This window comes from Marmota flaviventris, chromosome X, assembly GCF_047511675.1.
Source record: "Marmota flaviventris isolate mMarFla1 chromosome X, mMarFla1.hap1, whole genome shotgun sequence".
Taxonomy (NCBI): domain Eukaryota; kingdom Metazoa; phylum Chordata; class Mammalia; order Rodentia; family Sciuridae; genus Marmota; species Marmota flaviventris.
In genome coordinates, this window is record NC_092518.1 from 74316693 (window position 1) to 74460871 (window position 144179).

Below are 144179 nucleotides of genomic sequence, written 5' to 3' on the forward strand. Positions count from 1 at the left end.
CTTTCCTTGGCTACCTGCTATGATTTCAATATGGTTTGAATGTATCTTCCAAGGGTTCATGTAGTGGAAGCTTGATCATCAGAGTGGCAACATTAAGAGGTGGTGAGATCTTTAAGAGGTGAGGCCTTGTGAAAGGTCATTAGGTTATAGGGAACATTGCCCTTGGAAGGGATTAAGTCAGTTTTATTGGGACCCTGACTTAGTTGTCATGAAAGGGTTTTTATAGAAAGTGTAAGACTGACTCTTCCCCTCATTCTGGCTTTCTGTCTTGCTATATGATTTTCCACATGCTCTTTTTTGCACATGCTCTTTTTTGCACATGCTCTTGCCATTGTGATGCCATCACCATGAGGCCTTTGCCAGAGCTGAGCATATGCTGGCACCACGCCCTGGAGCTTTCAGAACTATGAGCTAAATAAACCTCTTTTCTGCCAGGTGTGGTGGTGCAAGCCTGTAATCCTAGTGGCTCAAAAGTCTGAGGCAGGAGGATTGCAAGTTCAAAGCCAGCATCAGCAATTTAGCAGGACCCTGCCTAAAACATAAGAAGGGCTGGGGATGTGGCTCAATGTTTAAGCTCCCCTGGGTTCAATTACTAGTACCAAACAAAGACAACCTCTTTTCTTTATAAAGTATTCAACCTCAGATATTTCATTACAGCAATAGACAAACCAATATACTAACATACCTAAAATATTTTCCCTGCCAATTTCTATTCCTTTATCCTGTTTTGATAAAATATCACTATGTTATATTATGTATTTTTCCCACTATCTTTTGGGTACTGTTGAATATTTTTAGAAGTTTAGTTTGCAGACATTGAAAAGTTCAACCACTCAAAATTTAAAAAAAAAAAAAAAAAACAACTTCATCTCGTATCCAACTCAAAATTTCTTCTTTAGTTCCCAACCTCCAGTGCAGTTTGCCTAGAGGTCCCACAGATCTCCAGAGAAGAAAAGTGACTAGATATGTTCGTCCATTCTCCCTGCTTCTCTTCCTCCCCTACTTACTCTACTGCAAATCTTCTGGGTTTAGGATAGGAACTGGGAAGTCTTAAAGGGATGGTGAGAAGCTTAATTGATGTGCAGGTGCAATCTTGATATTATTATCCTTTTGTGAGATAGATACCCAAATATTGCCTTGTCCTGTGTTTTGTTGTCATGGTTTGGATGTGAGGTGTCTCCCAAAGGCTCCTGTGTTAATGTAGGAGTGTCCAGAGATAAAATGATTGCATTATGACAGTTGTAACCTAATAAATTCATCCTAGTGTGAATGGACTGACTGGGTGGTAACTGTAGGCAGGTGGCTACAGGAGGTGGGTCCCTGGGGGTGTGCCCTGGAAGAGTTCATCTTCTTTCCAGTGGGTCTTTATCTCTTCCCTGTGTTTGCTTCCTGGCTGCCTTGACGTGAGCAGTGCTCCCTGCCATGCCCTTCCACCACGATGTTCTGTCTCATCTTGGGCTCAAAATAATGGAGTTGGGCAACATTGGATTAAACCTTTGGAACTGTGAGCCAAAATAAACTTTTTATCCTCTAAGTTGTTCTTGTCAAATGTTTCTGTCATAGTTATGAAAAACTAATAGTGTGTTTTCATAGGTTGTTCAAGGACACCCTCCCCCTCATTCCTCAATTTTCTAGTGAGGACCTCTTCCATGTACCATTAACTGATAGAAACAATATAGAGTCTGGTTGCCTTTCTTCTTGGCTCTTGTCCATACAATTTTCTTCTCATGGGATCTTCATCTTATGCTAGAATTGCTAGTAATACTCCAAAGAAAATAAGCAGCCCATAGAAAATGTGGTCCATTGGAAGTCCAGATCTCTTTCTTTGTCTTGCCATTGTGAACAACTTCAAACAGTCTTCTGCTTCAGATTACTTTAGGTAAAAGTCAAAAATAAGTTTTTATCTTTTTCCACACACTAGAGGATACATGTGATGTTCTTCCATAAACTCCATCTGCTTCAATAACAATATCTGCAGACCTAAAATTATTGGAGTGAAGCAAGCTTCCAGCCTGGGAGTAAGGTGCCAGTATCTTTCTTTTGAAAGGTTTAATTGGGATCTATTTTTTACCCTTGACTTGAGTGCAGTGCTTTCTACTCCCATGAATTCTCTTAAAATCCTTTTTGTTCCTCCTATTAATCTCTAGAATTATCTTTTATAGGCTGGAACTGAGTAATGGGGATTAATAATTGAAATACCAGTTTGGCTACCTCTTAGCAAGTCCTGTAGGAATTTGTGTAGCATCTCTCTTTAGAATGTAGGATTAACCTTAGTGTGTATTTCCTTAATCTAGAGAACTCAGTCAAAACATTGAAAAACAACAGAAAAATTCCCATTGAACACCCTTTTACATATATATGTAGAGATACACACACACACATAAACAAATATATATCTTGCATGTATATGCATGCATATATATATATATATATATATATATATATATATATATATATATGTTTATTGCTGAGGTGAATATAGAGAACTAGTTAAGAATATGGACTTTGAAGCTGTACTGTCTGGCTTAAAATACTGAGTTAACCATTTGGTCTCTTTGTGCCTCAGGTTTTTTTTTAATCTTTTTTACTTTCTATTGATTTTTTAAAAAATAAATGACAGTAGAATACATTACAATTTTTACTACACATATACAGCACAATTTTTCATATCTCTGGTTGTATATAAAGTATGTTGACACCAATTCATGTCTTCATACATGTACTTTGGATAATGATGTCTATCACATTCTACCATCCTTGCTAACCCCCTGTCCCCTCCCTTTCCCTCCCACCCCTCTGCCCTAATCAACAAATTAATTTTCAGGTATGGAAGGCTGGAAATTGATTGACACATAGGTTTTAACTGTGGATTAATGCATTTTGCATTGTCTACCCCAAGGATCAATACTTTTATTTATTATATTTTATGACTGATACCATGAAAGTGGGAAGAAGTCTGAGTAGTGAAGTAGGCTTTCACATTTGTTGTGCCTCAGTTTCTTTATCAGTAAATATAATAATAATAATATCTACATCATAGAGTTTTATGAGGACTAAATGTGTGTGTGCATGTGTGTGTTTGTGTATTTTAGATTAGTACCTTAGAACAGTACTTAGAATAGTAGTAAGTACTATGTGTGCTTATTATTAATGCTATTGTTTATTTTTCTCTGACTTAGAATGTCTAAGTTCAATGTGTGCAAAATCTTGTCTGTTTGCTGTTGCATTTCCAGCTTCTAGAAAGTACACATAATATGTACCAGCAAATGTTAATGCTCTCAAACTTCTTCTGAATAAACTAATGTGAAAGCCTTCAGTGTTAAGGTGGGTATGGAAAAAGTGGGGTCTGAAAAGATTAGGAAAGAGAGTCAGAGAGATAAGAGAACCAGGAGGCCGTGATGTTTCAGAACCATAAGAGAGGAGACTTTAAAAAGGAACAAGCAGGCAGCAGTGTCAAACATTGCTAGAAGGTCAAAGGAAAATAAAAGTAAAAGTTTTCATTGCATATTGTAAAATGGTTTTGAAAAGTGTTTTAATTAAAATCAATGGCCACTCAGAATGAATCTTTGAAAATTAATATTAAAAGTTTTCAGCCCTGCATTACCAACCTTCAAAGAACAAACGGGTACTGAACATATACAATTTTGGCTATAATGACAAAGGATGCATCCTCAATACAATTCAGCAAGTTTGCCCCTGAACTTAACTCTCCTCTGGAATCAAACAATAAAACTGCTGTTTATGACTGTATACTACTCTATGATAACTCCCTTCAGTAATGTCTTTCTCCCTTCCTTCTACCTACATCAAAAGTATAAGTAAAATATTAAGGAACTCTTATAATTCAATAATAAAAAAGAACAATAAAAATGGACATAGGATCTGAATAGAAATTTCTTCAAAGAATTTGTACTAAAGGTTATTTACCACATGAAAAGATGATCACATTATTAGTTATTAGGAAAATACAAATCAACACCACAATGAGATACCACTTCCTACTGATTGAAATGTCTGTAGTAAAAAAGGCTAGAAGCCAGGTGTGATGGTGTATGACTACAATCACAATTACAAGGGAAGCTGAGGCAGAAGGATCACAAATGTGAGGCCAGCTTGAGCAATTTAGCGGAACTTTATACAACTTAGCGAGACATAAATAAAATAAAAAGAAGGGTGGGGGGGCTAACAATGTAGCTAAGTGGTAATGCACCCTTAGTGTTAATCTCCAGTAATATAAATAAATAAATAGTATGTAGAGAAATTGGAGCCCTCATCTATTATTAATGGGAATGGAAAATGGGGTAGCTGCTTTGGAAATCAGTATGATTCTTCAAAAGTTTAAACATAAAGTTACCATGTGAACCAGTGATTCTATTACTGGGTACATTCACAAGTGTTTTGAAAACAAGTGTTCATAAAAGTGCCCTACATGAATGTTTATAGGAATATTATTTTTAATAGCTATCTTTTCTTTTTAATGATTTTATTAGTCCATTATAGTTATACATACTATTGCAGATCATTCTGACATAATCATACATGCATGGAATGTAATTTGCTCCACTTGGGTCTTCAGTATTTCCTCTTTCTCTTCCCTCATCCCTCCCCCTGTTTCCCTTTGTGTATTCTACTGGTCTTTCCTCTATTCATTTATAGATTTTTTTTAAAAAAACTTATGCTTTATAGATATACATAATGGTGAAAATCACAATGGTATATTCATATATGTACATAACATAATTTGGTCAATTTCATTCCACCATTCCTCCCTTTTCCTGTCCTTGTTCCCTCCCCTTCAATTCCCTTCCTCTACTCCACTGATCTCTCTTCTATTTTCATTGACTATCCTCTCAATTGCCTCCCTTATTTCACTCTAGCTTCCACATATGAGAGAAAACATTCAACCATTAACTTTCTGAGCCTTAGCATGATATTCTCCAACTCCATCCATTTACCAGCAAATGCCATAATTTTATTCTTCTTTATGGATGAGAAAAACTTCATTGTGCATATATAGCACATTTTCTTTACCCACTCATCTGTTAATGGGCATCTGGGTTGGTTCAATAACTTGACTATTATGAATTGTGCTGCTATAAACATTAATATGCCTGTATCACTAGAATATTGCTGATGTTAGCTTTTTGGGGGATAAATATGGAAGAATGTAACACTTGGGTCATATGGCGATTCTTTCCCTACTCTTTTGAGGGATTTCCATACTGCTTTCCAGAGTGGTTGTACTAATTTGTAGTCCCAACCAGCAATGTATAAGCATACCTCCCCCTACTCCCACATTTGCACCATCATTATTATTGTATGTATTATTTTTTTTTGTTTTTGTTTAAAAGTTTTTGTAGTTATAAATGGACAGTATGCCTTTATTTTATTTGTTTATTTTTATGTGGTGCTAAGGATTGAACCCAGTGCCTCACACGTGCAAGGCAAGTACTCTGCCACTGACCTACATCCCCAGCCCTTATTGTTTGTATTCTTAATGATCACCATTCTAACTGGAATGAGGTAAAAATCTCAATGTAGTTTTGATTTGCATTTCCCTGTTTTCTAGGGATATAGAATATTTTTTTCACATATTTGTTTGTATTTATTTTTTAAAGATGTGTTTGTTTAGTTCTTTTGCCCAGTTATTAATTGGGTTATTTGGTTTTTTTAATGTTAACATTTGTGAGTTCTATATATACATTCTGGGTATTAATTTCTTGTCAGAGTAGCAGCTGGCAAAGATCTTCTCCCATTATGTAGTCTGTCTTTTCATGATTTTAATTGTTTCCTTTGCTGTGCAGAAGCTTTTCAATTTAGTGCTGTTCCACTTATTGATTCTTGGTTTTATTTCTTGAGCTTTTAAGGAAGGCGGTACTTGCACCAATATGTTGAAGTGTTGCTCTGGATTTCTGATAGTACATGCAAAGTTTCTGATCTAGACTGGGATCTAGTTTCATTCTTCTACAGATAGATATATAGTTTTCCCAGCTTCACTTCTCCAGCATATGTTTTTGGCATCTTTATCTAGTATCAGATGACCATATCTGTATGGATTTTTCTCTGTGTCTTCTATTTCATTGGTCTTCATGTCTGTTTTAAGGTCAATACCGTGCTATTTTGATTTCTATAGCTCTGTAGTATCATTCAAGGTCAAGTATTGTGATACCTCCAGCATCATTCTTCTGGTTCAGGATTGCTTTGGCTTGTAACAGTCAAGATTTAGGAACAACCTAAATATCATTTTATAATTATATAAAAATGTGGTATATCTATACATTGGAATAATATTTAGCCATAAAAAGGATGAAAGCTGATTTGAGTGATGTTATAAAAAAATAGCAGAGCAGGGAAATCCAGGGCTTTATGGATGACTATAATTAGCTACTGAATAAATCCCAAATTATTATTATTTTGGCACCAGGGATTGAAACCAGGGGAATTTAACCACCAAGCCATATCCCAGCCTTTTTTGCTTTTTATTTTGAGGCATGGTCTTGCTAAGTTGTTGCTGTCTTTGAACTTGCAATCCTTCTGACTCAGCCCCCCAAACCACTGGGATTACAGGCATCTACCACCATTCTTGGCCAAAAATTCTTAACACGACTCACAATGTCTCTGAAATTTTAGTCTCTGCATATCTGTAATGAGTAGTGTGTCTCCAAATTCATACAAGCTAGGAGAGAGTCATGGAACACATTTTTCCTTACATCCCTCAGGAAGAACTAACCCTACAAACATCTTGATCTCAGACTTCTAGCCTCCAGAGCTGTGAGAAAAAAGTTTATGTTGTTAAATCACTCAGTTTCTGGTACTTTGTTATGACAGCCCTAAAAATCTAATACACAATTTTTTAGTTTCATCTATCATCACCTTTTCCTTATATCTATGTTCTAACAACACCACTGTACCTGTAGTTCCTTGCACATATCTAGTATTATTCTAGCCTTTTTGCTTTGACTTATGGTATTTTTTTCTGCCTGGAATTCCTTTCTACCTTTTTGGTCTACTTAATTCCTACTCAATATTTAAGATTCAGAGAAGCTATTACTTTTTCTAGGGACTCTTCACAGTCTACTTTCTTACCAGGGTGATGCAAATGGTCTTCCTATGCATTCACACATATCCTGAGTATCTCCCTAGCTTTGCCTTTTCCAAATTATGTTATAATTTTATGTTTATAATTTGCCTGCCCTTATTCCCCACTCCAGTCAATAAACAGTGAACTTCCTGAGGAAAGGGTCACCCAAATTGCAGTGCTTACCTAGCACAGTATATTTTGCACATAGCAATTGATACATATCGTTGAATGAATGTTTTTTTTCCAGCATTTGTTCTTCTATCTTTTCTTAGCACTTACTGAAGTGCTTTGCCTGTGGAACATATCAGTAATGTTGACATTCTTAATTGGGGACATTTATCAGTATGTGGAGATATTTTTGGTGGTCACAACTGGAAAAAAGCTCCTAGCATTTAATGGATAGATGAAAGAGATTCTGCTCAGTATCCTACAATGTACAGGATGGCTCGCTCCACCCTAAAACAAAGAAGTATCCTGTCAAAAATGTCAATAGTGTGCAAATTGGTAAATGCTCATCTTGACTGAGAGACTGCACCTAATTTTTATAGCCTGTACTCACTGACTCAGTATAGACAACTAGTACACTAAATTTACTTTGTTAGGAAGACTGCTTTTTCCTTTTTTCTTTTCTTTCTCTCTCTCTCTCTCTGTTTACTAAAGTAAACTATTATTCAACATGAGATGAAAAGGGAGTGTCCTGAAAATCAGAATTAAAACTTTGGCAATTAGAAAATACCTTATAGGGGCTGGGGTGGTGGCTCATTGGTAGAGCACTTGGCTAGCACATATGAGGCATTGGGTTTAAACCTCAGCACCACATTTAAAAATAAAGAAAATAAAGATTTTAAAAAAGAAGCTTTTTTAAAAAAATAAAGTATCTGATAATTAGGAGACTATAAATTACAATATCTTTAAGCCATGGAATGCTTTGTAGCAATGAAAATGAATGAACTATAGCTATATCTATTAACAAGGATAAGCCACATAAGCATAAAATTGAGGAAAGCAAATTGCAGAAGGTACTTACAGAGTAATACTATTTATGTAAAGTATTACATATTGTTCAGCAATAGACACATATATAGTAAATGTTATGTAGATACACATAGAATGATCAAGACTAAAATCTGAGATAGTGAAATCCTTGCAATGGAGAAAAACATAGGGGGATTTAATTGTATTAGCAATGCTTTATTTCTTCAGTTTAGTAGTGGGCATATCATTTTAAAATTATTCTCTATATGTTTATGTATTTTTGAAACTCTTAAGAGTTTTAAAAAAGAAAAATTGCTAAATATTGAGGTATTCTGTCTCTGGGAGCTGAGGAAAATCTCCATATTTTCAAGTTTGCAGTAGCCAGAACATCCTCAACGTGGCAAAATTGAACAACTCATTGAATCCAATCATTCACTACAGACAGGAGTTTACATACTGTAAGTAGGATCATAATCCATAAGTTCCTGTTTATATTTTTGTACAGGATAGTGCCTGGACTTGTTTGCTTTGGACCTCTCACAATATTTAATATAAAAATTTGAGCACAGAATTCTTGTGGCAGACAAGTAGGATCAATAGAAATAGACAGCGGTTTGCAAAGCAGAGAATATGTGCTAACTTTTCTAACTTTGTTTTGGTTTATTGTTGATGTTTGACACACTGTGATTTGTAACTGGGTCAGTGAGATCCACTTAGAGGAGTCAGATTCTCACATCCTCTTTAGTGAAGTGGACGTTGGAGAGTGAGAAAACTGCACACATAGAAAGAAGTAAAACCAAAATTTTACTGAGGAATAAGGGGGCTGGGCTAAATGTTTTCTGATGTTACTTCTGGCTGAAGATGTTTCCAGCTCCTGTCAAGCACCACTTGCAAAGGAGTCACCACAGTCCCTGTTTGGGAGTGGACCACATAGCAGAACACCCCCTCAAGGTCTGAGTTGGCAAAGCTACAAAACAAAAGGATTTCCTTTTTGAAGTGGCTGCTTCACACTTCAGGGTGGAGGCAGGGTACTGAGAGGCTAAAGTATGAAAGAAAACTGAGTTTTCCAGGCTTCAGAGCCTGGGACTGGATTTTTATTGTTTTGTTTGCAAGAATTAAAATGATTTTTGCCTTTTAAAGATTTTTCAAAAAGATTTTTAAATTACCAAAGCCATTATGATCATTATAAGAAAATTGAAAAACACAGAAAATTAGGAGGAAAACAAAAATTCACTTAGTTTTACCACTTACAAATTTTGCATGTTTCCTTCTAATGTTTCCCATGCATATCCCATCCTTTAATTGTTGGGATCATATTTTATATTAAATGGTGTATACTACTCTCAACTAATGTTATAACATAAGCATTCCCTGGCATAATAAACTACATGGAAATATCAGTTTGTCTATATAATGTTCCATTTTATGACTTTAGCATAATTTACTGAACCATTGAATCATGCTTTTTATTCAACCATTGAATCATGCTATTTTTCCCTAGGGTTTTATTATTCTACATAATACTAGGATTAACATAATTGGACAAAACATTTTTGTACATCTCTTTTTCCTTATATTATTGTTACTGAGGGCCTACTATGTGCCAGGTACTATGCTAGATGCCAGGTTTGTGCCTTGAGTGACATGCTGTCTTTTAATGAGATAGAAAATACTGTAGAAATAGTAAATTTAAGTGAATTGATGATGGTGGGTTCAGCTTTGGATGTGTTGAATGTGAGGTAACTATAGGACATACCCATGGAGATGTCAAGAAAATAGAAGCTGTCTGGGTAGAATTAGAAAATTGCAGTAGTGGCCATATAGTTGATAATTAAAGCTATGTGAGTGAAAGGGATCATTTAGGGAGAGACTGTATTTTTTTCTCACCCTGAGAATGTTTGACTTTCAGAGATCAGATAGCAGAGGAGGAACCTGTAAATGAGACTGAAGTAGTAGAAGGAAAAGCAGAAGAAAATGTTGTCATAGATGCTACAGGAAGAGTTTCAAGGAGGATGAAATGTTTAACACTGTTGAATGAAGAGGACAGGTCCAGAAAGACAAGGGCTGATAATGCCCTGTTTAGTTATTTATTTGTTGAGGGATTTGTTAAATCAGAGGTCATTGGTTGGATATCTGGTTAAGCACAGTTTCAGTGGGGGAAGGAAACAGACTGTTGGGGGCTGAAAAATGAATGAGAAATAAAGGAATGAAAGTTGCAAACACACATGTAAATACATTTTCAATAAATTTGCTGGAAGATGAGCCTCATATGTAGATAGGATAGAGGCTTGAACAGATTTATTTGGGGATGGGAGATGAGAGACTTGAGTACGTGTAATAACTGATATGAAGAAAGGAGGGGAGGGAGAAGAAGGGGGAGATTTGTAACTATTGCATAGATATAAACATTTTAAAGTTTACTGATTCATAGTTGTCACGTGCTTTCTAAAAGGGCTTTAAACCAACAAACACGCCTACCAGCAGTTTTGAGAGAATTTGTTTGGTGGTCATTTTGTCATTATTAAATGTTATTTTAAAAACCCACGAAATTGTTTGCCAAATAATCACATTATTGTGCTAATTTTCTCTTCTTTTATTACTAGTGAATTGAGTATTTTAATCAATTGTGTCCTAGAGCACGAATATGCAACTTTATGTTCTTTTGCTCAAAACATTTCTATTTTAGATGGGTATTTATATTTGTTATAAAAGGCTGAAAGTCAAAGAATCAGATGCCACATATTTTATTTTCCCAAATTATATAGTTGAGAATCTTTTATTTTCTTAGAAATACAGGACAATTTGACAACTTTGGGCTCAGCTGAAGAGAAGAGAGGTACGTGATATTACCATCTAAGAGTGACCACAGATGGAAGTAAACGGGGGAGGAAGCATGTCTAGCTTGAGATCCAGTCCCTGAGCTCCTTTTCCTACCCCTGGAAGACATTCCTCCAGTGTCTTAAGGCTTTGGCTCACCTTCAGGCTGCGTGGGCCCCCTCCTAAGGAGCCTGGAGCATTGTGCGGCCCCTTTAAGAGTCCAGCTCCTCCCCGCTCCAGGGAAAGTTGCAGCTTTTTCCGCCTCCTGGGAGGGTGAGTTGGGCCAGCTGCCCGGCGCAGGGTTGCGGTCTTCCCAGAGCCAGAGACCCTCCCTTGAATCCGACACTGGGACGACTAGCCCTCTTGCGGCACTTGTTGCAGGTGACAGGTAAGTCCGCAGCCAGTGGCCGCTCCCTCGCCCTCTGTCCATGACTCTTTCTGGACCCCCAGCCCCTTTTTGCTGCTAAAACGCCCCCACCCCCATATCAGAGACTTAAGTCCTTCGCTAGCCGCCTTCCGTCTTTCCTTCTCCTTAGCTGACCGACTGTACCCTCCGTCCTGTGGGTCTCTTTGGACCGCACCCCCAACGCTTTGAGTCCCGTCTGCTTGGGGCGGTCCCTCCTGCCACTTTTCTTTCTCTTGAACTTCTTCAGTCCACACGTAGTCAACACGGACCATATCTCTCTAGGTGCTGCCTCATCCCTGTCATCCCTGGCGCGGTGTGCTTAGACTTTTCCCGCCAGCCGAGCCACTCCAGAGAGCTGGCCGGGTGGGCGGGGGTGGGGCCGAGCTCCTGGCGGGAACTGTACTCCAGACGTCCTGTCACCTTTTCTTTGGTTTCTCTCGCAGCGCTCCCCAGTCGCAAGGGGTCTCTGCCCTGCCCTGTCTGTGCTCAGACCTCGAGGCGTTGGCTTCCCTGTCTTCAGCTGGTCATCCACAGGTAAAAGCGGGAAGCCGGTTGGTTCTGCCTCAGTGAGCTCTCTGCGCCTGGGAATGGGGTCCCAGATCTGTGCTCTGGGGCTGAACTGCTTTATCTTGCTACCTGTCAAGCAGGCTGTGGTGATTTGCTCCTGGGGGAGCACATCCAGAGCCCACACTAGGGACATAGAACACTTCTATCTTCTGTGATGGTTTGTAAAGGGCAGAAGGTATTTCTCCTGCCCTTAATGTTGGATACGATGGGGTTTTGGTGGTGAAATAAATCGATTAGAATTCTGGTAGCTTTAAAAAATAATCAGTTCCTCACTAACCATTTCTTCCCCTAGTATTCTGCTTCTTCAGGACCAGAGGATCTAGCATTCCAGATATTGCTTCTGGCCGGGTGACCCTAGATCCTGTACATTTGTGGCAGAAATTAGTCTTCAGTACTTCCTGGACCTCCTATTTTTAACTGGCTTCTTTTCTGCTCTTTCAGTTCCCCACCCCCACCACTCATAAATCCGTTACTTGTAGGGAATAATGACCTAAACTATTTCTAAACTGTTTACCCCCAATAACTATGTCTATTGCAGAGTTGTGGCCCTAATAAAATTTCTGGTTCTTTCTCTCTCTCTTCCCCCCCCCCGTGTGTGTGTGTGTGTGTGTGTGTGTGTATGTGTGTGTGTGTAAGCCCCTTCAAAAAAATGCTAGTAGAAAAAGCCCACTGATGACTTATGAGGCTCTTTGGGTAGGGGATGAATATTTCTGGTAACACAATTTCAGATGTTTTACTCTAAGTTAAAGCAGTGACATGGAGCTTGGAGGCCTGTTCTAGGGTAATTTATCAGTGAGTGTATATAGCATTCTGGTTGGTACTCTGAGCATTTCCCCGTAAAGTCTGCTCCTGATAGTGGTTGTTAGACTTATTTTTTGCTAGGCATGATAATAAGTTCTTTACATAATAATTATCTCATACAATTCTCAAGATAACTCAATGCAGTACTTTACAGTTATAACCAGGATGATGGAGATTTGGAGGTTAAGTGTCTTGCACTAAATCACTCTCTGATGGGGGCACAGCTTATGTTCCTATCCGGTCACATTATCACTACTGTCTTGGATGTTAGGAACACTAATAGCTCAGGGGTGAGGACTAAGTAATTAGAAACTTCTCTTTTAAGCTCAAGCATATGTTTTGGCCTTTAGTTTCATCATAGGTGCACTGTGGGGGCTTTGGACTACTTATAGCACTAATGTCTTACCCTCTTCATTTCCAGGGCAAGGCTGCTTGCCATATTGAGTGTACCTGGATGAATGAAATTTGGGCTTTTAACTCAGTGTTAACTGTCCTGAAGTTAGGAGAACATGACCCTGGATTCTAGGGATGTACACCTGACTCAGCTTCATCATCTCCTGATGGCTAGGGGAGAAATAATGGGGTGGCAAGTGATAAGAATTTCCCCACATCCATTCCTTAGAGCATGAGGGTGTTGGTGTACTTGTTTTATTATGGGATGAATAGAGTATCTTAGGCCATAATAGTGGGAGGGAAGATGTCCTCCCCAACTCCAGCTCTGGGAATTTCAGCAAACTGTTTTCTTTTGTTTTTCTTCCTGAAAAGCTGATTTGTCACCCATACCCCTATCCTTGCCATTAATTCTTGTTCATCTCTCAGATTTAGCTCTAAAGTCACTTCCTTTGTGACAACCTTACTGAACATACACTCCCTTCCTGCAAGCAGAATTACTAGTTATCCTGTTTAAAGCAATTTTTTACTCCTCAATAAAGCCCTTAACACCACTCTTGGTTGTTTTTGCACTTGGCAGGTTGTAACCTTTCTAAAGGCAAGGTCTGGATGTTGGAACTCCCTTTGTCTTAAGCACAGGAGATTAACTGTGCTAGGAACTGGGGATACTATGCTTTCAAGGGGGTTGACGTGTGGTGATGATGGGATTGAAACACCATCTTGAGGCACTTGAATCCCCATAGTTGGGAATTTGTATTGAAATGTTACCTTCATAGCAAGGCATTCCATGACTATTTTATTTAAACTTGCAACCCATTCCTGAACATTCTTTATATTCCTTCCCTACCTTATTATTGCTTATTATTTGTTTCCCCCCCCTCCATAACATAAAGTTCAATTGGACAGTGACTGCTGTCTGTTGTATTCACTGGTAGACCCCAGGACTCAAAACAGTGCCTAGGATATCATTGGTGCATACAGATATTTGTGAAATGAATTAATGAATGACATTCACATTCTAGGAACTGGTACTCTTTTGTATGCTCCTGGGCCTGAAACTAAACCTGCCCAGTTTGTCACCCTACAGGTGTAAGGTTGCCCCAGGCCCAGTTCTCTTACAGCTTTCCTTCTACAGAGTTTTGCTTTGAGATTACATTCCTGATGACAACTTTGACCTAGTTGGAAGTGCTTCCTCTCTCTTTTTCTAAAGCATGGGTCTCTGGATGGAAACTTCTAAAGTTTAAAAGTAAAAATGCAAAGATGTTGTGCTTCTTGGTGGTAGGAATGAGGGCTGCACATTGGGAGGAGGGGGTGTGGATTGTCAGATGTCCTGAGGCCTTTTGGGCACTTGGCAAGGTCAGGAAGAGGTTGAAGAAAGTTACTATGCAACAGGGAAGTGAACTGCTCAAAAGAATAATAGATGCCACAAATTAGGCTTCTGGCCTCAAGTCACCCTTAGCCTTTGAGGTGTGAGATAGTTACTGAATTATAAACTTTATGGTAAAGCAATAGCTGAGTGTGACTTGTGTAGTACTTGACTAATTCTATACTAGGTTCTATACTAGGAGGACTATGTAAGTGGGAAAACCATTGTATGACAGAAAACAAAAAAGTGCTATTTTGTTTAAATGTGTTTTGAAAGGTTCAGGAAAAGGCCAGAATCCCTTCAAAACAGGCTTGGTGCTGGGTGCAGTGGCGCATGCCTGTAATCCCAGTGGCTTTGGAAGCTGAGGCAGGAGGATTGTGAGTTCAAAGCCAGCTATTACTCTAAGCAACTCAGTGAAACCCTGACTCTAAATAAAATACAAAATAGGGCTGGGGATGTGGCTCAGTGGTTCAGTTCCTCTGAGTTCAATCTCCAGTACCAAACAAACAAACAAACAAAACAAAAAATAGACTGGGGGGCTGGGGCTGTAGCTCAGTGGTAGAGCACTTGCCTAGCATGTGTGAGGCACTGGGTTCAATCCTCAGCACCAAATAACAACAAACAAATTAAATAAAGGCATTCTGTCCATCTACAACTATAAAAAAATTTTAAAAACAGACTTGGAAGGAATTGAGCCCTGGAAAATGTGGTAAATATTTATCATTTAATATATGCTAATTTTTTTGAAACTCAAGTTTGTACAAGAAACTACTCAATCTCTTTTGAACTTTTGAACTTGTACAAACTCAAGTTTGTACAAGAAACTACTCAATCTCTCCATAAACTTCAAACATTTGGAGTTACCCAGAACTCAAGTCAGTGGAGTTTTCTTGATCCTGGAGGCTCTCATTTAGCCTCAAAGCTTTAAATAGTATCTATCAAGGTACATATCACTCCCAAATTTATATCTCTGACCTGGACCTTTCTTATAAGCATTAGTTTCATATCTTCACTGAACTATTTGACATTTCTTCTTGTCTGTTTAATAATATCTCAAATATAACATAGCTGAAACAACTCCTCATTGCATTCACATTCTCAACCCTTTCCTTTAGCTTCCCTTATCTTAGTAAAATGGCACCATCATCCATTTATTGCTTAACCCAAGAACATGGGATCACCCTTCATTTCTTTCTTTTTCTTACACCACTGCCACATTTAATTCATGAGGAAGTCCTGCCAATCTGATCTTCAGACTGTGTCATGTATTCTGCCACATGCCTCTACCTCCTCTGCCTATGACCCTAGTCCAAACCACAAGGCTGCAATGAATATCCTTGCATAATACTTAAGGATATATACACACAAGTATTTCTGAGGGTTGGCTTTCTAGTAGGAGAATTTTGGGGTCAGGGAGATGTTGATCAAAGAGTACAGAGTTTCAATTAGACTGGAGGAGTATATTTTAGTGATCTATTGCACTACATGGTGACCATGTTTAATAATAATGTAGAATATACTTAAAATTGTTATATATATATATATATATATATATATATATATATATATATATATACACACACATATACATATATTGTGGTTGTGGGGTTGGAACCCAGGACTTTTCATGTGCTAGGCAAGCACTTTATCACTGACCTATATTCCCAGCCCAAGAATAGATTTTTGACATTCTTACCACAAGAAAAAAATAAATGGGTGAGATGATAGGTATGTTAATTAGCTAAACTGAATCTTTCTAAGAATGCATAGACCTAAATATCAAATTATTTCTCATAAATATAGACAATTATCACATCAATTAAAAATAAATAAATAAAATATTTATACATTTAATATTTTGAATAGGCAAAGCCAAAGCGACATCCTCCCATGCATATTAGGCAAGCTCTATACTACTGAGCTATGTCCCTAGTCTGTGACAGTCTTTTGAATTTTTGCCAGTCTGATGTGATGGGAAGGAGTCAGTAGAGCATGAGGAACCAGAAAAGTCTTTTTAATTTTGCTTTGCTTTAACTACAGGAGAGAGATGAGACAATTTATGTATAGATAAAGCATAGAGCTTGATGATGCAAGGTCCTTGAGCAAGTTGAGGGTGGGTGGGGTGTGTGCATTGCAGAATGAAAAGGGAGAAAAGATGAAAAGACTGGCCTCAGAGAAAGGGAGGTAGTTCTTTCATTGAAATGGGAGGGAAAGAGTGCAGGACTGATGAAGCTGTGGAGAAGGAACTGTGTAAAGGTAGAATTTTGAAGGTGACACCCCCTGTTTACAAAGGTCTGAAATGGCATTTGAGTGGGATGAAAAGAACTCTGTAGGGGTACATTATCAAAATTATGCATATATAGATTAAAGTATCATGTTGTACACCACAAATACATGCATTTTTGTCAATTATACTCCCATAAAGCTAGAAAAATAAACAAAAAGAGGCTTGGATAATTTGAATTTGTCTCTACCTCCAGTCACAGAACCTGTCTATCCCATTCTCTTTAGTGGCACTCATTTCCCCAGGTCTAGAAACAAAGTGCAGAGAATCTAGTTTAAGGGATTTGTCTGGGTGACTATGACTAAAATATGAGAAGGCAGGAGATTGGATGGTGCTAGCAAAAGTAGACTTGAAATGATGGGCCACTGTGACTTTCATATCTGGGTGACTAGACCTTGAACAGGAATAATTTGTAAGAGATATGACATTTCCATGGTGTCTACACTGTTTCCTTGTTTGTAGCTCTACCAGTTCAGGCATTAAAATAGCTTTAGTATCAGTGTCTTTAACTGTTGCTAGCAGCTTATCAGAAAGTATGGATTGATTTACTGAGAATGTACAATCTGCCCACTGATTGCCTACCTTATGCCAGGATCCTACAGTAGGTCTGTCTGTCTGTCCGTCCATCCATCCATCCATCCATCCATGTACTTGAGATGTTGTAGAGATGAAGGTAGACAATGGCTTTTTTTGGAGCTTATTTCAGCAGAGTAGGCATATGTTAAATGTAATTAATTATTATTTGCAGGCCGGGCACAGTGACCCATGCCTGTAATCCCAGCGGCTCTGAAGGCTGAGGCAGGAGGACTGTGAGTCCAAAGCCATCCTCAGCAAAAGCGAGGAACTAAGTAACTCAGTGAGACCCTGTCTCTAAATAAAATACAAAATAGGGCTGGGTATGTGGCTCAGTAGTTGAGTGCCCCTGAGTTCAATCCCCGGTCCCCCTACCAGTATTATTAATTGCAATTGTTGTAAGTTCTGTGAAGTTCAGTTTTTTTAGAAATAAAAATGTAATGTTGCTTTCTAATATGTTTTATTAATTTATATTTGCCAGCAAAGTATGAGAGTACCTCTTAAACCTTCCTTTTTAAAAACTTAACATTGTCTTTATAAAATTTTGCTGAGTTGATTTGCATAGACCCTATATGCATCCTCCCATGGACTTTAAATAATCCCTGGATGATTTATAATACTTGATGCGATGTAAATGAACTGTACTCAATTGTTATACTATATTGCTGTACTGTTTAAGAAATTATGGCAAGACAAAGGTCTGTACCATTCAGTAAAGATGCAGTTTTTCTGAATATCTGCAGATGTTGAATCTGTAGACATGGAACCTGCATATACAGAGAGCTGATTTTTATTTCTGTTATTACTAGGCTACTCAGTTTGTGACACTTCCTTATAGCAGTCTGAACAAACTAAGGCAGAGTCCAAAGAGTTTTGACAACTGAATGTGATTCTGGATCAGGGGTGGGAGAGAAACTAGCAATAAATGACATTATGGAGAAATTTTTTGCTGAATTGATAAGCAAACAAAAAAAAACTTTATTGCCTGTGAGTGTAAAATGTTTTCTTTTTGACGTCTGTTGGCCACTTGATTTTCATCATTTAAGAATTATCTCTTTGTGCTCTCTATTGGATATTTACCTCTCCTTGATTTTAGCAGATTTCTTTCTTGTTTGAAACCATGAATTACCCTTCTTTTTCCTCTTCTCTCATCTCTGGAAACCCCAAAGTCTTTCCTTCCAGTCTTTGTGGCCATTCATTTTTTATCTCCTTTGAACTTCTTTCTTACCTAGTTTGGTGTGTTGACAGATCTGAGTATTTTTTTTTATTGGTTGACCAGGTAAAAGCTAACATAATCAACTGTTCTCCTCTGCTAATCTCATTTCTCAGAGGCAACAATGTTAAATTTGTGTCTATTTCCAGACATTTTTCCATGCCTAGATAGACTATTTCCATCCATTCATCCAACCAGTCTTTCTATACTTACAGGTAAAAAAAGAAATACAAGTAGAATCATAGTATATATGTTTTGTAAGGTATTTTTTGCTTAATATGCAATAGCAAGTGTTCAGTGTCAGATATATAGAACTATCTCCTTTTTTCTCAACTGTATAATATTCAATTGTGTATATGAACCATAATTAATTAATTTTCTATAGATTGATATTTATATTCTTTAATTTTTTGCTGTTTCAGACATTGAGCATATATATATATATATATGTGTGCATATATTTATAGTATATGTTGACTATATTATGTTGAATATCAGTAGAATAAGGTTTATCAAAAAAGGGTGAGTGGTGCTGAAGACTAGGAAAGGTCTAGGAAGATAAAGACTAAGAATTTTCCATTGAATTAGGAAACTCTTGGTAACCCTAGTTAGAACACTTTTCGGGGAATGTGGGGTGGAAAACTAGACTGTGGTGGGTTAAGAAGTAATTGGGGAGATGAGGAGGTGGAAGGAGTGTATATGGATAATTCTTTATGGATATTGTTTTTGAAGAGCTGAGAAAGGGTAGTAGTGGGGGAAGGGTTTAGATATGGGAAGTTTATTTTTAATAATTTAGGAGGAACTTTAGTATCTTTAAAGGCTGGTGGGAAGGAAGGGATAAATGATAAAGGAAAGTCCTTATTGGGCAAAGTACTTATGCCAGATGGGAGAGGATCCAGAATGAAGTGGAGGATTATCCTGAATAGGTCTAGGTGAAAATAGATTTATATATTTGGCAGGAAGCACTTGTCTGATGACATTTATATTTCTCTATGATGTAAAAAGTAAGACCAATCTCTTAGAGCAGGAGTTGAGATGGGACAGAGTTTGGGTTGGATATTTGAGGTACCTGAGGACGGTTTTTAGATTAGTTATCATGGGGAACAGGAGAGCAAGGACCAGGGAAGCATAGTTGCAGTGCCAGGGGGTGTTGAGGTAAGCTTGGTAACCAATAATTCATATGGATAATAATCTACCAGATGGATTTTGCTCTTCACTAGATATCAGGAGTCCCTGTGTAGGCATAAAGTACCTCAGATTTGTAATGCAGTTATGAGTTATTCAGGATATGGATGAGAGTGCAGTTGAAATAATAGAATCCAAACTTTCTAGAAAAGGAAGGGAAGACATGAGGAAACTGACAAGATGAAAGTAGAAGGATCTATGGAAGACTGCCCCCATGAGGATTGAGAAGAGGCTTGGGGGGAGTCACTAAGTGAACAGATTAGAAGGTTAGGGGGTTATAGTCAGAGAGTAGTATTGAATTAATGATATCAAAGGTGGTGGAGTCCTAAATGATAAGCTCTTGGGTGTGGTTGAATGTTACATGGTATTCTTGATGCTATTCAACAAATATTTTTTCAACAAATATTTATTGTGTGCATTTTCAGGCCAGTTAGCACCCTAGGCATTGAAGAAATGAACAAAATGAAATCTTGCACCCCCACAGACCCCAAAACCACCAAGTCCCTTCTCTCATATAGCTTACAGTCTAGTGGGGGAGATTATTTACTTTTTAAATGTTTAATTCACATGTAATAATTGTAGAGAGTCTTTATTTTATTTTATTTTGGTACTGCGGATTGAATTCAGGGACACTAGACCACTGACCCACATCCACAGCCTGTTTTTGTATTTATTTAGAGACAGGGTCTCACTGAGTTGCCTCACTTTTGCCAAGGCTGGCTTTGAACTTGCGATCCTCCTGTCTCAGACTCCAGAGCTGCTGGGACTATAGGCGTGTGCCACTGTGCCTAGCAAGAGATTCTTTATTTTTATACAATAAAAGGGTACTTCGTTGATATGCTGATTCCTGCATGTAGTTCTATTTAGAATTAATAATAATACCAGGGTCAAATATTACATACTTGGGACTAGGAAAGTATATCTAAACATTTTGGGTGCTTTGTTTTATTTTAAAGTATACTAAATGAATTATGAGAATTTATACCTCTTCTTCCTTAGAATTTTTAAGGCACTTTTATGTACTATGTCAGTATTAAAGATAAACAAATATATACAAATCTAATTTGAACGGTTTAAGTGGTTTTAATTTTTATACTTTATTTTTTAAATATTAGAACATTGCTTCTAGCTGTAGAACAGATGTTGAGAATATCTGTACTAATCTTGCAAAAGGGATTTGATGCCATGTGTAAAGTAATTATGGTTGAACAGTTTAGGAGGGAAAGAGGGCTTACAGTAAGTTAATACCTTACATTTATTTTATATTATTTTCAAATTTATACCTAGCCATTTGTGTATGTATATATATATATATATATATATATATATATATATATATATATATATATATGCTCATGTATATATTTCTTGATATTTTACTTGAAATAAATTAGCATTTATTTAATGTCTTAGAGGCCTTAACACTTTAAAATTATCTGATGTGTATGCAGTTCTATTTAAGTTTGGCTACAGGATATTTGATTGTGCTGAAGGTTTCTGTGACCATAGCTAGATCACAGCATCCCTAAAATTAAAAAGAAACCAAATGCATGAAATCACACTTGTGTGTGAACATGGGCTGGATTAGTCACTAACCATCATGATTTCTCATTTAAGGGGACTGAGTGTGGGTGATTTTTAGGTGACGTGGCTTTCAAGAAACATTCAGATGCTAACTAGAGTTCAGTTTAGGTATCTCCACCGTCTGTGATCCTGGCAGGATAAGAGGGTCTTCTTTGTGGGGATGTGCTTTATCAAAGCTTATTGAATAAGGAAAGATAGTGGTGTTCTATGCAGCAATGGGGCTGATTAAAAAACAATAATGTGTTGACTCTTATCAAACTTTTCAAAAATGTTTTGTGCATATAAATGATCTGATTTTATAATATCCTTTTTTTTGTAGAGTGAGAGATTGAACCTAGGGTCTTGCACATGGTAAGCAAGTGCTATGCCACTAAGCTGAACTATACCCCTCTTCTTTTAGTTGGGAATTTCTGGGTCTTTTAAAACTCCTGAACTCTTAAGGAAAGGACTGTGGCAGAGAAGAGGGTGAATTGGCTATTTTTTACCCATCAACATTATTATTGGGATCTTATGGAGCCTGACTGGAAGCTTCCAGTATAGGTTTCAAAAATTTTCAGAAAGCTAAATGTGATTTTTCTTTTTCTTTTCTTTTCTTTCTTTCTTTTTTTTTTTTTTTTTGGTAGTGCTGGAGATTGAATTCAGGGTCTCATGTATGCCAGGCAAACACTGTATCACTGAGCTATATCCCTATCCTGAAATTTCCCTTGTAGCCAGGTGGGGTGTTTGGACAAATGGCCTCAGTTTATGATATTTTAAACTTTTATGGATCACATTTATGGAGGTTTGCTGGTGGAGGTTTGCTATAGGATTGATGGTGGGTTTAAGATGCCTTGAGTTGCTGAGGAGCTGGGGTAAAATGTGAAATCATGAAAATAAGATCACATTTCCACATATCCAAAACAACTACTTTGTTGAAAAAATATGTAGATTACAATGTCCAGCTTCCCTTTAGGACTTATTTATTATTTGAAGTGGGAATTTCCTCAAACCACTTATGAATATAATTTGATGGTATTGAAAGGTAAACATGTGGATTCCATCTAGAGGAATTAGTTCCCATATGTGATTCTAAGAGCTAACAAAAGAGATATTTTAATTACTCTTGCTACCCCTAACCACTATGCTCTTGCCATCCTTCAGAAGAGATGTCTAGAAGAGGACAAAGGGTCCTCTTCAGCGTGTAGAGGACAGTTCACAGGACTGGGAAAATAAGCCAGACTGAGGACCTTTCAATCATTGATCTGTTAGTAACTGAGAGCTTAAAAAACACCTCAAGTGCTGGGGTTGTGGCCCAGAGGCAGAGTGCTTGCCTTACTGCACATGTGATCCTCAGCACCACATAAAAGTAAATAAACAAAATAAAGTTATAAAAAAGATTAAAAAACCACTCCAAGTTCCCAAGTGTAAAATATCTCATTTTCCAAATATTACCACACAGAGTAATATTTGCAGAATTTGAAAAGACATTTTAGCATAATTAATGGTTAAAAGCTAGGACCCTGGAGCCAGGTTGCCTGGGCCCAAAAAGTAGACTGTCACTTATTATGTCACTTAAGGGGCATTGACCTTGGGCATGTTATTTACTCAATTTTGGACTCACTTTCCCAAATATAAAATAAAATAGATATAATAATTATAATACCTTTTGTAAAACAGATATAATAATTGTAATATATATAAAATAGATATAACAATTCTTACAAGATAGATGTTACAATTCTAATATCTATCTCATAGAATGATTGTCAGGACTAAATAACTGCATGTATATAAAGTGCTTAGGAAAGTGCCTGGTACATAATAAGCATTATAGAAGTGTTTGCTGTCATCATCGTCATCACCATCATCTTCATCAGTTGGTGTATATCTCAATAGGAGCAAAAACTGCAAAATGCTTCAGCACCTGCAAACCCTACTTTTATGGAATAAAATTTGAAAGGGATCATTTGTAGCCAAAATCTTAGTGCAAAACATAAATCAGAATCTTGCAAAATTGAGAGCTAGTTGTAAATGTCTCAGTGTTAGGGAAAAACAAAATTCAACTTGCTAGTATAATACTTCTGAAAATGGACTGAGTAGGGGCAAGCCCTAGGGCTTGTTGTGTGAGCCATGAATGTGCTCCATGGGTAGGCCAATGGGGGTCTAGACCCCAGTTAATCACTGGGAAGGCTTGGTTGCTTTTTGGTTTTGGAGCCTTGATTCTGATTTTTCACTTTGTCTCAATTCCTGTTTTTATTCCTTTTGATCCAAATTTTTAAATTCATGCTATTTTGTTATGTTTTATGTATCTTTGTAAGACACTTTAAATCCTGTCTGGAACAGTGTATAAATAAATATCTTTTAAACTGATCATATCTAATTACTAACATTTGCTTAATATTTATGCTTGTCAGTCTACCCCCAAGCAGAGAGGTACTGTGATTTTCCATCTGGGCAAAAATGCTGATTAGATTTCTCAAATTTCGTAGAAAGATGTCAAAACAGCCATATGCTCATATATTTTCCAAAGCATAAAGTTAATAATAATTAAAACTAAACAGCTACTAATATTAGGTGCTTATGTTAGGCCAGTCCTCTATTCCATGCTTTTTACTCATGATACATACTTAAATCTTCACAGTCTTAGGCAGGAGTTATTATTGCCAAATTATAAATGGGGAAACTGAGACTCATGGAAGTTAAACAACCTGCCCAGAGTTCATACAACTAAAAGAGTAGTGAAGGAGGGATTTGAACTCAGGCAGCCTGGTTCCAGACCCAGTACTTTTAAGCACTATTCTATGCTATACTGCTCTTAATTAGAGATGTAGCACATCAGAACTCCTAGTCCTAGTAGAAGAGGCTTTTCTGTGTTATAGGACACTTACAGGTCCTGCAGATTTTACATCATTGTTGTGTTTGTAATATGCCCCTTTCCCTCTCTACTATTGTTACCCTCTACTCTTAGATCTCATCATGTTCCCCCTGGATTTATGCCACATCCTCCTCAAATTCACATTCTGTCTTGGTGTCAGAGTTCTCTAACAGGTCCTTGCCTTATATAAAACACTTCAATGATTCCTGTTGTCAAAAGCCAGTTAGCATTGTTTCTGAATATAGCATATCAAACTCCCCCTGCCTCTTGTGATGTGGTCTCCACCTGCCCCTTCCACATTCTCCCATACAATTACCAGCCAGCATTACTGCACTGCTTGCTCATACTATGTTGCTTTTTGCCTCCATGCTTTTGCAAATGCTATGCAGTCTTCTTGGAAAGCCCTCTTTCTCCTGGTTAACCAACTGCTACACATTAATTTACAACCAGTTCATGTGCGTCTGCTGGATATCCTTTCTCGTTCCCTTTCCCATGCTGGATTAAGTGCACTACCTTGGTATTCTCACAATATCCCATGCATATATATTTTTTGCTTACCATGTTTTTATATGATTATCTGTTTAAGTATCTCTTTTCACTAGACCGTGAGCTCTTTATGGCCATGGACTATGCTTTATTCTTTTATCCTTTGCCAGCTAGCATAGCACTTGGCACATGGTGGCCTCCCAACTAGTTCACATTCTATAAACAGTGCAGAGTACAAAGCTTCAGGCCAGGGAAAGACGTAGAAGCCACACAGACATTCAGTTATAACTACCAGGACAGCAGAAGGAGGTATCACAGAGGAATCTTTGGGGAGAGATCTATTTACATCATTTAATTCAGGAGCCAGGAGGAGCTTGGGTGGGGGTTTATATCTAAAAATACATTGAAACTTGTGAGAAGCTAGACTTAGCCTCTTTGCAATTTGAATCTATTTTGAGTTTGAGTAGCTTAGAATACATAGGTAAACACATGTGTTTTCATAAGCATATTTATAAACTTCTAGGAGAGATATCGCCTTAAATTTGAATGGAGCAGTTCATACAATACCAATACAGTATCCCGATGTCAATATTGTATTGACTAAAAACAGTGTTGCATGCCCATTCAGATATTTCCAGTAAGATGCTATCAACTAGTACATTTTTGTATAGGTGGGTAGATCCAGACAAGGGGATATCTGATTTCTGGAAGTCCTGGGTCCTTGGAAGCTTTCTTCTTTTCTTTTTCTTTCTTTCTTCTTTTCCTTTTCTTTCTTTCTTCTTTTACTTTTTTTTTTTGTACTGAGGATTTAACACAGAGGCACTTTACTACTGAGCTACATCTCCAGCCATTTTTATTTTTTATTTTGAGACAGGGTATGGCTAAGTTGGTGAGGGTCTCGCTAAATTGGTAAGGCAGGCCTCAAAATTTGATCCTCCTACCTCAGCCTTCTTAGTCACTGGGATTACAGGATTACCATTGTGCCTGGCCCTGGAAGCTTTCTTTTCTATATGGGTTTTTAAAAACATTTTTTAATTGTAGGTGGACACAACACCTTTATTTTATTTATTTATAAGTGGTGCTGAGGAATAAATCCAGTGCTTCACATGTGCTAGGTGAGTACTGTACTGTTGAGCCACAACCCCAGCCTCTCTATAAGGATTTTTAAAAAAATTCTAGGGACTCAAACACATACTCCAGATATAGTTTCATTTTTCTGTGTTCTAAAATCAGCTCTTACCTTTAGATTATAAACTATAAAGCTATGCCCATACCTTGGGTACTAGATTTTGCTAGCCTTTGAGCTACGCTTCACTTGTGTTTGAAGACCCACACTTAAAGTAATATTAATTGTGACAGTGCTTTAGATGGATCTGCTTTGGATATTGTCATTGCCTTGGTGATAGTTAATAGAGGCTGCTGTGTATGCCTTATGGCAACATAGATTATAATCATCAAAATGACTTATTCTTTCCTAATTAAAATAAATCTTCTCTATATGTAAGTAGAATCACGGAAACATATGGCAGTTTGTAAGAATGGTTTCCCTCAACTCTCCTTTTGGAAAAATTTCTCCAACTTTTTGATCTTTTACTCTTATCATCCAAAATTTGGATAACCCCTGATATATATTTATTTATTTGTAAGTTATAAATTTAACATTATACTAATAGTATATTATCAAGCATGTACAAAGCTGGACATAGAGGATGAAAGATGAACACTGTTTAATCTTAATTTTAATATTTATTAATGGTAGAGTAACCTTTGCTCTCATTTTGATGAGAGTGGTGACATTAAGTATGCTTCATTTAAACAAAATCTTGGTTTAAGATACAGCTACTTGAAGATCTAATTCTAATTTATGTTTATTTTTGTACTTGATTTTAATGACTGATACTTCACAAAAGATTTGTCTAAAAATAAAAGGAGTGTGTTGTTGGATGAACTTAGTAAATAATGACACTCATATTCTAGTTCCAGGCACCAGTTATAAAAATGTTTTGTTGCTACACCATCTTCCCTGCTCTGAGCATGTTACATTTTAAATTTTTAACAAATTGTTTACAACTCATTGAAAGCTTTCATATGAGTTACAAGACGAAACATATTTTTATGCAATAAAATTATACAATAATGGAAATATTTCAGGTATACTTTGTATTGCTTATTCTCTATTTTAAAAACCATGGCATAAAATATTTTATTGTTTAAATTAATTAAAAATCTTCTGGTACCTTATATGTATTCTGGAATTATAAAATTTATGATTACAAGAAGAAAGTTACATATAATCTTTTAAAATTTTAAATAATTTTATCAAGGCATAATTGATATACAGTAAATTACACATATTTTAAACTATAAAATTTAATAAATTTGACATTTATGAATACCCATGAAAGATAATGAACATATGATTACCTCCTGTTGTGGTTTCACTGTGTTTCCACAAAGTTCATATGTTGGAAACTTAATCTCCAATGCCACAGTGTTGGGACATGGGGCCTAATGGTGTTTTGGTTATGAGGTCCTATCCTCATAAATGGATTAATGTCATTATTGTGCCAGTGGCTTATATAAGTAATTTTGGCCCCTCTTGTCCTTTGCCCTGCCTTTTCTCTTTTGTGTGCATACACTTTCTTGCCTTTCTACCTTTTGCCACAGGATGATGAAGAAAGAGCCTCTTACCACCTGTGGCCTCCAGAACTAAGTCAAAGAGATTTCTTATTTATAAATTATCCAATCTCTGGTATTCTGTCATGCCAGTACAAAATGGACTATGACACCTCTACAAGTTTTCTGGTACCATGTTGTCATTTTTTCTTCCTGTTCCTCTCTATTCTATTGCCCACCTCCAACCACTGATCTATTTTCTGTCACTATAGATTAATTTGCATTTTCTAGAGTTCTATATAAGTGAAATTCTGCACTGTGTTTTCTTTTTTGCTGGACTTCTTTCAGTCACCATAATTATTTTGAGATTCATCTCTGTTACTGTGTGTGTTAGTAGTTCATTCCTTTTTATTGCTGAGCAGTACACCACTGAATGGCTATTCTGCAATTTGTTTATTCATTCACCTCTTAATGGACATTTGTGTTGTTTCTAAGTTTTGTCTATTGTGAACGATATTGTCGTTAACATTCACATTCAAGTCTTTGTGTGGGTGGGCATATGTTTTTGCTTTTCTTGGGTAAGTACTTGAAAATGGAAAGCCTGGGTCATATGGGAAATGCATGTTTAAATTTTTTTAAAACAAATAAGCTGTTTCATAAAGTGATTGTACCATTTTACGTTCTATATCTCTTCCACATCACTGTAGTACTTGAGAGATTCAGTTGCTTCAAATTCTGCCCAACATTTGGTATATTTTTTTTTATTTTAGCCATTGTTATAAGCACATAGAGATATGTGGTTTTAGTTTGCATTTCCCTAATAGTTAATGGCATTGAGAATCTTTTCATATGCTCATTTGCTATTTGCATATCTTCTTTGGTGAAGTGTTGTATATTTTTAAAAATTTTTGAGGTGTTAAAATTATGGAGTATTCAGAATTCTTTAGATATTTTGTCCTTATCAGAAATGTCATTAACAACTATTTTCTTCCAATATATGATTTGTTTTTTAATTTTCTTTTAATTATCTTTAAAATAGCCAAAGTTTTAATTTGATGAAGTCTAATTTATTATGTTCTGCATCATTTTTTGGCTTCATGTCAGAAATCTTTGCATTTTGAAATATGGCTATCCAGTTTTTCCAGTACTACTTGTTGAAAAGACTATCATTTCTCCACTGAACTGTCTTGTAGCTTTATAAGAAAAAACAAATGACTCTAAACATAACAATTGATTTTTGAACTCTCTATTCTGTTCCACTGATCTATTTGTCTATCTTCATGTCAATATCACACTTGCTTGATTACTTTAGATTAATAATAAGTCTTGAAATCAGGTTATGTGAGTTCGAATTTTGTTCTACATTTGTTTTTTTTAATATTTATTTTTAGTTGTAGTTGGACACAATAACTTTATTTTGTTTATTTATTTTTTTTGTGGCGCTGAGGATCAAACCCAGGGCTCCGCATGTGCCAAGCGAGTGCTCTACCACTGAACCACAACCCCAGCCCCTCTACATATGTTTTGAACCTCATGATACATTATTAGTTTTCCTCTAAACAATCAATTATATATATATATATATATATATATATATATATATATATATATATATATATATTTTAGTTGTAGATGGACACAATACCTTTATTTTATTTATTTATTTTTATGTGGTGCTGAGGATTGAACCCAGGGCCTCACACATGCTAGATGAGTGCTGTACCACTGAGCCACAACCCCAGGCCCTCAATTATATTTTTAAAATAAAATTAAATAATACAAGTATTTATACTCACATAATTGCCATTACATGTATTCTTCATTCCTTTTTGTATTATTTTCCTTCTGCCTAAAGGACTTCCTTTAACATTTTTTATAGAGCAGGTCTGATGATGATTAATTCTTTCAACTTTAGCATGTATGAAAAACCTTTATTTCCCTCTGTTGTTGAATAATATTTTGTTAGGTGTAGAATTTTAGATTGATGAAATTTTTTCCCTTTTATATCTTAGAGGTGCCCTTCCATTGTTGTCACACTTAAATTGTTTCCAATGATAGATCTGCTTTCATCATTATCTTTGTGCATCTTTATGTAAAGTGTCCTCCTTCCCCTACCCAGAGTGCTTTTAAGATTTTTCTTGTTATTTCTGGTTTTAAACAGTTTGACCATATGGAGTGGTTTTCTTTATGTTTCTTGTGCTTGAAGTTCATTGAGCTTCTGGGATCTGACAATTTATAGTGTTCATCAAATTTAGGTCATTATTTCTTTAAGTATTTTTTCAGTGCCTCCACTTCCTTCGATGACTCCAATTGCATGTACATTAGGCAGCTTGAAGTTATCCCACAGCTCATTAATTCTGTTATTTTTTTTAAAAATTTATTTCTGTGTTTCATTTTGGATAGTTTCTGTGTCTGCAAGTTCACCATAATATTTAATCTGTTGTTAATTGTAACCAGTGCATTTTTCATCTGAGATGTTGTAGGTTTTATCTCTAGGTTTAAGTCTTTAAAAAAAAAATCTTTTCCGTGTCTCTCCTCAACTTTTTGAACATATACAATATGGTTATAATAACTGCCTGCTTTAATGACTTGGTTAATTCTAACATTTATGTCAGTTAGTCATCTTAATTGAATTATTTTCCTTCTCATTACAGATTCTATTTTTCTCCTTTTCTGTGTGCCTGGTAATTTTTTTTTTTTTTTTATTGGTTGTTCAAAACATTACACAGCTCATGACATATCATCTTCCATACATTTGATTCAAGTGGGTTATGAACTCCCATTTTTTACCCCAAATACAAGTTGCAGAATCACATCGGTTACACATCCACATTTTTACATAATACCATATTAGTGACTGTTGTATTCTGCTACCTTTCCTTTATTGGGTACCAGATATCGAGAATTTTAACTTGTTGGGTTCTACCTATTTTGATATTACTGTAGATATTTTTGAGTTCTATTCTGGGATGTACTTAGTTGCTTGGAAACAGATTGATCCTTTCAGGTTTTTCTGTTTAGATTTGGTAGGCAGGACCAGAGCAGTGCACTGGTCTAGGACTAATTATTTCTCACTACTGAGACCCTCAGTACTCTAGCCAGTATGCTGTAAATCATAAGGTTTTTCAGTTTGATGAGAATAGGCACTATTCCTGTCCCTGTGTGAGCAACAGGTATGGTACTTTTGAATTCTTTCAGGTGATTCTTTTCCTGGAGTAGTTTCCTCACAGATATTCCATGAACTTATCAGTCCTTTGCTGAATGTCAGGGAGACTAGGTGTAGTCTTTAAATACCTTTCTCTATGCAGTTCTATCAATGCTGTATGTTATGAATTCTAGCTATTTGGATTCTCTCAGACTCTCAGTGCTGTTTTCTCAACTTGGAGAGTTCACCAAACTCTCCCAGGCTTCTTCCTTCCTGTACCATGGCCTGAAAACTCTCTTGAGACAGTAAATTGGGGAAATCAAAAGGTTCAATGCATTTGTTTCCCATCTCTCAGAGATCATAGTCCTGCATTGACTGATGTTCAATGTCTTGAAAACCATTACTTTATGTATTTTGTCTATTTGTTGCTGTTTAAGGCAGGGTAGAAATTCATCCTTTGTTCTTTCATCTTGCACAAAAGATAAATGATATTTTGTAATCTGCAATTATTGTGACCAATTATAATATGTAGCCCAATTTCAATTATCATCTTTCAAAAGTGTAGACATCATCACATTTCTTCTTTGACATAGCTAAATTGGTTCTAAATAACTATATTCAAATGTATACAGAATGTGGCATACAGGAATATAGATAAATCACTAATCAGTTTCTGTGTAATATATATTATCACTTAACAAGAGCAGTTCAGTTTAAGGCTTCTTGGTTAAGACTCTGATTCTTTGAAAGACTCTGGTTCACTTTTCATGCTCAGTGAGGTATAAATATTGCCAAAATCATTTGTTATCCTTAGTCCAAATGGCAAAATACTTTTATCATATCACTTTGGTAGAATATGAGTGATAATCCATTATAGTTTTATACAAAACCACCATATAATTACAGTTTGTACATATAGAGGAATAATTTAATGCCAGTTCAACTTTTTAGACCATGAACATGAGTTAATTTGTCAGAAATTATTCTTTCACTTATAAGGTTTTCAGCATAATTACTCACTTAAAAAAGGCCTGAAATCTGACATAACTTCCCTACATACATATATGAATAGACCACAGTGAATCAAAAAAAAAAAAAAGCCTGAAACTTAAATGATGTCTAGATACAGTTTAATTCACAGTTCATCTGTATTATCTAAAAGGAAATGAATGTCATTTTCTAAGACCTACTAGTTAAGTCTGAAAACATGAATACACATATATAAACTGACAAAATATGGGCTGAAGATGTAACTCAGTGGAAGAACACCTGCATAGCTTGAACATGGACCTGGGTTTGATCCCCAGCTCCTCAAAAGAAAAAAAGCTAACATTGAGCATTCTCTGCTTTTGCATTTTTTAGCATTTTACATATTTTAAAAACTCCTTTAATCTGTATAATACAAGCCCAAAAGAGTAGGTACAGTTATCTTTTTTTAACTAATGAAGAAATTGAGTCACTGAGAGATTAGTAAATTGCCCAAGGTTACATAGCTAGTAAGTGATGAAGTTGGGATTCAAATTCAGACAGTCTTGCTCTATAGTCCAAGCTTTTAACCCAAACGCACATACTGTCTCAGGAAAACAAAAAAAAAATTTCTTCTCAGCTCTAATACTGTTTTTCAGCTTCTGTAGGTTCAAGTTTAAACACATATGCACAAATAGATTTCTGATTGAAAATATTCACTAAATATTTATTCAGCTCATATGGTATATCAGGCTCCTATGCCAAGCCCGTGGAGATATGAGGTCCAGATATAGGTCTTGCCTTCAAGAAGATCAGTTCTGGTGGAAATTTTATTTTGAACTCAAATATTATCATCTTTATATTTATATATAGCCTTCATGTTTGGGAAAGTAGGGGGATTAGTGTTCACGACAAATTTAACACAGCAAAATGTGTTGTATATTTGCTGCCCCATGCAGAGTTATTACTTGATGTTTTCCTAATTCACATAAATTTTCAATTTTGGAAAACCAACAATGATTTTTAATATATGTACTATTCTTATATGGAATTCTATACTTTTGGAAACTTTTTAAATATTGTAAGTTCTTTCCCAAGGTCATATAGATGATAAATATGAGAGCTAGGATTTGATCTCAAGTCTGTTTTACACCACTATTTTCATTATTACATGCTCCCTTTTCATTTTTTTTAAAGAAAGAGTGGGAGAGAGAGAGAGAGAGAGAGAGAGAGAGAATTTTTTAATATTTATTTTTTTTTAGTTCTCGGCGGACACAACATCTTTGTATGTGGTGCTAAGGATCGAACCCGGGCCGCACGCATGCCAGGCGAGCGCGCTACCGCTTGAGCCACATCCCCAGCCCCCTCCCTTTTCATTTTTAAAACTGGTCTTTAGAATCTCAAATACTTTGAGATAACTTGTTCTTCCCCTTCTTGAAAACCAGTTGTGTGAATGTTAGTTTCAATGTTTATTCATTATTCTTAGTCTATAAGATTAGGATAATAGGTTGGATATGTAGAATTGTACATAAATCTATTAAATCAAATGTGTTGTTCAACTTGTTTATATATTTAGTAAATTTTATCTGCTTGTACTATCAGTAGATGAGAGAGATATGTTAACCTCCAATTTTGATGGTAAAGTTTAGTTTTCCCCTTGCTTTTTAAAGTATTTTCATTAAAAAACAACCTGATTTTTAGTAATAATTGTACAAAATTGCTAACTAAACAAGCCACCTTTTCTAAAATATTTTTTGGTGGGTAGCATGGGTCCCACAAGGATATTATATTAAAATATTTCATCTGAGTCTTGACTCATCTGAATCCTGACACTGCAGGACTAACATGAAACAAACTGACCATCAAACTCAGGTTCTGACACTCATGTTATCTGAGCTGTGGTCTTCCCTGTAGGTAATCCTTGCCCTTTTGACTACACACCTGTGACTGAATGGAAATAAAGGGCCTTAAGTTTTCTTGAGCTTTGGTTTCTCTATTAAACCCTTGTATCTGTAAATTCATAGTATCTTTATGGTCATAGCTCCTCCAACTTCACATCTGTCTTTTTTATTGTATATAACTGTATTTGCACCTACATTATTTTTCTGAGTTTGAGTTTTAAAAATGTGAGGCACCATGTATCACAAAATGATATCACTTAATTCGTTGTACATGAAATCATGATTTTTATCCCGCAATTCCCTTTTTTAATTTCTAGAGGATATTTTATCCCATAGTATAGGGAATGGTGGGGGAGGGGGTGGGGCAAAAGGCAAGTTTCTTTTCTAAGATTTAATGAAAGATTAAGTCTCATTATGGTTTGTGCTTTGACCTACAGGTTATTTAGAAGTACCTTCATAAATTTCTGAAAAGTGTTGAGATTAAAAATTCTTTTATTGATTTCTTATTTAATTTCCTTCAAGTCAAAGATCATGGTCTGTATGAAAATTATCTAAAAAAGATTTATTGAGACCTGAATCACAGCCTAATACATGGTTAATTCGTGGGGTAAATATTTCATATGTGCTTGAAAGAGTGTAATTTTCCAATTGGATATAGAATTTTTCACATGTCCATTAAATCAAGCTCATATTGTTGTTCAACTTGCTTATATATTTAATAATTTTCTATTTGAAATGTTAATAATTGAAATAATGATTTAGAGGTATGCTAACCTACCAGTTTGATGGTCAAGTTTTAAATTTCTCTGTAGTTGTACTTAATCTTCCTTTATTATTTAAAGATGTTTTATTACTACATACAGGCTTATTATCTGTATGTTTGACATCTTCCCTCTCCTTTATTCTTTATTGTCTTGAATTTTTCCATTTAGATATTAATATGGCTACCTAAACCTTTTTTTTGGATAGCATTTACTTAGTACATATTTTTCCATTTTTTTGCTTTCAATCCTTCCCTGAATTTATATTCTAGATATCCCTCCCCCTTATATATAACACATTGCTATATTTTTCCTTTATTGAGTCTGTTTTCTCTGTATTTAAAGGATAAGTTTTGCTCATATGTGTTTTATATTTATCAATATATTTGAACTTGTTTTAACCATCTTACCTTTTATTATTCTGTTTGTCTTTTACCCCTATGTTTTCTTTTTTCTCTTTTAATTTTTCTTCCTATTCTGTTTTCTTCTCTCCATTACCAATTCTGCAAGCACCCATTTCAATTTAGCTGGCTTGAAACAGGGTCAGTGTTGGAAACAGAAGCTATCCGTGGTTGAATGTAGGGTTGGGGTGTGATATAGCTTCTGAAAGGAGTGAGAATGGCAAGTGATAGGGGAAGAGAAAGCAGAGAGCTAATAGAATTCATGGTTGATGGGCTTAAAAAATTTTTTTACAAGTGTGAGACAAGGATGCCTAATAGGTCTAGAGGGAAAGAAAGTGGGAATGTAAAATAAACAAAGGCTTAAAATAAAACCCAAAGGGACTAGGTAAGCAAACTGAACAAGTACAAGGAACAGGATTTGTGGGTGACTACAAAAAAAATAAAGCTGAGACTTTAGATAAGGAATTGCATAGTATGTGGTTATGGTAGTAAACTGTGCAGGCATTGATATTGATTTGGGATTTTTAGGGGCAGTTGTGGTAGAAGGATGAACGTTGTGGTAGTCAGCATTCCTTTACTGTAATAAAATACTTGAGATAACTTATAAAGAGGAAATATTTGTTTAGTTTCACAGTTTTAGAGATTTCAGACCATGATCAGTTGGCCCCTTTGCTTTGGGTCTGTGGTGGTATAGCACATCTCTGCTTCTGTGGCTGAGAAAGTCCATTTACTTCATAGTCGAGTGCACAAAAGAAAGAGGAAGAAACCAGGTTCTCCTCTTGAAGGATTGCCCCCAATTACCTAAGCCCTCCCACTAGGCCTCACCTCTTAAAGGCTCCATTACCTTCATTAGCACCAGACTAGGGACCAAGCATTTAACATATGGGTCTTCAGGGGACAATCCAAATCTAAGCTATAGCAAAATTACATGGATATGGAATATACTGGTGAGAGATAGTCAGAAGTTGAACTGTCTAAATCCAGAATGTGTAGGAAAAGAAGATATTAACAAGAGGTAAGAGGACTAAAAGAAAATTAGGGCTAAAGAGATTTTGGTCTTGATAAGGTTGAAGAATGGGTATAGTGGTCATGAACTGTAGCTGGTGTTATGATTTGGATTTGGAATGTCCACCAAAACCTCATGTGCTGAAGGCAATGTAGCAATGTCCAGAGGTAGGGCTTTTGGGAAATGGTTGGGTCATGAGAGTTATAACATCATCAGTGGATTAATCCATTTCATGGATGAGTAATTGGACTACTGGGATGTGTAGAAACTGTAGGCAGGTGGGGGCATGGTTGGAGGAAGTAGGTCACTGAGGTCATGCCTTTGAGGACTAAATATTGTCCTTGGCTCCTTTCTCTCAATCTTTTTCTGTTTCCTGGCTGACATAAATGAGCTTTTCTTCACCATACCCTTCTACTATGATATTCTGCCTCACCTCAGGCCTAGAGTAATGGAGTTGGCCAACTCTGGACTGAGTTCTATGAAACTATGAGCCAAAGTTGACTTTTCCTCTTCTAAGTTTTTTTCAGGTATTTGTCATAGTAACAGAAAGCTGAATAATACAGTTGGAAAGTGGGGATTCTTGAATTTAAAATTTCAGAGAGAGGCAGTTCTGGTTATTCAGGTTGAGCAGTTCTGGAGTTTTAGTCAGACCCTGAATGCTTACACCAGTCTGCTGGTGGCACAAGCAGTTTCGCAGCTGATAGGGTTTTTGTGACAAGTTTCCTCCAGTTTCAATGTCTTTCAAAGTAGTATGCTTAGCCCTGGTTTTACAGCCACAGTGACGGGGCCAGATGACCCAACTACAAATGGGGCCAAGATTTTTAAAAAAGTCAGGTAGGGTTAGGACTGCTACTTTAAGATTCTCTCCTCAGTTCCCATTTGATTATTTTGGTTTTTTCTACTGTCCACCCATTACTTGGAATTGATAAATAATGAGATGAAGAAAAAATAGAGGTGGAACAAATTTTTACTCCTAACACTTCAGATAGAGCCCTAATATCCAGAGTATACAAAGAACTCAAAAAATTAAGCAATAAGAAAACAAATAACCCAATCAATAAATGGGCCAAGGACTTGAACAGACACTTCTCAGAGGAGGACATACAATCAATCAACAAGTACATGAAAAAATGCTCACCATCTCTAGCAGTCAGAGAAATGCAAATCAAAACCACCCTAAGATACCATCTTACTCCAGTAAGATTGGCAGCCATTATGAAGTCAAACAACAACAAGTGCTGGCGAGGATGTGGGGAAAAGGGTACACTTGTACATTGCTGGTGGGACTGCAGATTGGTGCAGCCAATTTGGAAAGCAGTATGGAGATTTCTTGGAAAGCTGGGAATGGAGCCACCATTTGACCCAGCTATTCCCCTTCTAGGTCTATTCCCTAAAGACCTAAAAAGAGCATGCTACAGGGACACTGCTACATCAATGTTCATAGCAGCACAATTCACAATAGCTAGACTGTGAAACCAACCTAGATGCCCTTCAATAGATGAATGGATAAAAAAATGTGGCATTTATACACAATGGAGTATTACTCAGCACTAAAAAATGACAAAATCATGGCATTTGCAAGGAAATGGATGGCATTAGAGCAGATTATGCTAAGTGAAGCTAGCCAATCCCTAAAAAACAAATGCCAAATGTCTTCTTTGATATAAGGAGAGCAACTAAGAACAGAGCAGGGAGGAAGAGCATGAGAAGAAGATTAACATTAAACAGGGACGAGAGGTGGGAGGGAAAGGGAGAGAGAAGGGAAATTGCATGGAAATGGAAGGAGACCCTCAGGGTTATACAAAATTACATATAAGAGGAAGTGAGGGGAAAGGGTAAAACAAAACAAGGGAGAGAAATGAATTACAGTAGATGAGTAGAGAGAGAAGATGGGAGGGGAGGGGAGGGGAGGGGGGATAGTAGAGGATAGGAAAGGCAACAGAATACAACAGACACTAGTATGGCAATATGTAAAATCGTGGATGTGTAACCAATGTGATTCTGCAATCTGTATATGGGGTAAAAATGAGAGTTCATAACCCACTTGAATCAAATGTATGAAATATGATATGTCAAGAGCTATGTAATGTTTTGAACAACTAATAATAAAAAAATAAAATAAAATGGTCTCCTCTCAAATCTCCCCAAGAAAAACTAATGATTATGTTTTTTATTCTAGATCTTATTCTTTGAATATACAAATGTTTAGATACTTTATAAAAGAGATAATTCTTTATTATCCTAAAGTTACTTCTTGTCACACATGGACATATTTTCCATGTATGTACCTATCTACCACATTTTTTGAATGGCTGCATAGTATTCTATTATATGGAAGCATTATTTTGTTTAATGATTTCTCTGTTTAAGAACATTTTTGTTCATGGGGCTGGGGAGTAGCTCAGCAGTAGAGTGCTTGCCTAGCACATGCAAGGCCCTGGGTTCGATCCTCAGCACCACATAAAAATAAGTAAGTAAAATAAAGGCATTATGTTCAACTACACCTAAAAAATAAATGTTAAAAAAGAACTTTTTTTATTCTTAATGTATTACTCAGCTTTAAAGAAGAATAAAATTATGACTTTTGCTGGTAAATGGATGGAGTTGCAGAATATCATGCTAAGTAAGCCAATCCCCCCAAACCAAAGTTGCATCTGATATGCAGATGCTAATTCAAAATAAGGGGAGCACTAGAGGAGAATAGAGTTACTTTAGATTATGTAGAGGGGAGTGAATGGAGGGGAAGGGATATGGGGATACAAAGGATAGTAGAATGAAATAGGCATTATTACCTTGTGTACATATATGACTACATGAGTGATGTGATTCTAAACATGTATAATCTGAAAAATGAGAAATTATACCCCATTTATATATGATATATCAAAGTACATAAATGCATTCTACCATCATGTATAACTAATTAAAATTTTTTAAAAAATGTAGCAATAACACTCTTATATAAATATGCCCTTCCATAATATTTATGTGACTATTTTTATTATGTAGATTCTTATTATTGCCTATTTTACAATGTGCTGGGTGCTACCAAATGCCCTTCAATTAATTCTTTGAATAAATCTCTCATACTATAAATAGCGATCTTTGTAAAATGAATTAAATCATATAATTTCTGACATCAAAAAGCAAAACCAAAGATGTTTGTTGGATTCAAATTATTGATACAATACATTTTTAAATTCTTCATTTTAAAGAGTATTTAAACTTTTATGATTAGGTCCCAATTTAACTTTCTTACCATTTTTCTTCCATGAACAAATATGTTCTCTGTTTGATAATGCAAAATCCAAATCTTATGTAAAACCCTCCCATCTATATAGATCTCTCTCCCCTTCTCTATGTAAGACAGAATTACTTACTTCCTTCTCTGAATTCCCATGTACTTAATTTATAATACCCCTGACAGCACTTGATATATTTTACTGTCCTCCAGTGTGTCTGTCTCCCCCATTACTCTGCAAACTTCCTAAGGGCAAGAACTGACTCTTTATTCATATCTGTATCTCCAGCACTCTGCATAATTCCTGAAAGAGTGTTGCTCAACAAATCTTCATGAAATGGTGGAATATATTCTTCAGTTGTAGTGATAGTACAAGAAGAACTTTGGGAGGTAGAGTAGGTAGTGTAATTTTTTGAAGCATAGCCCCATACTGACTGAATACAGGAATGTAGAAGCTGGTCAGGAATGGAGAAATTGGACTAAACTGGCAGGAGTCCTCATGTGATTTTTCCCTACACTACAGAGACCAGCTGCCTATTTATTTGGGTTACTTGAGAACATTTAAAGTAATGAAAATTGAATGATTGAGGATCCACTTGGTAGATTGAGAGTTTGACTGTTCTGTGCTCTTTCTAGACTCTAATGCTTATGCTAAAAGATCCAGTCATTTCCCACAGTTATGAATAACTCCTTGAAAAATCAAAATTCTTCATTTTTAGGGCATGACTCAAGTTGGAAGAGGAATGGTAAATAGGTTAGATACTTTTGTTTTGTCTCTTTAGCCTAGTTCAAGAGGAAAGTAGCCTACTGAAAGGCTCTAGAGCTGTGGGCCTATTCTGGAATAAATCATCTGTGTGAAATGGGTTGTTCTTTCATTTCAGGCAACGCTGGAAGTTCTCCTTGTTCGGTTGCTTTGAAGAAAGAGTACAAGAGAAAGTAGAATACATCATGTCAGAGATATTAGACCTCTCTTTTCTGTCTGAGGTGGAAAGGGATTTGATCCTTAATGTTCTACAGCGAGATGAGGAGCTTCGGAAAGCAGATGAGAAAAGGATTAGGTAAGAGTCCCAGAAATAGTATAAGGTCCCCATTCCCTTGACCAGTGATATCTAGGCTTTTCTTTGTGCTTCTCATTTGACTTTCAGAGGAAATTGTGTACATGACATTTACAATTCTTTGTTGGGTCAAGTTGAGCTCTGAGTTTGTTGCTTTCACAGAATCAAATAGTGTGTCTTTGCCCCTCAACTCTTCTCCATCTGACCTACACAGATCCTGAATCCACTTGTGCTTGTCTTTTGGGGCTTGGCAGGCGACTGAAGAATGAACTACTGGAAATCAAAAGGAAAGGGGCCAAGAGGGGTAGCCAACACTACAGTGATCGGACCTGTGCCCGGTGCCAAGAGAGTCTGGGCCGTTTGACTCCCAAGACCAACACTTGTTGGGGTTGTAATCACCTGGTGTGTCGGGACTGCCGCATCCAGGAAAGCAATGGTACCTGGAGGTGCAAGGTGTGCGCCAAAGAAATGTGAGTGTTAACCTATGGCTGAGTAAGAGAAGAGTCCTGACTATGGTATTCAATTATTTTCCTCAGTCTTTGTTAGTTGAATGACAGGAGCCATTCTGCATTTATCCCCCCTGGTGCTGGGGATTGAACTCAGGGCCTTGCACATGCTAGGCAATTGCTCTACCACTGAGCTACATCTTCAGCCTTTTTTAGATTTTATTTTGAGATAAGGTATCACTAACTTGCCCAGACTGGCCTTGAACTTGTAATCCTTCCTCAGCCTGCCATGTAACCTGGATTACAGGCATGCATAACCATACCTGGCACATTGGTCATTTTCTTTCATTCCTTCCCAGAGAGCTGAAGAAAGCAACTGGAGACTGGTTTTATGACCAGAAAGTGAACCGCTTTGCTTACCGCACAGGCAGTGAGATAATCAGGATGTCACTGCGGCGTAAACCTGCAGGTACTGGGCTTTTCTAGGGATGGTTCCCTGTAGGACTTACCCTTAGCCATAGATCCTAGTGTGTTCTGAATGGTGGAGTCTTAACTCCATGGGCTTAGCTGGTTTGTGGGAATATAAAAGATTGTACCTCCATCCCTTCTGCAATTGTTATGATTTTGTAGGAGATGCTGTGAGCATTGTTTCCCTTTCCTACACTCATCAACACCACCCCGATATGCTTTTGTTTGTCTTTAAGCAAATAAAAGAGAGACAGTGGGACATTCCCTCCTTCATCAGACACAGATGGGTGATATCTGGCCAGGAAGAAAGATTATTCAGGAGCAACAGCAGGAACCCAGGTGAGAACCAAGTATTTTAACGAAATGCTACAACATTCCTTTAATTCTTTTATTACTTTTTAAAAATTCTTCTATCTCATAGATGTTCATTACAAGAATATTTGGAATACACAGAAAAGGGTAAAAGGGAAAAATCAATCCTAATTCTAAAACTCATGTAAACAGTAACATGTAAATAGTAACATTTGGGCATATTTACTTCATAAGAACAAGCTGAAGGCAAATAAAAATAACACATAATCATTATTTTAAAAAATTAAACAGTAGTCCCACCAGCAGTGTATGAGTGTACCTTTCCCCCCACATCCTCACTAACACTTATTGTTGTTTGTCTTCATAATAGCTGCCATTCTGACTGGCGTGAGATGATATCTTAGAGTAGTTTTGATTTGCATTTCTCTAATTGCTAGAGATGATGAACATTTTTTCATATATTTATTCATTAAGGGGGTGGGAGGGGAAGGGAGGGGGCAGGGGGTTAGCAAGGATGGTGGAATGTGATGGACATCATTATCCAAAGTACATGTATGAAGACATGAATTGGCATCAATTTACTTTATATACAAACAGAGATATGAAAAAATGTGCTGTATATGTGCAATAAGAATTGTAATGCATTCCGCTGTCATTTATTTTTTTAAAAATCAATTAAAAAATTAAAAAATTAAACAGTACAGGAAATGAGAAAGAAGAAAGCCACAAATCACTGAGATCCTTGCTACCCCAGTTTTCACATTATATATTATGTGAAAATCATTTAATATATCTTTTATCTATAGAGAGATGACTAGATGGATAGACTGAAGAAACTTCATAATATTGGATCATCATATAATAAATTAAAGTCATTCCTTTTTTTTTCAGTGCAAGGGAAAAAACCCAGGGTTTCACATATGCCAGGCAAGTGCTCTACCACTGAGCTACATCCACAGCTCCAAAATCATTTCATTTAATTTTGTTTGAATTTAACAGAATAACACACTAAAATAAAATGGAAGAATTGCTAATCTTTCGTTAGCAGTCAGTTAATCATTTTTGAAAGTTCCTGTTTCAATATTAAACATTATCATTTGATTCTCTGCTCTGAAAGAGGAAGAGATTAGATTTCTTATGTTTCCTTTCAATTCTTTTGCCCTATTCCTATTTGCCACTCAAGTCATTTAGATTTTATCGAGGTTTATAACATTTAAATTGTTACACGATCATAAATCATTATCTTTTTAAAGTAGTTTGTTTAGTTTTAATTTTAAAAGGATTATATGCTGACAATTGTACCATGGTGTATCTATTTCTGCATTCTTTATTTCTTGATTGTTTGGATTTCATCTTTGAGAAGTTCCTTCAACAAGGACTTGTAGTATTTATTGCATTCTTTCGTGTTAAGAGCATTTGCTAAATGTTTTTATATTTGAACGATATCTTAGCTGAGTATTATATTCTTGGGTCACATTTTCTTTCCCTCATAATATTTTAGACATTGCTAAGTTACCTTCTGCTATTGAATATAACTGTGAAGAAGTCTAATACTAACACGATTTGTTTTCCTTCCTTGTAGGCAACTTTGTATGTATGTGTTCACATGTGCACAAGTATGCATGTGGGTATATGTGTGTGCATGTGATTGGATTTACTGTATCATTTTTCCTGATTTGTGGTATATCCTTGATGAGTTCTTTCTTCATTGTGGGAATTTTTATAAGTTAAGTTCACCACCTCAGGGGTATTGGATTTCCTTATCCTCTATTTCTATACCACTGCCTTTTAGTTTTTTTTACTGTATGATGTTAACCATGATTAACTAAACCTGATCCTTCATGCTATCACTTTTTTCACCATTTTCTTTCTTTCTCCTGTCCTTATCCTTGTCTCATTTCCTTATCCTTTTTTCTTGTCTTTTGCTGTTTTTAATTTTAATGATTTGAATGAATTGTTTTTTTAGGTTTCAATATTTTTACTTTGCTTTCAGTCTTCTTTTTTCTCTTATTTTCTTTTTTTATCATTTTATATTTGAGCTCTTGGTTTTTATCCAATCTGTATTCTTTTTTTCTTGGAAATTGTTTTTTTAATTGGGCTCTCCAAATTTTTTTCTTTTATTTTTTTACCATTTATTATTATTTTTTACATGCCAGTAGAATATATTTTGTAATATTATACATACATGGAATAAGTATAACTTGTTCCGATTAGGATCTCACTATGTGGTTGTACATGATGTGGAGTTACATTTGTCATGTATTTAAATATGAGGATAAGAAAGATATGTCCAATTGATTCTATTATCTGTTCTTTTACCATCCCCCCTCCCTTCCCTTTATTCCCCTTTGTCTAGTCCAATGAACATCTAATCTTTACCTCCCTTGTTGTGGGTTAGTATATCCACGTATCAGAGAGAACATTCTGCCTTTGGATTTTTGGGATGGACTTGTTTCACTTAGCATGATATTCTCCAGTTCCATCCACTTACTGGCAAATGCCATAATTTCATTCTTCTTTATGGCTGAGTAATATTCCATTGGGTATATATACCACATTTTCTTCATCCATTCATCTGGTTTTAAGCATATAATCCAAGGAGTGGGATAATGGGGTCAAATGGTGGTTCCATTCTCAATTTTCTTTTTTTTACATTCCAAGTTTTCTAAGGAATTTCCATGCTGCTTTCCAGAGTGGTTGCACCAATTTGCAGTCCCACCAGCAATGTATAATTGAACCTCTTTCCCCACATGCTCACCAACATTTATTTTTGCTTGTATTCTTGATAATTGCCATTCTGACTGAGATGGAATTTCAGTGTAGTTTTGATCAAATTTGTATTAAGTTGCCTGTACTGTAAAGTACTCACAACAACAACAACAAAAACCTATTTGTTTTTCTAGGTTTATATTCTGCTCCACACTAGGTTCTTTGTATATCTTGTAAGTTTTTTGTTTCTCCCTACTCTATGGCTATTCATGTCTGCAGACCACTTTATTTCATTTTACTAGTGTCTAATAGGGAAAGTTTTGTCTATATCTTTTATTTGCTCTGACACAGGTTATGTGAATTGTTCTGGTCAAACTTCTGACCTCAGTATGAAACAATTTATTTGGTCAACCACACTTAGCTATACTGTAGGTAGATAAGAACTGAACACTGCCTTCTGTATATAGTCAATTTCTTGGACAGAGATACATTCTGACAAATGCATCATTAGACGATTTTGTGGTCATATGAGCATCAGAGAGTGCACATGTGCAAAATAAGATGACTATGATGTCACTGTGTGATATGACTTACTTTATTAGACCATCAGTCCATCATTGACTAAAATAGCATTATATAGCTTATGATCATACTTTTAAAATTTTATTTTTAAATTTAAAAATTTCATCTGATACATAAAAGTATACATTTATGGGGTACCATGTTATGTTTTGATAAATGCACACATTGTGTAATGTTCAAACCAGGTAAACCTGTATCTCCTTTGTCATCACCTCTTTATGATGAAATCATTAAAAAAATATTCTATTTTTTTAAAAAAAATACACAGTACATTATCATCGTATATAGTCACCTGAGTGTATAATAGCATACCAGTGTTCCTTTTTTCCCATCTAACTATACATTAGTATTCATTAATCAATCTTTCTCCAACTGTCCTTTCCTTCTATTCTTCCTGGCCTCTGGTAACTATCATTATACTGTCAACTTGTATGAGGTCAATTTTTTAAATTGTACATGTGAATAGGATCATGTAGCCATAGTTCTGTGCTTGGATTATTTCACTTAACACAATGATCTCCAGTTCTATTCATAAATGGCAGAGTTTCATTGTTTTTTAAATATTTATTACTTAGTTTTAGGTGGATACAGTATCTTTATTTTTTATATTTTTTATATGGTGCTGAGGATCAAACCCAGTGCCTCACGCATGCTAGGTGAGCACTCTACCACTGAGCCACAATCCCAGCCCCTCATTGTTTTTATGGCTGAATAGTATTCCATTGTGTATATATACCACATTTTTTTTATTCATTCATAGGTTGATGGTACTCAGGTTGTTTTCCATTTCTTGGTTGTTGTGAAGAGTGTTGCATGCAGATGTCTCTTTGACATACTGATTTCATTTTCTTTGCATATATACCCAGTGGTGGGATTACTAGATCAAAAGGTAGTTTTTTTAATTTTTTGAGGAACCACCATACTGTTTTCCCTAATTGCTACACTAATTTACATTCACACTAACAGCATAAAAGGCTTCCCTTTCTCTACATTCTTGCAAGCACTTGCTGTCTTCTATCTTTTTGGTAATAGCTAGTCTTACTGGGGTAAGATGATAATCTTATTATGGTCTTAATTTGCATTTCCCTGATGATTGGTAATGTTGAACATTTTTCCACACACCTATTAGCCATTTGGATGTCTTCTTTTCCTAAATGTCTATTTGGATGCATTCCTCATTTTAATTGGATTATTATTTTATTGAGTTTTTATTGAGTTCTTTGAGTTCCTTATATATTCTGTATATTAATCACTTGATATATGTGTAGTTTGCAAATATTTTCACTTACTCTGTAGGTTGTCTCTTCACTATGTTTATTATTTCCTTTGCTATACAGAGCTTTTTAGTTTGACCTAATCCTATTTGTTTATTTTTGCTTTCATTTCCTTTGCCCTGCCCTAAAAATATTTGCCCATTCCAATGTCCCATAACATTTCTCTTATGTTTTTTCCTATGAGTTTCATGATTTCAGGTCTTAAATTAAAGTCCTTAATCCATTTTGACATGAATTTTATAATTGGTGAGAGATATAGGTCAAGTTTCATTCTTCTTCATATGGATATCCAATTTCCTGGCACCATTTATTGAAATGATTATTGTATTTCTTTTATTGTAACATTTTTTTGTACTGGGGATTGAGAACCCAGGAGTACTTTAATACTGAGCTACATCCCTGGTCATTTTTTTTTTTTTTTTTTTTTTGAAATAGGGTCTGGCTAAGTTGCTGAGACTGGACAGGAACTTGTGATCCTCCTGTCTGTTTCCTCGTTGCTGTGATTACAGACATGCACCATGATGCCTGTCATTGCTTGTAATTTGATGGAAGGGGTGGAAAGCAGCCTGTGGTCCTGGTTTTAATTTCCTTAAATTATTTTAAATTTTCTCATGGAGGCTTAGTTGGCCCACCTTTGGGTGAATCCTCAAGCTCATGCCAGTGTCTGTGGAACAGTCTTGTCTGCCTCTGTTGAGGTTCTACAGAGGCACATGAGATTATAAATCTTGAGGACTTTTGTTTTTCTTGACCTATCTTAGGTCGGCCTACTCACACACTCTGCTCAGTACCACTTTGGGAAGTATTGTGAAGGAGCTTTTCTGAGCTGAATCTTCTATTTTCACCATGAATTTTTGAACTGTATGACTTGAAGCCATACCTTGCCTCTTTGGTTGCTGCTGTTCAATTTTAGGCTTATGTATGTATGTGTATGTGTGCCTTTCTCCCCTAACTTTCCCTCAACCAAAGGGAAAGAATTTCATCACATTTTATACGATATTAAAAATATATAAATTAAGTCCTCTACTAATCTAACTGCCTCTGCCCCAATTATTGTTATAAGTCATTAATAGTTTTGGCAAATGGATTACCAAATTGTCTAAGCACACATACCTAGGTTGAGTACCTAAACTTTTAATCTCTATTTTTAAAAAGGATGATTATATATATATATATATATATATATATATATATATATATATATATATAAATAAGCAAAAAAATAAAAAGAGAGAACTTTAAAAACTCAGTAATTCAGACAGTCCCATAGGAAATGGGAAAGATTTGAACAGACCTTTCACCAAACACAATTTATAGATGTCAAATAAGCACATGAAAAGATGTTCAGCATTCTTAGTCATTACATAAATGCAAATTAAAATCACCATAAGATACTACTATGTGCCCTCTAAAATTAAAAAGACTGACCATACCACTTATAAGCAGGGATGTAGAACAATTAGGATTCTCATAACCTGCTTATGAGAACACACAATGGTGTAGCATTTTGAAAAAAAATAGCAGTGTCCTAAGAAAAGTTCAATGTGTACCTACATTGTGATTCAGACATTTCATTCATAGGTATTTATTCAAGAGTAGCAAAAGCATATGTTCATTCAAAGAATTGTACAGGAATGTTCATAGCGGCTTTATTTGTAATAGCTAAAACCTGGAAACAATCCAAATGTCCAGTAAAAGGTGGATGGATAAGCTGGGTTTGTTTATACAATGGAATACTAGTCAGCTACGGAAAGGAATGAACTATTGATACATGCAGTAATGACCTGGATGAATTTTAAAGTAATAATAATACCAAGTGTTAAGCATCATACAAAACAGTACCTACTATGTGATTCTGGGTTTTTTTGCCTTTAAAAAATTATTTATTTATTCTAATTAGGGATATATGACAGAATGCATTTTGATTCATTGTACACAATTGCAGCACAACTTTTCATTTCTCTGGTTGTACACAATGTAGCATCACACCTCATGTGCAGTCACACACATACCTAGGGTAATGATGTCCGTCTCATTCTATAGTCTGCCTTTTTGATGTGATTTTATGTATGAAGGTTTTCTTATTTTGTGTCTGTCTTTTTTTTAATTATTAGTTGTTCAAAACATTATAAAGCAGAATACAACAGACACTAGTATGGCAGTATGTGAAAATGTGGATGTGTAACCCATGTGATTCTGCAATCTGTATACGGGGTAAAAATGGGAGTTCATAATCCACTTGAATCAAATGTATGAAATATGATATGTCAAGAGCATTGTAATGTGTGATTCTTTTTATATAAAATTCTAAAAAATACAAACAAGTTTTTCATAACAGAAATCAGATTATCAGAAATAAGAAATAAGACTCTTATTTGCCAGGGGACAGGGCCAAGGGGGATGGGAGGGATTATCAAGGGGCATAAAGAAACTTTTTGGAGCAATAAATGTTCCTCAGTTTAATTGTGGTTATGTTTTTAAAGGTATATACATATGTCAAAACTCATCAATTGGGACTGGGGTTGTGGCTCAAGGGTACAGCACTTGCCTAGCATGTGTGAGGCACTGGGTTCAATCCTTAGCACCACATAAAAAAAATAAGATAAAAATATTGTGTCCATCTACAACTAAAAAAAATTAAAAACTCATCAAGTTGCACGTTTAAACATGTAGCTTATTTATGTCAATTATAAATCAAAGAATAAAAGGAAAAATATAACATGGACTTCTTTCCATGACAGCACCAAGATGTAAGTGTGGTGTTTCATTATATGTATGTACTGTGATGTTATCATCACAGCCCTGGTTTGGTGACTCATCTGTTCTGGGTGAAGAGGCCCCTTTTTACTTTGTGGATAAGGATAAGAATGGCTTTTATTTGCTGAAATTGATTAACACATCTGACATCATCAGTCAGAATGTAATTTCTGAAACTTACTGCTTCTGGCTGTCCATGACCTCTAATCTCATTGGACCCAGAAGACTCTTATTTATCCTAAACATGGAAACAGATTAAGTGACATAAGTGATCTTTCCCATAAAATTATGGAGCCCCAGAGATAATCTAATTCAACCCCCTTATTTTTACAGAAAAGAAAGCAGGATAAGTGATTTACCTGTGATCATACAGATAGCTAGAGCACAGGACTCCCATCTCTTAGTTTATTTTTTACAGAACAGATGTCAAATAATTGCTTTTTTGCCCTGGGGTTGTTTGTATTAGCTCTGGATCAGTACACATTAATCTTTAGGAAAAAACACAAGCAAAAACCACTCTCCATGGGTCACTGTTAAACGTCTTCTCTGGAGGAACGATTTTGTAGGAGTTCTTTTTTCTTTGGAGCAAAGGGAAGGAAAGAATGATTTTAAAGTAAAAAAATAAAATCAAGCTCCCTGCTGTGCCTTGTACTATAAAGCTAATCCATTTTTTTAAAGGAATGACTGGTGTTTCACCTCTTGCAAGCCCTAGGATTTCAACCCCTGCTGTCTGTTTTCACAGAACTATCTCAAACATCATGTGACAACTTGGAAAGTTTATTCTTTACTGGGTAGGATGTTGTAGATTTGGATACTATTCTTTGTTCATTTATTATTTTGTTGGTTTATTTGATAAATACATATGAATGCCTACCATGTGCCAGGAACTATTCCCTTGCTAGCAGACTTTAAATTTGAGGGTAGTTAGCACACACGCACAAACACACACACACACGATCAGTAAACAAATAGTATATCAGGTGTTGACAAGTGCAATGGAGAAAATTAAGGAGACTTGAAATGAAAGGAAATGCTAGGGACACACAACATATATAAATATGTTGTTTTCTTTAGGCTAGATAGGGAAAGTCTTAATGGGGTAACATTTGAGCAAAGGCAATAAGCAAATGAAGGTGCAAACCTTGAGATTATCTTATGGAAGAACATTGCAGGCAGAGAAAACAGTAGGTATAAAGATACTAAAATGATCTTTGTGTTTGATACTTTTGGATAATCTGGAACTGAGTGAGTAGGGTAGAAATGGGAGGAGATAAATTCAGAGATGGGGCAGATCATATAAAACTTGATTGACACTTGAAAGTACTGTCTTACTGTGTATGAGAAAATTGGTTCTGAGTGAGTGACATGATCTCATTTTTCTTTTTAAAAACTGAGATAAAATTTGCATAACATAAAACCATCATTTTAACAAATTTAAGGTGTTCAATGCTGTGGTTGTTAGTAGTGATGGTTGCACTACATTCTTAAAGTACTATCTAAATTCAGAACATTTTCATCACCCCCCAAAGAAATCCTGTACCCAATAAGCATCCACTCCCCATTTTCTACTTTCTATCTCTCTGTATTTGCCTAATTTGTATTCTGTTTCATACAAATAGAGTCATAAAAAATGTGGCCATTTGTGTCTGGCTTCTTTCAGTTACCATAACATTTTCAAGATTCCTTCATGTTGCACCATGTATCAGAACTTAATTTCCTTTTATAGGAGAATAATATTATATATATATATATATATACACACACATACATACATACACACAAAATTTTTATATAGTCATCCATAGATGGAAATTTGGGTTGTTTCCACATTTTTGGCTATTTGGAATAATGTTGATATGAACATTTATGTTTTTACATGAATGTATGTTTTTTAATGCTCTCAGGTCTATATCTAGGAATGGAATTGCTGAACTGTCTGATTTATATTTTCCAGGCTCTTTTTTTGCCACTGAGTTGTGAATGGACTGACTGGAGACAAAGAAAGAAGCAGGGAGATTTGTTAGGAGGCTATTGCAACCATTCACTTGCCAAACAGTAATGCTTTGGACCAGAATAATAGCACTGGAAGGGATGGGAACTGATGAGATTCTAGATGTATTTTGGAGATAGAGACAAGAGGATTTGCTGACATATTTTATTTGTATTATGAGATAAAGAGAGGAGTCAAGGATAATTCTTGAAATTTTCAATCTTAGAAATGACAGAAGGGAGTTTCCATTTGATGAGACTGAGGTAAGAGCAGGTTTTGGCGAAGATTGAGGCTTTGGTTTTAGACTTGTGTTTGACCCATCCAAGTTGGAGAGGCTGAGTAGACTATTGGAAAAACAAGTCTGCATTTAAGACATACATTTAAGTTATAAGCTTATAGGTGATATTTAAAGCCACGATACAAGATGAGATCATTTAAGAGTAATGCTAGATGGAGAAGAGAAGCAACCCTGAGAAGAAGCCTGGACACAATCCAAATGGTAGAGTTCCTAGAGAGGAGGAAAGACCAGAAACGGAAACTGAGAAGGGGCAGCCAGTGAGCTTAAAGGAAGAAACCTTGGGAGTATAGAGATCTGGGAGTCAAGGGAAATTAACTGAGATATTAGAGATAGAATGACTTTTTCCCTTTTCCTGCTTTTCTTATTAATTCTTTGAGATAAGAGGCCCAGGGATGATATTTTGCCTTTTAGATATGAGGACTGCTGTTTTATTTTTATTTTTTAAGTTAAAAACTTGTTAAAACTTGGGAATAATATTTCCTTGCCTTTTATCTGAATAAAAGGTGATATGTGTTCATTATAAAATGTAAACATTAAAACAATCCTTTAAAGTGAAGCAAACAAGAAAGCAAAAGCTTTTAACCAAAGCTTAAAGTTCCCCCATCTAACTGAAATTTTTACCCTTTGACCAACACTTTTCTCTGACTTCCTCAGCCCCACCAGTAACTCTCCATCATTGTACTCTTCAACATCAACTACCATTCTGCTCTTTGTCTCTGTGAGTTAGACTTTACACTTCACATGAGTGAGATCATGCAGTATTTGTCTTTCTATGTCTGTCTTTTTTCACTCAGCATAATGTCTTCCATGTTCATCTATACTGTAGAAAAAGACAGGATTTCCTGTGTGTGTGTGTGTGTGTGTGTGTGTGTGTGTGTGTGTTGCTAGGGATTGAACCCAGGGCCTTGTGTACACAAGGCAAGCACTCTACCAACTGAGCTATATCCCCAGTCCAGAATTTCTTTCTTTTTAAAGGCTGAACAATATTCCATTGTATATATCCATATTTTTTCAACCCAATTATCAGTTGATGGACATTTTGGTTACCTTTACTTCTTAGGTACTGTGAATAATGTTGCAATAAACATGGAGGTACAGATATCTCTGTTTAAAAAAATGTTCTTTTTAGTTACACATGGCAGTATTGTATTGACTTATTTGGTGCAACCACTCTGGAAAGCAGTATGGTATTCCTAAAAAAACTTGGAATGTAACCACGGTTTTTTCCCAGTTATCCCATTCCTTGGTGTATATCCAAAGGAGCTAAAAACAGCATACTTCAGTGATGCAGCCACATCCATGTTTATTAGTAGCTCAATTCACAATAGCTAAGCTATGAAACCAACCTATATGTAGTAATATACACGATGGAATATTACTGAGCCAGAAAGAAGAATGATATTATGGCATTTACTGGTAAGTGGATGGAACTGGAGACTGTTATGCTAAGTGAAATAAGCCAATCCCCTAAAACCAAAGGTCAGATTATCTCTATGATATGTGGATGTTAACACACAACAAGGAAGGAGAGGAAGAATAGAAGTTCAGTAGATTAGACAAAGGGGGATGAAGGGAAGGGAGGGGATCAGGAATAGGAAAGAGAGTGGAATGATTCTCACATAACTTTCCTTTGTACATTTATGAATATACCACAGTAACTCTCTATATATCATATACAATCTCAGGACTTGGAACCTTATTAGGAGGGCTGCTGTTTTAAATGCTTAGGTTCATCATTCACTATGATAATTAAGCTTTAAAGCCACTTTGGACTTCTGCATTCTGTCTTTAAGACATACTGATTATTTGTGGATCTACCTAAGTTGCATTGAAGGAATTTATTCAAGAATTTGATCAACAGACATTTGAGTATCTACCTTATGCTAACCTGTCTTCTAAGCAATGGGAACACAGTGGTGCACAAGCTATGTGGTCACTGATCTCATGTAACTTAGTCTATTGGAATAGAAAGACATTAAACAAATCATTTAACAAAGTAAATAATTTGTTTTAAAGATATAAATACTTACATATGTTATGAATGTTATCAAGAATTGGGGTATTTGGGGAGCAAGTTTATTAATCCAGACTTAGGATATGGTCAGAGAAATCTGGAGGAATTGACATAAGGAGAGACCTCAAGAAGGAATAGATTCAGCTAGATGAAGAAAAGTAGCCATTGTGAAAAGAACACCTCAGGCAAAGAAAAGAAGGAAGAGAAAGAACTTTGGGATATTCAGGGAACCAAAAGGTCTTCTTCTTTCCAGAACGAAAGTACAAAGAAGAGTGGAGGGTGAAAGATGAGGCTGGAGTACTGAGCAGGGTTCAAATCATAATGATTTTCCTGCCAGGCCAAGTAATTTGAATTCAGTCCCAACAGAAATAGGGAACCTGTGAAGTTTTTACAATCTACTCATACTTATTTGAGAAAAATCACTTAGGCTACAGTAGTGAATGAATTATTAGAAAGGAGGTCCTACTGGAGGCAGGAGAGCTGATTTCCTTTAAATATTGACTCTTTGTTTTTATTCTAGCATGCCATTCGAAGTGCCAAAGCAGAAAAGTGGAAAGAGTGTGATAGAGGCTGAGAGTGAGAGTTTGGATAGCTACACAGCTGACTCAGACAGCACCTCCAGGTTGGGTTTCCCCCATTTTCCTTACTATTTCCCACTTCCCTTACCTCTGCTCAACCTAAGTTCCCATTTTGTTCTCTAGCATCAGAATGCATGTTTCCTATGCCTTGAGTGTTCCTGATTTCTGTCCTCAGGAAATCGAATGCAGTATTTTCTCCCCAGAAGTCTTTCAGTAGGTCTTCTACTGATTTAGCTCTGGGTATAGCTTCCTGGAGTGTGTTAAGTTCCCCAGTCTGCTGTACCTTGGAGGATTCTTCCTAGCCCAGAAGCAATTGATGCCACTGCCCCTTAGGAATGGGAGTGTGAGTGTTTGTGTTTGTATAAAGTTGGATATTTGATCTTCTGCATTCCTTCAAGGTAAATCAGATATGAAGTGTATTTTTTGGATTTGGTTACTATGATGACCCCAAGCCAGTGACTCTCCCTCCTTGCTAGAGCTTTGAGTCCTGATTAAAAGAGGAAGGGGAGGAGGTAACTTAGTTCTAACTTCTGAATCTGCCTCCAGGAGAGACTCTCTGGATAAATCTGGCCTCTTTCCAGAATGGAAGAAGATGTCTTCCCCTAAATCTCAAGTTGAAAAGGTAAACCAGGCTATTTGTCTTTCCTTCTCTTCTTTCCCTTCCTCCCTCTTCCTCCCTCCCTCCAGAACTTCTTTCCTTCTTTCCTTTCTTTCCCCTCTCATCTCCTCTCCTCTATTCTTTCTTTCCTTCTTTCTTTACTCAGGCCAAATTTATTTATTCATTTATTAGTATTTAGTTGTCAATGGTCCTTTATTTTATTTATTTGTATGTAGTGCTGAGAATCGAACCTAGTGTCTCACACATGCTAGGCAAGTGCTCCAGCACTGACACACAACCCCAGCCCCCTCAGGCCAAATTCAAATCAGAAATTCAGCTAAACAAATTTTACTTCAGATTCATCTTGGAGCATTTCCTAAGGGTTTAGTTGAAATGCATGAGAAAATAGGTTTTGTAGTACTTCCATACATTTAATCTTTCTTGTAAGTTTGTCATAGTTGACTGAAAATCTGAAGCTTATTCTACTTCATGCTATCCTTTCTTACTCGTTCCTACCACCTGCCCAAATATCCTTTTCCATTTTATTTCCCTTATTCTTTTTCTTTTAATTTTTATTGTTGGTTGTTCAAAACATTACATAGTTCTTGATATATCATATTTCACACTTTGATTCAAGTGGGTTATGAACTCCCATTTTTAACCCCGTATACAGATTGCAGAATCACATCAGTTACACATCCATTGATTTGCATATTGCCATACTAGTGTCTGTTGTGTTCTGCTGCCTTTCCTATCCTCTACTATCCCCCCTCCCCTCCCCTCCCCTCTTCTCTCTCTACCCCTTCTACTGTCATTCATTTCTCCCCCTTGTATTATTTTTCCCTTTCCCCTCACTTCCTCTTGTATGTAATTTTGTATAACACTGAGGGTCTCCTTCCATTTCCATGCAATTTCCCTTCTCTCTCCCTTTCCCTCCCACCTCTCATCCCTGTTTAATGTTAATCTTCTTCTCATGCTCTTCGTCCCTACTCTGTTCTTAGTTACTCTCCTTATATCAAAGAAGACATTTGGCATTTGTTTTTTAGGGATTGGCTAGCTTCACTTAGCATAATCTGCTCTAATGCCATCCATTTCCCTGCAAATTCTATGATTGTGTCATTTTTTAATGCAGAGTAATACTCCATTGTGTATAAATGCCATATTTTTTTAATCCATTCGTCTATTGAAGGACATCTAGGTTGGTTCCACAGTCTTGCTATTGTGAATTGTGCTGCTATGAACATCGATGTAGCAGTGTCCCTGTAGCATGCTCTTTTTAGGTCTTTAGGGAATAGACCGAGAAGGGGAATAGCTGGGTCAAATGGTGGTTCCATTCCCAGCTTTCCAAGAATTCTCCATACTGTTTTCCAAATTGGCTGCACCAATTTGCAGTCCCACCAGCAATGTACAAGTGTACCCTTTTCCCCACATCCTCGCCAGCACTTGTTGTTGTTTGACTTCATAATGGCTGCCAATCTTACTGGAGTAAGATGGTATCTTAGGGTGTTTTTGATTTGCATTTCTCTGACTGCTAGAGATGGTGAGCATTTTTTCATGTACTTGTTGATTGATTGTATGTCCTCCTCTGAGAAGTGTCTGTTCAGGTCCTTGGCCCATTTGTTGATTGGGTTATTTGTTATCTTATTGTCTAATTTTTTGAGTTCTTTGTATACTCTGGATATTAGGGCTCTATCTGAAGTGTGAGGAGTAAAGATTTGTTCCCAGGATGTAGGCTCCCTATTTACCTCTCTTATTGTTTCTTTTGCTGAGAAAAAACTTTTTAGTTTGAGTAAGTCCCATTTGTTGATTCTAGTTATTAACTCTTGTACTATGGGTGTCCTATTGAGGAATTTGGAGCCCGACCCCACAGTATGTAGATTGTAGCCAAGTTTTTCTTCTATCAGACGCCGTGTCTCTGATTTGATATCAAGCTCCTTGATCCATTTTGAATTAACTTTTGTGCATGGCGACAGAAAGGGATTCAGTTTCATTTTGTTGCATATGGATTTCCAGTTTTCCCAGCACCATTTGTTGAAGATGCTATCCTTCCTCCTTCCTCCATTGCATGCTTTTAGCCCCTTTATCAAATATAAGATAGTTGTAGTTTTGTGGATTGGTTTCTGTGTCTTCTATTCTGTACCATTGGTCCACCCGCCTGTTTTGGTACCAGTACCATGCTGTTTGTGTTACTATTGCTCTGTAGTATAGTTTGAAGTCTGGTATCGCTATACTGCCTGATTCACACTTCCTGCTTAGCATTGTTTTTGTCCTTATTCTTTCCTAGGAAATTCATTCAGGGGGTCAAAATGTGGTACCTGTTGATGAGGGTGAAATGATATTCAAGAAGAACACCAGAAAAATCCTCAGGCCTTCAGGTAGCCAGTTTCCCTTTATAGCCTTCAGGACTGAAATTCTGAATATCCTTTCTGGGCTCTTGTTATGGAGTAGAGTGGGTCTCTTTTGATTTGGGTTTTTGGTCTTCCACTCAGAATGCACTAAATCTGTGATAGATCTGCGCCCAGAAGATATGGGGCATGAAAGTGGCTCCTTGGGAGACAGAAGCAAATCTGTCCCAGGCCTCAACGTGGATATGGTAAGTACTATTATATATTTAATTTGGCCAATACATTCATCTTTTTTTTAAATGTAGAGGTGATTTTAGTACTTGTTTTCAGTCAATCTGTTTAAAATGCAACATGAATGTTGATTGCCCCCAATTTCTGAAGTAAATCCAATTCCTGTTTTGCTTAAAGGAAATAACTGTTTTCTCTGTTATCTTCTAATATCCTGCTATATAGTTAAGTGCTCAAATAAATACTTATTTCAAAAATGTAAAGGGATGGATGGGTTGAAGTAGTTGAATGGAAAAGAGTTATATTTCCTATAAAAATGTTAAGTAATTATATCTTATTCTTTTTTAAATATGATAAAATGGCTTTCTTTCTGGGAAGCCAGAAATGGGGTACCATATCAAAATAAAAATACTTGCATATGTGTTTACATGAAATCTCAGAACTTTGCAACAATTAAGGTTTCCATTAAAGGAAAGATATTAGTTTTTGAAGTTTATCTTTTTTTGGGGGGTGGATACCAGGGATTGAACTCAGGGGCACTTCACCACTGAGCCACATCCCCAGCCTTATTTTGTATTTTCTTTAGAGACAGGGTCTCACTGAGTTGCTTAGTGCCTCACTTTTGCTGAGGCTGGGTTTGAACTCACGATCCTCCTGCCTCAGCCTCCAGAGACCCTGGGATTACAGGCATGTGCCCCTGCACCCTGGTATTATTTTTATTAATTCTTAATCTATATTTACTGCTCCAGGAAGAAAAAGAGGCAGAATCAGAAGCAATAGCAGAAGAAGAAGAAGAAGAAGAAGAAGAAGAAGAAGAAGAAGAAGAAGAAGAAGAAGAAGAAGAAGACATTGACCACCTGGTGAAGTTGCATCGCCAGAAACTAGCCAGAAGCAGCATGCAAAGTGGATCCTCCATGGTAAGTTCTGTTAGTTCTGTGGTTAGAGACACTTCCAGGAAGGAAAGAAGACACTCCCTAGAGCAGACTCAGTACCTGGCAAAAATCAGCTTAGATGCCTTTTCCAGGTAAAGCAGATGCATTTGTTTGTACTTATCCTTAACCATGAGGTGAATGAATGGGCTTTTTCTGCCATACAAGCAAAGATGTACTATACCTTCACAAACCCAAAGCAGCTGGGACTATATGGTCATGGTCTTATGCTTAGTGTATATCTACATGACTTCCTGAACCTATCTATACCCTGGATATTATTACATTAGGTCAGTATGGCTATATAGCTTTGTGAACAGTAACTATAACTTCTCCCTTTAAGTAGTACTCAGCTATGAAATGAGCAAGAACAGATTTCTTCATCATAGCCCACTCCAGATTTTCACATTAAAAAGAAGTGAGTATCATGACAAGAGCTCTGGCAGGTTTAGTTGGCATCAGGGTATGGTTAAGGATCATGGTACCAGTCAGGATCATGAAGTTAAAATGATGTTTAAGAATCAGGGCCTAACTTAGGGTCAGCACTTCATTATATTGGTGCAGGCACTGAATTCCTTAAAAGACCCTGAAATTGCAAGAAATAAAACCAAGAGTCAGTAAGTGGGACAGTATGAAATTAAAAAGCTTCTACCCAGCAAAGGAAATATTAAGAGCCTGAAGAGAAAGCCTACAAAATGGGAGAAAATCTTTGCTACCTACTCTTCCGATAGGGGATTAATATCTAGAATATATAAAGAACTCAAAAAACTTAACACCAAAAAAACCCCCTAATCAATAAAATGGGCAAAATAACTAAACAGACATTTCTCAAAAGAAGCAACTCAAATACATGAGAAAATGTTCAACATCCCTAGCAATCAGGGAATTGCAAATCAAAACTACACTGAGATTTCATCTCACCCCAGTTAGAATTGTAATCATCAAGAATACAAAGAATGATAATTTCTGGAAAGGGTGTGGTGTAAAAAGTACTCTCATACATTGTTGGTAGGACTGCACATTAGTATAGCCATACTGGAAAGCAGTATGGAGATTCCTCCGAAAACTAGAAGTGGAACCACCATATTACCCAGCTATCCCACTCCTTGGTATATATCCTAAAGAACTAAAATCAGTATACTATAGTGATATAGCCACATCAATGGTTAGAGTAGTATAATTCACAATAGCCAAGTTATGGAACCAGACCAGGTGCCCATCGATAGAGGAATGGAGTAAGAAAATGTTGTATGTATACACAATGGAGTTTTACTCAGCTACAAAGAATGAAATTATCACATATGCCGGTACTTGGATGGGACTAGAGAACACCATGCTAAGTTAAATAAGCCAGATTCAGAAAGCCAAGCTAGAGTAAAGTAAGAGAGAAAAGGAGGGGGCATGTTGGATCTCATAAAGAAAGAGGTATGATCAGTAGAGTTGAAAGAGATTGAGGTGGAATGAGGAAGGATGGGAAAGGGAAGGAAATGCAGAATGAATATGACAAAATCACCCTATGTGCATTTATAAATATGCCACAGTGAATTCCACTTTTATGCGTATCTATAAAGCAACAATTAAAAAATATAAATGAGCCAGGCATGGTGGCACACACCTGTAATCCCAGCAGTTTAGGAGGCTGAGACAGGAGGATCGTGAGTTCAAAGCCAGCCTCAGCAATTTAGTGAGGCACTAAGCAATTCAGTGAGACCCTGTCTCTAAATAAAATACAAAATAGGGCTGGAGGTGCGGTTCAGTGGTCGAGAGCCCCTAAGTTCAATCCCCGGTATCCACCCCACCAAAAAAGATAAACTTCAAAAATGAATATTTTCCTTTAGTGGAAACCATAATTGTTGCAAAGCTTTGAGATTTCATGTAAACACATATGTAAGAATTTTTATTTTTATATATTTCCCCATTTCTGGCTTCCCAGAAAGAAAGCTATTTTTGTAGGAGATGCTGTGAAGGTTGTTTCCCTTCCCTGCACTCATCAACACCAATCAATCTCCAGTATATGTGTGTGTGTGTGTGTGTGTGTGTGTGTGTGTATGGGACTAAGATTCAGGTGATCTTATTTGTCATCACTGTTCACTGTTTATATATATATACATATGTATATGTATATATATATGTATACATATGTATATGTATATATATATATATATATATATATATATATATATGTATATATATATGCAAAGTAGACTAGTAGAGTAGAAGAAGGGGAATAGAAAAGGGGGGAGTAGAGATAAAGGGGTAGGCACTGGGGACGGAAACAGGGTAACTTAAATTCCATGCATGTATGATTATATGAAAATGAACCCCACATAATATTTACAACTATAATGCACCAACAAAAGCAAAGCAAAAAAAATGGGCCTAGTTCTATCATGCATATAAAGATTGATATTATTTAGGGGAAACAGTTGGGAACAAGGGTGAGTAGTTTCACACTCATACACAGGAAGAGAATGTCAGGCCCACACAGCTAATCACTACCAGAGAGGAAAATGCCTTTGTATTTCAGGTGGTATTTCCTCCCTATCCCTGCACCCAATTCTGGCAGTCTCTTTTCTGTATAGGTTTTAATAGAGATAATGTAGATAATAAAGGCATGTTATTTAAATTAGTAACTAACCTCTTCTAGCCAAAGTTTTCTTAATTTTTTTTTACTTGTAGATGGACATGATACCTTTATTTTATTTTGATGTGGTGCTGAGGATTGAATCCAGTGCCTCACACATGCTAGGCAAGCACTCTACCACTGAGCCACAGCCCCAATGGTTTAACATATATAACACAAACTATAAATAGACTTAATTGCACCTTACCTCTACTCCTTGCACACTTTCTGGGGCAAGTGAAAAATTAACAATCAAATGTGTAAAAGGAGGGGAAAAGAGAAGCTAAAAGCCTAGGTGAGCCACAAACTAATTTATTAACCTGAACAATTGTGAGTGTGCTGCTAGCTGTGACTCATCCTCTAGGTAAAGGACTGCTATATTTTCTCCTTGAAGGAGCTTCTGACATTTTGTTTTGTTCGATGACTGTGACTTTATTGTGATGGAAGTGTGAGCATTGTGGGTGTCAGAGTGTGCCTTCCTCAGACATTTGTGGGTGTTTTATCTTCAGAGTACCATTGGCAGCATGATGAGCATCTATAGTGAAGCTGGTGATTTTGGGAACATCTTTGTGACTGGCAAGATTGCCTTTTCCCTTAAGTTTGAGCAGAAGACACAGACTCTGGTCATCCATGTGAAGGAGTGCCACCAGCTGGCCTATGCTGATGAAGCCAAGAAACGCTCTAACCCGTGAGTCTTCTGGAACTTAACTGATGCTCTGAGATGATAGATTAGACCTTGGCATTTGTCTGGGCAGCCTTGTTTTTAAATTTTTTTTCAGTTGTTGATGGACATTTATTTATTTATGCAATGCTAAGGATGGAACTCAGTGCCTCACATACTCTACCACTGAGATACAACCCCAGCCCATCTCTGGGCACTCTAGAACTGAGGTTATCACTTCCTGGAGGAATGGATAGATGGGTGTAAGAAAGGGCTCAAGACTGGGAAAAAGCAAGAATAGCATATCTTGCTAGGCTTAATGTGACATTTAAATTTTTTTTAGTTATAGATGGACACATATCTTTTTTTGTTTATTTATTTTATGTGGTGCTGAGAATTAAACCCAGTGCCTCACATGTGCAAGGCAAGTGCTCTGCCACTGAGTCACAACCCGCATTTTTAACATTGCATTTCATGATGGCACATTTATATGGAGAGCAGGGAAGAAAGAAGAGGCTTGAGAAAAGACAGCAAATTACTCAGTACTCTCTTTGGTTGCTAGATATGTAAAGACTTATCTTCTACCTGATAAATCTCGCCAAGGGAAAAGAAAAACTAGCATCAAACGGGATACTGTCAATCCACTGTATGATGAAATCTTCAGGGTAAGTATCTAGAGGGGAAAGACCTTGTTCTGTCTTATGTGCTAGGCTAGAGCTATACCTCTGCAACATGGCTGGTTGACATGGGCTTCAGTGAGCCATGTTTGTGTCTGAGGATCTGCTCTAGGCATCTGTTCACATCCTGACCTCTTAGAGAAGAGAACAAAAGTAATCTGGCTTTCTTGGAGTATTGCAAGGTTAGAGATTCAGGTGGCCAAAAATTTCATTTTAAAAAGCTATTTGGAATAAATAGTCTCCTTGGAAATTATTTTTTTATGCTCCAGTGTCCTTATTCACTCAACAACAACAACAAAAAAATCAATTAAATTTCCAGGTTTTCCCATGGAGTGTGGTAGATTTTTGTGAAATGGAGTAAATTGAAGCTTTTTGGATGAGGAAACTCAAAGTTCTTAGGGACTAAAGTAATTTGATATTTAGGACTATGGACTTTAAGTATGGGTTACTTAGGATTTGGAAAAAAAAATCTATTTTGATAAATTACTACTAACTAACCATCTTGGACTTCTACTTTCCCTTCACAGTATGAGATTCCAGAATCTCTCCTGGCCCAAAGAACATTGCAGTTTTCAGTTTGGCATCATGGTCGTTTTGGCAGAAACACTTTCCTTGGAGAGGCGGAGGTTCAGATGGATTCCTGGAAGCTTGATAAGAAAATGGATCATTGTCTCCCTTTACATGGAAAGGTAGTCGGCTTTAACAATTGCTTCCACAGCTTGGGTCTGAGGTAGAATTGTCTGCAGTGACCTCTGCTGGTCTGTTGATAACAGTTTTGAATGTAGTCTACTATAGAGTTCTAGCACACCCTGATGGCATTTTTGAGTTTGACAGCAATTTCAGGAGCTCTTGTATGTCAAGGGTGAGAAATCTTTTCTGTGTAAAGCAGGCAAAGTACATAGCCATGGATTTGCTTCAAAAGTCTTTCATATATGTTCCAGGCTTTGCCTCTTAACCTTCCATAATCTGGGTTTATCCTAAAATTCCTAACTTTTACCTTTTCTTCCTGCTAAGCTTGATGTATCCTTATCTGCACCCCTTTCCCAAGCTGACCTTGCTAAAGAAGTGGCAAATAAAGCAATTCATAGAGCTCCAATTTCTGTACTGTTGGTTGCTTACACAGGCTAGGGAACATTTTACTTTGGAGATGGCACCTCAAGTGAGAGTGTAGCAGTGTGGCATAATTGTGCCTGGGATCTGAGTGCAGACCTGGATTGGAATCTTGGTTCTGTCACTTGCCAGCTAGGTGTCACTTAACTTATAAATTAACTTAGGGAAGTCACCTAACTTCTGTGAGCCTCCATTTCTTCATCTATAAAATAAAGACAAAAATACTATTCCTCTTTTGCAAGGTTGTATGGGAAGTACCAGTCAGTACCTGGCATATAATGGACAGTTCAATAGATTACTGTCATTCTGATTAGATAAAATTGCCAAAACAGATAAGTTAATAACTTAATTAACTTCTTCATTATCAGAACTATATGAAAACAACAATTTTTATGATAACATTTAAGTATTTAAAACAATATATGAATATAGGATATCTTTGGAAGAGTAGACACAATACTAGTAATGGTGATGGCTTCTAGGAAGGGAGTCTGAGATGGAGGGAAGATTTAGCTTTCTCTACATGTCTTTTTAAAAACTTTTGAGCTTTATACCATGTTAAGAGAATTAATCATAAAAGAATTTATATGCATGTGATTGCAAATTAAAACAATGTAAAGTGTATAAAAAGAAAGTGAATTTCATTTTTTAGAAATACTGTTAATGAATCTTACTATCACAAATAATTATAATGCATCAATAAAAATGTGGAAGAGAAAAAAAAGAAATCACACTGATAACATCTATATTGCTGAGTCAAATGAAGTGTATATCAAATAATTTTATAGCTGTTGTCCTAAAAGCATTAATACTATTGATTTCATTTAAAATAATACTAAAAAACCAACAAAGCAGTTATTAACACAGCTACTACATGTTATTATTAAATTTGTTAAATTTAGATTTTCTTAAACATTTGGCAGGAAAATCATTCTATCAGTGGCCTATAGTATATATATTATATTGGAAAGTCACTATAAACCATCCTGAACTACTGTTAATAAAAATGTCTTACATAAAAAAAATAAGCTGCATTAAAATGGAGGTCTATACTCTTTGCAAATATTTTGGTCCACAATGAAAATGCACTACTGAAAAAATATGCTAGTCTCTAGCTAATGCTAAACTTCCATTTTTAAGGGCACTGAAGTTTACAATTTAGAAATTAATAAGTTCTGTAGACATTTTATAAACAACAAAACATCATCCCCATATTATATATTTTCTTTATTTTATATATTTTTAGTTGTAGATGGACCTTTATTTTTATTTATTTATATGTGGTGCTGAGAATCTAACCCAGTGTATGCTATGCAAGCACTGTGCCACTGAGCCACAACCCCAGGCCTCTCTTTTAATTTAAAACATTCTACATTTGTTGTTTTTGGGTTTTTCTTTTTTTCTTTTTTGCCCCAACAATTCATTTGTTCCCATTCCATTTTGTCTTGCTGGCATATCTCTCCCAATTCTTCTGTATCTCTCTCATATACTAAACTTTGTGTATTCTGGATATGTGTTACATTGATCCAAACTGAGATAATGACTTGCATGCCAAATGCTTTAGGTGTTTAAGATGGTAGGAAAGCATAATCCCCATAGGTTATGCTCAGTGGTGAGGGCATAGTTAAAAGGAGCCCTAATGAATACCAGCAGGTGAAAGAGTACCTCCTGTCTGTAGGAGCTCCTGGTCTGAAAGCCAAATCATAAAGAAGAGATTCTTGTAGAAAGATCCAAAAAAAGTAAAACAATTCTGCCACTCAAAGCCAGAGATGATAGGCTACTCATCCCAGATATGCATTCATTCACTCAATAAATTCATTAAATAAATACTTATGGAGTACCTACTATGTACCAGGTACTTTTTAATTTTTTATACATTTATTTTATTTATTTGTTTTTATGTGGTGCTGAGGATCAAACCCAGGGCCTCCATGTGCAAGGTGAGTGCTCTACCACTGAGCCACAACCCCATCCACCCAGGTACTTTGACTAAGGGTTGGACATACTAGGATGAACAAAAATAGACTTGAAACTTGTCTTCATGGCATCTAGGTTTTAATGGTAGAGACAAATGTTAAGAAATATAATATTATATTAATATTAATATAATAATACATATTTTTAGAAAATACAGCATATTTGAAACTTGTGACAGAGTTCTACCTTGCTCTCAAATGTCTCTAAGCTCACTTTTATTTTTTTGGTGCTGGGATGGAACCCAGGACCTTGTGCATGCTAGGTGAGCTCTCTGCCACTGGGCTGTGTACTCTCATGCCACATGCCCTTTTTTTTTTTTTAAAAAATACCTTTTGTATTTAAAAACCATGCAAGTGATACATGCCATTTTCATTTTTAAAAACACTGTAGAAATCAATATAGAATAAAAAGGAAAATTCTTCTTTCCTTTCCCCATTTTGCTACCTTACCTAGAAGAAACAAATGTTTGTCCAGATCTTTCTGGGTTTTACTATGCAGTATATAATGATTAAAAGCATTGACTCTGGATCCAATCTGCCTGAATTTGAATCCTGGTGCTGCCAATTATTAGATGTGTGACCTTGGGCAAGTTACTTGATCCCTCTGTTCCATAGCCTGTAAAATGGGGATAATAAACTCATTTCTATAGAGACTGTATTGAGGATCAAACAAAATGATTTTTTAAAAAAGCTTGTAACAGTGTCGGCACATTATAAGTGCTATAAAAGTGATGATAATAGGGCTGAGGTTGTAACTCAGTGGTAGAGCGCTTGCCTAGCATGTGTGAGGCACTGGGTTCAAATCTCAGCACCACATATAAACAAATAAAGGTCCATTGACAACTAAAAAAATATTTAAAAAGTGATGATGATAATCATCGTTATTTGTATATGTATATATTCACATGAGTACATTTTGATACGAGTGAGTTTTTTTTTGCATCTTGCTTTATTGACTTAATAGTATGTCTTGGGATCTTTACATGTCAGTATTCCTTTTTGTTAGAATAAAAATGAAATCACAAAATTTGGTTTCTTTTTAACCAATAGTTAAAAAGTTAGACATTTTGTAGACATATAATTAAGTACATCTTACCTACAGCTAAGATCTAACCTGAAAAAATCATTTTCTATAAAGGGACAATAGACACATAGCCAAGATATATAGTTGTAGCCAGAATCATCCAAGTAACTCCTGGTTTAACCTGTCAGATAGTCCCAGGACGTCCACATTCAAGGTGTTAGCCAAAGGAGTAGTTTCTTTTCTGCAGTGGCACTCCACCTTACTTTACTTATACTTGGGTCATCAGACATAGTTGTCACCTTCAAAGTCTACATACTTTCTCAATACTGTATGCCATATGCCACATGAAGGCATTAAAATCACTCATTGAATCCTTACTATATTGATTAATATTTTGATTGTTTCCACTTTGGGACTATTAATGACCATTCTGATAGCAAGATTCTTCATCATGGTGTCAATCCTTTCTGAGTTTGTATGGCAACTGTGCTGGCAGACCTTTTAGAGTATTGGTTGATTTTTTTTGTACTGGGGATTGAACCTAGGGTTTCTTAACTACTGAGCCACACCCCCAGCACCCCTTTTTTTCACATTTTATTTTGAGACAGAGTCTCTCTAAGTCCTTAGGGCCTCTCTAAATTGCTCAGGCTAGCTTTGAGCTTGCAATCCTCCTGCCTCAGCCTTCCAATTTGCTGGGATTACAGGTGTGTGCCACCATGCCTGGCCAGAGTATTAGAATCTGGAAATTGTATTCCCAAAGTGGCACAATAGTGAGTATTGTAGAAGAGCCTTTGTTGGTTCTTCTACCTCTCTTCTGGAAGAAATTGCCTTAGAAGCCTGTGGCGAACATGGCCTAGGGACCCTGGATTATATCCAGAAGTAGAAGGATCCTCTTATGCCATGAAGCTATTCTTCAGGGATATTTTTAGTATCCCTTCAGGGGGAAGTCCCTACAGTTCCTGAGAAGTCTGACTTGACCTGTTGGGTTTCCCTGTGTTTCAGATCAGTGGTGAGTCTTCAACTGGTGTACCATTACACAAAGGAGAGTTGGTGGTTTCATTGAAATACATCCCAGCCTCCAAACTCCCTGCTGGAGGCAACAGGAAAAAAAGTGAGTTTTATTTGGGGCCCCAGATTTAGCTCTTAGTCTTCTGCACAGGATCTGTATGAGACTGGTGCTGGCACTGTTGAAGAGACTAGACTGGGATCTTCCCTGGATCTTCTTCCCTAGAAGGTTTTTCTACATTTTCATCCAGAATGTAGAAAAGGTATATATTCTACATGTTTTAGGGTTAGTGTTCATTTAAAAAGAATCTCTATTTTTATTTTTATGTGGTGCTGAGGATCAAACCTTTGTCAGTTCCTCACACATGCGAGACAACCGCTCTACCACTGAGCTACAACCCCAGGCCTTGGCATTCATTTTGTAAAATTATTTTTCAGGATATTAAACTAAGTTGGTCTTGGTCCAGCTATGGCAAGATGCTAAGAGGGCAAAAGACAACAAAACCTTAGAGGCTGAGAATGGTGGTTGGAAAGGGTAATAAAGTATGAAAAACAGGAAGTTGAAGGCTGTGAGGAAGAATTATCCAATTTGCCAAGCAGTATGCTAGTGACTACAGACATGTAGATGAATAAGACATAATATTTGCTCTCCCTTGAGGCAGTTAGCTTAGCAAGAAAGATAGTCGTGTGCTAAAAGGCGCCCAGATACAGGAGTGATGAATTCTATCTAGTTACATTTAGGAAAGCTTTGAAGAAGCATTAACATTGAAATTAGATCTTCAGATTTTGCCAGGCAGAAAAAGAGGGAGGACAAGGAGACAAGAACATACCCCGAAGACGGGATAGCATGAGCATAGGTTTTAAAAATGCCTGAGAAATGTGTGGTTGTGTGTGAATATTGGGGAGTAAATGACTTCATTCAGTGGGGCTGGAGTTATGGTATATATTTGTCTATTTGGGACTGGGGCTGGGATTGGAGACAAGTCCCAATGAGAAGGGCTTTGAATGTAAATTCAACTTGATTTGTTGGCAATGGGAAATCAGAGTTCTTAAAATTATACCTCCAGCAAGGGCTAATCTAGAAGATTTGAGGAAACAATGAGGTCTGGGAGGAGGGTGTGCAGAATGACTAGAGATGAGAGGCAAGAAAGTAACCACAGGGAACAGCAACAGTTAGATAAGAGAGGAATAAATGTCAGTGAAGTAGGGTTTATTGAGAGAGAAACTTCAGGAGAGAGATTCAGGAAGAAGAGGGCGGGGTTGTTGATAGTATTAACAGTACTAAAATACTACAAGGAGCTCAGGCTGGATGAGGACTGAGAAGACACAGCTCATTGGTATTTCATTGCATTTTCAACTGATTCATGGAAGCAGAAACCATATTTCACTAGAAACTAGGTTGAGTGCATGAGGCAAAGAAATAGAGGTGGTAAATGTGGGCTTTTCCCCTCCAGGGTGATTGATGGTGAAAGAAAAGAGAAATATGGAGAATAGCCTGAGGAAGAAGAGATAAGGTTGAGGGGAGGTTTTCTTTTAAGTGGATTTTTAAATAAAGAAGACATGAAATTAGCATATATCTAGATTGAGGGGAAGGGATCAGTAGAGGAAGAAATATTAAAGTGGTGATGGGGGTTTTGATTGATATTGCTTGATTAGATCTGTGAAGTAAGGATGGGATCAAGAAGTCAAACAGAGGGATTCTCTTTTTTGTAATTTTTAATTATTTCATTCATTTTTGTATGTTTTTTGTACCAAGTGTGCTCTACACTGAACTACATGGCAGGGTTTTGATAAATTGCCAAGGCTTGCCTGGAATTTGTCATTTTCCTGCCTCAGCTTTCAGAAGTACACCACCAAACCCAGCTCTTTTTAAAATCATTCAGCAAATGTCAGGAAACTTTATTTCTCCAAGCTTCAATTTTATCATCTATAAAATGATAGTAATAGTGTGTATCTCATAGGATTGTTTTGAGAATTAAATGCTTAAGGTAGTGTCTGGCACTAGCCAGTTTTCAATAAGTGTTTATTGCTATAGGTTGGACCTACTGCTTATAGGCACTGTGCTAGTTACTGAGAGTACAAGTCAGGCATGGTTCAGTTGTTTTATGGATCTTGCTACCTTCAGGACTATGCAGATCAATCTTAAGATAAACCTGGAGGTACAGGGGCTCACTTGCTATATCTAACATTCCTTACAGATAAAGGTGGTGAAGGGGGAGAGCTCCAGGTATGGATCAAAGAAGCTAAGAATCTGACAGCTGCCAAATCAGGAGGGACTTCAGACAGCTTTGTCAAGGGGTGAGTCCCTGGACCAGCACCAAACTAGGAAGTTTCAAGATAAGATAGTTAACAGAGAAATCCAATTGACCTTCCCCTGTTGTTACTCTGCTTATGTGTCCTACCACCCTCAGGAACCAACTATGTTTCTGAAATTAGGTAATGTAAAAACCTCCACTACCACCTTTGCACTGGCTTGAACTCAGTTTGGACTGTGCTGTGGTGCTAATATGCAAAGAGGGTGGTAGACAGATAGATTCTGACTTTTTTCTGATTCATGTTCTTAATTATTCCTAGGTAAGAATCTGTATTCCCTGACTAGATATGGGGACTCAGTGCTTTGTTCCCCATAATTTTTAAGCAATGCTAGCTCCCTCCAAATTATAGGTCACTCACTGACTCATGCTTTCTGGCAAATCATGTTCAGCTAAGTCAAACCAAACCAATCCAGATCAATAGATATTACTATTTGTTTTATTTACCTTGCATAGGAGGAATGGAAGCAAATATATAAAACTCATTTTTGGTAGAGCATAGACAAAGCCTGACTAATAATATATTCATTTTCTCTCCAAGTTAAAGGAATTAAATCAGGGGAAGTATCTAGTGGGGAGAGGAGGAACTCTGCTTCAACAGATTCAAAGGAGGGGTGCATGCACATGGATCTAGGTGTTGACTCACCTTCCTGGGCTAGGCTTGTGGTAGGGGAAAGAGGAATTTAGACACATTCTGCCAAGCTTTGAGTAGGTGTTGATTATTCCCCACCCTCTGCCAGATACCTCCTTCCTACGAGGAACAAGGCCAGCAAGCGTAAAACTCCAGTGATGAAGAAGACCCTGAATCCCCACTACAACCATACATTTGTCTACAATGGTGTGAGGCTGGAAGATCTACAACACATGTGCTTGGAACTTACTGTGTGGGACCGGGAGCCCCTGGCCAGCAATGATTTCCTGGGAGGGGTCAGACTAGGTGTTGGCACTGGTGAGAGTTTTCTTCCTCCATCTTCAGTTGTCTCTTATCTATTTCACTCCCAGCACCTCCCACCCCCAGAAACACAAAGCTCCTCTATGATGGGACTTATCTTCTTTCCTTTCAGATGACACTCAACAAATATTTGTTGTGTACATTCTATGTGCCAGGCCTAGAGCAAGGCAGAACTCATTGATATTATGTATATAGATAAATGTGATGCTGATAGCCAGGAACTCCATCATCCTTACACACACACACACACACACACACACACACACACACACAATCTACAAACCACACAAACACACACAATCTACAAACCTACCTATATATCTATATGTATAATGCCATATTCTATCCTGTTACAATGAGTAAAAGGTTCTCACTTGTAAAAGCTAATCTCTCTCTGTGTTCTGTACCACCCTCTCCCCTTCTCAATGACCTCACTTCTGTAATCTCCATCTCTCCCATATGGTAAGTTTCATTCTCCCTACCTGTTGAAGGTGAATACAGATATGCTCTGGTGTTTCCAAATCTTATTAAATAAAAATAAACCTTTTCTTGACTACATGTCCCCTCTCTAATTTCTTAAAAATAATGGTTTCTACTTCCTCAACTTTTCTTTGTTTGCATGTCAAAGTATTGTTTTCATCTCACTAGAATTTTTAGCACTATTTAACATAGAAGATCACTCCCTTTTTCCTGAAATACTTCTATTGATTTTATACTCTTTGATTCCTTTTCAACGAACTGATTTTCACTTCTCAGTTTTCTTTGTGGGTTCCTCATTCTATACTCAAAATCTAAATACAAGTATTTCTTGGGGCTTAGTCTCAGGTCCTCTTCTTTTCTCTCTCCACAATCTGCATTCCCATGACCTTAAATATTACTTGTTTATTAATAACTAACATAAAGCATCTAGAATGGTGTTTTACACATATAAGCTAAGCATGTCAGTCTCCTGATTAAAACTATTCAGTGACTTGTTATCATATTTATAAAACAATAGGGGTGTATACCAAGCCTATAAGCCCTGGTATAATATGGACCCTCTGTTCTTTCTGATCCTTCTCATATCACTCTCCCACCTGCTCACAGTGCTCCAACCATGCTAATTTAGTTCTTTTCTCCAAATATACCAAGCTCATTTCCACCTCAGAACCTTTGAAATTATTGTTTCTTCTGTCTGGAAAGACTGGCTGCTTCTTATCCTTTAGGTCTTAACTCACCAAGAGTTCCTCAGACCATTCGTTCTACAGTAGGTCCTAATCCAGACACTCTAAATCCCCCTGCTGATTTACTTCATAACATTATCCTCACAATCTTTTGTTAATTTTCTTTTTTAATTCAAATTAAAGCTGCCTGAAGGCAGGGTGATTTTTCTGCTTTCTTCATCATTGTATCTCCGGAGGCTATAAGAATACCTGGCACATAGTAGGTACTCAGTAAATATTTATTAAAAGGATGAATGGACAAAAGAATAGGAATGATGCCACATCTAACTTTAGGCTGGAGTCTACAGCTAGAGAAAAAGTTGTTCAGATTTTTAAAAATTCAAATCCATTTGGAAATAATAGAAGGACAAATGCTCTGGCATTGGCACCAGACACCAGAGCTCTGTATCATCCTCTGAATAAGAAGTCTCTAGTGACCCTGTGGTATTTGTAGTACTGTTTCATCAACCCAAAATCTCCTTATAGTCTCAGGAGCACAGAAATATCTGAGCAGGATCGATAGGGAATACTTCTCAGATTGCTGTCCCCATCAGTCCATTTTCATAGCACATTTTCTTTGGAGCAGCTACCCTTGCTGTATGACCCATCATTGATGAGTCAAGCAGTGGGGTCTCTGGTCAGCCTTCTCTGGTATTTCTCCTCAGGGATCAGTAATGGGGAAGTGGTGGACTGGATGGACTCGACTGGGGAAGAAGTGAACCTGTGGCAGAAGATGCGACAGTACCCAGGGTCTTGGGCTGAAGGGACTCTGCAACTCCGTTCTTCAATGGCCAAGCAGAAGCTGGGTTTATGAGTTCTTGTCATATTCTACAGGTCCAGCCCTGGCCAGGGCAAATCAGAGGAAGTGACAAAACTAAGAGCAAATATTTCTAATTTAATATGTGTGTGTGTTGGATGTGTATGTACAAGCACGTATTTCTGCAAATCTTATGCTAGCTAGAGTGATGCAGCCTTGTTCCCCTTTAAAAAGCAGGCTCAAGAAAAAGGGCCTCTTTGAAATGTTTTTATTTGTGCACAATCTAGTATATTTCAGAGTCCATTCTTTCTTTCATCATTATGAGATTTAATTAACTTAAAAACCTTTTAAAACAACTTTCTATTTTCTGTCTTAATATTTTTGTTCTTATTTCTCCAGGGAGCCCTGGCTACCTTTGGCATTAGTTTTAGTCTGTAGTTTAAGGTGTACCTGATCTGAGGCTAAGGTTCTAGGAAGCAGTTTTGGGTCGCTAAAGACAGGGCAATATGGGAGAGAGGTAAATAGGTCTTCTCCTTCTCTCTAATTTATACTTTTAATTCATGTTCTACCTGGATAATTTTCTGGAACTTGGCTTTTAACTTGTCTTCTTGTTAAGTAGTTTTCACCTTGCTTGGGTGTATGGTTTTCTTTGATATGAAAAGAAAACTCCCCAGCTCCTTCCAGTTCTATATGCCTTTACTAGACCTCTGGGGAATCCTTATAATGGAGTTAGTTTAGAAAAGCACTTTAATTAGATAATGGCCTTTTGACGGAGTCATGAACATGCCCAGTGAGACCTTCTGGCTGATCCCAGAGGACTTGCATGTCTGAGGGTAAAGTGTTTCACAGCTCATACTGATGTCTCAGAATTTTAAACTGATAACAGCAGTTAATTGAGAGAGAACTCACTTCTCTAATGAAAGATGAGACATCTTCACTCATGTACCACATCTTCCTCAGTGTTTGTGTCTGAGATGTGTTGCTTTGCAGAATATGGTCCACATACCTCTGTATCAGTCAGAAGAGCTAAAGACTATCTAAAATGGCACAGTGCTTGCCCAGACTGGGGACTGTTAGTACTCCAAGATAACGTGGATAGAGAATCTCCCAGTTATTCTGACCTCCTATCTGATGTAGTTTCAGCTCCCATTTTTTCTATTGTTTCCTCAACTTGACCTACATGTAACATGGGTGTGGTAGTGTTGAGGCTTTTTGAAGAGGGTTCTGGTAAAATAACTTTCACTTTCTTATACTCTTACAAACTGACCTTTTTATTCATATGAGTTTATTCCACACAAATTTGTGTGTAGAAGGAGCCTATACCAGAAAAAATCCCTTTCAGTAGAGGCAGTTGCTAGCTGATGGTCCTATAAGGCCACTGGATTGAGGAGGGCAGGTATGGCAGTTTCTATTGCATGTGTGAACTAAACTGAGGAATGTTTAAAAAGGTTTGTTTGGTGTGGATTGACACTGTAATGAAAAGCATAACTTGAGATCCTGTGTTGTAACTTGCTCTTTTGTTTCCCACCCTTGAAATGAATGTGTGCTTCAATAAAGCTTTCTGACTTGTCAAATGTTTTCATTCATTAGTTCTGTGGAAGCCTTTGTGTATGATGTCCTGACTTACTATTGTTCCTTTCTACACGTGGCTTGAAGGGTAAGAACCAGAGTGACAAATGCCTTTCCCTAATCATCATATGCTGATTTGAAGAAAATTTGCCTTTCTCCACATTGCTGCCTGATACTTTTCCTGGGTTTGAACCCCTTGTCCTGTATGTTTGGTATCTACGGAGAGAACTAAAAATCCATCTTAAAAGAGGCACCACTTTTCTATTTCTCAAGTACCAAGGGAAGTCCACCTTTGGCTTTATGGATCCTCCCTTGCTAGAGTAGGGGAGAGATGTTCACATAGGAGCTGAAGAAACACATTCCCTGTTATAAGCACTTCTTTCTAGATTCTTCGATTCTTCTGGGAATTGGGGACTTCTTCCTCTGCTTCTACTACCATCATTGAGGTCTTTTTAAAATATTTTTTAGATGTTGATGGACCTTTATTTTGTTCATTTATTTATATGCAGTGCTGAGAATCAAACCCAGTGCCTCACACATAGTAGGCAAGAGCTCTACCACTGAGCCACAACCCCAGGTCCCCATCATTTAGTTTTGAGAAATAAATAACACAGATGCTAAGTAACCCATCTCTGAATTTAGGCTCTGGGTTTCTAGGTAGAGGCCAAGTGATTCTTGATCTCTTGTGCAAAAAGGTATTAATATTTATCAAATGCCTTTTGATATAAGACTTTATATATTGATCTTTCTATTATACCATATGCAGTATGAAATCTTCCCTTCCTACAGATGAGGAAACTTGAGTCCTTATGATAGAATTGAGATTCGAATCAAGGTCTGATTCTACTGAAGCATGTGAGAATGGTATGTGTGTTATGGGAAGAATCAAAGGAAGGGATGACTCATCTCTTCTAAAATATGGGTTTAATTTACAAAATAGAAAAATCAGAATGTTTTGGTTATTACTTAGCCAGCTTAGTGACTTTATACTGTGTGTGTGTGTGTGTGTGTGTGTGTGTATGTGTATGTATGTGTGTCCCCAGAGAGGTTTAAAGAGAGAAATAGAGATATGTATATATCAGGATCTTGCTAGTCCCTTTGGGCTGGCTGTGGGCCTGGTTCTGCTTTGGTCTCTCTCTCTCTCTCTCTCTCTCTCTCTCTCTCTCTCTCTCTCTCTCTCTTTTTAAATTATTTATTTATTTTTATGTGGTGTTGAGGATGGAACCCAGGCCTCGCATATGCTAGACAAGCACTCTACTACTGAGTCACAACCCCAACCCTACTTCAATCTCTTTCCCCTGCTTTAGGAGTTGGGATTTCTTGAGTCATAATCTACAAAGGAGGTTATAGTAAAACTAGCGAAAGAAAGCAAGATTGACTTGTTTTGACTACTCAAAATGAAATTATAGCTCTTTAGTTGTTTTAAGCTAGAGAAGCATTTACATGCAAGAATCAGGCCCAGGTGGGAACTCTGCTCAGGGAGTAATGAGCCCCCTCTGTTATCTGTTGGGCCTTTGGCTTGCAGTCTATCCTGGCTTGCCACTTGGAATATTAGTGATAAAGACAAGGAAGGGCATTTATCTTCTCCAGTGTGCAATCTTTGCCTTTGGAACCACAGACCTTGTCTAACCAGAAATTCCCCACATGAACTCATTGTATTTTGCCTTCTACCCATAACTCGCCCTTGGCCTTTCAAAGCTTCTGTATTCCCCTGAAGGGAAGATGAAGAAGGGATTTTTTTTTTTGTTCCAAGTTTGATCATTTCTTCCATGTTCCATTCCACCCAGAAGCTGCCTAACATTTTATTTTGCATTTTGAAAATGAGATTTCCACTAAACCCCCAGTGGAAATAGCTTCTCTCTGACTCACTACTACCCCCATATGTTCTGGACTCATGATTTATGTCCTATCACTCTGCTTTAAAGAGCAAATTTTCTTGGGTGGAAAGATGTTCATTTCCCTCTTTCCTCCAGGGACTACTCTGAGTCTTGTATCTGAGTAGGATTTTAGAAGATGGAAACTTTCTTGCTTAGAGTGTTCAACTGACTTTAAATGGGGAGTAGAAAAAGAAGTAGAAGCCAGATGGCAAACTAAGAACATTGACTCTGGAGCCAGACTGCTATTGTTTTAATGCTGACTCTGTCACTAATAAGTGGCACTTATTAGTTATCTTAGGTAGATTGCCTATCCTCACTGAGCTTCAATTCTCTCATCTGTAAAAGGGAGGTAATAACAGTTCCTACCTTATAGGTTTCTTGTGAAGACCTCAGAGTGAATCAGTAGGGTATTTAGAATGGCACTGGCACATAGTGAATGCTTGAGCCTCCCAGCCAGCCTATTTCCTCTACCCTCTAGCTTTCCATTGATGACCCCTGGTTAAAATCAAAGGAAAAGACTGCTTAGTCTTAATTATGACTATGGATTCCATGAACTTATAAAAGAAGGTTCTCAACAGGAAGGGGAAGAACACTTTTCTTTCAAACATTGACACCCCATTGGGTAGGACTGAAGAAGAATCTGGGGCTGGGGATGTAGTTCCATGGTAGAGTGCATGCATAGTCTGTGCAGGGCCATGGGTTCATCTCCTAGCTCACACATATACATACGAAACAAAAACCAGGACTCTGGGGCTCCATTTTCTAAAAGCCCAATAACCCATCCTCAATTTACTTTCAGGCCTGCTCCTTAAGACTTGACTTTGTGCCACTGTAGATCCCACCTGCTCTGTGGCTATCCGAGGAAGTTAATACCTGAGGTGGAGTCTGCTTTCTTTCCCTACTATCTTTAGTGGTAGTTTTGAAGTACCCTAGATCATGGAATGGGAAGGAGGTTCCCCTAATGAAGGAACAATACTGTCTACCTTTTGTTATGGGGAATGGAGGCCTCAGTAGATAGAGGTTCTTGCCTGTGAGCCAGCTGGAAGGGCCAGGAGACAGCATTATGCTGTGACTAGCTATTTCTTCCCAAACTCCCTCCCATGGCAATGTTTTTGTAACTCTCGATGAAGCAATAGTTCAAACAATATTTTTAGCCCAATGCCCTACAAGGGGAAATGACAAATATGTTCAATAATGTTTTGTAGATCCATGCCATCCCATCCCAGCCACAGAGATAGTTAAATTGTAAGGAAAATGCAGCTACACTTCTTGAAGTGTACTGGATGTCTTTTGCAATGGTGCTGCCCTCTGCTGTCACCTCTGGGTATAGGAAGCATTTAAAACACAACTGGTAAGTGAATCAATTTAGAATTTACTTATCTGAAAGACTTTGGAGAGCAGGGCAGAGGCCCGGGTTAGGAAATGAAGACTTCCTATCCCCAATGCACTGCTCAAAGCCTGTACTCAGTCCCTGCTTAGCTTCAGAGTCTCCTCCAGTGCTAACTGAAGCATAGACTTGCTTACGGAAACTATGGCACAGTCCTAAAATGATGTCTAGAAATATCTCTGGATTGGCAAACCTCACTCACCTCAGAATCCTGTCCCTAGAACTGTGGGAAACCATTTCTTTCTTTTATTAGGCCTCAGTTTCAGCTAACTAGGGTAATTTTCCCTTGACATCAACCTTGCCCTGGCTCAAGTTCACTCGCAGACATCCCTTTGCTCCCGGCGCTGGATCAGTTCCTGGTTGCTGAGCAGGTAGTCATCAATGAATGTGAAGATTTCCTCAGGGGTTACAGGTTCCATGTAGCGTTCCCGATCAATACCCTGCTTGTCAATCAGCACCATATTGAAGTAGGAGCGAGTAAGGCGCTGAAATTGCCTAGAGAGAGCAGCCCAGGAAGGTGTGAGACTTGTCTGGGCATTTGTCCCACAGGGCTCTACTACCCTCTGATCTTTCACAGCTCCACTGATGGACTAGTCCCTCCCAAATCCCATCTCCATCCCCTCTACTACCTATCTATCTCAAGTTTCTTTGCTTTTTTCTGCTAAAGTCCAAATCTTGCTGATTCTATGTGTTTAGCACTGCTAAGCTCTCCCTTCCTCATCCCAGCTGGGGCAACTTTGTTATTACTAGGCTGTGCTTCTATTGTAGACTCCTTTAAGCAGGACTAAGAATCCTGCATGGAAAAACTCCAGGGGGTGCCCATCATAGACATGATGATACACATGCACATTATACATGGCAACCCTGAAGGTGATAAATACTACCTGATTAACTATTCCATCCAAGGCGGCAAGTCTGCAGTGTCCTTCCTCTGAGTATTTCTTAGTCTTTCTAATTGAGACTGAATATCCCCACTAATATTGAGCCCTGGAGGCAGGTATTGTTTCTAGAACAGACAACACAGATGGCTTTACTGTCCCTGAGTATATGTGGAAGCACTGGAAGGCTGATAATGTATAGATGATGAGAAAAGTCAACTTCTACCACCTGTCACTTCTAACCTCTTCCCTATGGGCTGATGGATATGATTCAGATTTTAGTGCCTTAAGAAGCCTTTTGGAGACAGACAGTAAAAAGAGAAAGTCATGAAGCAACAGGATCTCAGGCTGCTATGAGTCAAGTTTGGGTTAACTGTCTCAGTCCTGACTGTGCTTCAAAGTTACCTGAGGTGCCATTATAAAAAACCACAAAGGTGGGGCCTGGTAATTGCATTTTCAAGCCCCATTTGATTCACATGCCTTGCCAGTGTTAAGAATCACTCTCTGGTCTTACCTATATGCATCCATAAGAGTTCAAACACAAGAAGTAATTCAAGAGAGTAGTTTTGTCACAACCCTCTGTTGCTAGTGTCCTGCCTAGGGTTTCTGCCCATCCCCAACCTATAGCCTCCCAGCCTGGACCTGAGCTCCTCGATGATGCTGGCTGACAGCTGTTGCTCCCGGATGCGCCCCACCTCCTGAGGTGGCTGCCCCACCAGCTCAATGATGGTCACATGCCGCAGGTCCAGTCCACAGGTGGATTGCTGGGAAGAGGGAGAGAACATTTAATGGAACAGGCCTTTGCCCTCAAATCTCAGGCTACTTGATTGATTCCTTCTGGGACCACATGAGGCAGTGTGGGACAGGAGGGGGCTTCTCCTGCAATGATCACACAATCATAGGATCACACAATCATAGGATCACACAGATCACAATATGAGATCTACAAAACCTTTTCCTTCCATCAGTCCTACAAAATTGTTCCATTCCTTCTACTGAAGTGTATGAAACTGGTTATACAATGAGGAATAGAAAAGAGAAGCATAATTATTAAGCTGCTACTGCGGGAACATAATCAATCATTGCTTAGCTTTTCATAGGTTTTAAACTACTTAGGTTCTTAATGGATGGCTATTGTGATATGATAATAATGACTGTTGTTTCTTATTTATTTACATTTATTTAATACTTTGTAGAAATCAACTAATTTAATCCTTACAATAGACCTAACAAGGTAGGTGGTGTCATTCTGAAGAGGCAAAAGTAACTTGCCCAAATTTGTATGACAATAAGATGATGAGCAAAGATTCAGACTGAGGACTTATACCACTTACCCAAGTATGTCCTCTTTATCACTAGGCTACATCCCAGGGCCTTCTCTCAGTCGATTTATCCAAAATAATGGCCAGTGGTCTTTATCCCCTTAATTGCCTTCTTTACACTGGGTAGCAAACTCCTGTAACCCTACCTATACTGGCTCTTTGTCCTGCTTTGTCCAGTAAGGTCTCCAATTAGCCAGTTGCCAGAATGAGGCTTAAAGTAGTATTGAACATTCCCTGGTGCCCCGCATCTGTTTTGCCTTTGATCTCCTCCTCTCATCCTGACCTCAAAGTCACTGTCCTTGCTGGCAGATTCCTTTTTTTTCTTGCTTCCCATTAAACTAAACTGTTGATTTTGTCTGTTTTATTTTTTGGATCCATGGAGATATAAGGTCCTTTTTGGTCTAGACTCCCAGGTTCACCTTTTTGGCTAAACTGCTGCCGTCATGGGCCTCTTAACATTGACTTGACAACTTCTATGATTCAACCTTTAGGAAACCCCTAAATAGCTGCTTAATTTACCTAAATATTTGGCCCCTTGAAGCTCCCTAGAGCCACTTAGTCATGTCAGAACATTCTCTTTAGCAACCTAGTGTGTTCTTTTTATAAGTCCTCATGGTCATATCTATTCTGTCCTATTTACCTCTCCTTTCCCCAGTAGTGAGTTTGGCTAGGTATCTCTTAGTATGTTAAAAATAATTGTTATGGTTTGGATATGAGGTATCCCCCGAAAAAAGCTCCTATGTTAAGGCAGGGGGTGAAATGATTAGATTATGAGTGCCATAATCTAATCAGTGAATTAATCCATTTGATGGATGAATAATTTGAAAGGACCACTATATGGTTGGTAACTGTAAGCAAGTAGAATGTGGCTGGAAGAAGTAGGTAACTGGGAATGTGCCCTTGGGGGTTATATATTTTTGTCCCTGTTTCCCTGTAACTGCTTGCATGCTCCCTGGATGCCATGAGCTGAGGAGTTTTCCTCTGCTTTGCCCTTTTTCCATGATGTTCTGCTTTACCTCAGGCCCAGAGCAATGGAGTAGGCCAACTATGAACTGAACCCCTGAAACTATGATCCTAAAATAAACTTTAATTTGCTAAATCAGTCATAGCGATGCAAAGCTAACACAATCATCGTACAACTTTATTTTTACTTTGAGATATCACAATCACTGTCCTACTGGTAGTGGTTGAGAGCACAAACACTGCAGCTAGACTGCCTGGGTTCAATCCCACGTGTACCACTTACTATATAGTGACTCTGAGTAAATCACTTAATCTCACTATGTCTCAGTTCCCCCACCTATTTAATGGAGATTATAATAGCATATACCTTACAAGGACTATTGTGAGAATTAGATGAGTATATGCAAAACATGTAGATCAGAACCAGGTTCTGATCTAAGTGTTCCTTAGTGCTATTATTCCTTGAAAACACAAATGGATTTAACTCCTAGAATTGACATTTGATCTTATCTGTCTTATAAGTCTCTCTAGAGTGCTTTGTCACACTCCCTTCCCAACCTTCACCCAGTCCCCCAAAAGTCACATCTACTACTTCAGTGGCCTTGTTGCCTTTTCAGTAAAAGCACAGCAGGTTTTAGCAATCTACTAAATACATCTAGGATATAACTGATCAAATGCTACCAAGTAAAAGTTTGAAGAAGTGGGATTTGTGCTGCAGAAAGCAATAATTTGATTTGAGAAAGATAAGAAGGTAAAAAAAGGAGCTAAGTCCTCTTTAGGGGAGTGGGCCTTACCTGTAGCATAGAGATTTGCATTTTATAATATCGGTTGGAGGGATCAGGAGCTGAGATGATCAGGAGTCGCTGTTTCTCATAGAACTGATCCAGGAGGCCAGCAGCTGAGTTGACATTGACATTAATTTTCATGGCTAGGGCAGATGCAGACGGTCAGTCAGAGACTGTCCTTTTCTTTCACACCGATTGGGTAATGCTAACATCTTGAGGAGTTCCAGTTTTTGAATTAATCTTTCTGGTTGTTTCTCCCTTCCCTGGAAAGAAATCCTGAAAGAAACTTGGAGATTTTAAACTCTTCTTGGGGTAGGCATATTCTAGGTGGAATGTTGCCCCTCATAATAGATGTGTCTCAGAAGACCCTATTCCCGCATCATTCACATCACTATTAGACCCCTAAGCTATGGGGGAATCCTCCAGAGTACCCTTGATTAACTCTTCCCATTTCCTGATTTCACTCACGAGTACAGATAGGTGGTGATCCCGACCACTGGCGACTGGATTGGCAGACCCGGGAGGGGGTTCCCTGGCGCTCATAACCACCATCACAGTGGTATTCACAGGTGGCACCATAGTTGTCGCCTGCTGAGGTGCAGGTGAGGTAGCCATGCTGCGGTGGTTTCAGAACTGGGCAGCGTCTCACTGTCAGGGAGAAATTCAAGTTAGGGATTATGGTGTTTCTAGAAGGTGCCTACTCTGGGCTTTCTAGAACTTGAGATAATCAGGATGATTTTCTATATTTCCAATGATTGGAGATAGAGCAAGAATTTTCATTTCTTAAGGAATTAAATTTGAAATATAAACAGAGATTAGAAACACCGGTTAATATATACATTGTCTTCAAAAAACTATGAATCTGTGAAAGAAAATATTGTCATCTATGTTTACAGATACTATGATGCCCTGTATGAATATGAACACCTTGCAGAATTACTTTTTATAGTAGAAATAAGTTGGAAGAGTGGTAAATGTTCATGACTGGGAGGATTAATCAAATCATGATATATTCTTAGAGCATAATGTTATGCTGTCATTGATAATATTTCTGAAGAAATCTTAAAGAATATGGGAGAGCTGGGGTTGTGGCTCAGCGGTAGAGTGCTCCCCTAGCACATGGGAGGCCCTGGGTTCGATCCTCAGCACCACATAAAAATAAATAAAATAAAAAAGGAATATGGAAAATATGTTTTAATGAAAAATGAAAAGTGTGATACATGATTAAATACACAGCCTAATCTCAATATTATGTTTGTCAAGTATGCATAGAGAAAAGACTGGAAAGGAAATGCCAAAAGGTTAATAGCAATTGCCTCTAGATGATGGGGTCATAGATTTTTTTTTCACTTTATATAGTTCTTTATTTTTTGGATATCCAGTAATGAGTATGAATTATTTTTATAATGAGAAAAGCAAAACAAACCAATGTGACACAAAGCAAAGGTGGAAGAATCAAGTAGACAACACTACCTGTTTCAGAAGAAGTGAGTGATTCAGATTGAAGATTGATGAGATTTGATAATTTTGAAAGTCAAGAAAAGAAATGGGGGAGTTGGGGTTGTGGCTCAGTGGTAGAGTACTTGCCTGGCATGTGTGAGGCACTGGGTTTGATCCTCAGCACCACATAACAATGAATAAAAATAAAATAAAGCTATTGTGTCCATTTACAACTATTTTTTTTAAAGAAAAGAAATGGATACAGAGTATCTTCATGAATTTTATCTAGTTTTAGGAGAATAAGAAAAAAGAGTCAAAGTTTTTGTAGCATTTGTATGTACATGTAATGGAAGCTTCATTAATGAACCTGTTTTGGTGAAGCCTGTTTCAGGCATAGAGAGGAGAGGGTCATCGTGGGCTTATAGAAACTCAGGGTAGAGCAGGAACAATGAACAATGTAAAAACTGAAGAATTTTCTTCTGACCTTGTACTTTCACAATGAACTTGCAGCTGGCCCGGTTATAAGATCGGTCATAGGCGGTGTAACGAATCACATACTCTCCTTCAGGAAAGTGAGAACCAGGCTCTGGGCCCCGAAGTGTTACCCTGATTGAGATAGGATGAAGGAGCTACTGAGGAAAAAGATACTTAGAATTGAGATCTGAAGAACATAATCACTGTGGTCTCAGCCTGTACAGTTTCAATATGAACAGACTGAGGGACTGGGAGATGCTGTTGGAAAGCATGTGTTACTGAAGCTCACCTGGTGATGGTACCATCAGCAGAATCTTTCACCACGGGTGGGTCCCAGTAGACTCTAGCAGTCAGTTTCTCTGGCTCTGCTATCTTCTCACGTGAGTGGGGACAATGGATCTTGGGAGGATCTATGTCTATGAAGGTCAAAAATCAAGTGTCAATTTGTGGGCCCCCTGCCTTCCCTGGAGGGGACCCATTGAAACAATACCACACACCACTGGGTAAGTAGAAAGTTCAAGGTTTTCAGGGAGACTGGGGAAAGAAGCCTGACTCTAGGGGAAGTAATCATTTTGTTAAGCTTGTGCTCATGGGGCCCCCTTCATAGTGAGCAGGAATATCTTTGCAATTAGAATTCCATTTTGCTTGTGGACATAATGCTAGGATGACTCTTTGCAGCAGGAAAAATAGGAGCAACTGGCATTTACCTACACATACAGGCTCGCCTCCACTCCATCGCCCATCTTCCATGCAGATTCGGCTGCGGTCACCTTCTAGGTGGTAGCCACTAGAACAACTATAGTCACAGCGGGAGTCAAGAAGCACTCCATTTGTGCAGCTGTAGGTGCCACTAGTGATGAATGGCAGTGCATGACATCTCATCTCTAAGAGAGAAGCAAGTGGCAAGCTCAGTGGCCTGTGGGACTAACTGGAGGTGATGCATCTAGCTCATGGAGAACCATATCAGAGACAATGAATATACAGAAACCTGACCCAAACTGCTTTACATTTTTATGCCACACTGCTTTCCCCCTGAACTGCCTTTTTAATTTTCATATTACAAGGTGTAGAAGCACTCTTGGTGTATGTGCAAGGGGGTGGGGGTGTCTCAAAGAAGTAAATTACCTGTCCAAGCACTTGAACTTCAGAGTCAGACCTGAGCTGGCATGCCAGCTGTACCTCTTATTTGCTCTATGACTTGAAAAATTGCCTAATCTCTATTAGTCTCAGTGTTTTTTTTTTAAATTGTAAAATGTGTATGCTTCACAACATTGTTGTACAAATTAACAGATACAATGCCTATAAACCTCTAGGCTCATTTAGAGCCTCAGCAGTTGTTAGTTTTCATCTCTTGTTCCTCAGATGCTATAAGCTCTTGAGTATGCTCAAAGCTTCTTTTGAGTATCATTTCAATGCTTGCACAGCCACTTCTCACTTACATGCCAGAGTGGGATGGCTTTATGTCCATGTGATAGTACAAGTCAGGCCAGTGCCTGAAGGGCAGGTGTGGTGGTATTTGATTAAGGAGGAATCTGTGTGCTTTAGATACCACGTGGTGTATCAGAGACTGCCACCATGAAATAATTGTAACCCTGTGTTTGTGGAAGTCTTGTTTGTGATAATTGATACTTAAGAGAAGTAGGGCTATATATTTCTTTAGATTGTCTTAGTTCAAATCCTGCATAAGTTGAATATTTGAAACTTTGAATGAAGATTCTATATAAGCTACTTTCGTTTTGTTTCTTGGCCAAACCAGATTTCAAGTTTATTGCCTTTTTTGTTTTCCAATATCTGATATGTAAAAACCTATGCAAAAATGATCTCCTTGAAATTAGAGCCAAGAGAAAAGTTTGTGTCTTCAGATGAATTTGTTTGTTTAGTATTATATGACAGTGAAAATAATAGATCCAAAGTGTTTGTCCTTTTGTCTCTTACAAGGAAGCTCAAAGCTAGATTTAATGCTCAGTGTAATAATCAACTCAATCTAGGAACCTGGAAATATGCATGCCTCCGTTCTTTTAACTGGTTTTATGCTTGCTTATAATTTATAGCTTTGTTTATTTCAATTTGTCAGGCCAATTCAAATTTATTTTGGAAATAATGGGGTTTAAATCCTAAAACAACTTAATTACAGTCACCCAGAGGATGGTACTGACTTCTTTCTGGCTATCAGGCTTCTCCTCTACTCCACACCAACTTCTCTGACCAACCTCATTTCTCTGAATGCTCAGTCCTCTGCGTCCAGGTATACAACATTCATGTGCACACATTTCTATCCCATTAGGCTATAAGTGGCCTGAGGGTAGGTGAGGAATTGAGTAAGCTCTTGCAGTGACCAATACAGGCCCCCTATACAATACAGGATGTCCTACAAATAGTATTCAGTGATGGACACATGAATATTCAAAGCTCATCTGCTAAAAGGAGGTAGACTATGGAGTTTGAATAATAGCTGGGGGTTTGGATGTTAAAGGGAGACATGGTTTGGGATGTGTGTCTATTAATATCCTTATATCCTAACCTTAGGGATTCTCCTTTCTGACTTTTGGAAGAAAATGAATAATAGCAGAGACGTTTCATAGCTTCACTGGCAAGGCATTCTAAGGCTATAGGCCAGGAAGAACAGAACTTGACCACAAATGGGAAAGAATCTGAAACTGTATATCCTCCAGAACTCCAAAAGAAGGCCCAGGTCCACATCAGGCCTTGGGGTCAAGCCTCAACCTCCTACATGCACTTCTGAGTTCCCTGAGTTGGAAGGGCTGGCTGTTACTTAAATGCCCAAATCACTCAGACAGTAACTACAGGAATAGAAAATAAAGTAGAATGTTAGGATGAGGAAATGCCTCAATGGGGGGGGGGCTCTGGAAAATTCCCAATTTAAACTTGAAAGAAAGGCATAATAACACCTCCAGGGAGATACCCTCAGTGACTGGCTGGCATCTCTCATGCTCATGTCAGCATGTGCACACATGCAACTTACGCCTGCAGTAGGCAGTTCCAGACCAACGGCGGTTTGGCAGGCATTGCACTGATCTCCGTCCAATCAGTCGAAAGCCACGGTCACAGGAGAGCTCGCAACGAGTACCTAGGCTACTGTGATAATTTTCTCCCCTTGGTGAGTAGCATGTGGCTTCTCCATCCTGGATATTTAATGTGTAACACCATCGGGGGACTGTAGCAACAGGAGAAAAGTAAGCTAGAATCATAATAATTAAGACAGTATGGTGTTGGTAAAAGGGCAGTAACATATCAATGGGACAGAACAGCGATCTCAGAAATAGATCTACACCAGTGTACCAAAATGATTTTTTGACAAAGTTGCCAAAACAATACAATGGAGGAAAGGACCTTTCAGACAAATGGAGCTGGAACAATTGAAACTTCATAGGAAGACAGAAAGGAGAGAGAGAAAGAAAAGAAAAGGGAAAAAAGAAAAGACAAACTAATACAAGAAATTATACAAAAATTAATTCAAAATGGATGATGTACTTAAGTGTAAAAAAGAAAAATACAAAACTTGTAGGAAAAAAACTTAGTAGAAAATCACTGGGAATGAGGACTAGGCGAAAAAGTCTAAAATATAACACCAAAACTGCAATTCATAAAAAGTCAATAAGTTGGACATTGTCAAAATTAAAATATTTTGCTCTATGAAAGGCACTATTAAGAGATCAAAGACAAGGCACAAATTGGTAGAAAATAGTTGCAAACTACATATCCAACAAAGGACTAATATCTCAAATATAAAAAGAACTATCAAAAGTCAACAGTAAAAAAAGCAAACAATCTAGCTATAACATGGACAAAGGATGAACAGACATATTACCAAAGTACTGATGGTAAATAAGCACATGAAAAGGTGTTGAGCATTATTAGACATTAAAAATGCAAATTAAAACCACAATGAGATATCATTAGTAGAAACATTAGAATGTCTAAATTTTAAAAAATGGCAGTAATAAAGAGAGACATTGGAACTCTCATACATGGCTGGTGGAAATGCAAAAACATAGCTGCTTTGGAAAATAATTTAGTAGTTTCTTATGAAGGTAATAATAAATCTTATTGCAAAGAAAATATGTTTACTAAATGATTTTGAAATACACTTTAAGGTATTTTCCCAAGTGAAATGAAAACCTGAGTTCACACCAAAATCCTATACAGAAAAGTTTTTTTTTTGGATGTGCTATTTTTTAAAGTTAAAGTGAATCTCATTATCATGTACATCCACAAGACTGGGATCCTAATTAGAATAAGATATATTCCAACCTTGTATATTCTACTGTCATGTATAAAAAGAACAAATTAAAATTTTGAAAATAATATTTTAATATACACAAATGTTTAAAGTTATTCTATCATAATTGCCAAAAGCTGGAAATATATGTCTTTCTATGGGTGAATGATTAAACTAACTTTAGTTTATCCATATACAAGGATGAAGCGCTGATACATGCAACAACATAAATAAATCTCAAAAGCAGTTTGGGAAGTGAAGGAAGCCAGATTCCAAAGACTGCATTTTGTAGGATTCCATTATATGACAAAGCTATAGGGACACATTCAGGCAAAAATATAGGGACAGGATGCAGATCAGTGGTTGTTGAAGATGAGGGGTTGAGGTCAGGGATAATCTCAAAGGAGTAGCACTGGGCAAGTTTTGGAGGCAATGTAAGTATTTTGTATTATCTTGGTTGATATCCCACTCTATGCATTTGTCAAAACACACAGAACTATATTCCCCCCAAAATGAAGTCTACTATATGTGAATGTAAAACAAAAAATAATTAAAACACAAAAATATACATTAGAGATAGAAAAGGAAAGTGACAGCAAAGAAGGTTGCTTAGAAATGAAAGTCTAATCTCAGTTCAGTACTGAGCAAAAGAGGTTACAGGGTATCATAAAGATGCCTCACAGACTGTACGAAATAAATAAATGACTCTTCAATGGGTTTGGATTTTAAAGAGACACATGTAAACAAATGGAGGGCCACCTGTCCAAGGAGGTTTATACAGCATGTACCACATCTGTTTGCCTAAGGTTGGGAAGATTAAAGCCCCATGTGAGCTGATTTGATTCCCAAATCCTAGGGACAAGAACAAACAAACAAACAAAACCCAAACCACTCTGAGACTTAACAAAAAGCACATCAGGAGCTATAGGATAAAAGAAAGGCTGGAGCTTCTGCTTGAGTGCAGCTGGAGAATGAAGACAGATGACAGAGAGAAAACTATTCTTCAACTAACGCCACGTTTGGGGCTCCCAGTATTAGTTTCAAGCCTGTGGCAGTGACAGGGCTGCCATCTGGAGACACCATCTCCAAATTACAGAAAGTCTCTTAAGCATTGTAGTTGCAGAGCTGTTGATTATAAGGCCACAACACATATTACAACGACCTTAAATGGGAGGTTGGGACCTCAGCAATCACTTCCATTCTATTTTTTCTCTTATTCCATAAAAGAAAATACACATCAGATTGAAACTGATAAAAAAGCAAGCATGGTAAAGGGAAATAGAAAGCTCAGGATAAATACTGAGACAGTAAGAGAGGCCCAGCTATTGTAAATAAGTTCAAATTTGCTGGCCCAGAAGAATCCTGGCATAAAGAAAAAACATTGGAAGGCTGGTGAAGGGCAAAGCAACAATCCCCATTTTCAAATAAGAAAGAAGGTAGCCTCTGAGAACTATAGCCTGGCGACACTGAAAGCATAGTTTTCTAGAATATTTAAAGGTATGACTTATGATCTGGTAGAGAAGTGATGATCTCCAGGAGCACTTGAGAACAAGTAATTGCAGACTGACCTCATTTCCTTTTTGGGTAGGGCCACCAGACTGGTAGAACAGGAGAAATGAAGTGAAGCATGTGTCAATACTTTTCATGCCAGTGATGTGGATGAGAGGAAGAAATATGGGAGGGGTGACAATACAGTTAGAGAGATTCATAACTGGCTGAACAACTGTACCCAAAGAATGCCAATGGGAAACTGAAACTAAGAACATGGTTAAATACTGCATGGTAGCTGGGTGTGGTGGCACATGACTATTACAGCCAGTAATAGCCATTTGGGAGGCTGAGGCAGAAGGATGGCAAGTTTGAGGCCAATCTCAGCAGTTTAGTGAGGCTCTAAGTGACTTAGCGAGACCCTGTCTCAAAATAAAAATGTCTGGGGGGATGTGGCTCAGTAGCTAAGTGCCCCAGGATTCAATCCACAAAACAAAACAAAACAAAACAAATTAAATACTGTATGGTGAGAATGTCTGCTTGGAAATGTGTGTTAGTCTATATTGAGTACTTACTATGACTAGGTACCATACTACATAATTTTCCTTCATATACATCACCCCATATAGTTCTCCCAACAGCCCTCTGAGGCTAAGTAGGTATTTATCCTTATTTTACAGATGAGTAAGTAACTTTCCCAGGGTTCCTCAGCAAATAAGAAATAGGGCTGGGATTTGACCAGAACTTTTTCTCTAAAACCCTTGTTTTTTCTAAGTACAAAATTTGCTACTGCAGCAGCTATTTTGAAGGGTATATTGACCTTTTTGAAGAGGTAATGTATGCATATGGGTCAAACCCCCCAGGGTATAATATATTACCCAGTAAAATGTCCCCACCCAATCCTACTTTCGTTCTAAGACCCCATTGTTAATAGTTTCTTTATGCATATAATGCAAATGTTGGTACATCATCTTGTTTCCCCTCCTTTATAACACATGGAGCAGTATATGTCTATTGTTACCACCATTGCTTTTTTGGTGTGTTGTTGTGGCTTGAACTTCTGCCAGGGCTTCACACATACCAGGAAAATGCTCTACCATTAAGCTATACCTCCAGCTCCTACCATTACCTTTTTTAAAAAATAAAATGGATGTTGTAGCTTAGAAATATTTCCATATCACTACCTAGTAAGGATGTGATTTGTTTAAATGAAATAACATAAAATATTTAGTACACTGACTGGCACATAATAAGAGTTTGTCCAGGGCCAAAGAGCTATAAGGGTTCTCTCTTTTTAAAAAGGCTTGTAATGAAAAGAGCACTGACAACAGGTTTGAAAGGTCCTTCTCTGTAATTACCTTCAGATAACCCAGGCAGAGTGACTAGTTTGCTCAGGGCTGAGTCAAGCTGTGAGGAAAGCAGCAGCCCAGCAGACTGAGTGTGCACCTGAGAGAAGAATTTCTGACTTCAAGCTGTTTCATGATAAGGGAATAACAGGAAATGCAAGATTAGTGAAAATGGTACCAAGCTACATGGGCAGTTTGCTCTACAATAATCATATGTTTTTTATTGCTTAGCAGTTGTTTTTATTTTTTTTCTTTTTAGATAATTAGTTACATTTTTTAAATATCTTTAAATTTTTTTTTAGTTGCAGATGGACAATATCTTTATTTTTTTATCCTTATGTGGTGCTGAGGCTCGAACCCAGTGCCTCACACATGGTGAGTGCTCTACCATTGAGCTATAGCCCCAGCCCCAGTGAGTTACATTTTTAATGAAAGAGATGAAATAAGCATGGCTCTGAATTCAGACAGACCTGAGTTTAAATTCCTGTTTTGTGGGGCTGTGGCTGTGGCTCAGTGGCAGAGTACTTGCCTGTCATGTGTGGAGCACTGGGTTCGATCCTCAGCACCACAAACAAAATTAAGCAAATAAAATAAAGTCATGCTGTTCATCAACAGCTACAGAATAATTTTTTTAAAAAATAAACAAATTCCTGTTTTGTCTCCTCTAAGCTCTGTGACCCTAAATTTAACTTCCATGAGCTTAGTTTCCTGATCTGTAAAACAAGGGATAATAAATCAATTCTATAGAACTGTGGTAAGAATCAATTAAAACTACACATGTAAAATATTTAGTCCTATGAGTGGTATTTCCTAAATCAATGTCTGGGTTTGAGCCCCTCTCTCATCAGTATTCAAATAACAACACATTGTGATTTCCAGTGTCTTGGCATGTAGCTGTGACACATATGATTGTCATCTGGGACACCAAATTACAGAAAGTCCTTAATCACTACAGTTGCAGAGCTGTTGATTATGAAGTGACAAGGGTCTTACAAGGGAGGTTGGGACCTCAGGTTGTACATCCTGGCTACTCCTTTCCACTCATCATTAATAACTATGTTTGATTCATTTTATGTCCTGAGAGTAAGTCCTGAAGAGAGCTATAAGACATTAGACCCCAAGGCCAAATGTTGCCATGTGACTTATATTTTTCTTTTTTGGTACTGGGGATTGAATCCAGAGGCACTTTACAACTGAACCACATCCTCAGCCCTTTTTACTTTTTATTTTGAGACAGGGTCTTGCTAACTTGCTGAGGGCCTCACTAAGTTACTAAGGCTGACCTTGATCATGCAATCAATCCTTCTGCCTCAGCCTCCTGAGTCACTGGGATTACAGGTGTGCACCACCACACCTGACTGACTTATATTTTTCTAAAGGCCTTTTTGCTAATTTAAAAATAGCCAATGAGGCAGATAATATTAATTATAGGGCTGCCAGACCCACCCCTCAAAAATACCTTCTATGTTTGTTGCTTTTTTACTATCCCATTTGGAGTCTACAATCTGGCTTCTGTTCCTAGGATGCTGACTGTCAGCATCTACTTTTAGCATAGCTCTGTGGGAGTGATATTCATGGCTCCTTCTGTTAAATGGATAGATATTTTTTTGAGAGTAATAAAAAGTAGATCAAAGAGTCAGTACAGATGAGTAGTTTAGGTAATAAATACTGATTTCATAAGAGGTATATAGTAGTACCTCTCAATATTCAGTGAGAGTGAGAGAGTAAGGAAAAGCTCACCCTGAATGAAGCACAGATTTCAAGTGGGGAGAAGGGTGAGACGATGTCAAGCTGGGAAGATAGATGGAGACAGATTCTGATTAAAAATGGTCATAGTGGAGCTGGGTATGCTGGCACATGCCTGGAATCCCAGTGGCTCAGGAGGTTGAGGAAGGAGGATCACAGATTTGAAGCCAGCCTCAGCAACTTAGTGAGGCACTAAGCATCTTAGCAAGACCTTGTCTCAAAATAAAAAATAAAGAAGGGCTGGGGATGTGGCTCAGTTGTTAAGGGTCTCTGGGTTCAATCCCTAGTACCAGAAAAATGAAAAAAGAAAAATGGTCATAGTGGGACACTAGGTTTAGGGGAGAAAAACATGAGTCAGAGAATGCAGTTAGGGGCAACTAGCATTATTCATGTGTGAAGTAATAAAAGTTTTATTCCCATGGATTAATAATGAAATGATAGGTCTTGGTGAATGAGGAAAAGGAACTATTAAAGGAACTATTACTATTAGAAGTAATACTGAGGTATTCTAACTAAGAGAATGTCAGAAGTAGGAAGGTCAACTGGTAGAACCTTCTTCAGGCAAGATGGAAGAATTTTGTTTTAGATATCTCCAAATGGAAGTGTCTAGCAGCAGTTGGAGATATAGTCCAGGAGCTTGAGACCAGTCAAGGTTGCCCAAGATCCCAGCTTCATTCTCTGTATTTTTGCCACCAGAGAACCCATCTTCTTTCTTGGCTTCAGCTATGAACAGAGTAATAAAATGTCATGGATCCCAAGGAAGAGGGGTTTAAAAGAAAGGGGCTTGCTCAGTGCTGCTGGAGAGACTGAGGAGACTAAAGCTCAAAGCTATGTGATTTGATCATGGGAGAGAATTACTGTCTTCAAGAGATGTTTCAGTTTGGAGATTAGTAGGTGGGTGGAAAACAGACTACAGGAAGTTTAGAATTTAGTGGGCACTGAAGCAGAGGCAGTGGGTGTGGACCATTGATAACAAGAAGAGACAAAGTAACTAAAAAGTGGCATAGAAAAACCCAAAACTCTGATCATTTTTCTACTGAAATGGTTTTGTCAAAGGTCACCTTCTTTTTGTTAAATAAAATTTCTCCCTTCAATGTGATCTCTTTGTAATACCTGACATAGTTGATTTCTTAACCTTTCCATTTTCCTAAAACTCTCTTCTTATGTGCCTTCTGTAATATGATACACACTACCCTGATCTTCTTTCATATGGCTGACTGCTAACTCTCTCTACCTTGCTGGCTCCTTTTTTCCTACTCATATCTACAGATGTCTTCTAAGGCTTTGACCTTGGCTCTCTGCTTCCTCAGAGCCCATTCATCTAAGTCAGGGACTCACAAAGCTTCATATTTCCACTTCCAAGTGTTCATAGAGTATCTTTACCAAACCAGTTTGTTTTCTTTCTTTGTCGCTTCTGTTTTTTTTTTTTTTTTTTTTTGTACTAGAGAATGAATCCAAGAGTGTTTTACCACTGATCTATGTCCCTAGCCCTTTTTATTTTGAGACAGGGTTTTGCTAAATTGCTGAGTTTGTCCTCAGACTTACCTCAGCTTCTTGAGTTACTGGGATTACAGGTATGCACCCCTGCAGCCAGCTCTAGTTTTCTTTTTTTTAACTTTGTCTTTTAGAGGAGTCTTACAGTTCTCCTAGGTATTCAGACTGGATGCTTTCAGACATCAGTTTCTTTCTTTCTTGGTTCATCAAATCTGTACCAAATCTTGGTCATTTTCTTTGAAGTGTATCTGGGGTACATCTTTTTATTTTCAGTGCTGGGGATTGAACCCAGGGCTTTGCACATGCTAGGCAAGCACTCTACCACTGAGCTGCAACCCAGCCCATTTTACAGCATATCCTTATTCTGCATTTCAGTGCCACAGTCTCTATCATCTCTAGCTAACATTTCTATAACTGGTTCCTGGAGAGCCTCCCAGATGCAGGCTCTACTCCTCCCAATCCTTACTTTCTGAACAGAATAAGCAGGTTAGTGTTCTAAGATTATCATTTACACTGTCGCTTCCCTCTGCAAAAACCTGTGATATGGTCCTTATATCTTTTAGCACAACAGCTAAACTTTTCTGCAATCACATGCTAAGCATAGAAACAGAGAATCAGAAATGGAAGGGATATTAGATATCATCTGGCCTAACCTTCCTTTTAATGCAGGAATCATTATTTAGCATTTGTCACAGGTGGTCCGTTGCCTCTCCTTAGAATGGTCCCTATGTCATAAAGGCTTTCCTAATTTGATCTCACTCTTTATATTAGTTTTATTTTCTATTACTCCCTTGACATTCCATCTCCTCCAGTCAGGCTATTTTTTTCTTAACTCCCTCCTGTAATGGGTCTGCTCTTACCTCCATATCTTTGGCCACCTCCTTTGCCAAGTGCCCTTCCCTCCCCTTTCCAGTTTTCAAAATCCTATTCATCATTGAAAGTCTAGCCTAAATGTCATCATTCATGAATGATTTCCTGGCTTCCTTGTCTCAGCTCCCATTGCATTTACTGCTACCACAGAGTCTCATGCTTACTTGCTTGGCATGTGCTAATTTTATCCTCCCTTCACCCCCAACAGAATATCAGCTTTTTAAGGAGGATAAACCCCCTATCTTTGCATCACACAATGGCTTACCTTGCATAGGATTAGGCATACATGGGGTACTCAGTCAATATTAAGGATTAATAATAGATGGACAACCTCAGGCTAGAAAGGTGAGGTCCCACAGCATGTCAGTAACCAAATTCATGTTTAAAATCATAGCCTCAATAATTCCTTGTGCTGCATTTTTGGCACATATGAGCCAAGCATGGAGGAGGATGCTTCAGGGAAGTGCCTAGGCCTGAGGCCAGGGAGAGAGTGTTCCTGAGATTGAGAAGTGAAGATTACCTCTGTAGTCTAGGGCAGGAGCCTGAGGGACCTCTTCTGCATAGACTTCATTGTAGCTTTCATCTGGATAGTAGCCTGAGCCTATAAAAAAGAAGACAGTATCAAGATGGTGTGTATATTTCTTCCTAAATTCTTCCCAACTCCCCCACAACTTTGTACTCCATGGTCAGGGAGCCAAGTGACTTGCAAACTTGTATTTACTGTGGGTGACCTTCAGTATATAAGAGGATCACTGTAAAAGGCAAGCTCACGGCCAGGGAACACAGTAATAGCACTGAAAGACTCCTTTCAAATGAAAAATAATTAAAATTCTTGACCATCCAGCAGTCCTGTCAATCTGGATTATAAGTGATCCATTTCCTTGATGCAACCTGAGATTCTTGGTGAGACACTGATGACCAAACTCAGAAGATGGACTCTTGTCTCAGGTAGGAGGAAAAAAGAAAGCCAAAGTGTCTTCCTTCTGCTAGTGACAGGCCTGCTCAAAGTCCTCAGAGGAAAATAGTTCAAGCTCCCATTAGTCTACAGTGCAGGGGTATTTTTGTCACCTGACTACTATTGCTGGGGGTGGCATGCCAAGGCAGAGATGGATGGCTCAAAAGGCAAGAATGAATGAGAACAGTCTCATGAGCACTTTGTCCTGGTTTGGGGAAATACGGAGGCAGAATACTTTTTGTTTCTTTTACTTTTTTGTTTTGTTTTGTTTTGTTTTGCAGTGCTGGGGATAGAGTCCAGGGCCTCATGCGTGCTAGGCAAGCCCTCTATCACTGAGTTATAACCCAGCCCAAGGCAAAGTCCTTTGGATAAATTTCCTGTTCCTGTAATCAGCAGGAGCTTTAGTAGGGAACGGCTGAACTAGAGGACATTCTTAATCTACCTCCATCCAGTTAAGCAATTCATTCCCTGGTGGAGGCAGGTCTGCAGCTGTCTGGGAGACTAAACAGTATGTTCCACCAGACAGCAGGAAATCAGTCATGAATAGGAACTAATTGGAAAACAACTTGGTTCTTTCCGGAGTGAAGTTTCAGGAAACCCTTCTTCCAGCGCACCCTGAGCTCTAATGCACATAGGAATAGGATAACCAACCAGTGCTGAAGTATGAGAGAATTCTCCATGTTTTAGGAGAAGGTGTGCTTTTAGAACAAGGCTGAGTTTTAGTGTCTGTGTAAACAGACCACAAGCTGGAGGCCTCCTCTCTGTGAAAATGAAGAGGGCCCCCTGCACTAAAGGGTGGAGCAGTGGGCTAGATGATGAAGTTCCTTTACTCTCCACAGGTCCAGATGGGGGTGGGGTGGGGAGTGTTGGGAAACCAGTCCAACTTGGTGAACAAGGGAATGAATCAAATTGAAAGTTTGCCTTATGAAATCATGTCCTTTTTGGTTTGCCTTCATTCCAAAAGAAAGAGTTCATTTTTTCTCTTTCCCTTTCGTGTTTTTTCTTTCTGTTTTCCCAATTAATTTCTTCTGGCTTCCCTTTATTTCTCCTTAGACCTCATCTCCCCTGCTTTCTCTTTTCCCACATGGGAGGTTTCTTTGTGAGGCATGGAATTCTTGTCAGCTGTTTCAGTTTAGTACTAGCCTCAAAGCTTCACAGCTCCTGTAAACAGGAGACCAGATGTGTGTGACTCCCTAAAGTATTAGGTCTCCCCACTCTTGTTACAGAGCTAGCTTGGGAAGAAATGCTCAGCAGGGAGCAAACAGCTGTTTACCAGAAGAGAAAACAGGAGTGTCAGAGGTCTATGGCTGGATAACAATAACAGCAAGACAGCAATGACTGCCAACATCACTTATCTCCTACTCTGGGTTAAGCATATGTTATGTCACTGTGATATTTCAATGGGGTAGATACTATCAACACTTTCCAATGTACAGAGGAAGAGGCTGGCTCAGAGTAATTAAGGAAGTTGCTAGTAAGTAGCAGAGTGGGCATTTCAGCTCAGGTCTATTTGACCCCTATTTTCTGAAGTCAGATATTCCACTAAAAATAATTGTAGAGGAGAGCTTTTTACAATGTGTAGCATGAATTTAAAAAACCACAATCTTTCTTGGAATCCAGCTGTGTGTGTGTGTGTGTGTGTGTGTGTGTGTGTGTAGGGGGAGGAAGGCCACCAAGTGTTTTACATCAATCCAGAATTACAGGGGATGTGGAAAAACTGAGGAGAAGCTTCAATCAGGTAATTACAGTCTCCACCAGCGTGCAGAGGTAGGTAGACCAGTGCCAAGTTTCCTTTGTACCAGGAATGGGCTCAGACCACTTAATACTTTATACCTCTGCGTTTTTCCTCCTTGCCTGCCTTTGAGTATTTTTATGCATATATTGAGATATTGAGGTGGAGTATAAGAATGAAACTAAAGTAGCAAACTCTCTACACTATTCTATTTGCATGTCCTTCATTGGCACTGGGGGATGGGCTTGGACAGCATTTCTCAATTCTTTAGATTAATCAGTGGTTGGTTACAGTGTGGTCTGTTACTGGGTTCCTTCAACTTCCATAGCACAGTCAGACCCTCTAAACATGGTCTTTCATAAAGGAATGGTTGGAAATGTAACTGATAGTTGAAGACTAAGATCCTCATTAATGCTTAGTTTATGATGACAAATACATTCTGACTTCCTGAACTGCACAGCTATGCCAATACACACTTTTAATCCTCTCTTGGCTTCATTTATATTTGTAAAATTTCCCACCCTTTGCTAATTATACCTGGATCCTTTTCCTGGAGGAAAATCCAGTGGCTTAGCTAGCAAAGTAGGGGAGAATCATAGGACCTCAAATTATGTAGTCTCCTAAGAAGGATTTGCAGGGCTGTCAGACACCTCACCAGCCTGGGCTCCTCAAAAGCAGCAGTGATTCACAGGAAAGTGGGGAGTGCCTCCTTTGCAAACAAGCCCTTTTGAGACCCTCAAATGAATCTAAATTAAAAAACAAAACAAAACAAAAAAAACAACCATTTCCTCAGAACTCCAACAGTCCAGGCTCTCTATTCTGGGAAAGGCAAAGGCCTTTGCATGCAATGAGGTTTCACACAGTTATTCAAATTTGGGTTTTGAGCCATCTATCTTTGTTCCCTTAGTCCTGTGATCTTTGCCTGGATTTTGGTCTTCCATGCTTGAACTGAAGTCAGTGGGAGGCTGGGGAGGACAGCTGCATATTTACCTCCTGGAGACTTGGGGCACCTTTAACCCCAAACAGTGTGTACTCTGCCAAGGGCTTCATTTGAATTTCTTCATCTCAATGTCAGCCCTTGTGCTTCACCCCCTACAAAGCCAGGTTAAGCCAAAAAGAGGAAGAAGTTTGCATATTTGTATGAAAGCTTGATGCAGCTGTTCCAGACAAACAAAGCTACTGCCAAAGGCCTCCACCAGGAGCTAAGGGTATGTGGAAAATTTTAGCTGCAATGACTGTGGCTGTGATGAGAGCAGTTTGTTATTTACTCATCTCTGGATATTTTCCTAATCCCAATGGTTGTGCCTGTCTCATTCCCCTATCCTCCACCCCCCAGTTCCTGTGAGGGCAGACACTACAGTCCACAGAATATTCTTAGTACTTGGAATGCCAGCTGGGCCCCCATCAGAAACCTCTATATGTCAGTTCATTATCCTTCCCTCACCCCCATCCACCTCCCATTTTCTCTCTCCTCACTGAGTCCACTCTTGTAGCTCTCTGTCCCCGGGGACAGAGGGTGAAACATTGAGGAATCCAGAAATCTCCATCCCTTCTGAAGTAAGGAACAAGAAAAAGAAACTGGGAAATTCCTGATTAAGAGAATGTGATCTGTATTGCTATTAACAGCTTTACCAGAAAGGGGCTGTCACAATCTCATACATAAGTTCTTGGAGGTCGAAAGAGAGAGAAGAAGTATGATGGATTGCCTGTCTCCCCCATTTTTTTTCCCAAATGAGATAATTGGTCTAAGTTCCATTTTTGCAATCTTGACAAGGGTATTTGAGTCATAATTTGAATAAAGATTTAACTCATAAAGAAATGATTAGAGAAGAGTTTTTAGGAAGATAAGTGCAAAAGCAGGTTAGACAATAGCTTAAAAGGCCATGCTGTCCAACCTTCTCAGCTTTATGCTCTCACAACCCATTTTCAAACAGCTCTTGTTAGGGTGTCTCAAAGGCTATCCTTGGTAGCTAATTGGAATATTTGGCCATCTTTATTGCCCTTTAGTAGCTTTTCTTTATATCTAAAATAAAGGTCTTTCGTGATAGTCTAACTCTTCCCTTCTCCAGGTCTTGGTCTCAGCTCTGCCCTCCCTGGAAATAAAGGCCATCAGCTCTAGAACTTACCTGCATACCATGTTGGTGTCACTGCTGGAGTTAGGAAGAGCAGCAGAGGGAGAGCTCCTCTTTGAATTAGTTGACCAACCATCCTTGAAAGGGAGGATTAGGGAAATAAAAAATAAGGGTATGTAGCCCAAAGTACCCAGATAAAGGAAAATGCTTTCAGAAGCCTATGAGCTTCCAAAAGTGAGAAGAAGCAGATGTATGGGATCTGTGAGGAAGAAGAAAGATTTTAAAATTAATAATGCCTGCCATACCATCCCCTACATAAAGATGTTCCACTTTATAGAATAACAAGACTGTTATTATGGTCCCTTTTCCCCAGACATTAAATGAACTATCTTCAACTGATCCTGGTGGGATCAGATGAAGATGTTCCTTGGACCAAGTTATGGGGATGGACACTTAAGTACAAGACCAGGAAAAGGCTAACATAAAGTCATACAGAACCAGAAGGGAATCTGGTGATCTAAAGGCTGCCAGTTAATGGTTTCATTTATTCATCTAGTATTTCTTAACCATTGATCTGAGAAAGTATTAGCATATAGTCTAAGAGCTTGAACACTGAAGTTATACAGATCAGAATGTGAATCCAGTTTTGTCACCTATTAGCTAAGGGACCTTGGACAAATTCCTTAAATATTTGAGCCTCTATTCCCTTATCTATAAAATGGAAATAAGAATAGCATCTATCTTATAGAATATATTATTACCTGTCGTATAGGGAACTAATCAATATATATTGAAATTATTGTTACCAACTTCACACTGGACAGGACTGGATGTTTACCTTCTTTAGTCTCCCAGGCAGTAACGATACCTTGGCTCTGTTCCTAGCTTTGGGTTTTGAGGCTTAGTGGTTTGGTAGTGGCTTCTGACTTTCAAGTCCCATCTAACCTTCTAGTTTTACCCTGCTGAGCCAGCAGGAAGTCAGAGAGGTTAGGGTTCATGAGGAGAGGGTGAGCAGGTTCCAATTATCCTCTTACTTCCCAGTCTGCCTTCACTTTAATGGGATGGGAACTTTTTGGTTCCAGTGGGCAAAAACTTCATAAATGACAGTATTAAAATTTGATGCCAATTGGTAAAAACTGGTCACTGGACATTTTTCAGCAAGCACCCACTCACCCACATGCTTTCAATGAAATGTCATGCTCAGAGGAGGAGTCAGTTCCAGAAACGCAAAAGCAAAATGATGGCAGACTCTGGTCAGCATCACTTTAGGACATTTTGCAGTTCATTACTACCTGGCTTCAGATTTTATCTAGAGAGTGTCAATTAAGCTGAATAGAGAAAAAAGTGAAAGTAAATAAGGGAGGTAAGGAAAATGGTAATACATAGAAAGGGTGCTAGAAAGAAAAGAAAATCTGACAAAGCTAAAGAAAAGAGGTGGATTGAAGAGGCAATGAAAGTAAAAAGGGATTAAAGAAAGAACCAGGAAAATGAACAGCTAGAAAACCATCACTGATCCTTTTCCCACATCTAGCCTCAATTCACTTCCTTTGTTCTGCAGCAGGGATTTTCCTTTTTTCAGACCTAATACTCAGTGTGACCCTTTACGTGCCCACCTCCTCCTCAATCTCAGACTGAAAATGTGACTCACCAGAGACAGCCATCCTTTATTGTGGGCTGAGAAGTTAGTGGGAACATTTGTCTGCAACCAGGTCAGGTTACAAATGAAAACAGCATGTGATCCAATTTCATAAAAGATCATCTTCTCCCCGTTCTAACCCCCCAGTCACGTTGTCCAAGTCCTGGGTCTCCTTACCAGTCCATAGCTTTGAAATAAGGTAGAGTAGTATGAAGAGTTAATTGAAAATCTTACCTGTGTTTTAGTTTTTTGTGTTCTTTCTCTCTCCTCCTCTTTCTCTTTCCTTTCTGCTCCTCTCATCAGCCGGGGGGGGGGGGGGGGGGGGGGCGGGGGAACAACAAACTTCTACTTTAACATTCCTAGAACGAGTGGCTCCTGGTCTGTCTGGGCCTCCGGGATTCTGTTAACACTGCCCAGATGTTAGGACGTTAACATTTGCCAAAAGTTGCCTTAAAGCTATATTATCCCCAAAGCTATAGCTGTTCCTCCCTTACAGAAGAGTTTTAGAGAGATGGGGAAGAAGAGACAGAAGGATTAGAAGAACTCCGTCTGTCTGCTGCAGAACAGAGGGAAATGTGAATGGCACTGGCCCTAAGCCTGTGAGTATAGTGATGACTAACAGAGGCTGGTTAAAGGGCTTCCAGAGATGTGTTGTGCTGAAGAACACACTACTTTTTATTACTCAGCATTACATCAGGATTGAATGAAAAGGAATTTCACAAACTCCAAGGAAAAGAGAAGAGTGTTAGCTGACTTTGACATTCCCTGGAGATTTCTTCTATAATTTCTTAGTACTCTCAAACTCCAAGTTGCCTTACCATCTGTATGGTACAGGGTCAGGCACGCTTTGAAATCCTTGTGCCAATGACCTAATTTATCAGGACTTCAGTTTCTGATAAAATTATCTTTACCAAAATAAATAAATAAATAAATAAATAAATAAATAACATGCACTTTGTGTGTGGCGTTAGGAATTGAACCCAGGGCCTCCCACATGACAGTCAAGCATTCTACAACTGAGCTACCTCACTAACTTTACCATGCCTTTCTTGCCAGAAGAATCAAGACTGATTTTTCATATTAAGAATGGAGGAAAAGCATGCCTAGAGAAGCTTTTGTGGGATGATTTTAAGCAAATCTAAATGATACATGCAAGGCAAATTTGTAGCCCCATTGCTAAATAGTTACCAGTCATCTCTGATGGAGAGCTGTTTCTCTTAACTAAACAAGCTTTCTTCATCTTGATATTCAGTAATGAGATTATTCTTGAGTAGTACAGACTGGATCTTTACTTTATTTCCTCAAAGTTGATATTTATATCTCTTGAAAAATTAGTGGTTGTAGATGAAAAAATGTTTAACCATTGTTGAAAGGGTTTTTCTTCAATGTGTATAAGCAAATTGGTAACTCCTTCTCAGTCATCAAGGGAAGAACTGTACTTAAAATAATACAAAGTTTAGTAACCAGCCTGAAACTATTTCATATCCAATTAATCACAAATACATATTGAATATGTGCCATGTGTTCAAAACTGTGACAGCAATAGAGTAACAGAAGACATGACCTTGACCTAATTCATTCAATAAATTTATCAAGCATCTACTGTGTCACACAGAGATGGTGAATATAGTGGGGAACAAGACAAAATCCCTGACATCCTAATTAATTCAACAAATATTTGTTGAGCATTTGTTATGTGCCTCACATTGTTTTAGGTGCTTGAGAGACATCAATGAACAAAATGTATAAAAATCCCTGCCTTTATGGAGTGGAGGAGACAGACATCAAGCAAAAATATTCTTAATTACAATTGTGTGTGTTCAGGAATCTTTATTGGTCATCTACTAGAAGGCAAGCATATGGGATACAGTGGTGAGAAAGACATGTGTGATCCTTCATCTTATTTGAGCTTACTTTCAAGCTTCCTGATAATTTATGTTTAGTAGAGGTGAGAAGGGGGACATTGATAATTAGAAAACTATGGAACACTATACAGTAACAAAGTGCTAGAAGCTATAGTGTAGACTCAGGACTCTAGAAGGAGAGAGGAGGGAGGTGTCTGGGGAGTGGTGAACTTTGGTTTATTCTCAGGCAAAGAAATTGACATAGATAGGAGCTCCATTGTTAGATCAGAGTGGGAGGGGCCTTTGGGTAAGATGGTTCAAGGGAGTGAGAGGAAACAAAATTGAATAAATAGGATTGGGATAGAAGATTCAATTTATAAGTTGATTCTGAATTCATATGTTAGGAAAAAGTAAATATAAGAAATGAGTGTGTGTGTGAGTGTGTGTGTGTATGTGTGTGTGTTTGTGAGAGAGAGAGAGAGAGGAGAGAGAGAGAGAGAGAGAGAGAGAGAGAGAGAGAGAGGAGACAGGGAGGGAGGGAGGGAGGGAGAGAGTAGAATATGAGAGACAGAACAGGCAAAGCAATAAATTCTATCAGGGTTGTTTTCTTTCTAAAATAAACTTTCACTGGCTCCCTCTTGGCATAGAATACAGTCTGACCTTCTTAGCCTGGCATACCATATCCATCACAAACAAACCCTATCTGTGTCCTCAACCTAGATTTAAACATTCATCTTGTGATTCCTCATTCTAGATACACTAATCTTCTTGCTCTTCCTTTCATGCTTTTGTGCCTTTGTACATATTTACTCTGTATTACCTTCCCTTCTTTCTTGGCCTGTTGAAATTGTATGCATCCTTTCTGCTGAGAAGGCTCCTCCAGCTCATCTAGGTCAGAGGTAGTTCACTTTGCCTGCCTTATCTCTAACAGTGCACACTGTGTGCATTTCAATTATAGAACTTGTTGCCCTTATGGTCATTTTTTTTTTCATTTATCTTTGACCCCTAGTAAGCTGTGAGGTCCTAGAGGGCAAGGGCTTTGTTTTAGCCTTGTTCTTATTCTAAGCACCCAATACAGAGATGCATAGGGCCTCAATCCCACTTAAAGCTAGAGGGAGTGAAACAAAGAAAGGTCAAAGAAGAAAGTGAAGTGGGGAGAATATGGAAATCATAGAGCGATAAATAGGATAAGTGATAGGAGAGGGACAACATTCCTGTGAAGCACTGGGGAAAGTAATATGGAGAGGTTATCCAAAACAAGTGGGGTTACTTTAAAATTTATTTTTACAGCAACTTCTATGTGTGTAGAACACAGATACTGTGAGGAAGATAAAAAAAATCCCACCTATCTGTAGGGTTTGGATGGGAAGATAAGACAAAGACATAGACAAAATACATATTAAACTTATTAAATTTCTTAATGCTTAGTACCATTTTAAACTTTGACTCTTAATCTTAAAAGCAGTCAATAAAGTATTGTTTTTTAAAAAATTACTAGATACAGAAAGTGACTTACCTAGGTGAGATCTCAGCAAAGCTCAATGAGGCTTGACTGGAAACAACTTTGTCAGAAAACAGGTATTGATTGTAAAGTTTGATACCATTCAAAAAGGAGTTTTCATTTTTTATGTCCCAAACTATATTATTATGAGTTTTGAAGAAGATGATATCAGGAATTGAAAGGTTTCATGGAGAATCTGAAAAGAGTAGATGAAAAAATGATCAAAATCTGGACACAGCAAGAGAATTTCAGGGAAGGATAACAGGAATAAAAAAGAGACAATAGGAAATAAAGTATATATTACTATTCAGGAAATTAATTTTTAATTGAGGATATGAATTAACTGATGAAAAGGTAAGGTATCACATGATCATAACATAAAATATGGCATTTTCAGAAAATAAGGAAGAGGTACTTTGAAATTTCATAATAGGCACTTAGCCAAAGAGTAATTGGAGAGATGCTAGAAAAGGGACTAGAAAATTAAAGTTTATTATGTGTGTTTATGAAAGGTTATTATGTGAATAAGAGATAAAATGTATTCTGAGTGAAATGGCAGATGCCTTTTTACTGGTTCCTAACACAGAGTAGGAATATCTCAAGACCTCATCTAGCAGCTCAACTTAATTTTCCAGTTTTATGATAGTGTGATATTGGGGTGTCTTAAACACTTAGTTTTTAATTTGATTTAAATAATCAGTCCTTGAGTAACTACTGTGCAGGTATCTCTAGAGACCAGCCAAGACCTTAATGAGCAATGAACTCAACAGGGATTGGCTGAGCACCCAATGAGCTCATCAATTGAGCATTATGTCCTAGGGTGTTCAGGAGGGTATAAAAGAAAGTGCAGGAGCCCTGCCACACTGGCTCTTCTGTAGTTTCTGAACATCTAGACAGCAGGATGTAGAGTAGGTAAGTAGAAATGTAAAGCAGATACTATAGTGATTAAACGTCTGAATTAGAGTGAGTGTTGGTCAGACTATGAGTGCTGATGTTAGAGAAAGAGGTGGGGTGTGGGAAGGGAATATTCTCATTTAGTTGGGGTGAAGATGGACATTGAGTAGAGGGAGAAATTGGGTTTGGGTGGGCAGGGAGTAGGGAACAAGCCTTGCTTATTGAGGGGATAATCATATTGGCTTGGTATGGAACAGAAAATTCATACTGGAAAAGTGGTGGGGAATAGGTTAAAAGTGTGTTGTGGGGGGCGGTTAGAAGGGGTGGAAGGTCCGAGTGGCACAGGAGAGGTCTGAATTTAAAAGCAAAAGATTGTTTGTCATTTCCCTTGCCTGATGTCTGCCAAAGAAAGCCATTTAAACCTAATCATGCAGGTTACAGGAAGTTAATGGGGAAGGGACACAAACCTCTAGTAAATGTTGAATTGTGTTATGCGAGTGAAGGCAAGAGTAAACCTCAACAAAAACTTCCCAAGAGCAAGTCAGAATTGGGGTAATCATCAAGTTACTTATGCTTCAGGGGCTCCAAAGAGTCCTTGTTTGTGGCTAAATGTCTGAGCAACAGCAGTCTTTGTTCCGGTTATTCTGAGCCAAGATAGCTGTACGACAGCTGCCATGTCTCATCAGAGAGTAGGCCCTGTTTCTGATGAAGGAAACAGACACAGGTTGGGCTTAGACCTAGGGAAGCTACTTAGTCTCTTTAAACCTGTATCTTCATCTGTAAAATGAGGGCAGTAGCAATGCTGATCTCATAATAGAGCTTTTGTGATGTGTTCACACGGTAACCAGTATCAAGTGCTTAGCAACCGTGGTTGGTACATAGTTAGTGCTCACTATTACAGTTATTATTAATATTTTAAGAAAAAATTATCTTATGGACTAGAGAAACACTTCTTAAATTGCCTTAGATGGAATTAAGTATCCCTTTGGTTTGGGTTTGGACCTGGACATTGGCTTAGGTTTGAACTGAACTTCTGAGTTTGGTGGCATGGAAGAGGTGGGAGGTGAGGGGGACTGGGTGTAGCAGGGTGGGAGGCATTAGTGCAAGGTGTTGTGGCCATAGGAATATTAATTTCCATGTCAGTCTCTGGTTTAATTTGGCAAGGATGTTGTTCAAACAAAGCAGCGTTGTGAGTGGCAGAGGAAGGGTGAGGAGAAAAGTCAACACATTCTTGGAAATAAGATGTGGCTTTTGCTTTTAGCAATTTTGTTTTTCTGTCAGCCACAGAAATATTTCTTTGCTCTCAGGCGCAAAGTGAAAACCCTTTCCAGGACATGGTACAAACCTAAGCTTCAAAAGAAACTTTCTGTTTAAGATGCAGTTAGCAAGACTTCTTTGGATACTTGTTTTTAGTACAAGGATACCTCATAGGATGAGTGTGTGTGTGTGTGTGTGTGTGTGTGTGTAATTTATCCATTCTATGTCTTTTTTGTGTTAGGCCTTTCTAATTTTAGGATAAAGACTGAAAGTGCAATAATTCACTCTCCAATAGTTGTTCCTTGGACCTTAGTTGTCTGGCAAGATGTTATAGGAGCTGGTCCTAGGTCAATATTCAAAGCAACAGTGAAGCTCTGTGTGACCAAATCAATGGAACTTTCCTGTTTTCTGGTTATGTGGTATATGTTTAAAGCAAAATTTCAAGCAGAAAAAATTTGGGCATCCACCTCTACTCCATGAAAAGAGGACTTTTTGCAATTGCAGAGCAGTAAATGGCTCCTTGTGATGTGAATGATGATGTCAATGATGATGAGATAGGATGGATGGGGAACTGATAATGCTTTCTAACCTCACTGCTCTAGAGATAACATACGTTTATTTGACATCCAGTTTCTGCCCTCAAAGAACTTACACTTTGGTTGAGAAATCAGACATTAACACACATTCTGTGCTATAACAATATAGATAAATATGTTAACAATACATACTGAAACTTGAACATACATACATGATTTAAGACGAAAAACGATTTCACTTTCATACTTTAAACGACATAATTTACTAGGGATGTCCATTTATAAAACTTCAATGCTCTGTTTCACTGAATGGATAGAGGAACATGTGAATCAATACTATTTGTGTTAGTTTCAACTCAGATTTCCTAGGGGTAACTATTTTCCTATATAAGGATATATTTTATAGAGGAAGCAGAAAGGCCTGAGAAAGTTTCATGAAGTATATATTTTCTACTAAACTGAAAATTGAGTGTTTTAGAATTTATTTATTTTTTTGTTGGTACATTTTAATCATACATAATAGTGGGATTCATTGTAACACATTCATACACATACATGATGTAATTTGGTTAATCTCATTACCCAGTACCACCTCTTTTCCCCCTATTCCCTCTTTTACTCACTGGTCTCCTTTCTATTTTCATGAGACTGTCCCTTTTCTTTTTCCCTTTTTTTCTCTCTAGCTTCCACATGAGAGAAAACATTTGACCCTTGACTGTTTAGCATAATGCTCTCCAGTTCCATCCATTTTCCTGCAAAGGATATAATTTCTTTCTTCTTTATGGATGAATAAAACTATTGTGTGTGTGTGTGTGTGTGTATGTATGTATGTATATACAATCACATTTTCTTTATCCATTTGTCAGTTGATGGACATCTGTACTGGTTCTATAACTTGGCTATTGTGAATTGTGTTTCTGTAAAGTGGTATACATGTATTGCTATAGTATGCTGACTTTAATTCTTTTAGATAAATACCAAGATAAATAGATAAATACTTAGATAAATACTTAGATAAATAGATAAATACTTAGATAAATATCTAAGTTGGACCCATATGGTGGTTCCATTCCTAGTGTTTTGAGAAACCTCCATAATGATTTTCAAAATAGTTGTACTAATTTACAGTCTTACAAAACACACCCCAAAACCAAATATAATAAGCATCTGTTAAAATAGAAGAAGCAGCCTGGATTAGAAAGCACAGGAATCTCTAGTTTTGACTGTGATATTAGCTTTGTGACGTAAGGTTTTAATCTCTGTGATCAGTTGGTTCTTAATGGGAAGAATCAGGGGGCTGGAATACATAGTGCTTTTCACTGTTACCATTTCAGAGGGGCCTCACATTTACCTGGCATTCTCTGTAGTACCCTCTCTTTTTATAAGTTTACAGTTAGTGGCTGAATTCTATGTTCATTAGTGACTCACCTCAATCTTCCAATGACTTAGGGGACGAGAAAGCAGTGGGATAATGGAGGTTTGCTAAGTCCTGAAGGACATTTTGAAATTATTGTCTTTTAATACTTAGCTTTGGAATTCTTTCAAAAAGTGATAATTTCCTTCCATTTATTCTTATCACTCCCCCAATAAAACAATGTTCTTAAATTGAGAGCAAAATTGAGGAGTAAAATCAGCCTGATTCCACCAGAAGTTCACTTTTTGTCTAAACAAATGCTTCTGTATGTATTGCTTGGCAATCTGCTTGTTTTTGTTTGGAAATATATTTCTTGTGGGTATTTCCCCATGTAATAACATTCTTATATAGTTTCTAACCTTTCTTATTCTTTTGTTTTTCCTTCTAGGGGCAGCAGTGGCCAGGGAGGCCGAATCATAAAGCACTGCGGGCGGTGCTGACGATACAAACAATATGAGGAAGTTATAAGGGCGGGAGAGAGGTGGGGGGTGGGTAAGATTTTCTGGAGGAAAAAAAAAATCGAAGCAAGCTCCACTGAAGATCTAAGATATTTCTGACACTAGAACCTTTGTGTACAGTTTTCCGTAACCTTCGGCAGGGGGTGCTCGGAAATCGTCGCCACTTTCCGGACAGCCTCCTTCACCTCACGCTCTAGAAAATCGTACAGTGTTTCCGGCTCTTCTCAGCTGCAGACGCTCGTAAGTTTCCGGAGAAATTCGGGGACTCGGAGTGTCTCGTTCGCTCTGTTCGATCGCCTGGTGCGGTGGTGCAGGGTCTCGGGATAGTCATGGCGTCCCCGTCTCGGAGACTGCAGACTAAACCAGTCATTACTTGTTTCAAGAGCGTTCTCTTGATCTACACTTTCATCTTCTGGGTGAGAGACGGAAGCGTCCAGGCACTGCCCGGGATTCCGGGCTTAGATGCGGGGGTGTGTGTGTGACCCTGAGTGGAGGGAACTCAGGTCGAGGATGGGGTGGGGTTTGAGCGATTGTCGCTTTTGGGACCCCCGGCGCCGGCGACTAGTAGCTGGGCATGGAGTCTGCACCGGGGTCACGGTAAGGGAAGGGTGAGCTGGGACACAGACACGCCAAACGTTCTGAGTTCGAAGCGCGAGGCGAGGAAGGGAGTTAAACCGCCAGAGCACGCGAAGGGGTGTCCATGAACATTTGGAGAGGCAAGACTAGCCCGGCCAGTTTGAGGGCTCACTTGCCTACTAGAGTCTTTCTTTTCACTGCTTCATAAGAGGGGAGTGTTTCTCACAGTAAGTATAGTCTGGCTCCACTCCCGCCAATCTATTCTTGGATTTGCTTTTGTATACTATCCCTTTGTAATCCTGTTCAACCCTAAGCTAGAGAGATCTTTTTATAGAGAGTGGGGATGGGGGGAGGTTTCTGGAACTCAAAAACACGTTGTTTTTTTTATTCCCCTCCAGGAAGGTTTTCTTCTTTAAGATCCTGGAGTAAAAGGGTTAAGGAAGTTTTCATTCCTCAGGCAAATATACCATGAGCTTGTTTTTACAACAAGAAAACAGATGAATTTAAAGAATTTGGACAAGGTGCTTTGCCTATGGCCTACATTTATGGGCAGATCCCCTTCATACCCTCATCCACCCTCCCCACTTGTCTGCCATATTCCAGCTACAATGCTTGGGCCATCAGACTGCTAAATTAGTTCTCACACCCATTGCGTCTTAAGTACTTCCTGGTTTGTGATTTGAAAATGCTAGTGTATACAGTGCCTGACTTTCTGTTCTCTGATTTCTCATGTAGATCACTGGTGTTATCCTTCTTGCTGTTGGCATTTGGGGCAAGGTGAGCCTGGAAAATTATTTTTCACTTTTAAATGAGAAGGCCACCAACGTCCCCTTCGTGCTCATTGGCACAGGCACTGTCATTATTCTTTTGGGCACCTTTGGCTGTTTTGCTACCTGCCGAGCTTCTGCATGGATGCTGAAACTGGTGAGCCCTTGTTTTCAGTAAAATTGATTCTTGACTTTAGAAAAATATGTTGTGGACTTTGTTTCTTGGAACTGGCCACAGCCCTTTACAATTTTTCCTGTTCCTTATGAAAATTTGCCAAGTAACAGTTCTCCACTCCAATTTCCACTTTCAAAGTAGACATTTTGATACTGTTTCCCCTGCCCTTTTCAATAAAAATATGCTGAACTGACTGAGAAGAATATTTTCCCCCTTTGCCTCCCTTTGCAGCTGTAATAAATCTTATTTATGCTGACTTGGACTTTCTTTTTTATCCCACAGTATGCAATGTTTCTGACTCTCATTTTTTTGGTCGAACTGGTTGCTGGCATCGTAGGATTTGTTTTCAGACATGAGGTAAACATGACTTAGGAAATCTTAATCTAGTAAAATGTATCCTCTAGAGAATAAAAATGGATTAGGTAGCAGAATTAAGTAACTTTTAATAGTTAAAAGTCACTTAAAGCTATATTTAAACCTTATTTTCAATCTGTAGCCTACAATAATGGCTTTCTAGTAAAAATTTTGGCTAACTCTTATTGATTTTATAAATGAAAATTTAGAAAATTGTAGACTGACAATCATCAAAAGAAAATTAAAGGTACCTGGGGTTGCTATGAAATCATTCAGTGAATAGCAAAAGCTCATTAGGGTGTCTAACAAACAGTACATTTTCCCAAATTAGGTTTTGTAGCTTCATTCCATAGTCATCAAATTTATAGTCAGTTTAAAGTGGAGAAAGATTGGGGGTGAGGGGTGTGGAACAGACAGTACAGAGCTGTCACTTGGATAAATAAATTATCACACAGCACTTTGAAATTGTCATGGTTATTGTCTTACATTGTGATGTTTTTGCTTAGTGTCCCCTCAGCTATACTATATTCCCTAAGAAGACAGGACTAGATGATGGAAGTTAATTATTATACATCAAAGATACATGCAAGAATTTCTTATTTGACCTTAGAAATCAAAAGAACTTTCTAGAATATTTGTTTACTGGCATTGTGTTTTTTTACTATAGATTAAGAACAGCTTTAAGACTAATTATGAGAAAGCTTTAAAGCAGTACAACTCGACGGGAGATTATAGAAGTGAAGCAGTAGACAAGATCCAAAGTACGGTAAGTTGGTTATAGGTGGTGGATTCTAAAGAGGGGAATACATCCTATGTTGCCTCAGAGAAAAGGATAGAGTCAGGCTACTATGTTGTTCACTTGAAATGTGGACTCTTCTCACTTGTGTACATGTTTTTTCCCTTCCCACCTACATCATAGACAAATACTGTTAGTGCCTACTATAGCAGGAAAGTAAGGTGAGTCCAAAATTGTCATGCTTGGTGTTAGAACCAAATAGAATCTCTTGAATCAATTGAGGTGAGAGACCATTGAATACAATAAATGTTGTTTTGAGCACAAATTGCATTAGAAGATGATGTCAAGTTGTAATATGAACTATGTTTTGTTGACTCCCAAGTTGTAATATGAACTATGTTTTGTTGGATTTTTCAGTTGCATTGTTGCGGTGTCACCAATTATAATGATTGGAAAGATACTAAATATTACATAGAAACAGGATTTCCCAAGAGTTGCTGTAAACTTGAAGATTGTTCTCCACAAAAAGATGCAGATAAAGTAAACAATGAAGTAAGGAATCTTTTTCTTTCTTTCTTATTTTTTTTTCCTTTGGTATAAGGGAACCCCCAGGGTTGCTTAACCACTGAGCTATATCTCCAGCCCTTTTTATTTTTTTATTTTGGGACAAGGTCTTCCTAAGTTGTTTAGGGCCCTTTCTTAGTTGGTGAAGCTGGCTTTGAACTCACGATCCTCTTGCCACAGCCTCCTGAGCTGTTGGGATTACTGGTGTGCACCACCATGCCCCCTGCAATGAGCCATTTAGAATTCATTTGACAATATTTGAGGGCTTAATACAGAGTTTATACAATATTTAATTTTTGCTCACATTAATACACATAATCTGAAGTAGGCAGGCAGGTGATGACTTGATTTCATGCAATAAGCAAGTAATACTTTCAAAGTTATAATTGAAAAGTGGAAATAGTTGGGATTGAGAACATACACAGGAAAAGAGATTTCAATAAAAATGATAGGCTAATAGTAGTTAAAGCTCATCTTTCTGCAAAAGCTATATGATCAAAGTATTATATAGAAAAACAGATTACTTGTGTTGTACTTAATGATACTTCCCCCTCCCATTAGGGTTGTTTTATAAAGGTGATGACCATTATAGAGTCAGAAATGGGAGTTGTTGCAGGAATTTCCTTTGGAGTTGCTTGCTTCCAGGTAAGTCTCCTCATTCCTTAGGAAGTATTTCATTCCTCTGTATATAAACTAGAAGATTTTCACTTTTAATGCTTGAAGGTTTTGCTTTAGGGGCCTGGATAGTGGGAGCAATGTAAGAGAAATCACATTTAAAAAAAAAATTCAGCCATCTACTATAAAAATCCTTTTATTTATTTATTTTTTTGTGGTAGAGTAGACTTGTTTTGTATACATAGCATTTTAGTCAGCTTTTTCACTGCTGTGACTAAAAGATCTGACAAGAACAACTGTACAGTAGGAAAGGCTTATCTGGGGGCTCACAGTTTCAGAGATCTCAGTCCATAGATAGTAGGCTCTATTCCTCATGGCTTGAGGTGAGGCAGAACATCATGGCAAAAGAATATGGCAAAGGGAAGCAGCTCATATGATGATCAGAGAGCAGAGAGAGAGACTCCACTTGTCAGATACAAAATATACCCCAAAGGCACCCCCCCCCGCCAGGAACCCACCTCCTCTAGGCACACCCTTACCTGTTTTCTGTTACCATTCAGTGAATCCCATCAGAGGATGAGTTCACTGATTGGGTTAAGGCTCTCATAACAAAATCATTTTTCCTATAAAACTTCTTGCATTGACTCATGCATGAGCTATCAGGGGACACCTCACATCCAAACCATAACACATAGTATTGATTTTGATTTGTGATTGGGTCATTCTTAATTTTTTAAAAAAAATTTTTAGCTGTAGATGCACACAAAATGTCTTTATTTTTATTTACTTATATGTGGTGCTGAGGATCAAACCCAGTGCCTCATGCATGCGAGGCAAGCACTCTGCCACTGAGGTACAACCCCAGCCCTGATTGGGTCATTCTTTAGGTTTGTTTTATTTAAGGAGGGACTGTATCTTGTATCTTAGGTTTTTCTTCACAACTTTCCACAGCTACAGAGTTGTCTACATTTTTATTATCATTACCATGGCTTTTGTTGTTTCAAGGCATGAACTAGAAGAAAGACCCAGTGACATCTCAGTTAACTAAACAAACATGAGATGGATAGGAACCTTGTTTTTCTTAGCAATCATTCAAGATTCTAAAAACATCAGGATCTTTCCTGGATTGCAGCTACCCTAGTGAGTTGCATATAAGTTCCAGCCTATGAAAATTAAGATCACACAACTCCACATTTAATATGTGCCTATTTTTTTTTTTTTTTGTGGACATTATGTTTTAGGTTGAGTTGTCTTTCCTAAGTATGCTTCTTGCTGTAGCATGAAAAAATTGTGTTGTGGCTTAAGTTATTTTTTTAGGGCATGGACTTTTTGTCCCTTATAATTCAACATTCTAAAAATAAAGACTAGTCCAAGGGTAGTCCTAATATATTTATAAAGTAGCATGTAGAATTATCTAAATCTGTACTAATAACAGAAGCCAGTGGCCTGTTTTGAGCACTTCTAATTATTAAATAGAATCAAAATCTCAGCTACTCTGGCCCCAAAGTGCTCAGTAACCATAATAGAGCAAGTGGCTACTATATTGAACAACACGAATATTCTAGAACATTTACATTATCACAGCACTGCTTTTCAAGAAAATCAATGCCCTCATCAATGGAGGTTTTACTTGATAAGATGCTTATTCTAAGCCATATCCTTATTTTTTCCCTGGTAATCACTGATGGTTACTTCAAAACTCATGACTCCTGAATTTTCCTTCAGTGCCAGTTGTGAAATTCTGGGTCACAGTAGTAGTAAAACTTATGTTCTTTGAATGTGATTTAGAGTCTGTAGAACATCAAAAATAACTACAAAAACTCAAAAAATTGTTGGTGAATTAAAAGTGAAAGAATAATACATCTGTATGCTGAGATCTTCAAGCTCTCTCATGTATGTGTGTTTAATATTGTTTGTATTCTCTTTTCAGCTAGTTGGAATCTTTCTAGCCTACTACCTCTCTCGTGCCATAACAAATAACCAGTATGAGATAGTGTGAACAAAACAAACAAACAAAAAGAACAAGGGCTTATTTCTCTGCAACTTAAAGGTGCGTTCATTTTGGTTCTCAGCTCTGTTAGCACTGATGTTTACTCCAGCCTGTGCATGTATTGCATGGACTGAGTTTGCCAGCGTCTTGTCCAGTAGCATATTCCAGTCTTGCTGATGCTGTGTGAGCCCTGCATTAGGTAAGTTAGTTCTGTATATACAAAGGCCTGGCCAGAAAAGAAGAACCTAGCTTGTTCTGTGTATGCTTTCTGTGTTTATGCAACAGAAGAACTCCTATGGATTTACATATTTACATGCACATTGCAACCTAAAGATCATAAGTAGTCAATCCTCTTACTCACATATTTCAACCTAAGAGTGGAGAGAAACAGAAAATCCCAATGGTGACTTTATTCATGAGATTCCCTGGCAAGTGCACTCTGCTCTTGACCCTTGGCCAATATTGGTACTTCTTTCTCTAGTTTTCATTCACCACAGTCTTTTTTTTTTCCCCAGCACATTTTTTTTTTTGTACTGGGGATTGAACCCAGGGGCACTCAACCACTGAGCCACATCCCCAGCCATTCTTTTGTATTTTATTTAGAGACAGGTTCTCAATGAGTTGCTTAGGACCTCGCCTCTCCTGTGTCTGCCTCCCAAGCCACTGGGATTACAGGCATGGGCCACTGCGCCTGGCTCACCACAGTCTTAATCAGTGCTTCCAAGTGTTGCTTTCTTGGTAAAGAGATGTTTTTGGTTGACTATTATTAGGAGCCATAAATTATCAGATTTTGAGGAAAATAAAATATTGTGATAATTGTTGGCTGAATGAATCCCTAAGGTACCCTTCACATTGTAATTGAGCCACTGACAAGGAACAGATGAGGTCTTCATTAGGGGGACTAGATTAGAATGTGGGCAAATAAATACAGATTTAACATTGAGGTAACAAATGAATGCAGGTATTAAAACTTAGGTTATAAGTAAATTAACTTTTTTCCTTTAATTTTAGGATATTTAGGTTCCCCTGTGAATTATAAAATCGCCTGGTTGGAAGACTGACATCACTAGTTACCAGTAGGCTGAAAAAACTACACCAGTAGATTGAAAAACTACATGAGTAGACTGAAAAACTATACCAGTAGACTGATTCAATCAAGATGTTTGTTCAGTATGTTCTAAGTCCACTTTCTGTCCCGTGATGTCTCATTCATGTTAGATCTTTGAAACCCTGTATCTCTCTGAAACACTGGAAGAGCTAGTAAATTGTAAAATGAAGTAAAACTATGTTTCTCTTGTCTTTCTTTATCAGAGTGTAGCCTTTAAAAGGCACTGTGTAATTGCTGTTTTGATACATTGTAATGGAGGGAAACTTGACCCCTCTGAATTTGCTAATTGATGTAGATTGATTGAAAATTGATGTCTCTGAACTGGTCCCTTCCCAGCCAAGGTTATTTGGTTTTATTGTGTAATTTACATCAAGAAAGTTAAATGTTCCATTAGTCTCTGTTCTGCTGATAGACAGAGGGTCATACTATATACTTTAATTCCATCTAGTCATTGGATAGAACCTATCATTGCAGTTCCTGGGTGGTGGTAATAGTCTACAGCCTTGGGTCTAAAGCAGTGAAACTAAAAGGTACTACCTATGTTCAATGATACATCAGAGTTCAGCATACAATCTATATTTTTTGCCTCCAAATTAGGGTATTTATACTTTCCCTATTGTTTGAAAGGGTCCAATTATTACTTTAGTGGTGCTAGAATTTGTATTTTCCTTACAGACTCAATGGAACTTTTCATTAACTCTAGCTAAAATTTCTTTACCAGGTTGATATGACTTAACTGTCAATATTATGGTCAACTTTAATAGTCTTAGTTTTGGTTGTGTCCTTGGTTAATAAATATAAATATATCACTTAAATATTGTTGTCCTCTAAAAGAATTGTGTTAACTTTTAGAAAATCTTCTGGGATGGTTGTTTTCCACTGAGAAAGTGAAAGTCCCATGTTTCTACTTGGAGTATATTTTTTAAGTTGAAATGATAGTTGAGGCCTTAATTCTTGTCATTAAAAATTAATTTTTCTATTTTAAAAACTATTTCCTATAATAGGATTACATTCCATTTGTGAAATACCATATGCTTAGCATTCTCGTAGAGATCACTTTTTTTTGTTTGTATAGTTTGCATTAAAAAGAAATAAAGGGAAATACTTAACCGTATCTTTAGTATAATAATTAACAGTTTCTTAAATTTGACTTGAAATTTGGTAATTGAGTCTCTCTATTCAACTATTAGTAGAATCTTTCATTTCTGATTGCCACATAGTCCCAGAATAGATGGTAAGTAGAGTCAAATACTGTTATAAATGAAATGGACAAAACTAATTAAGAATAATTAATTCTGGGTACATGTCTCAAAATGTTTGGAGTTATTGCATAAAAAAGGTATTCTCCATTAGAACATTTGGTGAGTGGCTTTTGTGACACAAGAAGAGTGATAAGAATTAACAGTTGAAAAATAGTGACTACAAATGTAGTAAATCAGATTTCTGTCTCTTGGGATTAGTGAAGGTAAAGAAGCAAATATTTGGAGGCTCATTAGCAATTTTCAAACAGGTATTTTTCGCTAGAAAACCTTGAAAAACCTTAGTTTTTTAGTTGTAGATGAACAAAATAACTATATTTTATGTGATGCTGAGGATTGAACCCAGTGCCTCACACATGCTAGGCAAGTACTCTACCACTGAGCTACAATCTCAACCCTTTGAAAAATATTTGAAGGTTTTCCCCAGGGCTCACATACTATTTAAGCATTCTACATCCCCAGCCTCTCTCATTAAAATGGAAAATAACTAAGGAAAATTAAAATATGGTGTGTGGAAAAAAACACTGCACATCACACTTCTGGTAGATTCATTTGTTTTTTGTTTTTATTAGTACATTATAGTTATATATAATGGGGGAAGTTCAATTTGTCATGTACATGCATACATATAATTTGCTCCATTTTATTCCCTGGTACTTCCCTTTACCTATCCTTCCTCTCCCTAATCTCCTTTCTCTATTGGCCCTCCTTTTATTTACTCATTGTTTTTTTTTTTTTTTTTAAATTGGTACATTATACAAAAAGGGTGGAACTCATCATGATATGTTCTTAAATGCACACAGCACGATTTTTTAAAGTTTCATTTCACAGTTCCTTCCCTTTCTCATCTCTCTTCCTTCCTCCTCAATCTGCTTCCTATACTCCACTGTTTTCCCTTAAGTTTTTATGGATCACTTTTTAAAATTTCCTTATTTTGCTCTAGCTTCTGCATATGGGAGAAAACACTTGATCCTTGACTTTCAGAATCTTGGCTTATTTCACTTAGCATGTTGTTCTCCACTTCCATACATTTACTTCAAGTGCCATAATTTAATTTTTCCTTATGGCTGAGTAAAAAAGTCCATTGTATGTGTGTGTGTGTGTCTATGTATCTATATATCTATCATTCTATCTATCTATCTATCTATCTATCTATCTATCTATCTATCTATCTATCTCATTTTCTTTATCCATCTTGTTTATGGGCTCCAGGGATGGTTCCATAACTTGGCTATTGTTAATGTGCTCAATAAACATTGGTTTGTTTTTAAAGTGAGTTTATTTTGGATAGTCAGTTCCAAAAGTCCTTTTTATCTGATGTTTGTGTATGTGATTACTGGTGTGAAACCTTAAATCTGAAGGTAATGAGTACATTGATTTCACCTGATTATAACTGGTGCAATGAAAAGTTTATGTATCTTTAATAATTTGCTATAATTAGAATAGCTGGTTAGAGTGAGGCTATCTGTTCATGTAAATTAAGCATTAAGAGTTTCCACTGGATGCAGTACATATACACCTTTCTGTGGTGACATCCCCAGTGGCAGAGGGAAGGATTTGCTCAGTATTGCAGGCCCGAACTTTGGTCTTCATAATGAAATTCCTTTGAAGTTTTGTTTTAAAAAGTCTGGAAAATTTTATATTTTATTCCACAATATATCCATGTTTAAATTTAAAATAATTCTTTATCTTTGATGTGCCAAATGTATCCTGTGGGTTGCCTTAATTCCAGACACCAGATTTCTAGCTGCAAGATGGCTCTGAGCTCCACTTTGAAAAGCAGAGATCTGTAGGTACATTTTCTGAAAATGAGGAAAGCTTGGTAGCTTTCCATGGTCTATTCCATGTGGGTTGATGGCTTTATATGGTGGGCATCAAATTTTTATGGAAATAAATATCTAATACAAGGTATAAATACCATTTGTGTTTTCCTCAGAGCTCACACAAGATTTTTTGAGACTTGCTGTTTTTAACTTCCTGTCAGAATCCAAAATGGTTACTTTGCTAGTGATGTGGCCAAACAAATCTGTTAAATTATGAGATGCAAGGCAATATAAGCATTTTTTTGTGTGTGTGTGTGTGTGTGTGTGTGAAACCGAGGAAACTTTTGGTTCCTTTGGACTGTTCTATGTGGGTTTTTGTGTTTGTAGGAAAAATCTAACACGATTCAAATGCCATTTTTGCTTTTTTTCCCAACATAAACTACTTTGAGGTTATATATATATATATATATATATATATATATATATATATATATATATATATATATATTTAGGTTTACTTCCCTTCTAGCTTAGCAGAGTTAGGCACTTGTAAGAGCACAGTCAAAGCTAATGAATGAATAAATGAATGAGTGAGTGTAATTACAATGACTCTTTAATATTCTGTGAAATAAGATGATTTAAATCTCTCCTTCTATAAAGCCACTATTTATATAAAAGAAACTACCTGCCCAGTCAGAAACCACTTAACCTCAGAAACCACTGCTGACTTCCTCCAGATCAAATCACTTTCTGCTACTTCTGTTTCTTGAATTCTTTGCTGCATTTGATACCACTGATTTTTATTTTTTGTTTCATTTTGACTTTGTAATATTCTGATTTTCTTCCCTTTTATTTCTTCCACTAGTTGTTTTCTGTTTGAATTGCATTCTCTTTTTCCAGTGAGGCAGCCCTGAAGGGCTTATATTTAGCTTTCTGCTATTAGATTATGCTGACCTTACTTTGAGGAATTAAATGTGGATGACCAACATGACTAATGTGGTTACTTTCAGGGTCATGCACTTTAGTTGTATAGTTATATGTTCACCTTGCTTGCATTTTCTTGATTCTCCAATACCTAAAAGCTTAGCATTACAAACACTTAAAAATGTAAAAATGTTCCTCCTCTAACATGTAGTGCATGGATAGTAGTAGGCACACTTTAGAAGTTGACTGAACTGACTCTTTAACTTGAGATAACCCCATTTATGGGAACTAGAGAAAATGAGAGCAGCTGCTCTAAGAGTTTACTATCATTGGCTCTGCTACCTGTGTTTATCAGGTGAACATGATAGATTAGAACAAGGTAGATTAGCATACTTGATTGGACAAATACGTCCTCTAAATTATTATTTAAAAAATTAAAATGGTGAGTGGGAAAGGCCATTTTCTACTTCAAAAGAAGTTTTTCACCATCTTTCCTGTCAAAACAGTTTAGTTATAGTATCCTCAAGGCAAATCAAATTGATATGATATATATATATATATATATATATATATATATATATATATATATATATATATAATGTAGGTTTCTACAGTGTATAGTAGGTGAAACAACTATTCAGAATCATTGCTAGAAAGGTAGAGTAGCTACATTATGTTCACAGGTAGGGCAACTCACCTAGGGTACAGCATAATAGAATTTGAGAGGTAAGGGACAGCTTTATATGCCTTTTCTCTCTATCCAGGAAGGCCATGTACTTCCTTAATAGAAAAATGGTATATAAGAGAATACCATTTGCACAAAGACTTTCTCCAGAGGGGAGGCAAGAGAACTAATATTTATTTAATATTTATTGAGCACTTACTAATTGCTCCAATAGTCTAATCTATATGGAGGTGGTAGTGTTATCCTCATTTTCCAGAAAAATAATGAAAAAAGTGTTAAATAATTTTCCCAAGGTCATTCAACTGGTATATTGCAATTCTGGGATTTGAACTTAAAGCTGACTGTAGCCCACACTTCTTCCCTGGATTTTGTTTCACCTTTTTCTTTATTTTGGTACTGGGAATCAAACCCAGGCCCTCATGCATGCTAGGCAAGAGCTTTACCACTGAGCCACACCCCTAGCCTTATTTTATTGCATTTTAATAGCAAAGGGGTTTATGTGACATAGCCTATAGCCAGAGACCAGAAGTAAAAAAAAAATGTCCTATCCTCCAAATATCTTTTAATCAAACTATTAAATATGAAATCTTTAGGAGGAAACCTTTATGAAAGTATATCCTATTTTATCATAATATGCCCTTGCAAGGTGTTAGTATGTAATAAAACATATTAAAAACAAACCCTGTTGTTACTGCTGACCTATACAATATTCTTGAACAAAGGAAATAATTATAAAGAATTTATTACAGTTTTAACATTAACCCCTCCTATTTTCTTTTCCTTGTCACACACAGTCCGATGCTTCCTAAGTTTATATGCTAATATTTCCTATGTTAGTATAGATATTCCAAAACATTTGGTTGCTTTCATAGAATATTCCCATGTGAATATCTTTATCAAGTTAAAAAAAACAACAACAAATAAACCTCTGCTGCAGACACATGTCAGAGAATCATTCTCACCCCATAGGCACAAATCCAAACTCTTGTTTTCATTAAATGGGTTGGTTTGTACATGTGCACATGCATGCAGAGGATCTATTCTCTTGTAGGATAGGAACAATTTCCCAGGCAGCCAACCCTCCTGGTGTGACCCAGGGGAACTCAGCAGGTTGAAAGCTGCACACTATAGCTCAATGCAGCCTTGAATCCAGCCCAAATGCTGTTTTGCTCAAGCAGAGCAAACCACACAGGCCCTTCTTTCATGAAGTCTCCCTCAGCCCCCTACCCAACCCTTCTTGGCTTCAACCCAATTATGGAGCTCCCACACTGGCAGGATTAAAAGTAGCAGAAAACAAGTCAGGGCAATTATTTGAGAACTTAGCCTAAAGATATACCCCAAAGAATTTGGGAAAAGATAAAAAAAGATCAGAGAAAATTAAAAATGTATAATCTAACAAATCAAAGATAACTAATGTTTTGATCTAAAAATAGAGATTGCTTATCCATGAAATGAATACATGAATTACTATAAAATGTATTAAAAACAGCTCAAAGAAGTATAAGGTAATATGTGAAAGTCTCCTTCTCCTGCTTATCTCATTCTTATTGCCCAGAGGGCATCACAGAGGTTCCTTGTGATACTTTCCACACATTGTCATATTCAAGTATATCTGTACATTCTTTTCCTCCTACAAATGGAAGCCAAGGATAAGATCACAGATTGTAAGATGAACTGTGTTTGGATTCATCTTGACAAATTTAATTGTGTGCTCTGTGGAAAGTTATGTGGGCTTTCTGTGCCTCAGTCTCCTATTTAGGAAAGGGGAATAAATAGTATTAGCCACTTCATAGGGCTGTTAGGAGGATTAAATGAGTTGCTGTATCCCAAGTACTTAAAACAGTGTCTGCTATGTATTAAATGCTATGCTAAGTGTCAGTACTAATTTTTACAAGGACTTTATTGAAATAAATTTTTCATATCATAGAATTATTTTAAAGTGTACAATTCAGTGATTTTTTAGTAACATTACTGAGTGGTATAATCATCACCAGAAATAAATTTTAGAACATTTTCAGCCTCTTATAAGATCTCCTGTGTTCATTTACATTTAATCACTATTCCTGTCCCCCAAACATAGGTGATCATTAATTTACTTTCTCTTTTTTTAGGTATTTCATAGAAATGGAATCATACAATATTTGGTCGCTTGTGTTTTTCTTTTTCATTTCAAAAAATGTTTGAGATTCATCTATAATGCAATGTGTATTAATAGTCTGTTCCATTTTATTGCTGAATAGTATTTCATGGCATGGATAGACCACATTCTGTCTATCCATTTGCCAGTTGATGGACATTTCGGTTGGATCCAACTTTTGGCAATTATTAATAATGCTATTGTAAACATTTCCATGTAAGTCTTTATGTGGATATATTAAACTCATCCTAAGTATTTTATTCTCTTGACACTATTTTAAGTGATAGTTCATTCTTTGATTTTGATTGGTGCATTGCTTGTGCTCAGAAATGCAATTGATTTTATGTGTTGGTCTTATGTCCTGTGGCCATGATGTTAATTTGAATGCCTTGGGATTTTCTATATACGTGATTATGTCATATGTGAATAGAATATTTGTACTTCCACCTTTCCAGTCTGGATGATTTATTTTATTTTTATTGCCTCATTGTACTGGATAGAACTTCCAGTACAATTTTAAATAAAAGTAGCAAGAACACATATTTGTGTCTTGTTTCTGATCTTAGAGAAAAGCTTTCAATCTTTTAAAACTAAGCATGATGTTAACTGTGGATTTTTCATAAATGCCCTTTTATCAGGTTGAACAAGTTCTCTTCTACTCCCAGCTGAATATTATATTTTTTTATCATGAAAGGGTGTTATATATTTCCAAAACCTTTTTGTGTCTACTGAAGAAATTGAATTTTATATTTTATATAATAATTTAATTGATCATTTTAGGTATATCATTACATTGATTGCTTTTCATGTTGAACCAGTAGTCCATTCTTGGGATGAATTCTACTTGGTCAAAGTTTATAAAAGCTTTCTTATATTGCTGGGTTTGGTTTGCTGGCATTCTTTTGAGGTTTTTGTGTCCATATTCACAAGGGATTTTTGTCTGTAGTTTTTCTGTGATATCTTTGTCTGATTTTGGTATCGGTAACATTGACTTCATAGAACGAATTGTGAAGTGTTCCTTCCCATTATAATGTTTGAAAGAGTTTGTGAAGGATTGGTATTAGTTAATCTTTTAACGTTTGATGGAATTAATTAGTAAGCACAGGTTCTGAACTGTGTTTTTCTTTTTGGAAAGTTTTTCGATTCACAGTTTGATTCACAATTCAATTTCTTGTTATAAATCTATTCAGATTTTCTATTTTTTGAGTTAGTTTTGATAGTTTGTGTTGTTCTAGGAATTTATCTATTTCTTGTTTTTTATTTAATTTAGGTTCCATGTGATTGTCCATAGTGTTCCCTTATAATGCTATTGATACTCTAAGTTTGATAGTGATGTCTGTTCTTTCATTCATAATTCATTAATTTGAGGTTTCTTCCTCCACCCTTTTGTCAGCCTAGATAGATTTATCAATTTTGTTGACCTTTTTAAGGAATCAACTTTGGTTTTATTGATTTTCTTTGTTTTTCTATTCTCTAAGGCAATTAGTTCCACACTAATCATTTTAATATCCTTTGTATTTAATTTGCCCTTTATTTTCTACTTTCTTAAGGTAGAAATTTATATTATTGATTTTGAGATTTTTTTAAAAAAATATTTTTTAGTTGTAGATGGACACAATATTTTAGTTGTATGTGGTGCTGAGGATCAAATCCAATCCCTTTCATATGCGAGGTAAGCACTCTACCACTAAGCTACAACTCCAGCCCTTGAGATCTTTTTAATCATAGGCATTTAGAGGGATAAATTTCTCAATAACTGTTACTTTGGCTATATCCAGTACATTTTTATTTGTGTGATTTTGTTTCAATTCAGATAAAAGGACTTCCTAGTTTCTCTTGGAGTTTCTTCCTTGACATATGAGGTTTTTAGAAATGTGTTGTTATATTTCCTCCTTGTTATCTTTCTTTTGTTCTAATATAATACCATTTTGGCCACATGACAGACTTCATATAATCTTACTCTTTTAAAATTTACTAACACTTGTTTTATAGCCTACATAAGTTTTCCTGTCCAATGTTCTTGATAAAATTTGTATTCTGCTTCTGTAAGGCAGAATGTTCTATAGACTTTTGTTAGATTGTTAGTTTCTTATGTTCTAGTATCTATTGATCTTCTGCCTACTTTCTATGTCTATTGTTGAATGTGGGGTATTAAAATATATATTATTGTTGCATTATCTATTTCTACCTTCAATTTTCTTAACTTCATGTATTCTAAGGCTTTTTTGTTAGATGGATATATATATATATATCCATATATAAAATTATATTTTCCTATTGAGTTGACCCTTTTATCATTATAAAATGTAACTATTTGTTTCTAAAAACATTTTTTTTGGTCTTAAAGTCTATTTTGTTCACTATTATTATAGTTACTTCAGTCTTTTTAAATTTTTTTCAAAATTTTTTTGTACTGGGGATTGAACCCAGGGATGCATAACCACTAAGCCACATCCCCAAGCTGTTTTTAATGTTTTATTTTGAGACAGGATCTTGTTAATTTGCTTAGGGCCTCCATAAATTACTGAGGCTGGCTTTTGAATTTACAATCCTCCTGCTTCAGCCTCCTGAGCCGCAGGGATTATAGGCATGCGCCGCTGCACCCAGTCTACTCTAGCCTTCTTTTGGTTACTGTTTGTATATCTTTTAGCATATACTGTTTGTGTACTTTTCTTTCTTTTACTTTCAACCTATTTGGGTATTTGAATATAAAATGTGTCTCTTGAAGAGGGTATATAGTTGAATCACATTTGCTTTTATCTATTCTCTTGATATGTCTCTCATTTGGAGATTTGACTCCATGTATAATATTTAATGTAATTGCTAATAATGAAGGACTGGCTCCTGGCATTTTTATACTTGTTTTCTGTATGTTTTATACTTTTTTGACCTCTTTTCTACCATTACTATCTTCTTTTGTGATAAATAGGTATTTTTAGTGTGTTATTTTAATTACTTTGTTCTTGTTTTAGTTACATTTTATTGGCCTTTTATTATGTATCTTTTGAGTTATTTTTTTCAATGATTGCTCTAGGGAATATAATTAGCACATTAAAACAATGCGGTTCAAAGTAGTACTGAAGGAATTCTTGATTGAAAAAAATTTTTTCCAGCACATTTTGATAAAATCATACAAGCATGGGGTATATCTTATTCTAGTTAGGACCTCATTCTTGTGGATGTGCACAATGTTGAATTCACTGTGGTCTATTCATATAATGTAAATAGGAAAACTATGCCAGGTTCATATTTCTTGCATGTCAAGTTTGCTACTTAAAAAATGGTTTCAGTTTTTGTTCATCTGGGAATGTGTTAATTTCTCTTTCAATTTTGAAAGATAGTTTTGTCAAATAAGGAATTCTTTTTTAAATTTATTTTTATTTTTTTATTTTAATTTTTTATTAGTTGCTCAACATTACAATGATCTTGACATATCATACATTTGATTCAAATGGGGTACATAATCTTATTTTTCCACGTGTACAGATTGCAGGATCACATTGGTTATACAGCCGCGTTTATACATAGGGCCATACTAGTATCTATTGTATTCTGCTACCCTTCCTATTCCCCTCTCCCCTCCCATCACCTCTTTCTACCCAATCTACTGTGACACGTTTCTCTCTTTTCTTCCCCCTCACATCATCTTATATGTAATTTTGCATAACAATGAGGGTCTCCTATGTCATCTCAATCAACTCTGGCCTCCATGGTTTCTGATGATATTTCTGCTCTTAATCTTATTGAGGATCCCTTGTATCTGGTAAATTGCTTTCTTCTTTCTTCTTTAAGAAGTCTCTGTTTCTGTCTTTCTTTTCTTGTTTTATTTTTTTAGTTGTAGATGGAAAGAATGCGTTTATTTTATTTATTTATTTTTTATGTGGTGCTGGGAATTGAACTCAGTGCCTCATGCATGCCACAACCCCAGCCCTTGTTTCTGTCTTTCAACAGTTTGACTATGATCTGTCTAGGCATAGATATTCTTTCATTCATCCTATTTGGTGTTTTTATTGAGCTTTTGGGATATGTAAATCAAAGTTCTCTTATGAAATTTGTGAAGTTTTTGGCTGTTATTTCTCCAAATATTCTTTCTGGTTCATTACCCTCTTTCTTGCATTTTTGGAACTCCCATCATATGTACATTGGTATTCTTAATGGTATCCTACAGGTCTCTGGGGTTCTGTTCATTTTTCTAATACTTTTTTTTTTTTTTAACTGAGCTACGTCCCCAGTCCTATTTTGCCGCAGTCTGGCTGGGCACAATCAGGAGCCACTTGTCAAAAGAAACTAACTTTATTTTTAGAACCACACACGCCAAACAAAACAGCCTCTCAGGAAAAACCCTCAGAACCTCAACTGCCACCACCGGCTTTCCACAAGCCTCTCTCTCCCACACAAGCTTCTCCCCTCTCCCACAATCCTCCTGCTCTTGAGGCCGATTGGCTGGGTCACGTGGGCAGAGCCAAAAAAGTCCCCCAATGAGCAGCTCCGTGGTCTGAAAGGGCAGGGAAACAGCCCAATGAGCATCACCGCAGAGGAACCAATCAGCTAGATGTTGCTGGGGCCGCTGTGAGCCAATCATCAGCCAGCAGCTGGAAGTTTGCTGGCAGCTGGAAGTTTGCTGGGGCCCCTTCGGCTGTGGCTCTCAACATCTCCCCCTCTCTGTTTAAACAACAAGCATGTGGCTTAGGGACCGTGCCTGCCTTAGGTTGTCCAATAGTACATATGGTCCTTAGGTTGGTACCATTGCAATTGGATCTTACCCGTCACTGACTACCGGTCCAGTATACAGCCACACCTGTGGAGAGGTCTTTGTACCAGCGGGGGAGGGGGGTGAGGTTCTTTGCCTCACCTCTGTTGGCCCCAAAATTTTAGCTGGACGATCATGACAAGCAGAAGGGAGGAAGATACACCAAGCCAATTGACGGCTCCTTTTGGAAAAATTGTACCACCAATGACATCATCAGCAAAAATACCCCAACACTACCACAAGTCGCTGCACCAACAGATAGTTCACAATGCATACAGGTGAGCTCACAATGTGTCCAGGCAAGTTCTGCAAGCAGTTCAGTGATGGCTATTGTAGAAGCTGTAGATTGGTTTTATCTTTGACTTCACCAGCACTGGGATGAAGATAGGAATTCTGGCAATAATGGCTAAAGAAAAAATTATGTAACATTACAGAAGGCACTAAAAGAAAACAATTTTCTTAACAATTTACATTGTCTTTAAGAGAATTATTAAATATAATGAAAAGGAAAGGTGAAAGTAAACAAACAGATCTGTTAACCTTCTTTTTTGTTTACATATTAAAACAATCCTCAACAGTTGTTTACCCAATTTAAATTAAACCATATAAATCACGTGAAAAAAAAGATATTTGGATCCATTTTATCATAAGCGCTCATCATATATGATATATGGACATACGTACATTCAAACATATAACACAAAACACAAGTGTGCACACATAATATAATACATACAACACATAACATTATAGTAAAGGCCTTATAACTTTTTACAGGTGAAATCTCCATTGCAATGTTTAAAAACTCTATAGTCAAAAAATAGAACTGATCAGCAAAACATTAACCTAGGTCTGTATGAGCTCAAAAAACAAAATAGAACTTCATGATATGGCAAAGGGCAATAATAAAATAGATATTGAAAAAAGCATCCTGGTTCTGTTGCAGATGTAAGAATAGCCAAACTGGAGTTTTGGATATCAGTTGTTATAGATTTGAGCCAAATCATCTTCTTTTTGGTCTGTAGAAATCGCTTTAGTTAATCTTTCTGGAATCCAAATCGGCTGCTGTTCTCCCTGTGGAAACACATAAACAGACCCCCGACTCCAGACAATCACTGGGTCAGGACCTTGGTTAATCTCTCTGGAATCCAAATCGGCTGCTGTTCTCCCTGTGGAAATACACAAACAGACCCCCGACTCCAGACAATTACTGGGTCAGGACCTTTCCATTGTCCTGTTAGAATATCCTTCCAAAGTACCTTGGGCTTATGTACATTTTTTGGACACATATGCCTTTCCGCAGCACTAAGTCCTGATGAATCCAAATTTAAAAAGTTTAGAGTAAAAAGGGTTATTTTAAGTTTATCTTTGGGGAATATATACCCCTTCCCAATTCCTTCTTTTTGCTTTAATAAGTACATTTTAATAGTTTGATGAGCTCTTTCAACTATGCCTTGTCCCTGTGGATTGTATGGGATTCCTGTTATATGAGTAATGCCAAATGTTGAGCAAAATTGTTTAAAAGAGGTAGAAGTATAACCAGGCGCATTATCTGTTTTTAACTGTTTTGGAACACCCACAGTGGCAAAATTTTGTAAGCAATGAGCTATAACATCTTTAGTTTTTTCTCCGGCATGAAGGGAGCCCATCAAAAATCCAGAAGAAGTATCAACTGTAACATGCAAATATTTTAATTTTCCAAATTCTGGCAAGTGTGTGATGTCCATCTGCCAAATATGGTTAGGTATCAATCCTCTAGGATTGACTCCAAGATTAACTTGTGGTAAAAAGGTCACACAATTTTGACATTGTTTTATTATTTGTCTAGCTTGTTCCTTAGTTATTTTAAAGCGCTTTTGTAAAGTATTAGCATTGACATGGAACTTTTTATGAAAATTTATAGCTTCTTCTAGTGTAGAGAAAATATGTATGTCATGTGTAGTTTTATCTGCTAAATCATTGCCCAAACTAAGGGCTCCAGGCAATCCTGTATGTGCCCTGATATGTCCTATAAAGAATGGATCTTTTCTGTCCCAGATTAGACTTTGTATAGAGGAAAGCAAAGAGAAAACAGTAGAAGAAGGGGAAATCCTACCAGCATCTTCAAGAGATACTATAGCATTAACTACATACTGACTATCAGAAAATAAATTAAATACAGAATCTTTAAACATCACAAAAGCTTGTAAAACTGCATTAAGCTCTACCTTTTGAGCTGATTGTTTGGGTACTAAAAATGTAAAAGTTTGATCAGGGGTAACTACTGCTGCTGTACCATTATTTGACCCATCAGTGAATATATTTGGAGCATTCATGATAGGTGTTTTTCTTGTCATTTTTGGAAAAATTACAGGATGCAATGACCAAAAAGACAATAAAGGATTAGATGGTAAGTGGTTATCAAATGAAACATTAGATTTGCACATGATTATTGCCCAAGTATTTAACTCATTAGCTAACTCATCAATTTGATTCATAGTATATGGAGTAATAATTTTATTGGGAGAAATTCCAAACACTCCCTTTGCTGCTTTTATTCCTTTGAGTATTAATTGTCCTACAGCCTCAGGATACCTAGTAAGAATAGTGTTAGGAGAATAAGATAAATGTATCCATAATAATGGACCTTCTTGCCAAAATACTCCTGTAGGAATATTTTTTGTTGGTAGTACAATAAATAATAAAGGCAAACTTATATCAATTCTATCCAAATGCATATTTTCCATATATGTTTCAATGATTTTTAATGCCTTTCTTGCTTCAGGCGTTAACATTCGGGGTGAATTTGGATCTGATGGACCTTTTAGGATATCAAATAAAGGTCCTAACTCTCCTGTTGGTATACCTAAATAAGGCCTTATCCAATTTATGTCTCCTAATAACTTTTGAAAGTCATTAAGTGATTTGAGTTGATCTACTCGTATTTGAATTTTTGGTGGACGGACCATGGTTGAGGATAATAGAACTCCTAAATAATTAATTGGAAAATTTAATTGTACTTTATCTATTGCTATCTCTAGATTATAATTTTTTAATAAGTTTGTAAGTGTGGCATAACATTCTAGCAATGTGTTTTTATCTTTGTGTGCTAATAATACATCATCCATATAGTGAAATATTTGTAGTTCAGGATTTTGATTTCTAAGTGGCTGGATTACTTTGTTAACATATATTTGACACATAGTTGGGCCGTTAGCCATCCCTTGAGGGAGTACTTTCCATTCATATCTCTGATCAGGACCTTCATGATTCAGTGCAGGGATAGTAAATGCAAAACGTGGACTATCCTCAGGATGAATTGGAATTGAAAAAAAAACAATCTTTAATATCTATAACTAAAACATACCAGGTTTTTGGCAAAGCAGACAACTGAGGAATCCCTGATTGAGCAGGTCCCATAATAACCATCTCATTATTAATGGCTCTTAAATCTTGCAATAATCTCCATTTACCAGATTTCTTTTTGATGACAAAAATGGGAGTATTATGGGGAGATACAGAAGGTTGTATATGTCCTTCTGCTAATTGTTGTTTGACCAGGTCATGGGCTGCTTGTATCTTTTCTTTAGTCAGGGGCCACTGAGGAACCCATACTGGTCTTTCTGATTTCCAAGTAATTTTGATTGTCTCAGTGGCCCTTTCTGAAAATCCAACCCATGTCTGTCTGTTCCTTGATCTATTTGTATTGGTGCTGCTATACCTTGTTCTTGTTTTTCTAATCTTTTTCCTTTCCTAAAACCTTGTCTAGTCATAATAGTGGGTGCATTTTGGTTGATGTTATTTGTTAATGTCAAACCTAATTGATCTAGGACATCTCGTCCCCATAAATTTACGGGAAGATGATCCAATACATATGGCTGTATAGTTCCTTCACATCCTTCAGGATCCTTCCAATCTAATACCATTGCACTTCTATGGGGATTAGTCGCCACTCCTAGGCCTCGAAGCGTTTGAGTGGCTTGTTGTAATGGCCAATGTTTTGGCCATTCTTGACGAGAGATGATGCTAAGGTCTGCACCTGTATCCAGTAGCCCATTAAATTCATGTCCTTGAATATTTAGTTTTAGCATGGGGCGAGAATCTAAATTTAAAAAAAAGCATAGCCCAATCTACACCTGTGGAGCCTAATCCCTTGGAACCTCTTTCTACAGTACGACTGGAAAATTTATCATGTAGGCTGGGTATTATTAGTAACTGTGCTATTCTATCTCCTGGTGAAATTACTGATATACCCTTTGGAGAACTGGCTATAATTTTTATTTCACCTTCATAATCGGGATCAATTACCCCAGGACTTATCATAAGTCCTTTTAGAGTAGAAGAGCTGCGTCCCAATAATAAGCCTACTGTTCCTTTGGGAAGAGGTCCTTTCACCCCTGTGGGAATGATTTGAACTCCCATCTCTGGAGTTAGTACTGCTCTGGCGGAGGCGCAGATGTCCAACCCTGCGCTCCCTCTGGTTTGTCTGATGAGGGATCTGATGGACAATGTGTCCTGGGCACTACCCTGATGGGGTTGCTGGGTTCCTCCAGTGCTCCATATATTTGCGGCATTTGGTGGCCCGTACGGGGAACGAACCCGCGACCTTGGCGTTATCAGCACCAATAAAACCAAAGATATCCCTAATAGTTGGGACAAAGATAACAAGCAAATTGGCAAATGCCGCAGTCTGGCTGGGCACAATCAGGAGCCACTTGTCAAAAGAAACTAACTTTATTTTTAGAACCACACACGCCAAACAAAACAGCCTCTCAGGAAAAACCCTCAGAGCCTCAACTGCCACCACCGGCTTTCCACAAGCCTCTCTCTCCCACACAAGCTTCTCCCCTCTCCCACAATCCTCCTGCTCTTGAGGCCGATTGGCTGGGTCACGTGGGCAGAGCCAAAAAAGTCCCCCAATGAGCAGCTCCGTGGTCTGAAAGGGCAGGGAAACAGCCCAATGAGCATCACCGCAGAGGAGCCAATCAGCTAGATGTTGCTGGGGCCGCTGTGAGCCAATCATCAGCCAGCAGCTGGAAGTTTGCTGGCAGCTGGAAGTTTGCTGGGGCCCCTTCGGCTGTGGCTCTCAACACTTTTTGTTTTTTAATTCAAGAGAGAATTTTGCTAATTTGCTCTACTGCCAGGGCTGACCTTGAACTTGTAATCCTCTGGCCTCAGACTCCTAAATTGCTGAGATTCTAGGTGTGCATGCCCAGCCATTCTTTTTACTTTCTGTTACTCAAATTGGATGATCTCACATAACCTGTCTTTGGATTATCTGCTTCTTTTGTCAGCTCAAATCTGCTGTTGAACTCTTCTAGTGAAGTTTTCATTTCAAATTGTACTTTTCAACTCTGTAATTTCTATTTGGATCTTTTGAAACTTCTATATTTTATTGATATTCTGTTATTTGGTGAGATTTCACTGTCATATTTTTCTTTAATTCTTTTTTTGTGGGGGGGGGGATCAGGGATCAAACTCAGGGACACTTGACCACTGAGCCACACCCCTAGCCATATTTTGTATTTTTCTTTGTATTTTTATTTTAGAGACAGGGTCTTACTGAGTTGCCTAGGGCCTTGCTAAGTTGATGAGGCAGCTTTGAACTCTATCCTCCTGCCTCAGCCTCCCAAGTTGCTGGGATAACAAGAGTGCACCACCATGCCCAACTTCTTTAATTCTTCAGACATGGTTTTCTTTTGTTTATTGAATATATTTATGAAGCTGCTTTGAGTCATTGTTTAATAAATCAGTTCCTGAGTTTCTATAGGGAGTTTCTATTGACTGATCTCCCTAACCTATATAGGGGTAATACTTCCCGGTGTCTTTGTTTGTCTTATATAAAATTATATCTATTTATTTATTTTTATATTTTTTACATACTTGACAATAGTGGAATGCATTACACTCATTATTACCCTTTACAGAACAATTTGAAAACTGGAAATTATAGATAATATAATTTGACACCTAAGTCACCCCCCCCCCCCAGGATTTCTTGCTGTTGTTGATCTGTTTGTTTACTTTTTTAGTGACTTTTCAGGACTAATTCTATAAGGTTTATATTGCCTGTAGTATGAGGAGTATAAGTCTCTGATCATTTAGTTTAATGATCTCAAAACAAATTTTCTTCTCTTTGCCAGTGATGAGGGGGCTCTCTGCCATTTGGGGAACACCTTTGATCTTCAGACAGGAGGTTTATAACTCCTCCTTAACCTTCACTTTAGCTTGCACAGAACTTTAAGATTAGCCAGATATGGGAGATTAATGGTCTCAGATCTTTCATGGGCATGTACACAGCTCTGCACATGCATGTGACTTTCTAGATCCCTAGAAACATGAGAGCTCTTTAAATCCCACTATGGACAACTAGATCTTTCTTTTAATATTTTTTTTGGTAAATTCAGGTAGCTGTCATATTAAACAACTGCAGCTGATTGTTTTTGACAAGTGCAGTACAGATGGAATTTTCTTATGCAGAAAGCTCTGAGTCAAGTCAAACAATTAAAACACTCTGTAAGTGTGTTTTTCCCAGGGAATTATGAGACAGGTCAAATAGTGACAATACTCTGGGGATGGAACTTTTTGAGGAGTTTTAAACCTAGTCAGCCCACTCTGGTGGCTGTATGGCTGCTGTTTTTCATAGCTACTATGATTGTGAGTCTGCATGCTATTAAGGTGTCTGTGGAACTGAGGAGAACATGGGAATAGGCCCAAAATGCCCTAATGTGCTATTATAGAAGTTCAGTAGTTTTTCTTGTACAAATGTTTTTCCAATTGCTTTATATCTTTTGTTAATTTCCAGATTTCTAAAAATGTTAGTTTTTATAATTTAACATGTATTTTCTTGCTTCTATGGAGGAATGATTTATAGAGGTCCTCACTTTGCCATTCCAGAAAGCTCACCTGGTTACCTATTATTATATTTTACAAGCTATTTTGCAGCTTCCTACCACCCTTTAACAATTCCTCTTAAAGATTTTTTTATACTAGGTCATGCTAATCTTATGTAATGTTTCATAGTGGGTTGCAACCTCATTTATCTAGCTATGGCTAAAATGCAGTATCCTCTTATAAGTTGCTCTGGGTCTCTGATAAATTCAAAATGTAACTTACAGTTGTTAATGAACATTTTAGTTAGCTAGCTACTGGTGAACTTTTTCTTTCACAGTTGCAACTAGAATGTATTACACATAGTTGGGCTCATTAATTGTTTTTGTAGAAGGCACGAGAAAAAAAAACAACATTGTGTCCACATTGCTATAAAGGAGAAAATAATAATGTTTAAAAGCAGGATATAAAGTAACTGAAGTTCTGCCATTTAAGATCTGATATATCTAAATGCCAGGTAAAGTTCAAAGGGAGATTTATTATAACATCTGTAAATAAAAACACCTCATTTTTTAAGATAATGTCTTCAATTATGTTCATTGTCTTTTGGGCACTAGCATCATTTCCAAAAACCATGCCAATCTTGCTAAACACATAGCTTATTCTTTCATATCCTTCACATATGGCCATTCCAGGGCTATGGATATTATGTTACTCAAATCAATCCAGTAGGCAAAGGCATCGAGTGGGTAGCACACAGGGACTAGAGGCAGGCAGCATGGAGGATAAGTAGTGGTCTTACTTTGTTGCCACGATAGACTCCTTGGTAACTGTGGAAAAGTTGCATTAATGTCTCAGTTTCCAATTCTCTTAAGTGAGACAATGAATTAGCAGGGAATACAAAAATCATCATAAAAGCATTGTAGTGGTTTTTACCATGATCATGTACTCTTCAGGGAAACTGAATTTGGTCAAGTAAGCCACTGATAAACGATTATACTTTTATATGTTTTTAAAAAATTCTTACAATAATTTTGTACCTTAGTGAATTTAGTGAAAATCATATAGTTACCAAGAAAAAAACTACTATTTCCCCTTTGAAATATAGTTACTATAATATAGCAGTTATACACATAGCTGGTTCTGGTGTCTTAGCTCTGCCACTTACCAGGGCATATGACCTTGAACAATATCTCAGTTTCTTCATTTATAAAATAGGAATAATTATAGTCTTCCCCTTATCTATGGGATTTCTATAAGGATTAAATTAGTTAATACAAGAAAAACTCCATATTAGGCCAATAGTAAGCACTCAATAAACATTAAATACAATTATTATTCATTTAAAATGCTCTCCTTTTCTCAGGTACCAAACAGGAGCCAGTAAGACAGGTGGAGGCTGAGATGGCAAGGAATTATTTTATCTATAATTTCCAGCTGAGGTGGCAAGGATGAGAACAATAAAATCATAGGCTTTCATGTAGTACCACCAAGGAGATCATAGTTCTGACAATGGTGTTGCTTACATAATATTAATTGTTCTGTCTATAATATTAGCATGTTTTATAAAACATACCAGTGTTATTCAGAATGTATCTTTGGGCTACTTGCATCAGAATCACCAGGGGAGGGGAAATTGATGAAATGCAAATTCCAAGGCTTCATTCCAAAGCTGCAGAATCTGAATTCCTAGACCATAAACAAGACTGTATATTTTTTTGGTACTGGGGATTGAATCCAGGGGTGATTTATCAATGAGCTACATCCACATTCCTTTTTACTCTTTATTTTCAGACAGGGTTTCACTAAGCTGCCAAGGCTGGCTTCAAACTTGTGATCTTCCTGCTTTAGTCTTTTGAGTTACTGGGATTACAGACATGTGCCACCTTGCCTGGCAGGACTATAAATTTTTAGAAGTCACCCTAGGAACCCCATCAAGATCTCTTCTATCTTTTTATTTTTCTTTTGTATATCTATACTGCTGAGTTTCTCCCCTAGCTTTTTTTTTTTGATTGTTGTTGTTCCTTTTACATGGAAAATCATGCCATCTGTGAAGAACAGTTTTATTACTTTCAAAAAAAAAAAAAAAAAAAAGAAGTCACCCTAGGAACTTCTGATATAGACTACAAAGTGAGAACCAGCAGACCAAGGAATATTAAGATATGATTTGGCCAGCACAGAAAGTAGCTAGTAATACTGACAATGATGTCAAATGGCACTAGTTTATGAAGCCATATTCAGCTTGATCCTGGAGCTGCTCTGACTTTATTTGCTTCTGCTCTCAAGCTAAGAAATAAATTTTTTGTGTGATTTTTGCACTCAGGCTACAAGATATTCTGCTTCTGGGCATGGCAATGAAAAGTTTAATTCTTAGTTCTATAAGGCATTTGCCAAGTACATTTTTGATACTGGCTGTAGCTCTTGATTTTACCAGTAGGGAGCACAGTCAGTCTATTGATCTTAAGCTTTGTATTACAAAAAATTCTGAGATGATATTTTCTGTGTTAGTGTGGAAATCTTATTCTCCTAGTTGGATAGAAAGAGACAAAGGCCAATTCTGTTGTTAGGTAGGAATGTGACTCTCAGGTGGGATTGATCATTTTTCAATGATTACATAGAATGAAACACATCTAAACTTTTTACATATAAAAATATGATCTCCTAGACGTGACATTCCATGAAATGAAATAGAGCCCTTTTTTCATGAATAACACAGGCTCCAAATGAGCACTTTGGAACAAGGTGTGAAGAGTAGAGAAATGTGTAAGAAAAGTTATGAGATGTTGAGTTGCTCTATTTTTGAAAATAATGTGCTTTGGCATGTGTAATTAGACACCTAGACAGAAATACTTAAATGTCTGATGAAAGATAAATTTAAATTTTCTGTGGTCTGAGGTATTTTTCTGCCCCTGTAGACCACTTAATTATCATCTTAGAAAAAAACTGGATGGGCACAGGTTTGGGGTCCTTGGAAAGAAGCTAAAACATAGCTTTCCCTCCCCTGCTCCAGCTCCCTGAAGTCAAAATATTTATGACAACTATAGTATTGGCCTCAAATGAAAAAAAAAAAACTGTCTCTTTTCTGTACAACTTTCCATGAATTCAAAGAGAAGAACTGGTTCACTAATAAAATGTAGGCATTGGTAAAAACAAGTTTTAGAGTGAAAAAAAAATGTGGACTGAATATCAAGACAAGTAGAGTTTCTGTGAAGCAATCTCTTAGTACTTGAAGCAGGCTCATTCTTAAGATGCCAAAATGTAATACTGGGTCAAAACATAGGGGAATGTTGGTTAATATTTATTTAATGTCTACAATGAATGTGCTGTAGGGAGTTTGTGTTAGTTGGCCTGAAGACTGAACAAGTTTCAAACTAATGTTTTTCTTCATTTTTTTCTCTGGTGGCCTAAATAGTCACCATAGTTTCTCTGAATATAAAGGTTTTTGCTCTTGGGATTGGTCCATAAATTGGTTACAACCTTTTATATCTCCAAAGCCATATTCACTGGGATGACTGATAGGATCCACTGATGGTACAAAAGATGATGATTTAGAAAAATAAGTGTGGATTATTGGCTACTTTAAAGAAAAGGGAAATTTCCCTGGGTGACAGTAAAATAAAACTTGTTTTTTTCTGGACTCAGACTCTCACATCTGCTCTGTGTATGATATATAATGAAATTTACTCTGCTAGACACATTTTGATTCCACACAATGTAGAACATGAACTTTTTCTAGTCAATTTAACTGTCAAAAATCCTCTTTAAAGAATAATATCATTTTATAAAGGCCTTACTACAAAATATAACAAGAAAATTTAAAGAGAAAAACTTTTCCCTTTACTTTTTTCAAAATGATGCTCTATTTTGATACAAGAGCAAGAGCTATGGTTATTTAGATGGGGGTTTTCTCTTTTCCCAACTAGTTCTAAATCTCTTAGTGCCACTTTCCCTTCTTTGCTGATAAAAATGAAAAACAGATAAAAACCTTGTAAAAGATAGCAGTAAATGGAATTGTTTACTTTGTCCTATACTATCTTTGGGGATAATCTCTCAACTATAACAAGTCCATACCATTGTTTCATCTATACATGTGGGATCAGTCTACAGCAAAACCATGAAGCCAGCAAATTGTTTTTAATTTGCTTCCTACACTCAGTTATTATTTTTTTTTTGTAGCAGAAATTGAAGCCAGGGGTGCTTAACCACTGAGCAACATCCCCAGGCCTTTTTAAACATTTTTAAAAATTTAGATACAGGGCCTCGCTAAATTGCTGAGGCTGGCTTTGAGCTTGTGATCCTCTTGCCTCAGCCTCCCAAGCTGCTGGGATTACAGATGTGTGCCACTGCACCCTGCACCATCAGCCTTTTGATGTGTAGTATCTTGATTCCACAGATCCTCTAGATGCTTTCCCTCACATATCCTTTGTTTTCCCATGAGTGTTTTTGATTCTCTTATGGTTTCATTCTTCAGAGAAAAAGTTAATCTCATGAACTAGTTTGAGATAATATGTGAATGGGTCCGAATATGTTAACGCTTTACCACATTCTAGGAAATATATTTGCATTTTGAGAGAAAGCAACTTAATATAAAACGGGATGACTTCTTAATAGGCATTCTAGATCTTGTGACAAGTTTCTAGATATTCCCAAGATTGCAGAATACTTTCTCTAGTGTGTCTTCTCATCTTCTTACTTGCTAACATAATTTTGGTTACATTTGAAGTGACAGTGCATCTAGAACAAAGACTAATACCAGTATCTTTTGAAGCTAAATTTGGTCATATCATGCTTATGATATGTAAGTGGAAGTCCCCTTAAAAAGATAGGGATACCTTTTGTCCTATCCAGCTTCCTTCTGATGCCAAAATGGAAGTTCATATATAATGGCTAGAACTAGAAATATATAGGTGATGAGGTGACCTTGAGCATGAAAACCAAGTATTGAAAATGGTAACACAGAAAGATAGGTGCATGGATCACTTGACCAGACAACTTGGACTACATACTTTTTACCTTGTTTAAGATACATATTTTGTGATTTTTCTGTTATATTCAGCTGAACCTGATCCTAAGGTTACAATGAAACAACTATTTTTGGGAAATCAGGTTTTGCCAATCTCTCAGCATAGTTGATAGGCTGATTCTGAGAAAATCATCCCTATTGTTTTCTTGTAAGAGTTTTTGGTCTCTGGGAAGCATATGTGAAGAATTCTTGCTCTCATGAATCCTCTAAAAAATACATACTTTCTTAGTTGTTTACAAAGTCTAGGTCTTATCATGCCAGATTTTTTGTAAATGACTGGACACAAAGAGGAAAAATTATTTTCTACCTGCTGTCATAGTATTTAGTGCTAGGTTCTTCATTTCTTGTTGATCATATTAGTTTAACAGTTGCTCTCAGTTGGCACATCTTTGTAGGAAGAAACTCTCAGAAGTAATTTAGAGGAACAGGAAATGTAAAAGATCAATCATGAACCATTCTGATTTTAGCATATGATTTAGTGTTACCAAAATATCAAAAGCTGTTATTGGGGACATGGGGGAATTTAAATCACAGTGGTTGGCTAGATACACATGACAGAACAACATTGCTGTATAAGGGTCAATCCCCACCTCAAAGAATGGATTTCAGTGAATATGTGAGTTGGCATGACACCTGGGTCCCTTTGCAAAATAAATAAGCTAGGTAGTATTCTAGATAGACACACTGCTGTTTTTTATTCTCTGCTTCAGGAACTCAATCATGGCTAGGGGCCACACACCAATCTCTTGCCCTTGACAGACATCTTACTCTTGGCTCAGTGATGACTGACATGGTGTAAGCCTGAATTGTGTTTTAGTAGTAAGTTAAGACCAGCATAAATGCTGTTGTCAGTGGAAAATTCAGAATGGTAAATGATAGCATCAATCAGAGAAAGATAAATATAAACAATATATTCATATTATTCATATTATTGTCAGGGATCTCCACATTATGGAGTTGCTGAGGGGGTTTTGTTGTTGTACTATTTATTTACCTGTTTGTTTAGGATGAGGAATTTACTGTGCCTTGATCTATTCCCCTTAGTTAAGTCTTCCTCTCTTTTTGAGTCCTTTCATCAAGAACAATAAGCATGAGTATGAAGTAAGAGAATGGAAGAAAAAAAGTAAATAGAAACTAAATATCAAAGCAGCCAAGGAGACAAGCGGCTATTTACTCACTGGGTGACAAATGACAGAATTAAGTATTGAACTAAATTAATAATCATTGCAGTCATCGGGTACGTAGCTTTCATGAAAATTGATTAAAGATATCCTAAGAGACTTTGGCGCTGGACTTTGGAAAGGCAGGGGCAATATATATATATATATATATATATATATATATATATATATATATATTTTTTTTTTTTTGTGTGTGTGTGTGTGTGTGTACATTCGTACCTAGATTTTAATATGTAGCCACTTTTCTTTCTTGTTAGGGAACAGCATGCTGTCAGCAAAATTAAGCCCTAGAATGAAACTTCTTCAAAAAAGGAAAGCCAAAATGAAATCATTTTTAAGGGTATAAATAAAATAGATTCACGCATTTCCTGACAGCCTGAATGAGAAGGTCCATATTTATCTCAGTAAGCTTTCAGCGTTAGACTTTAGGAGCCAAAGTGACAGTTTTGGACTCAGCCAGACAGTGAGCCTTATATATAAAGACTCAAAATAGATTTCCTTTGTCCCTAGTCCTGCCAAAGAGCCATTTTAGGTGTGCAGGAAGGCACTGAGCACACTAATGCACAGTGTCCTTTTGCTGAGTGGGAGCAATGGATGGATTTGCCTCACCTGACTTTTCTTGATTGGAATTTAGATCCCCATATAATCTGAAAGGTAATATGATATTTCTTGTGATTCAACATCAGATATGCTTCTTGCCTCTTTTTTATTTTTTATACATAAAAATCATTGAAAATTTAGATGAAAATGCCAAAAGCCTGCATTTGTATAATGGAAATAGATCATTGAGCTGTGGGCAATCATCGATGCTTTTGATCATTCTGGGATTAGAGAAATTCCTTACTCTTGTAGAAATTGTCAAAAGATAAAGAATAAAAAATGGATTATTTAAGTAAGATAAGACATTTCATTCCCAATTTGAACAGAACTCAAGGCTAACTTTTTATAATAATAGTCTGAAGGACTTTATAGCTGTGCTCTGTTACAGCCTCCTCTTTTTCTTCTACCTTCACCCCTGTCTTTTTTCTTCTCACTGTCTTTAATTTAAAGACCACCCATATATTTTATTCTATACTAGTTTCTAGACAGAACAAAATGGGAGAAGGCATATATGGGCTCTCTTCTTTTAGAATTTGAAGATTAAACATCTATGTAAAGGGTATGCACATTGAACAATATTAACTTATACAGGCATGGAAAGAGGTAGAAAAGATTTAGATATCATATTTAGGCAAGAGGAAAATGGAATTTTAACAATATTTTTAAATTACTTAGAGACAATTCTAAAGGAAGTGGGATGGCTAGATAAATATAGAATGAAATTAAGGTGTCTGAAAAAGCCAAAGGGGTGGAGAGAGCAGTGGGAGAAGTAAAAGGATATGAGGTGGTAGTTCAGAGTGTTTTGATTAAGGAGGTTTTGAGTGTTCAAATTCTTAATTCTTAATGTAGTAAGTAGCCATTTCAGACTCTGAGGAAAGGAAATGGCATTAATAAAATCTATAAATGAAAAATAAACTTTGTGTAAAAGCATTTATGTTAGCTTCAGTCTATAACCTTGGACTTCACCAGGGAGGAGGTTGTAACAACTCAGCTGAGAAGTAGTTTGTGGCCTGAACTATAATCATAATTGAAGGATGGCTTAGGAGGACAAGTTGGGACCATTTGGCAAGAGACTGGAGAAGAGGACAGAGATACATTTAAGTTCCTGCCAGGTATCTGGCTAGGGAGCTCAGAATTACTTCATTGTTGTGCCTTGTGATGGGCCCAGGGAAGAGTGATAGAAAGAAGAGAGGCTGCTTTAGCTTTAATGGGGTCCATCAGAGGGAAGTATAAGTTATGTTGTAACAAGTCTCTACACAGGACCTAAATGAGTGGCAAAAATCTATGATAGAAGGGATATCATGCCTTCTCCAACATTTCTAGCCTGGTCTAGGCCTAAGGTGAAGTGACAGATTAGTGTTGGGCTTTTTTTGTTTGCTGTGTTGTTTTTCCCCTAAGAATAAGATGATTCAAATGCTTCTTAAACATGCCTTTTGTACTTTCTTTTGAACTCATGGTCTGCCACATTAAAGGGATCATACTTTCCCATAGTGAAATTTTTTGAAGTATCTTATTTGAACAAAAAAATGCTCTCTGAATTAAAAGAATGTGAATAGGAACTCTGAGCCCAAAGATGTGCTAGGGAACTGTCTATACCTGTGTGTGTGTGTGTGTGTGTGTGTGTATGTACATATACATAGCATACACAACTGCAGTTAGTTGGGTATAAGTTCCTATATTTGTGATTGTGCTTATGTATTTTGAGTGTGTTATCTTTTTTTTTTTTTTTAAATACCTTCTACTTCATTTCTATCCCCTACAGAGCATGGTGTATTTAGTATACTAATAGGCTGTATAAATTTGAATGTCTGTGTTGGTATTGTGGCTCAGTGGCAGATCGCTTGCCTAGCACATGTGAGACATTAGGTTCGATTCTCAGCACCATGTATCAATAAATAAAAAATAAAAGTCCATTGACAACTAAAAATAATTTTAAAAATTTGAATGTCTTAGGAATTTAAAATTATTGGAAAATCTTAAAAATGTTAAAATGAATAATTTATTAAGAAACAATAGGAGAGAACATCACAAAGTGCATATAACCTCCAGTTATTCTATTTCAACTATAAATTAATGCCTGTTCTAAGTATTTCAAAATGACGTGTTCTAAATCATCCTCAATAAAAAAGAAAATACTTTAATGATATGCATTATTAGATATACTTTATTGTGTTCTCATTCTGTGAAAATTAGTAATCCAAATTAGTAATCCATATGGCATGTATGCTATCAATTAATGTCTGGCTAATCTTAAATTAGTCTTGGGCAAAGCTGTTTGTATGAGTTTTCTTAACTGTTAAATGGGGGAAAATAAGTTCTGACCTATGGGCATTTTGGTGAGGATTTTATTTGAAACTCCTTTTCTGATGGATAGTTTCATACAGATATTTCCATGACACAATAACTTTGAAGTTGAGCAATGAAGGATACTGCCTTCAAATGACACTAGATGTGGTGACAGATTGGTAGAGCATGAATTATGAAACTTGACCTGCCTGGGATATCAAGGTTAACATTACCCTCTAAACTATTGTTTTCATTTTTCTCTTGTCCCTTTCCTATTTCCCAAGCAAATTATGGGGTGATTAGGAACTAGGCCTTACCCTTCCTTTAAGAAAGTGGCACACTGCCAGTTCCCTGTGGTTTGGGAGGGAAAATCCCATTTGATTCTTCACCTCAATAACTTCCTATCATGCCTGTTTCTGTGAATGATATTTATGGGTCCCTGTTTTTCAGATAATTGCCTTGGAAAGTTATGTAACCAGACACGGATCTAAAGAGAAGTCAGACGTGAAGGTTATAAAATGTTGAATTTGTCCAAAGTTGAGTTCCTGTTCACAGGAAGAGAACCTGGGACCCTTTTTGCTAAGTTAGCTTTCTCCTTTGCTGAGTCTGAACACTTGGAATATTTTAGTGTTGGCCTGCTGTGACTCACTGCCTGTCCAGCAGCTTAAGAGATACTTAAGCAAGTCCACAGTATGCTGTTCAGATAATTAAACATTGGGGGTATGAACAAAAGGATATGTTTTATGCATCACTTATGGGGGCATTTTATCATTATCTTCTTCATTTCTACTTTCTCAGTACACTAGAATAAGTTATGGGTTTTTAAAAAATTTTAGTTGTAGATGGACATAAAACCTTTATTTATTTGTTTATTTATATGTGGTGCTAAGGATTGAATCCAGTGCCTCATACATGCTAGGTGAGTGCTCTACCACTGAGTCACAACTGCAGCACCAAATTATGGGGTCAGAATTCTTATGTTTTACCTTTTCCTACTCCCAAACCTGAGGATGAAATGCAAACTTGCGTTGTTGCCATCCGTGTTACGCCGGTGTGCTCCATTTCAGTAACCAGGAGTATTCTCAGAAAACACTTACCCAGTGTGTTCAGCAGCAATCAAGCCATTGATGATGATGTAGAAGTTTATTAGAACATGAAGAGAGAAATTACCTACAAGTAATTCTGGAGTCTTGGCTACCAGAAGCCAAATGCCTCAGAGGCAGAAATTTATTGAATAGCATGCATTTATTATATGTTAGCTGACAGAAGGTTAAGCATTTGAACTCAAAAATTCCTATTAGACCCTCCCCAGCATGCGGGCCACCCACCAGTTGCAAGGCATGATGACACGACAAATGACCCGTCCTCCTTGGTAGCAGTATGGATATGGGTAGTAACCTAGTAAAGGTTCACAGACACGGCGGCAATAGCGGTTGCCTCGACGACAGTAAATACAACAATAACCTCTCTCATCCAGCATGGGATCAAATTCGATTCCATTTTCCGTCTGAAAGAAGAAGACAAGTGTTGGAGGGTGAAGTTCACTGGGAATAGGTCCCCCAAAGGAGGGGAGGACTCTATGAATAGGGAGGGGCCTGGTGAGAAGTTCCTTAATCCAATTGTGGAGATAGTATCAATAGAGATCAAAGTTGGTTTTGAATGAGCCTCCTGGAGAGTCTAAGTTGTTTAAACATTTGTTAAAACCATATCATTCTTCCAGTAATTGTGATCTGGGGGATAGTTAAGTTTTGTGAGGGATTTTTTTTCTTGTTTAAAAGAGTAATGAATGTAACTCACATAGTCGTTTATTGGAAGTTCTTCCTCACTTGCTTGTCTGGTGTGACGAGTCTTCTCCACCTTTACTTGAGGGACCACCCATTGCTCATTTTGTTCAGTTCCCTTTTTTTCATTGGTAGGAAAGTGAAGATCTTCACCATCTTCTTCAAAGTCTTGTAACTCAGAAACTAAGATAATAAATATAAGATTATGATGCAATTGTTTTGCAAGTGTTTCCGAAAGAAGTGTTTAGGGGAGTAGTAGTTGTGGATAGAGATTTTCATTTTGTCTTCTTATTGATATCATTTAGAAGTGCATGGGCCACTTTCCAAGCTCCTTCTGTTAATATTTTAAGGAGTATTTTCCAAAACAAACCTCACCATTTCCATGCACACAGACTTCTTTACTTGTTTGGCATCAAACA

General features: G+C 37.3%; 4 protein-coding genes across 10 annotated transcripts in view; 2 read left to right on the forward strand and 2 right to left on the reverse strand.

The window, feature by feature from the left end:
• Positions 1-11182: 11182 nt before the first annotated feature.
• On the forward strand, positions 11183-73072 carry Sytl4 (synaptotagmin like 4). Of its 2 annotated transcripts, XM_071606279.1 has the most exons (18): positions 11183-11261; positions 11723-11813; positions 39501-39677; positions 39929-40144; positions 40480-40589; positions 40825-40927; positions 53042-53143; positions 53646-53721; positions 55982-56072; positions 56187-56290; positions 57020-57187; positions 60332-60510; positions 61046-61148; positions 61688-61849; positions 66273-66381; positions 68474-68573; positions 69328-69536; positions 71407-73072. In XM_071606279.1, exons 3-18 carry the CDS (start codon positions 39568-39570, stop codon positions 71553-71555), a joined length of 2091 nt encoding a protein of 696 aa, XP_071462380.1. In that variant the 5' UTR covers positions 11183-11261; positions 11723-11813; positions 39501-39567; the 3' UTR covers positions 71556-73072. The 2 variants fall into 2 exon arrangements, with proteins under 2 accessions (XP_071462380.1, XP_071462381.1); XM_071606280.1 differs by lacking the exon at positions 11723-11813 and having other exon boundaries at positions 11187-11261.
• Srpx2 (sushi repeat containing protein X-linked 2) lies at positions 73070-100081 on the reverse strand. Of its 3 annotated transcripts, none has more exons than XM_071606281.1 (11): positions 100007-100081; positions 98191-98395; positions 93898-93978; positions 85177-85368; positions 82901-83077; positions 82483-82609; positions 82204-82325; positions 80748-80927; positions 80289-80422; positions 77852-77973; positions 73070-76826 (listed from the first exon to the last, which is right to left on the reverse strand). In XM_071606281.1, exons 2-11 carry the CDS (start codon positions 98270-98272, stop codon positions 76646-76648), a joined length of 1398 nt encoding a protein of 465 aa, XP_071462382.1. In that variant the 5' UTR covers positions 98273-98395; positions 100007-100081; the 3' UTR covers positions 73070-76645. The 3 variants fall into 3 exon arrangements, with proteins under 3 accessions (XP_071462382.1, XP_071462383.1, XP_071462384.1); XM_071606282.1 differs by having other exon boundaries at positions 98191-98273; positions 100007-100078; XM_071606283.1 differs by having other exon boundaries at positions 76699-76826; positions 77905-77973.
• A 7735-nt stretch (positions 100082-107816) lies between these two features.
• Positions 107817-114736, forward strand: Tspan6 (tetraspanin 6). Of its 4 annotated transcripts, none has more exons than XM_027932170.2 (8): positions 107817-107916; positions 108988-109176; positions 109477-109551; positions 110216-110314; positions 110702-110836; positions 111410-111493; positions 113394-113513; positions 114465-114736. In XM_027932170.2, exons 2-7 carry the CDS (start codon positions 109165-109167, stop codon positions 113460-113462), a joined length of 474 nt encoding a protein of 157 aa, XP_027787971.2. In that variant the 5' UTR covers positions 107817-107916; positions 108988-109164; the 3' UTR covers positions 113463-113513; positions 114465-114736. The 4 variants fall into 4 exon arrangements, with proteins under 4 accessions (XP_027787971.2, XP_027787954.2, XP_071462465.1 ...); XM_027932153.2 differs by lacking the exon at positions 107817-107916 and adding an exon at positions 107923-108092; XM_071606364.1 differs by lacking the exon at positions 107817-107916 and adding an exon at positions 107923-108092 and having other exon boundaries at positions 108988-109029.
• A 28540-nt stretch (positions 114737-143276) lies between these two features.
• Positions 143277-144179, reverse strand: part of Tnmd (tenomodulin) — a 14705-nt gene continuing 13802 nt past the window's right edge. Inside the window, exons 6-7 of the mRNA XM_027932927.2 lie at positions 143777-143943; positions 143277-143486 (exon numbers count right to left, since the gene is read on the reverse strand). Coding sequence (XP_027788728.1) covers positions 143277-143486; positions 143777-143943 — 377 coding nt within the window. The remainder of the gene's footprint in view (positions 143487-143776; positions 143944-144179) is intronic.

Coding starts and splice junctions, on each gene's coding strand:
- Sytl4 (XM_071606279.1), top strand. CDS start 39,568: ATGTCAGAGATATTAGACCTCTCTTTTCTGTCTGAGGTGGAAAGGGAT. Junction 40,928..53,041: donor GAGCAACAGCAGGAACCCAG/GTGAGAACCAAG, acceptor TTTTTATTCTAG/CATGCCATTCGAAGTGCCAA. Junction 61,149..61,687: donor TGTATGATGAAATCTTCAGG/GTAAGTATCTAG, acceptor TTCCCTTCACAG/TATGAGATTCCAGAATCTCT.
- Srpx2 (XM_071606281.1), bottom strand. CDS start 98,272: ATGGTTGGTCAACTAATTCAAAGAGGAGCTCTCCCTCTGCTGCTCTTC. Junction 85,369..93,897: donor TCCTGCCCTAGACTACAGAG/GTAATCTTCACT, acceptor CTGTTGCTACAG/TCCCCCGATGGTGTTACACA. Junction 82,610..82,900: donor AGGCGAGCCTGTATGTGTAG/GTAAATGCCAGT, acceptor TGACCTTCATAG/ACATAGATCCTCCCAAGATC.
- Tspan6 (XM_027932153.2), top strand. CDS start 108,006: ATGGCGTCCCCGTCTCGGAGACTGCAGACTAAACCAGTCATTACTTGT. Junction 110,315..110,701: donor TAGACAAGATCCAAAGTACG/GTAAGTTGGTTA, acceptor TGGATTTTTCAG/TTGCATTGTTGCGGTGTCAC. Junction 111,494..113,393: donor TTGGAGTTGCTTGCTTCCAG/GTAAGTCTCCTC, acceptor TTCTCTTTTCAG/CTAGTTGGAATCTTTCTAGC.